The 144179-nt window shown below is 51.8% G+C and overlaps 2 protein-coding genes across 10 annotated transcripts in view; one reads left to right on the top strand and one right to left on the bottom strand.

The window, feature by feature from the left end:
- Window positions 1-4197, top strand: part of adcyap1r1a (adenylate cyclase activating polypeptide 1a (pituitary) receptor type I) — a 261127-nt gene extending 256930 nt beyond the window's left edge. For 8 of the 9 annotated variants that reach the window (XM_038798557.1, XM_038798552.1, XM_038798551.1 and 5 more), the window contains 3 exons: window positions 1456-1585; window positions 3545-3586; window positions 3740-4197. In XM_038798557.1, coding sequence (XP_038654485.1) covers window positions 1456-1585; window positions 3545-3586; window positions 3740-3928 — 361 coding nt within the window. In that variant the 3' untranslated portion in view covers window positions 3929-4197. Of the gene's footprint in view, window positions 1-1455; window positions 1586-3544; window positions 3587-3726 lie in introns of all 9 variants that reach the window. The other variant, XM_038798559.1, reaches the window with a different exon arrangement.
- A 39161-nt stretch (window positions 4198-43358) lies between these two features.
- Window positions 43359-133560, bottom strand: ghrhra (growth hormone releasing hormone receptor a). Its single transcript, XM_038796465.1, has 14 exons — window positions 133426-133560; window positions 132712-132798; window positions 84904-85024; window positions 74823-74930; window positions 72159-72262; window positions 69776-69873; window positions 69556-69688; window positions 66076-66229; window positions 63228-63288; window positions 61185-61254; window positions 58611-58702; window positions 54573-54702; window positions 51854-51895; window positions 43359-43529 (listed from the first exon to the last, which is right to left on the bottom strand). Exons 1-14 carry the CDS (start codon window positions 133558-133560, stop codon window positions 43359-43361), a joined length of 1506 nt encoding a protein of 501 aa, XP_038652393.1.
- Window positions 133561-144179: the final 10619 nt, after the last annotated feature.

Below are 144179 nucleotides of genomic sequence, written 5' to 3'. Positions count from 1 at the left end.
TCAATGGAGAAAGGTGCGAGGTGATTAGCAGGATGAGTCAGGAGATAAGATAGGTTAAATGGCTCCATGGCACGGTGGCACAGTGGTTAGCACTGCTGCCTCAGCACCAGGGTCCCGGGTTTGATCCCCGGCTTGGGTGATTGTGCAGCGTCTGCACGTTCTCTGTGTGGGTTTCCTCCGGGCGCTCCGGTTTCCTCCCACAGTCCAAAGATGTGCAGGTTAGGTAGATTGGCCGAGCTAAATTGCCCCTTAGTGACCAAAAAAGGTTAAGAGGGGTTCCGGGGTTCGGGTGGAGCTGTGGGCTTAAATAGGCTGCTGTTTCCCAGGGCCGGTGCAGACTCGATGGGCCAAATGGTCTCCTTCTGCTCTGTAAATTCCATGATTGTAAAGGGAGTGCAAGAGTAGAGAGGATAACTCCTTGAAGTGGCAGGACAGGTTAAAAATGTGGTTATTAAAGGTTGGGCTGTACAAATAAAGGAGAAAAGACCGGAAATTATGCTAATTCAATACCAAACGCAGGTACTGGACTGAATCTTGTTCCGGCGTTGCTGGGGATGGGAGGGTCTCACCTTCCGTCTGGAGAGCCAGCGAGAGGCCCACGCTGGCCAGGTTTAGGGAGGCCCGCGGACCAATCAATCACAGAATCAATGGGCCGAATGGTCTGTTTACCAGTCTTTGAATCTTTTACTAGTCTATAAAGCAATGATTTTACTTTCGAATAGTTACACCTCACTCATACCAGTAAAGTCCAATACGTTAGGAAGGCAAGTGTTATATTGGGCTTTGTTGGAAGTGCTTTGGGCGCATTGAGAATAAAGAAGGCTTGTTGCAATTGTACAGGTGAGACCACACCTAGTATACTGGGCATATTTTGGCCTCTATATTAGGGGGGGGGTGGTGAATCTTTGGAATTCCCTTACCCCTGCCTCCGGGGTCCCAGGGACCTGCCAATGCTCCATCACTGAATATATTGAAGATGGATAAATCTTTGGACAGGGAGGCGGCCCAGGGAAAACGGCGTTGAGGTCGCAAGTCAGCCGTGATCTGATTGAAAGGCGGGGTAGGCCCGAGAGGCTGAATGGCCAATTCCTGCTCCTCTTTATTAGGTTCTCAGCACAAACTTCTCCTATTTTGCACGTCTTGATTTACGAGAGTGCCCCTTTATCAAACATCAGTGCACCAATACTTCTCAAATGCAGCAACTTATTCCGAAAGTTGAAACACTTGTTAAGTGTGAGGTAGTCTACCTGCAGGCGACTGAAGAAAATAATTTTTTACAGCCTAGCCAGTTTATTTTTTTTGGGAGCTGGCAATGCGACAGGAATTGAATTATTAGTTTCTTCCGTGTTTTATATTGTCTGTGCTAAAGAAATAATCTTGAATTTGGTTCGTCCGTCGCGAACTCACCAATGTTAACGGTTGTTGTTTCTCTCACTCCTCAATCATTTCACACAGGAGACTGGCCCGGTCGACCCTCCTCCTGATTCCGCTGTTTGGGATCCACTACACAGTGTTTGCCTTTTACCCAGAGGATGTCAACACCAGGGAGCGGCTGGTGTTTGAGTTGGGACTAGGATCCTTCCAGGTAACTTGGTCAGAGCGCTGTAACATTGCTGAGCGTGCTGTGGAAGGGCACAGAAAGGTACCTCCTTCCGCAGTGGGTGACTCATAGTCCTTGCTCGCCCTGTTCCCAGGCAGAGCCGCTGCTGGGCAGTTACCAGGGGCAGCGGACGAAGCCAGGGCCTACCCCCGTCGTCAGTGAGCGGAAGCCAAAACACAGGCGAGAAACGGTTCCTCCTCCCGATTCATTATCCGCAGATCTTTGCCGGAGCTATCATTGTGTGTCGTGGGATCATACAAGGAGGTCATTCGGCCCATCGTGACCATACTACCTCTTCGGAAAAGGAGACTAGAGCAGAAGAGCACCATAAATAGGAGCAGGGAGTAGACCACTCAGCCCATCGAGCCTGCTCCACCATTCAGTACGATCATGGCCGATCTTGGTCTTCGGCTCCATTTTCCCGCCCGCTCCCACATCCCTTAATTCCCTGAGAGACCACAAAATCTGTCCAGTCCATGTGCAAAGATGGAGCATCTGGGATGGAGAATTCCAGAGATTTACAACCCTTTGTGAAGAAATTTGTAAATGATTGGCCCCCTTTTCTTGAAACTCTGCCCGTATTTTAGATTCCCCGGCCAGTGGAAATAATCTCTCAGTAGCCACCCTATTAAACCCCTTCAGAATTTTGTACGTTAACAAAGAGCCTTAGACCCACTCCCTGTTCTTTACCTAAACCCTGATTATTTTTATTCCTATTCAAGTATTGATCCAATTCCCTTCTGAAAGTGGTGATTGAATCCTCTGCCACCGCCCTTTCATTCCAGATCCCAACAACCCGCTCTACGCAAAAAAATTGAAACCGGGGCAGCACTGCAGCACAGTGGTTAGCACAGTTGCTTCACAGCTCCAGGGTCCCAGGTTCGATTCCCGGCTTGGGTCACTGTCTGTGTCGGAGTCTGCACGTTCTCCCCGTGTCTGCGTGGGCTTTTCCTCCGGGTGCTTTGGTTTCCTCCCACAGAACCCCTCCTGCCCGCCGCCTCCCCAGGCGCATCTCTCCGTGGAGGACTCGCACCTACGGCGCAGTGTTTTGGCGCTGCGGGACCTGAGGCCTTCCCCTTTGCCCTGCCCAGCCCAAGGGGCTGCTGCCTGATTTGCTCCACCACCTTTCTCGGGCCTCCGAGCCGGCGCACCGACATGCTGCTGCTTTCCGTGTTGGTGGTCAGCCTCCGAGGGGTGACATTCTCCCCCCCCCCCCCCCCCCGCCTCCTGCCCCCTTCATTTGCTGCTCCTCCTCGCCTCCAAGAGCAAGTCCACAAGTCCCGAAAGATGTGCTTGTAAGGTAATTTGGACATTCTGAATTATCCCTCTGAGAGGCGGGGGTAGAGGATCCCGCCGCTGGTGAACGGCGCGCCATCGAGAGACAGGCGGCTGGGGGAGGCGGGGGGGGGGGGGGAGCAGAGAATATCGAGCTGTGATGGGAGTGCGGCCCGCTCTTGCTGACCCTCCACACGTCGGCTGGCCATGCTTGTTAGAGTCGGAGTTTGGAGGGGGGAGGGGGGCAGTGGGGGTGAGGGCTGGAGCTGCTGCTCCCAAAGGGGCTGTTTAGCTCACAGGGCTAATCGCTGGCTTTGAAAGCAGACCAAGGCAGGCCAGCAGCACGTTTCGATTCCCGTACCAGCCTCCCCGAACAGGCGCCGGAATGTGGTGACTAGGGGCTTTTCACAGTAACTTCATTGAAGCCTACTCGTGACAATAAGCGATTTTCATTCATTTTCATTTCAAATAGAATCACATCCAAGGAAGAGACAGAAAGGGGAGGGAAACAAAAGAAATGGAGGGAAAAACAAAATGGCAGCCAAAGGCCAACACCCAGTCACTGAATGGAGCTTGATGCTCGACTTTAATCCCCACAAATCCCGGTTTAATTCAAATGCTTTCTTTCTAAGGCACTAATTGTGGATGTGATTTGTACATTCCTTGCAGGGGTTTGTTGTGGCGGTTCTGTATTGTTTCCTGAACGGAGAGGTAAGCTGATATTTTTTTCTCTTCTTGCTGAAACAGTAATGAAAATATTTCTGTTCTTTTTTTTAAAAAATTCTCTGTTTGTGTTGTTTGATTCCCTTCAGTTCTGATGCAGCTGAATACATTCAAATGACATTTTTAAGTTTCTTCCCAAAGGTACAGTCCGAGATCAAGCGGAAGTGGAGGAGCTGGAAGGTAAACCGGTACTTTGCTGTTGACTTCAAGCACCGCCACCCATCGCTGGCGAGCAGCGGGGCCAATGGCGGGACCCAGCTCTCCGTCCTGAGCAAGAGCAGCTCGCAAATCCGGATGTCCGGCGTCAACGTCGAGAACCTGGCCACGTGAACCGCTAGGGCCGCGCCACCTCCCCCCCCCCCTCACTCCGCCCTGAGACCCTCCCCCAACCCACCCTCCACCCTCGTCAACGCGAGCCAGAAGCTCTGACAGAATCACGTTCCCCCTGACGCAGCAGGTGCATCGCCAGGAGCCGCCATTTCCAGTCGCCATGTTCCTTTCGTTTCCCTTCAGGCGAAAGGAGGGGGGGGGGTCGCATTCGTGGCTGTTGCGGTGGTGTTTCGATGACCAGGATCCCGATATTGTTTCCCCCTCCCCTCACCCCCCCCCCACCTTCCCCCCCCCCCCTCCCCCCACACACCCCCCCCCCCCCCCCCCCCCCCCCCCCCCCATCAACAAAAATGATGGGACACCAGGGTCTTGGACTAAAACGCTGACTGTTTTTGCAGAACTTCGGTACTTGGTCTTGTCTGGGTGGCCATCCCAGACCTGATGGGCCCAATGGCCTCCTTCTGCACTGTAAATTCTATGACCTCAGCCAAACCCCTCCTGCCCGCCGCCTCCCCAGGCGCGTCTCTCCGTGGAGGACTCGCACCTACGGCGCAGTGTTTTGGAGCTGCCTGAGGCCCACCCCTTTGCTCTGCCCAGCCCAAGGGGCTGCTGCCTGATTTGCTCTGCCACCTTTCTCGGGCCCCAGAGCTGGCGGGCCGACATGCTGCTGCTTTCCGTGTTGGTGGTCAGCCTCCGATGGGGGTGACATTTCCCCGCCTCCCGCCTCCTTCATTTTGCTGCTCGGCCTCGCCTCCAACAGCAAAATGGTCAGCTTTTCCCGATGGCTGTCACCTCGCATCGTGATGGGTAACCTTTCATACGCGTAACCTCGTCTGGTAACACGCAGCCTGCCCTCAGAGACTGACACATCGCCTTACTGAGTGAGAGGCAAGCCTGCAGAGCGACCAGTTACCCTGTGCATTGAACATAGGGTGACACATTGCCCAATACAGTCTCTGGTCACACCGAGCCACAATGACATGTGGTGACACAGATCACTATAAGGTAACGTGTAGCAGTTTACAGAACACACGGCCCTAAACAATGACATTTACCCCTTTACAGTGAGCCAGAGCCTTATGGATGACCTAGAACTTCATGTTTGGAATACAGTTCCACATGGTGACATTTAACCCTGAACAGTGAATTATAGGGCTGGATTTTCGCTACCCAATCAGGAAATTGCTGCTTTGACTTGAAGGGCTCCATAATGTTTGCCTTGGGGGGGAGTTGGGGTGTGGGGGTCAACATTCAGATGCAGAACGGAGTTGAATCTTGAACCCCCGCCGGCCCAGGAAGCAGGTCCTACAAGGTCACAGCGAGTATAGAGCCAGGTTGGTCAGGAATCCCGCCTCCGGATCTATGGCACTTTGCCTTAGTTGCCATGGAAGCAGTTACACCCCCCAGCCCTCACCCCTCGCACCAGCTCGCTCTTCCTCATCGAACAGAGGAATGAATGGCCTACTCCTGCTCCGATGTCTTATGGTCCCCAACCACTCCCCATAGCCCTTCATGCCAGCCGTGTCAACTCATGCCCCTCAACCAGTCCCCATGGCTCCTCATACATTCCATGCCAACTCAACGCCAACTCATGCCACTTCCTGGTTTAGCACAGGGCTAAATAGCTGGCTTTTAAAGCAGGCCAAGGCAGGCCAGCAGCGCGGGTTCAATTCCCGTACCAGCCTCCCCGAACAGGCGCCACAAGGTGGCAACTAGGGGCTTTTCACAGTAACTTCATTTGAAGCCTACTTGTGACAATAAGCGATTTTCATTTCATTTCCCTACTTATTCACCCATTATGCATGATGTACTTCACAAGTGAGTCATATATTAACAATGGCAAGTGTGAAACTGTTGGAAAAAAGAGACACCCGTTCAGAAATCTTCCTTTGGGAAAATAAAATGTTGCTCCTACATTTCCCACCTGCCCTCGTCATTGGCTGAGAGCTTGGACCAATAAAAGCATTCGCTTATCAAGGAATCTGTTTTAGCGAGCAAAGTGAATTGTTGACTTTGTTTGAGTGATTATAATAGGTTATCCTTTCTGTGATCTGTTTTGTCAATGTCTCAGTATTTATTAGGACAGGAGGCGCAAAATGTTTAAAGCCTCTGTTATTGATAATTTAATGGCCTATGTGACTGGCATTTAAATATGATCACAGAAACAGCAGTTTTATTTTTGTTTTTTTTAATCTGAGCCGTTCCACGCTTGCCATTGTTATTATATGGCTTGTTGGTTACGTAGCTGGTGACGAGGCCTGGAAGGGCCATGGGTTTGCCTGGAGAGTATGAATGGGTCCGGGAATTCTGGAATAGGGCCCTGCCCACTCTTTTTTTAAATGTCTCAATCCTGATTCAGCGAAAATCTAGCCCTGGCTTCATAGGGTGACACAGAACTCCATTCAGTCGCAGACGAAAAGGGAAATACCGCCCAAGGCTTGTGTTTGGTGGTGTTTTTTTTTGTGAGCTTTGCTTCAGCCATGTGACCGCCTGCTTTGTAAAAACAAAATGGATGCATTTTACGTTGCGGCTGAGCACCCCGTGATTCGTCTGGACACCAGAGTCTGCCTTCATCTTCATTCAAGGCCGATAGTTTGGCTGATTTATATATCTGAAACTTCTCCGTCGCGGCCTACCGCAACTGGACGAAGAGGCACAACTTTCGGCCCTGAGGAAGCATCTCAGAGGAGAGTGAGAGTCAGACTTGTATTAATAAAAGAGGCCTTGCTCTCGAATGTCGATTAAGTGAAGCGGAGGTGCTGCTTTCTGCCTTCCTTTGTCGCTACGCCTTACAGAACTGAGCGTCAGCTTTACCGAGTGATTACAAACACATGACTGATGTGAGGAGGACTGCCAGCGAAGCAGCAGTGACTGAACAAAACCCGCTGCACCAATTGTAACCATCAGTGAGAAGCTGCACCCCAAAGGTGACCCGAAAGTGAAGAGTCACGGTTCCTGCCTCCAACGTTGTCTGAAGTAGTAGTGCCCAGGCCTTAAGTAGGCCTAAGGCTCCAAAAGCTTGGCAGAATCAAACCAGGAAGTAATTTGCTTTCCAGATTTTATTGGGGCAGATTTGGAGAAAAACCCTAAGATCTCCCTCCTTACATGTCCTCTATCTCAATGTGGTCAATTCCTGGGTGCGCACTGAAGATTGGGGCCTACCCTTTACCCACATCCGTAGAGGCCACATGGAGTGCTTGATTTCTTTTCTTAACTGGAAGGGTATTAGGACTCCATACTATGGGCCTGGATCTCTTGAGGAAAGTTATTCCATGAAAAACTGTAAAAAGAAAACGCAGGGAAAAGTTCCCTCCTTTATATAGTTGGCTGTTGTATTTGGGGCATGTTACTATGTGTGTGCTGTGAATGCAGCAACGTCGGAGCAATGTGAGCTATTGTGAAATGGAATTTGTTTTGGCTTGAAGCAATGTCGTCAATGTCTGTTGTTGCAAAAATACGTGACTACTTCTCAAAGACAATTCTGTGAGATTTGAACCTCTACAACATTGAACAACCCATTATTTCCTGTCACCAGAAGATAGAAGTGTTCTTTGGTAGGGACGGGATGATACTTTGTCATTGTGAATATGTTTTCAGGGGTCGGCAAGGATAATATTACAGAGTGAAACTGGGTCGCGTAGCTTTCTTTTTATTAACTCGCGGGACGTGCGAATCGCTGGCAAGCCCGACATTAATTACCCGCCTTGAATTGCCCTTGAGAGGGTGATGGTCGGCCGCCTCCTTCAGTAACACTGGCTCGCCAGACTACTTCAGGGGCAGTTGAGAGTCGCCCGCTTCATTGTGTCACATGTGGGCCAGACCAGGGAAAGGTGGCAGATTTCCTTCCCGAAAGGACATCAGTGCGCCAGATGGGTCGTTGGCGATAATCCAGCAGTGGGCACCGATATTGAGATTGGCTTTCTATTCCAGGGGTGGGAAATCTCCGTCCGGTCCCGGCAGCGGGATTGTCCAGTCCGGGGAAACCCCGGCCCAGATTTATTTAAGTTACAGAACTTGAATTCCTCCAGCCGCCATGGTAGGCTTTGAGCGTTGGAACTTTTCTGCCCCTACCGCTTTTCAGGCAGTGCAAGTGGAATTTACCGAGAGACGTGTGAGGTTAAGGTTTTTGGGCAAGTCAAACGGGGAACACACAATAAGTGGGAGAATACTGAGAGGTGTAGAGGAAGTGAGGGACCTCGGGGTGAGTGGCCACAGATCCCCGAAGATCACAGGACAGGTTGGTAGGGTGGTTAAAAAGGCAAGTGGAATCCTCTTGTTCATTAGCCGAGGCATAGAATAAGGGCGGAGAGACTCTGCTGGAACTAGCTGTACAAAACATTAATAATTAAAACAGAAAACACTGGAAAAACTCAGCAGGTCGGGAGCGAGAAACACGGGACGAGACCATCCGGCGGTTCACACTGGCGGGATCTCCTGGTCACGAGTTTCCCAGCGGCGTGAGGTGGATTCGCTGGGAAATCCCATTGACAGCGGCGGGACCTGATGTTCCCAACGACGGGTCACCTGCCGCTGCCGAGAATCACTTCACGGGGAGGCCGGGGAATCTTGCCCACAGTTGACCCTTCAAGTCCCTGTGGCTCTTCCTCCGAGCTACAGCTGCCATGGATTTGAACATTGAGGATTTGGGGCCTTCCGCTTTCTTTTCAGTGTGTAAAACTTTAGTTGGGCCACAACTGGGGTATATCGGTGGTTCAGCTTCGAGATGAATTAGCCCAGTAACGTAACCATTTCATGACTGAACCCTGAGGCAGCTCAACCCACCTGTGTGAAATTCCTGCTTCCAGAGAGTTTGCAATAAGTGGGTTAAAAACTCCCGTCCGAATGGAGCCTCGGGTTTGTTTACCGTTGTGTAAATGAGATGCGAGAGCACCAAAGCCAAGGGGAGCTGGTGGCAAAGTGGTATTATCCCTGGCTCAGTGATCTAGAGACCGAGGGTGGGCGGCAGGGTAGCACAGCGGTTAGCACTGTTGCTTCACAGCTCCAGGGACCCAGGTTCGATTCCCGGCTTGGGTCACTGTCTGTGCGGAGTCTGCACGTCCTCCCCGTGTCTGCGTGGGTTTCCTCCGGGTGCTCCGGTTTCCTCCCACAAGTCCCGAAAGACGTGCTGTTAGGTGAATTGGACATTCTGAATTCTCCCTCTGTGTACCCGGACAGGCGCCGGAATGTGGCGACTAGGGGATTTTCACAGTAACTTCATTGCAGTGTTAATGTAAGCCTACTTGTGACAATGAACATTAAAATTAATCCCCTGGGGACATGGGTTCAAATCCCATCATGCCAGCTGATAAAATTTGGATTTAATATTTAAAACAAATCTGGAATTAAAATTCCAACGACGCCCGTGCCAACAAACACGGAGCGAGGGAACGGAGAATTCAGTCCATCGTTCTAGAAGTTGACTGACTTTTAAAGAGTTGGCCACACTGGGGCAATGGAGTCGGCATTGCAATAATACCAATATGTTGACGTGTACACATTTACACACCGGGAGAAGGTGTTTACCTGTTGCCAGGCAACTGAGATGAGGAGGTTGAGGGAGGGGATTCCAGAGCTTAAAGCCCAGGCAGCTGAGGGCACGATCGCCGACGGCGGAGCGATGGGAATGGGGGATGTTCAGGAAATCGGAGGAACACAGAGACTCAGAGGGAAGTGGATCTGGAGGAAATTACAGACTCGGGGGAGGGGGGGGGGGGGGAGGGAGCGGGATGTGAGGCAATGGAAGGATTTGAAAAGAAGGTCATGGCCACACCCTGTGTTGAAGAGCCTGGAGCCAGTGTCGGTCAGCCAAGACATGGGGGAATGAAGGGGTTGTCCAGCCGAGTTATGGATGGACTCTTGGTTACAGAGGTTGAGGGAGCTGAGCAACAGAGGACCGTCTCTGTTATAAAACAGCCGATGTGAGCACGCTAGGCAATGTACATTCGCAAATTTACTTTTGGAGAAGCTGCTGGCTCTTTGCAATGGGTTAGGTGAGAAGCTGGCTGGGACAGCTGGATTTGCTGGGTTTTGCTTCGGCTGCTGTCATCTCATCATCACAAATATTCCAACCCAATGTCTGTCGGAACTCTGTCAGTGTGAACCGGAGGAGCTCCTGCAGGATCCCATAAAAGGTGATGTCCACAGGTCACTGAAAAGGGCTACACAGGTGGAGAAGGTAGTCAAGAAGACATACGGCATGCTTGCCTTCATTGGCCGGGGCATTGAGTATAAAAATTGGCAAGTCATGTTGCAGCTGTATAGAACCTTAGTTAGGCCGCACTTGGAGTATAGTGTTCAATTCTGGTCGCCACACTACCAGAAGGATGTGGAGGCTTTAGAGAGGGTGCAGAAGAGATTTACCAGGATGTTGCCTGGTATGGAGGGCATTAGCTATGAGGAGTGGTTGAATGAACTTGGTTTGTTCTCACTGGAACGAAGGAGGTTGAAGGGTGGCCTGATAGAGGTCAACAAAATTATGAGGGGCATAGACAGAGTGGATAGTCAGAGACTTTTTCCCAGGGCAGAGGGATCAATTACTAGGGGGCATAGGTTTAAAGTGTGAGGGGCAAGGTTTAGAGGAGATGTACGAGACAAGTTTTATACAGAGGGTAGTGGGTGCCTGGAATTCGCTGCCGGAGGAGATGGTGGAAGCAGGGACGATAGTGACAATTAAGGGGCATCTTGACAAATACATGACTAGGATGGGAATAGAGGGATACGGACCCCAGAAGTGTAGAAGATTTTAGTTTAGACAGGCAGCATGGTCGGCACAGGCTTGGAGGGCCGAAGGGCCTGTTCCTGTGCTGTACTTTTCTTTGTTCTTTGTCCAATTTCACCTGTTTTGGGTCGATGAATCCCCAACAGCACAGTGGGTGTACCTACACCTGGACTTGCAGAGGTTCAAGAAGGTGACTCAATACCACCTTCTCAAGGGCAGTTAGGGCCAATTAATGCCGACGTAGCCAATGACTTCCCGCATCCTGTGTAAGAGTGAAGAAAAGGGTGGCGCCTCTTTATTGAATGGAAGTGCTGAGCAAAGAAGGGATGGCTTGCATTCAGATAGCGCCTTTTGTTCAGAGTGTTCCAACATCTCTTGTAGCCAATTCAGTACTTTCCCGAGTGGAGTCACTGTTGTAATGTAATGAAATGAAATTGAAAATGAAAATTGCTTATCGTCACGAGTAGGCTTCAATGAAGTTACTGTGAAAAGCCCCTAGTCGCCACATTCCGGCGCCTGTTCGGGGAAGCTGGTACGGGAATTGAACCGTGCTGCTGGCCTGCCTTGGTCTGCTTTCAAAGCCAGCGATTTAGCCCAGTGTGCTAATCTAGCCCCTAGGAAACATAGCAGTCAATTTCAGCACAGCAAGCTCCCACAGACAGCAATGTGATAATTCGTCAGATAATCTGCTCGACTGATTTCGGTTGAGGGATGAATAACAACCTGGGCGCCAGGGGTAACTCCGCTCCTCTTCCTTAAAATGTTGCAATAGAACCTTTGATACCCGAATGACAGAACAGACAGTGCCTTGGTTTACCATCTGAAAACCCGCACTTCTGACAGTGCAGCACTCCATCTACTGCACTGGAGTCTCAACCGAGAGTATGCACATGAGGAGTTTAAGTCCCCCCCCCCCGCTCGCCCCCTCCCACCCCGCTCCCTCCTGGGCCGGACTGGGGGCCATTTTTGTCAAGTCAGCATCGGGGCTTGGGGAAGGTGGACGGGTAGCGGAGGGGGGGGGGGGAAGTTTGCAGGGTGGCCAGGCTCCTCCGCATGCATCGGGAAACCAAGCAGACTCATTGTGAGCCTAATACAGGCCAATTGAAGGAGGCTGAATGGTACCAGTCGGCCTCCATGTTCTCGGAAGCTGGCACCCAGGGGAGTCCAACATGATCAGGGCCTTTTCCTGAATCAAATGCCTTACTTGCCCTCTCCTGAAACCTGCCGCTGCTCCTCTCCAGCTGAATGGCCTCTCGATAGGCTCTCCAGCTTCAGGAGCCATCCCTCCATTCCCAATTGGCCAGCAAGCCTGTCGTCTGGGCATTCATTGGCAGCATCCCATCTCCCCCCCCCACCCCCAGGAATGACCTGACCTCAGCGGGCAGCATGGTAGCATAGTGGTTAGCGCAATTGCTTCACAGCACCAGGGTCCCAGGTTCAATTCCCGGCTTGGGTCACTGTCTGTGCGGAGTCTGCACATTCTCCCCGTGTGTGCGTGGGTTTCCTCCGGGTGCTCCGGTTTCCACCCACGGTCCAAAGATGTGCAGGTTAGGTGGATTGGCCATGATAAATTGCCCTTAGTGTCCAAAAAGGTTAACTGGGGGCTGCTGGGTTGCGGGGATAGTGTAGCTACGTGGGCTTGAGTGGGTTGCTCTTTGTAAAGGGCCAGTGCAGACTCGATGGGCCGAATGGCCTCCTTCTGCACTGTAAATTCTATGACATCACCAAATTCTAGGGCAGATTCAGGGTTCGTAAACAACCACAAACCATGCTTCCCATTCCCAAAGGATGGGTAATCCAGCTCCAAATCAACCCATAACCTTCTGAACCAGAGGCGAAGGAGCTCCCTCCGAAATGCTCGAATGGGCAGAAATAGACCTTCAGTGATCACCTCAGGAGAACTTAGAAAGGCTCGTGGCATGTAGCAACCCATGATAATTCAGTCACTCCAGAGTTAATGCAGTCAGCTTGAAGTGCAGTGGCTCACACAGCCCTTGGTTACATGTTGTGCTGTATAAACAGTGTTTCATTATGAATAATACTGTTTAGATAGAACTAAAAAGAAATTTCAATTTCTTAAACTCTCTTGGTAATGTTGCCAATGCACTGCAAATGGGATTTGAAACTTTAAAAACTGGTGATTAAGACAGAGCAAATCTGTTTCCTTTAAATGGTGATGGTTTTTTTTGACTGAGTGTGTGGTGAGCCATTCGTTCACTTCTCCAGATTTATCACACGACGGAAACTGAATTTTAGTCGACCACCCCCTTCTATTCATGAGCTGATGTAGGGCTGTTTAGCACAGGGCTAAATCGCTGGCGTTCAAAGCAGACCAAGCAGGCCAGCAGCACGGTTCAATTCCCGTACTGGCCTCCCCGAACAGGCGCCGGAATGTGGCGACTAAGGGCTTTTCGCAGTAACTTCATTTGAAGCCTACTCGTGACAATAAGCGATTTTCATTTCGTTTCATAATGACTGTTCACTCCAAAGCTACGGAGAGAACTTGTGAAAATGATGGGATGGTTCAGGGGCAGTTTTAATTTCGGCCAACCACCGGGAAGCTTCATTAGCTTAAATGCTCCGCCCCGGGTGAACCGGCTGGAGGTTTAAAGTCAGCGTTGCCCCTCCAATTTTAATTCTCAATTTTAATTAAGCACTAAAGCAGGCTTTCATCCGTTTCCATAGCTGGTAAATCCCGGGACAGGTCGCTAGTCTGTCACTGGGGTCTTAGAGCTTGAGGGGCGCCATTCCACACCAAGCGAGGCTGAGCAGGAGTCTCTCTCGCTCTTACCGCCAGCCATTAGCGTGTATGGAAGGAGTTACAGGTTGGCACACTCAAACCTGTTTGATTGCATTACCAACGCATCCTCCTCGGCTATCAAGTTATGGGGTGCGAATTGAACCCGGAACTGCTGGCTCAGATCTACCCTCTGCGCCAAATGACCTTCCCTCCCATGGCCCCCAATTTTTGTCAATTCGCCGCTGGGTGAATTTGACCCTTTAATGATCTTGTCCATGCCAATGGGGAGTGGGGGCTCCATTTTGTCACCCCACTGGGTAGCTGGTTAGTAGTTGCAGCAGTTTCGCACCCGACCCTTTGCTTGTTGAAAGTGGGAAGTCCTTTCGGAGCATGAGGGGTGACCTTTATGCAGTAAATAAGAGGGGCGAGGTCCCGGCTCTCGGGAAGGGTCACGGAGGGTTGCGGTCACCCAATGCTGGGCCTCCGTAACGAGCGCATCAGTGACTGGAGGTGACGTTCTCAATTAAGGTGGCAACTCTGTGAAAATGGTGGACAGCAAAGCTCATTCCGCAAATCTCGCAGCGGAATCTCATCGAGAGAATGGGAATGTTGTTGACGGGAACCATTGAATTCTGAATGCTCACCTCCTTGGTCCTTGTACTCTTCACTGATTCTGATCAGGCAGAAATTTTATACTGAATCCTCTCCAGACAGAAATCCTATTTTGGGGGGGGGTTTGGATAAGTGGAGGAGAATCGTGTTCATTGAGTTCCCTGTCGGGTGGCTCAATGGTCTATTGTCGTTAATCCTTTCTCTTGCCCAAAGGGCTGCTGTCTGAGTTGTAAAGCTATTTTTTTTATACCTGAAAGTTTGTTACACAGATAATTAAGTGATGCCGTGGTTACTCATAGTGGAATCCAATCTCTTCAAAGAATAAATTGAGCAGAAATGGTTAAGCAAATTGCTTTATGTACTGTGTGCGTAATGCGTGTTTCGAAGCCCTGATTATTCTAGATGTATTAGCCATGCTGATGATGTAAATGTGGTCCAAATTGCTATCAATCTGTGAAGCCAAATAATTATTCTCCCTGGGATTAATGACCAATAATTGAAGCGAGTTTCAAATTCGAGGTGAACTGTTCAATCGAACATGGGGTTAAAAAGAGCACCACGACCTTCCGACGACCTTCCATTGTGGGTAGACACTGAGAGGCAGTTTTCCATTGGTCGGCGCGACTACGAATCGGGAGCATGAGCTCAGTATAAGGGGTCGGCCATTTCAGACTGAGTTAAGGAGAAACTACTTCTTGTGTGTTGTGGATCTTTGGGATTCTCCATCCCAGAGAGCTACTGATGCTCAGCTGTCGCGTCTATCGAGGACAGAGATTGATAGATTTTTTGAAGAGACATGAGGACAGGGCAAGAAAGCGGAGGTGAGACAAGGGATCACACGTGGGGCTGGATTCCCCGGTCCCCCAGCCATGTGTTTCTCGGCAACGCGCCGTCCCCTGGCGGTGGGATTCTCCACTCCTGCCGCTTGACAATGGGATTTCCCATTGAGGCCACTCCACGTTGCCGGGAAACCAGTGGGTGCGGATGGGCTGCCGACAGGACCACAGAATCCAAACAGCCGGAGAATTCCGACCCTGATCTAATTAAATAGTGGAGCAAAGTCAAGGGGCCGAATGGCCTATTCCTTTTCCTGTTTTGTTATGATGAAAGATCATCTTAAGAGTCACTCGGTAGTATAGAACCTGTGTACTGCTGCAACAAAAGGGATGCTGTCAAAGATTTCGATCCTTAGCTTATCTGGACTGACACAAGAATACCAAATTTCAAAGGGAGCGACAATTTACACTGCCTGGGAAAAGGGCGCTAATTGGTTGGCAAGTATTTGATTGCTCATGGTGTTGCCACAGTTACCCACCCAAGTTTTTGTTTGAACTTAAAAAGGTTAAGTCGATTATGTTCAAGACGTTGCCATGGGGAATGCGCCAGGCAGTAATTGGCCCCCTGTGCTTTTTTTTCTAATTGAAAAAGGCACAATGTCAGGGCATACTCTCCATGGCAACACCTCAGCCAGAGTCCACTTGCCACCCAATCAGCCCTTTTCTCATGTGGCATAAATTGGTGTTCCCTTTGAAACTTTGCATTCTTGCACGTGTCCTGTAAATCGTCGACAGCTCAGGCATGCTTTCCCGGCCCCTGCCTGCCGCGGTGGGGCATTCCACTCGCGCCGAAGGTCCCGCGGCAGGGCCGTCAGATCTCCAGCGGCGGCTCCCACCGGGATGGGGCTGGAAAATCCGGCCCATGTCCTTTTTCTTTTCAGACAGATATTATTTTATTGCCCAGCGATCTGCTGAATAGGCAGCACAGCACACCAGCAGGATAAAGAGATGGCACCAACCAGGGAAATCGTGACTAGTTCGGAAACAAGAACATGGGACGAGGAGGGACCACAGCATGTTCCATAGTTTTGAGGTTCTGGGAAAGAAAGGGTTAAGAGTTCCTTAGTTTGAGCTTGCTGAGCTGTTTGCTTCTAAATGCTCGCTGGATATATTCAATTGCCACTGTGGAAGTTTACATTTTCAGCTTCCAAATGTAAACAGGCCCAGTCCCTCTGAGGGGGGAGGGGGGAGGGGGGGGGGGGGGGGTGACTGGTGGTGATTTAACCTGAGGGTCACCACACCTCAGACGAGAGGCAAAGGTTAAGAAGGCGGGGCCTTCAGGGATAACCTCTGCCGGAACAGGAATTGAACACGCCCGCCCCCGCTATCGGCAACACTCCACATCACGAATCAGCCAGCCAGCCGACTGAGCTAAACCAGCCCCCTTGCAGCCTTTAGTTTGTAAGTCTGGCATCTTAACTATTATCTTTCCAACAAAGGGGGGGGGGGGGGGGGGTGAAGAAAGGTCATGAACGGATTAGGATGTTTTTGCACCAACCAGATGTGCGCAAGAGTGAACGTGTGTTCCCACAGAGGACAACCGCGTAAACAATTGGCTAAAACCCACCTTCATAGAACTCAGACGTTCTACGTTCTATTCCTTTGAGGACAGATTATTGACAGCCCGTGGACTCAACAATTTGGCACAGTGCTACTTCCCTGGTGATTGTAATTTTCCTGAGTTGCTCCCTCCCTCCCATTCCCTGATTTACACCCATTCCTGGGATGTTACTCATTTCCGCCACAGTGAACCCCGAAGCAAAATACCTGTTCAATTCATCTGCCACGGGCCTACTTTCCATGAAGGGCCCCCGCCTTCTCGACCTTGCCCCTCGCCTGTCGTGTGGGTCAAATCACCCACCAGCTCTCCCTCAAATGGGGAGAGCAGCTTTAGCTCCTCGGGGACTGTGGCAGCTCTCAGTATCAATTTCAATTTACCGTTACCAATTCCCCAGACGCACTTTCTGGAGGACCAACAATCCTTTAGTTGACTCTTGTCTTATTTAATCACCAATAGGAACTCTTACTGAGTCTGTCTTAATAATGTCCTCATTGTCATATTCTTTAATTGGGCTGATGTGGAATCTCGTTATTGCCATGTGAACAAAGAACATTAGACTTTGTTTTGTAAACAAAGTTGTTTATTAGTAACGCGACACCAACCAACAACTAAAACGTCTGAGGATAATACAGTTGGAAATAAATGTCTGGCACTATTTTACGCTAAGATACTCCAGAGCTGCTCTAATACGCGACTGCTATCAACTCATCACAAACACTGCGTACTTGCCCCACCTCCTGGTCGGATGCTAGAACTACAACAGTAAAACATTTCATTTATAATACACGTGAAGATGATCATGATCTATTCACAATATATACAGATGATAGTCTTCCCATCATCACACTCATCGAGCCGCGTAAAACAATGAAACAGTTTGATAGGGTCCATATAGAGAAACTATTGCCCTCTGGTGGAGGAATCGGGAACAACAGGGCATAATCGGGGCTGGTTTAGCTCACTGGGCTAAATCGCTGGCTTTTAAAGCAGGCCAGCAGTATGGTTCGATTCCCGTACCAGCCTCCCTGGACAGGCGCCGGAATGTGGCAACTAGGGGCTTTTCACAGTAACTTCATTGAAGCCTACTCATGACAATAAGCCATTTTCATTTCATTTTTGCATAATCTGGAAATTAGGGCTGGGTTGGCCTGAGGCACAAAATCGTGTGAAAGTCGCTTCCCCCAAAACGTTATGACTGCTGCATAAGCTGAAGGTTTTAACACTGAGATGAATGGGGGTAAATCGAGCAAGGATGCAAAATTCATTTCATTTCATTTTCAGGACCGATAAATGGCCTTAAGACCCAGATCAATCACAATCTAATCACATGGCAGAACAGGTCCATGGGCCTGATTGAAACAATGAAACATGCTCTGTGGGCAGCATGGTAGCGCAGTGGTTAGCAACGCTGCTTCATGGCGCCAGGGACCCAGGTTCGATTCCCACCTCGGGTGACTGACTGTGTGGAGTCTGCACGCCCCCGCCCCACCCCCCCGGTGTCTGCGTGGGTTTCCTCCGGGTGCTCCGGTTTCCTGCCACAGTCCAAAGATGTGCAGGTTAGGTGCAATGACCGCGGTAAATTGCCCTTAGTGTCCAAACGGTCAGGTGGAGTTGCGGAGATGGGGTGGGGACGTGGGCCTAGGTAGGGTGCTCTTTTGAAGGGTTGGCGCAGACCTGATGGGCCAAATGGCCTGGTTATAGGATTCTATGATTCCTCAGGCTCTGCAACTCGATTAAAAACTCACTGAACTGAAAATGAACTCAACAAGGAAGTTCTCCTGTGCAAACCTGTGCCTCGAATACACTTAATGCGGGTTTCCCTTTGTCCTGAAGGACACAGATATCAGACAATTGGCCACAGAACTGGGAGCAGGGAGAGGGGACTATCTGTTCACAGCGGGTTGTTGTGATCCATAATGCATCATCTGAAAGGGGAAGCAGGTTCAACAGTAATAATAATAATCTTTATTATTGTCACAAGTAGGTTAATTTGTTACATTAACACTGCAATGAGGTTACTGTGAAAATCCCTTAGTCGCCACATTCCGGCGCCTGTTCGGATACACTGAGGGAGAATTCAGAATGTCCAATTCACCTAAGAAGCACGTCTTTTGAGGTAGCACCTTGGACGTCATGAAACGTCCCAAGATGCTCCATGGGAACATGGGTTTGACAGAACAGGAAGTGATAGGTCAGATGGCCAAAAGATGGGTGGAAGAGGTAAGTTTGAAGGCGTGTCTTTGAAAGAAGTAAGTTAGGGAGACGGTGAGGTTTAGGGTGGGAAGGGGCCGAGGGGAGTGAAGGCCCAGCTAATGATAGTAGAGCGATTAAAAGGGCGCAAAAGACAAGATTTAGAGGAGTGTAGGAATCTCAGTGGGGTGGGGGTGATGGTGGGGGAGGGGGCGGTGGGGCATGGAAGGATTTTTAAAACAGGGGTTAAAATGTTAAAATCAAGATGTTGCTTGAGTGGCGCCCAAAGTAGGCCAGCGAGCTTGGGAGGATCCTTGGAATCCCTATATTGCAGAAAGAGGCCATTCAGCCCTCTGAACGAGCACCCCACCCTGGCCCAGTTCCTGCTCCTTATCCCCATAACCAGTCCATCCCAGGATGCACTGGGGCAATTTAGCATGTCCGCCTAACCTGCACAGGCAACGAGCAAACTCCGCGCGGACAGTTGAACCCGGGTCCCTGGCGCTGTGAGGCAGCAGTGCTAACCACTGTGCCACCCTGCTGCCCAAACGGGGACTTCCAGCGGGTTAGTACATAGCAAGGCCGCAAGTTGATGGAGGTAGAATTTAGGAGACCGGCCAGGCTTAAGTCTCAATAGAGAATTGGACAGAATATATGGAAAGGAAAAAGTTGGAAGGCTGTGGGAAAAGTGGTGGGAAGGCACTTGGGAAGGGAGGGAGGGCTGTAAAGGGACCAATTGGATTGCATTTTCAAAGAGCTATCACGGGTGCAATGGCCTGAACTGCCCACCCCCTCTCTGCTGCACCATTCTACGACAGTGAGTCCTCGTGGGGAAACATTGACTCGATGATCGGCTGGTTTGCATTCTAAACAGCTTGTGGACAATTGCAGTAAAAGGCTGCACAGATTGATAGTATTAATGATGGTATTTTTATGTGATGTGGAAGCTGGTCCTTATTATTCCTCAGCAGTCCCAGGAATCTCCGGAGCAATGAAGGATCACGGTGTGTTTCTCAAGTCTGCTACTGTGTCGATATTAACAATGGGGAACTTCCCTGTGCAGTTATTTATTTGCTACTGAAAATGGGTTTGACATTATCGATGTGCATAGATGTATATATTAGAGAGTTTTTTGTAATGGTGATGAAACAATGTGCCGATTTCATTAAATGTTTCTCCGTCTTAACATTCTGGATGCCGCATGTGACTTTTTTTTGTCCGGGGACGAAATCCCATTCCTAATTGCCCTTGAACTGAGTGGATGCACCATTTCAGAGGGCACACGAATTGTGAACAGGGGTAGTCCCCTCGAACCATTGGTTGAGATCATGGCTGACCCATTGAAGGCCTCAAGCTCCACTTTCTCGTCCACCCCCTATAACCTTCCACTCCCATCTCGATCTAAAATCTAACTCAGCCTTAAAAGTATTCAGTCCAGTCAACCAAAGTCTGTTGTGGGTCGGGAGTTACCTGTGGGCCACAAGGACAGCAGATTTCCATTTCTAAAGGGGATTGGCGAAACAGATGGTGTCTATCAACAACCATCGCCATGGTCACCATCACGGAAACTTGCTTTCTGCTCCAAATTATCGTTTAATTAAACCTTAATTCCACCCCTCTGTCAGAGTGACAATTGAATCCATGTTCCCAGGGCATTAACTGGGACCTCTCAATAGCTCCTTGACATTACCAGTACTCCACTGTCTTGCCTCCTTGACACAGAACAGAGCTCAGCATTCCTCCTCAGGTAGTCAACGTTCTCACATTGGGGCCGTTGAGAATCATGGTTTGAATGACTGTCATCTGGATTTCCATGCATGCCTGAGGGTCTGAAACCTCCTCCCGACAATTCACTGATCTCCCACCTTTAGTGAGTTCAGCATCCAGTAACCTCAGAAGAATATGCCTCCCCTCATTCTTGGCCTCCAGGCTGTGGTTTGTTGCCAATTCTGCTGACACTGATCTTGTTCCTCTTTACGGTTTATTTCCAGAGCATTTCCCTGTTTTTTTTTTTTGCAACCCGCATCCTGGTGTTGAATCAGGTCCTAGTGTGACAGAAATATGGCTCCCCAAATGTCCTCTGGAGCTTTGGTCCTGTCATTTTATTTCAATCCGAAAGAAAATATGGAGAAGAATTGCAGTAAAAACATTCAAGCGCTTTTGCTTGCTGCACTTTTGACAGCTTAAGCCACATTTACCCATTTCTCAATGTCACCTCTAGTCTTCCGGAACAGAGAAAGTTCCATTGACGCGGACTCATCGACGTCCCCATCTTTCGGATCCCATGAGTACTCCCGACTACCAAACCCCGCCCATTGACAAGCCACACCCCGACAAAGGGCAACCCTACGAACAGCCCATTGGCTATCCACACAGCCCCGAGCTACCCCTACTCCCCCTTTCCCTCCAGCTTGCCAGAGGGGCTGGAACAAAGAAAGTTACTGGAACAAATCAGCTCCATAAAAAGGGGGTGTGGTTTAGTTTTCCCATCCATCCTACTCTACGAGGAAAGGCTTCAGAAGAAGATACTCTCCACATTTCCCAGGAGGCTTGGTTCCGAAGTCCGGAAACATGGAGCTCCAGCGTAGGAACAGGGTGGCAATGTGCCGATGATAACCACCCCATGCAGGTTTCAACCCCACCATCGAACCTTGGAACCTTATTAGAACCTCAGTTAGGCCACACTTGGAGTATCGTGTTCAATTCTGGTCGCCACACTACCAGAAGGATGTGGAGGCTTTAGAGAGGGTGTAGAAGAGATTTACCAGGATGTTGCCTGGTATGGAGGGCATTAGCTATGAGGAATAAACTTGGTTTGTTCTCACTGGAACGACGGAGGTTGAGGGGCGACCTGATAGAGGTCTACAAAATTATGAGGGGCATAGACAGAGAGGATCGTCAGAGGCTGTTCCCCAGGGTAGAGGGGTCAATTACTAGGGGACATAGGTTTAAGGTGCGAGGGGCAATGTTTAGAGGAGATGTACGAGGCAAGTTATTTACACAGAGGGTAGTGGCTGCCGGAGGAGGTGGTGGAAGCAGGGACGATAGTGACATTTAAGGGGCATCTTGACAAATACATGAATAGAATGGGAATAGAGGGATATGGACCCAGGAAGTGTAGAAGATTGTAGTTTAGTCAGGCAGCATGGTCGCCACGGGCTTGGAGGGCTGAAGGGCCTGTTCCTGTGCTGTACTTTTCTTTGTTCTTTGTTCCATCGGAAAGATCCCCACCAAGCCACGTCCCATCCTTAATTGGAAATATAACCGTCGTTCCTTCACTGTCGCTGGGTCAAAATCCTGGAACTCTCTCCCTAACAACTGGGTGTGCCTACGCCACATGGGGTCTGGTTTAGCTCAATGGGCTAGATGGCTGGTTTGTGATGCAGAGTGAGGCCAACAGCACGGGTTCAATTCCCGTACCGGCTGGGGGTTAGGGCCCTGCCTTCTCAACCTTACCCCTTGCTTGAGGTGCAGTGATCATCAGGTTAAATCACCACCAGTCAGACCTTCCCCTCAAAGGGGAAAGCAGCCGATGAGATTATGGTGGCTACTATCTGCGCCACATGGACTGCAGCAACTCAGGGCAACAACTCACCACCATCTTCTCAAGGGCAATTAGTGATGGGAATAAATGCTGACCCAGCCAGCGATGCCCACATCCTATAAAAGGATTGACTCAAAAGTCCTTTTTCTCAGTTAAACAAGTGTGGAGTCAAACCATTCATTGATTGGTCTTCTGAAATACTTTTCCTTCATCAGATGAGTTCAGGATGGGCCATTCCCCAAGCTGGATCGGGGAAAAGGATGGCAACCGGGATTGGCGTGGACCCACAGATGGTTCTGTTAATAATAATTACGTTGATGTGAGCGGTGGGTACCTTCCTGGTCATTCAGCAGGAGGGAGGGAGGCGGCAGCAGACTGCAATGGAGAAACATGAAGGAACAAGTCTTGCTAACACTTTGTCGCACCTCAGGAACAATTGCAAAGACCATCACGTACAATGTGGGGGCAGCTCTTTCCACTTCTGGTCTCCCCAATGTCTACGATATTTTGGGTGTCTCGTCCGTCCTGCCGGGGAAGCGGGGGTGGGGGAGGGGTCACCTCCGACAGGATTGGAGGATCCCATCCGATAAGTTACTCTGAGCCATCAACTCAAGTCATCCTCCAGATATGGGAGGATATTGATGCACTGGAGGAGGTACGAAAATGATTGCCAAGAAATATACCCAAAACTCAAAAGGTTCTCACCGTCAGAGAAGGTGGATCAGCCTGGGGCTGTTCAAAGAAAAGGCAAAGAAAATTAACTCAATTTAAAATTCCAAAGGGGTTTGATCACATAGATGGAGAGATGCAAATCCTTGTTGACTCCGCAAAACCAGGAATGTGAAACACCCACTAATGAATCCAATACAAAACTCAGGAGAAACTTTTCTACTCACTGAGTGGTGAGGTCATGGAATTTACTTCCATGTGGAATAATTGAGGCCCCTCTTAATTAATCCCCCCCACCCTTCCAGAAACTGGCACAAATTAGGCACAGCGGGCAGAACAGGGTGATTGCCACCCAAATGTAGACCCTGGCCCTCCAGGTCCCGGCCCTCCGCAGGCCACCCATCAAGGGCACCTCAGGCAATGGGGCGAGGAAGGCAGTAGGCCGCCTCCATCACTGATGAGCATCCTGGGAATATACCAAGATGCAATGGGCGGTTCACAGGTGTAAGGAATTGTAGGGGAACAACGTGGGCACGGGTGAAGTTGGGACCAGGTGGCTGGGGGTTATTATTATTTGTAACATTTACACCCGTCACTAAATTAAACATTATTGTTCTTCACCGCCTTAACACCTCACCTTCTTTCATGCATCTCCTAGTTGTTACATCACCCTGGGCAAGTTTGCGGTCAATTCCAGCCCTACGTGTCCCAGAGTTGCAACACAAGTGAATTAACCAATAATTTGAGACTTTGGCTCTTAGCTACCCAATCATTACAGTCACCAGGTTTGTAAGTGGTAACACAATTGCTGTTTATTTATTGACATGAATAATGATGAGATATTCAGTAAATGCAACTGCACAACACCAGGCTAATCTACTCCCCCCTTTAATTGTCCCACCTTCTACCCACACACACAAGACATACAAACACAGAGGGGAGGAGAGGGGTGAAAATCAGAAGTAAAAGGAAAAATAGCCTTTGTTTCAGATGCAGACATTTCTCCTCTTCAGACCTTGCTTTCCGTTCGAGTTTTTCACTGTATCGATTCATTCAGGTCTCTGTTGGTTCAGAAATACGTCAACTCACACCCTTTCTGGGAAGAGAGAAAGAGAGCAGGTCCTTTACGCTGTGTGTCCAGAAATCCTCAGACTTTGGAAATCATCCCACTCAGGATCCAATCGGCACCTGTTACCGGGAGGAATATGGCCTTTTGGCCAATTCATTCGTCACCAGCCAATTAATCGAACCAAAGGCCCACCCCATCTCTTGGGTGCTGAGAAGTCTGTGGCATGCTGCCCAAAGCTACAGCACCATATGCTATGTGCCAACTTCTGGAATTTCTCATTCTCTCTGCTGACTTAAAGACACATGTCCATTAAGCATCCATGGATCAATATGATAACAGGAAAAGTAAAGAAAGGGGAAATAAAGGAATCATCAGGAATGATCCTAACATTCTGCCCTCCCAAAAAGAAATGAACCATCAGGGCACTGATGTTTCATTATGAGGTATGCAAGACATAAATCAAAAACACATATCCATCCATCCCTATTATGCAAGTTCCCTTCCCAGCCCCTACATTGGTAGCTAGTCAGCTCTTAAATGTGCGATAGAGCATCCACAATCACATCCTTTGCAGGAATGTGTACAATTTTCACATATTGTAAAAATAAACTCCAACAGTGTCATCTTGAGTTCCAGGTTTTAAGCGTTTCTATAAACCCAAGCGGATAATGGTCCGTATAAACCATGCTTTGTTCATTGTCATGCCAGACAGATACTTCAAAATGCTGAAGGGCTAGTAGCAATGCTAAGGTTTGCTTTTCAATGGTGGGGCACTTTCTTTGGCATATTTTTGAAAAATATCCCACTGGCTTCTCTCTTCCTGCATCGTCGTCTTGTAGTAGCTCAGCCCCCGCCCCCAGGTCACCGGCATCTGTCACCAATTTAAATGCTCTGCAAAAGTCCGGGGTGGCCAACACCGGTTCGCGTATTAATGTGGCCGCCGACTTCGCAAACGCCTGTTGGCAGTCCGTGGACCACACCATTTTCCCTTGCTTCCCTAGCGCATTGATTGAAGTAAGAAATCTGCCAACACCGAGTGAAAGCCCAACAGGTTTATTTGGAATCACTAGCTTTCGGAGCGCAGCTCCTTCCATCAGGTGAACGAAGAGGTTCACGACGGCCCTCCCGATTTTTCCCGGGAGTGGAGAATTCCGGCCAATGTGTCCTACTCGATGGTTGAATATTCCTTTTGATAAATATTTAGTTTCGGAGAAAAATAACCAACATGCCTTTTGATTTTATCGTCACCTTCCTGGAACAGAACGAGCACCAACGCCCACGTCACTCGCATCGATAGTCACTTGAATTTATTTTTTAATCTTTCATGGGATGTGGGTGTCGCAGGCTGGGCCGGCCCATCCCTAATTGCCCTGGAGGGGGCAGTTAAGAGTCGACCACATTGCTGTGGGTCTGGAGTCACATGTAGGCCAGACTGGGTAAGGACGGGAGTTTTCTTTCCCTAAAGAACATTAGTGAATGAGATGGGTTTTACAACACTGGCTTCATGGTCATCTATAGAATTTTAATTCCAGAGTTTTATTGAATTCAAATTTCACCATCGGCAGTGGTGGGATTTGAACCTGCCTCCCCAGGGTATTACCTTGGGTTTCTGGATTACTAGTCCAGTGATAATATCACTATGGCACTGCCTTCCTTCAATTGCATGTCATAATTGGGGGGCATCAACACTGATGCGCCGGTTGACATCGTTTTCAGACTGTCGAATGCCTCCTGACATTCCGACATCCTTCGGGATTTCCTGTGCTTTTCCAGAAGCTCATTCAGTGGAGCAATCCGGTGGGAACCACTCCTGCCCAAAAATCTCCGATCTTCTCTCCTAGTTAATGGTATTGGAAACTCCCCCAAGGGCTTTCGTCTTCACATTCCGTGGGGCCACCTGACCAAGTCCAATGCTGTGGCCTCGCAATGTGCCTTCAGCTTTCGCAAATTCCGTTTGCACCAGATTTACCGCCAACCCAGCCTCCTGTCGTCGATGGAATAATTCCGTGAAATGTTCCAAATGCTCCTTCCATGTCTGACCGAACACCACCAAATCGTCAATGAAAATGAAAAAATGAAAATCGCTTATTGTCACGAGTAGGCTTCAATGAAGTTACTGTGAAAAGCCCCTAGTCGCCACATTCCGGCGCCTGTTCGGGGAAGCTGGTACGGGAATTGAACCGTGCTGCTGGCCTGCCTTGGTCTGCTTTCAAAGCCAGCGATTTAGCCCAGTGTGCTAAACTAGCCCCTTGTGCATACTGCACAATTGTTTCAACCCCAAAACACATTGCTGATTAATCTTTCTTCATTCCCGAATGTCATGACATCAAATTGATACAGAACATTTGGCGTCACAAAAGCCAACGCTTCCTTTGCTCTGTCCGATAAATGCGCTCACCAATACCCTTTAAGTAACTCATGTTTAAGAATAAAACTCTGTTGCCCGACCTTTCCAACACAGTCTTCCAAATGAGGAATAGGGTACAAATCCGACTTCATAACTGCGTTGACTTTTCTATAGTAAGAAGTCTTACAACACCAGGTTAAAGTCCAACAGGTTTGTTTCAAACACGAGCTTTCGGAGCGCAGCTCCTTCCTCAGGTGAATGAAGAGGTATGTTCCAGAAAGTTACATATAGACAAAGTCAAAAATGCAAGACAATGCTTTGAATGCGAGCATTTGTAGGTAATTACAGATCCAGAGATAGGGGTAACCCCAGGTTAAAGAGGTGTGAATTGTCTCAAGCCAGGACGGTAGGTAGGATTTTGCAAGTCCAGGCCAGATGGTGGAGGATGAATGTAATGCGACATGAATCCCAGGTCCCGGTTGAGGCCGTACTCATGTGTGCGGAATTTGGCTATAAGTTTCTGTTTGGCAATTCTGCGTTGAAGGCCGCCTTGGAGAATGCTTACCCGAAGATCAGAGGCTGAATGCCCTTGAGGGATACCTCATATGCTGCAGGAAAGGATGTCCCGAAGCGTGGTACATTGGCGAGACCATGAAGACGCTGCGACAACGGATGAATGGACATCGCGCGACAATCACCAGGCAGGAATGTTCCCTTCCACTCGGGGAACACTTCAGCAGTCAAGGGCATTCAAAGGGCGTAATCTCGGAGTAAGGGATGTCCCATTTCAGACAGAGATGAAGAGGAATTTCGTCTCTCAAAGGGGAGTGAATCTGTGGAATTCTTTACCGCAGAGAGCTGTAGAGGCCGGGTCGTCAAGTATGTTCAAGGCTGAGATAGACAGATTTTTAATCAGTAAGGAAATCGAGGGTTATGGGGAAAAGACAGCAATGTAGAGTTGAGGATTATCACATCAGACCAGTCTTTAGCTCTCAGAATAGCAGAGCAGACTTGATGGACCAAATGGCAAACTTCTGCTCCTATGTCTTCTGGTCAAGAATCTCGCCCTTAAGCCCCTTCCAGAGCTTTGGGATAAAATAATGTCGGTCTGAAACTCACTCAGACACAAGCCGTGGAGTCAGCGTGTTGGCAGCAGACAGACAGACACAAGCCGGGGAGACAGCTTGTTGGCAGCAGACAGACAGACAGACACAAGCCGGGGAGACAGCGTGTTGGCAGCAGACAGACAGACAGACAGACACAAGCCGGGGAGACAGCGTGTTGGCAGCAGACAGACAGACAGACAGACAGACACAAGCCGGGGAGACAGCGGGTTGGCAACAGACAGACGGGAGCAAGACACAAGCCGGGGAGACAGCGTGTTGGCAGCAGACAGACAGACAGACACAAGCCGGGGAGACAGCGTGTTGGCAGCAGACAGACAGACAGACACAAGCCGGGGAGACAGCGTGTCGGCAGCAGACAGACAGACAGACAGACACAAGCCGGGGAGACAGCGTGTTGGCAGCAGACAGACAGACAGACAGACACAAGCCGGGGAGACAGCGTGTTGGCAGCAGACAGACAGACAGACAGACACAAGCCGGGGAGACAGCGCGTTGGCAGCAGACAGACAGACAGACAGACACATGCCGGGGAGACAGCGTGTTGGCAGACAGACAGACAGACAGACAGACACAAGCCGGGAGACAGCGTGTTGGCAGCAGACAGACAGACAGACGACACAAGCCGGGGAGACAGCGTGTTGCAGCAGACAGACAGACAGACAGACACAAGCCGGGGTGAGCGTGTTGGCAGCAGACAGACAGACAGACAGACACAAGCCGGGGAGACAGCGTGTTGGCAGCAGACAGACAGACAGACAGACACAAGCCGGGGAGACAGCGTGTTGGCAGCAGACAGACAGACAGACACAAGCCGGGGAGACTGCGTGTTGGCAGCAGACAGACAGACAGACAGACACAAGCCGGGGAGACAGCGTGTTGGCAGCAGACAGACAGACAGACAGACAGACACAAGCCGGGGAGACAGCGTGTTGGCAGCAGACAGACAGACAGACACAAGCCGGGGAGACAGCGTGTTGGCAGCAGACAGACAGACAGACACAAGCCGGGGTGACAGCGTGTTGGCAGCAGACAGACAGACAGACACAAGCCGGGGAGACAGCGTGTGGCAGCAGACAGACAGACACAAGCCGGGGAGACAGCGTGTTGGCAGCAGACAGACAGACAGACACAAGCCGGGGAGACAGCGTGTTGGCAGCAGACAGAGACAGACACAAGCCGGGGAGACAGCGTGTTGGCAGCAGACAGACAGACACAAGCCGGGGAGACAGCGTGTTGGCAGCAGACAGACAGACAGACACAAGCCGGGGTCAGCGTGTTGGCAGCAGACAGACAGACAGACAGACACAGCCGGGGAGACAGCGTGTTGGCGCAGACAGACAGACAGACACAAGCCGGGGGACAGCGTGTTGGCGCAGACAGACAGACACAACCGGGGAGACAGCGTGTTGGCAGCAGACAGACAGACAGACAGACACAAGCCGGGGAGACAGCGTGTTGGCAGCAGACAGACAGACAGACAGACACAAGCCGGGGAGACAGCGTGTTGGCAGCAGACAGACAGACAGCAGACACAAGCCGGGGGACAGCGTGTTGGCAGCAGAACAGACAGACACAAGCCGGGGAGACAGCGTGTTGGCAGCAGACAGACAGACAGACAGACACAAGCCGGGGAGACAGCGTGTTGGCAGCAGACAGACAGACAGACACAAGCCGGGGAGACAGCGTGTTGGCAGCAGACAGACAGACACAAGCCGGGAGACAGCGTGTTGGCAGCAGACAGACAGACAGACACAAGCCGGGGAGACAGCGTGTTGGCGAGAGAGACAGCAGAGAAGCGAGACGGGAGAGCAGGGGGGAGCAGAGAGACAGACAGACCAAGCCGGGGAGACAGCGTGTTGGCAGCAGACAGACAGACAGACAGACACAAGCCGGGGAGACAGCGTGTTGGCAGCAGACAGACAGACAGACAGACACAAGCCGGGGAGACAGCGTGTTGGCAGCAGACAGACAGACAGACACAAGCCGGGGAGACAGCGTGTTGGCAGCAGACAGACAGACAGACAGACACAAGCCGGGGAGACGCGTGTTGGCAGCAGACAGACAGACAGACAGACACAAGCCGGGGAGCAGCGTGTTGGCAGCAGACAGACAGACAGACAGACACAAGCCGGGAGACAGCGTGTTGGCAGCAGACAGACAGACACAAGCCGGGAGTCAGCGTGTTGGCAGCAGACAGACAGACAGACACAAGCCGGGGAGACAGCGTGTTGGCAGCAGACAGACAGACAGACACAAGCCGGGGAGACAGCGTGTTGGCAGCAGACAGACAGACAGACAGACACAAGCCGGGGAGACAGCGTGTTGGCAGCAGACAGACAGACAGACAGACACAAGCCGGGAGACAGCGTGTTGGCAGCAGACAGACAGACAGACACAAGCCGGGAGACAGCGTGTTGGCAGCAGACAGACAGACAGACAGAACAAGCCGGGGAGACAGCGTGTTGGCAGCAGACAGACAGACAGACAAGCCGGGAGACAGCGTGTTGGCAGCAGACAGACAGACAGACACAAGCCGGGGAGACAGCGTGTTGGCAGCAGACAGACAGACAGACAGACACAAGCCGGGGAGACAGCGTGTTGGCAGCAGACAGGACAGACAGACACAAGCCGGGGAGACAGCGTGTTGGCAGCAGACAGACAGACAGACACAAGCCGGGGAGACAGCGTGTTGGCAGCAGACAGACAGACAGACAGACACAAGCCGGGGAGACAGCGTGTTGGCCGCAGACAGACAGACAGTCAGACACAAGCCGGGGAGACAGCGTGTTGGCAGCAGACAGACAGACACAAGCCGGGGAGACAGCGTGTTGGCAGCAGACAGACAGACAGACAGACACAAGCCGGGGAGACAGCGTGTTGGCAGCAGACAGACAGACAGACAGACAGACACAAGCCGGGGAGACAGCGTGTTGGCAGCAGACAGACAGACAGACACAAGCCGGGGAGGCAGCGTGTTGGCAGCAGACAGACAGACAGACACAAGCCGGGGAGGCAGCGTGTTGGCAGCAGACAGACAGACAGACACAAGCCGGGGAGACAGCGTGTTGGCAGCAGACAGACAGACAGACACAAGCCGGGGAGACAGCGTGTTGGCAGCAGACAGACAGACAGACAGACACAAGCCGGGGAGACAGCGTGTTGGCTGCAGACAGACAGACAGACACAAGCCGGGGAGACAGCGTGTTGGCAGCAGACAGACAGACAGACACAAGCCGGGGAGACAGCGTGTTGGCAGCAGACAGACAGACAGACACAAGCCGGGGAGACAGCGTGTTGGCCGCAGACAGACAGACAGACAGACACAAGCCGGGGAGACTGCGTGTTGGCAGCAGACAGACAGACAGACAGACACAAGCCGGGGAGACAGCGTGTTGGCAGCAGACAGACAGACAGACACAAGCCGGGGAGACAGCGTGTTGGCAGCAGACAGACAGACAGACACAAGCCGGGGAGACAGCGTGTTGGCAGCAGACAGACAGACAGACACAAGCCGGGGAGACAGCGTGTTGGCAGCAGACAGACAGACAGACACAAGCCGGGGAGACAGCGTGTTGGCAGCAGACAGACAGACAGACAGACACAAGCCGGGGAGACAGCGTGTTGGCAGCAGACAGACAGACAGACAGACACAAGCCGGGGAGACAGCGTGTTGGCAGCAGACAGACAGACAGACACAAGCCGGGGAGACAGCATGTTGGCAGCAGACAGACAGACAGACAGACACAAGCCGGGGAGACAGCGTGTTGGCAGCAGACAGACAGACAGACACAAGCCGGGGAGACAGCGTGTTGGCAGCAGACAGACAGACAGACACAAGCCGGGGAGACAGCGTGTTGGCAGCAGACAGACAGACACAAGCCGGGAGACAGCGTGTTGGCAGCAGACAGACAGACAGACAGACACAAGCCGGGGAGACAGCGTGTTGGCAGCAGACAGACAACAGACAGACACAAGCCGGGGAGACAGCGTGTTGGGCAGCAGACAGACAGACAGACACAAGCCGGGGAGGCAGCGTGTTGGCAGCAGACAGACAGACAGACACAAGCCGGGGAGGCAGCGTGTTGGCAGCAGACAGACAGACAGACACAAGGGGAGACAGCGTGTTGGCAGCAGACAGACAGACAGACACAAGCCGGGGAGACAGCGGTGGCAGCAGACAGACAGACAGACACAAGCCGGGGAGACAGCGTGTTGGCTGCAGACAGACAGACAGACACAAGCCGGGGAGACAGCGTGTTGGCAGCAGACAGACAGAATGACACAAGCCGGGGAGACAGCGTGTTGGCAGCAGACAGACAGACAGACACAAGCCGGGGAGACAGCGTGTTGGCCGCAGACAGACAGACAGACAGACACAAGCCGGGGAGACTGCGTGTTGGCAGCAGACAGACAGACAGACAGACACAAGGGGAGACAGCGTGTTGGCAGCAGACAGACAGACAGACACAAGCCGGGGAGACAGCGTGTTGGCAGCAGACAGACAGACAGACACAAGGGGGAGACAGCGTGTTGGCAGCAGACAGACAGACAGACACAAGCCGGGGAGACAGCGTGTTGGCAGCAGACAGACAGACAGACAGACACAAGCCGGGGAGACAGCGTGTTGGCAGCAGACAGACAGACAGACAGACACAAGCCGGGGAGACAGCGTGTTGGCAGCAGACAGACAGACAGACACAAGCCGGGGAGACAGCATGTTGGCAGCAGACAGACAAACAGACAGACACAAGCCGGGGAGACAGCGTGTTGGCAGCAGACAGACAGACACAAGCCGGGGAGACAGCGTGTTGGCAGCAGACAGACAGACAGACACAAGCCGGGGGTCAGCGTGTTGGCAGCAGACAGACAGACAGACAGACACAAGCCGGGGAGACAGCGTGTTGGCAGCAGACAGACAGACAGACAGACACAAGCCGGGGAGACAGCGTGTTGGCAGCAGACAGACAGACAGACACAAGCCGGGGGGACAGCGTGTTGGCAGCAGACAGACAGACAGACACAAGCCGGGGAGACAGCGTGTTGGCAGCAGACAGACAGACAGACACAAGCCGGGGAGACAGCGTGTTGGCAGCAGACAGACAGACAGACACAAGCCGGGGAGACGGCGTGTTGGCAGCAGACAGACAGACAGACACAAGCCGGGGAGACAGCGTGTTGGCAGCAGACAGACAGACAGACACAAGCCGGGGAGACAGCGTGTTGGCAGCAGACAGACAGACACAAGCCGGGGAGACAGCGTGTTGGCAGCAGACAGACAGACAGACAGACACAAGCCGGGGAGACAGTGTGTTGGCAGCAGACAGACAGACAGACACAAGCCGGGGAGACAGCGTGTTGGCAGCAGACAGACAGACAGACAGACACAAGCCGGGGAGACAGCGTGTTGGCAGCAGACAGACAGACAGACAGACACAAGCCGGGGAGACAGCGTGTTGGCAGCAGACAGACAGACAGACACAAGCCGGGGGGTCAGCGTGTTGGCAGCAGACAGACAGACAGACACAAGCCGGGGAGACAGCGTGTTGGCAGCAGACAGACAGACAGACACAAGCCGGGGAGACAGCGTGTTGGCAGCAGACAGACAGACAGACAGACACAAGCCGGGAGACAGCGTGTTGGCAGCAGACAGACAGACAGACAGACACAAGCCGGGGAGACAGCGTGTTGGCAGCAGACAGACAGACAGACAGACACAAGCCGGGGAGACAGCGTGTTGGCAGCAGACAGACAGACAGACAGACACAAGCCGGGGAGACAGCGTGTTGGCAGCAGACAGACAGACAGACAGACACAAGCCGGGTGACAGCGTGTTGGCAGCAGACAGACAGACAGACAGACACAAGCCGGGGAGACAGCGTGTTGGCAGCAGACAGACAGACAGACAGACACAAGCCGGGGAGACAGCGTGTTGGCAGCAGACAGACAGACAGACACAAGCCGGGGAGACTGCGTGTTGGCAGCAGACAGACAGACAGACAGACACAAGCCGGGGAGACAGCGTGTTGGCAGCAGAGACAGACAGACAGACAGACACAAGCCGGGGAGACAGCGTGTTGGCAGCAGACAGACAGACAGACACAAGCCGGGGAGACAACGTGTTGGCAGCAGACAGACAGACAGACACAAGCCGGGGTGACAGCGTGTTGGCAGCAGACAGACAGACAGACACAAGCCGGGGAGACAGCGTGTTGGCAGCAGACAGACAGACACAAGCCGGGGAGACAGCGTGTTGGCAGCAGACAGACAGACAGACACAAGCCGGGGAGACAGCGTGTTGGCAGCAGACAGACAGACAGACACAAGCCGGGGAGACAGCGTGTTGGCAGCAGACAGACAGACACAAGCCGGGGAGACAGCGTGTTGGCAGCAGACAGACAGACAGACACAAGCCGGGGGTCAGCGTGTTGGCAGCAGACAGACAGACAGACAGACACAAGCCGGGGAGACAGCGTGTTGGCCGCAGACAGACAGACAGACACAAGCCGGGGGGACAGCGTGTTGGCAGCAGACAGACAGACACAAACCGGGGAGACAGCGTGTTGGCAGCAGACAGACAGACAGACAGACACAAGCCGGGGAGACAGCGTGTTGGCAGCAGACAGACAGACAGACAGACACAAGCCGGGGAGACAGCGTGTTGGCAGCAGACAGACAGACAGACACAAGCCGGGGGACAGCGTGTTGGCAGCAGACAGACAGACACAAGCCGGGGAGACAGCGTGTTGGCAGCAGACAGACAGACAGACAGACAGACACAAGCCGGGGAGACAGCGTGTTGGCAGCAGACAGACAGACAGACACAAGCCGGGGGAGACAGCGTGTTGGCAGCAGACAGACAGACACAAGCCGGGAGACAGCGTGTTGGCAGCAGACAGACAGACAGACACAAGCCGGGGAGACAGCGTGTTGGCAGCAGACAGACAGACAGACACAGCCGGGGAGACAGCGTGTTGGCAGCAGACAGACAGACAGACACAAGGGGAGACAGCGTGTTGGCAGCAGACAGACAGACAGACACAAGCCGGGGAGACAGCGTGTTGGCAGCAGACAGACAGACAGACACAAGCCGGGGAGACAGCGTGTTGGCAGCAGACAGACAGACAGACAGACACAAGCCGGGGAGACAGCGTGTTGGCAGCAGACAGACAGACAGACAGACACAAGCCGGGGAGACAGCGTGTTGGCAGACAGACAGACAGACAGACACAAGCCGGGGAGACAGCGTGTTGGCAGCAGACAGACAGACACAAGCCGGGGAGTCAGCGTGTTGGCAGCAGACAGACAGACAGACACAAGCCGGGGAGACAGCGTGTTGGCAGCAGACAGACAGACAGACACAAGCCGGGGAGACAGCGTGTTGGCAGCAGACAGACACAGACAGACAGACACAAGCCGGGGAGACAGTGTTGGCAGCAGACAGACAGACAGACAGACACAAGCCGGGGAGACAGCGTGTTGGCAGCAGACAGACAGACAGACACAAGGGGAGACAGCGTGTTGGCAGCAGACAGACAGACAGACAGACACAAGCCGGGGTGACAGCGTGTTGGCAGCAGACAGACAGACAGACACAAGCCGGGGAGACAGCGTGTTGGCAGCAGACAGACAGACAGACACAAGCCGGGGAGACAGCGTGTTGGCAGCAGACAGACAGACAGACAGTCACAAGCCGGGGAGACAGCGTGTTGGCAGCAGACAGACAGACAGACAGACACAAGCCGGGGAGACAGCGTGTTGGCAGCAGACAGACAGACAGACACAAGCCGGGGAGACAGCGTGTTGGCAGCAGACAGACAGACAGACAGACACAAGCCGGGGAGAAGACGTGTTGGCCGCAGACAGACAGACAGTCAGACACAAGCCGGGGAGACAGCGTGTTGGCAGCAGACAGACAGACACAAGGGGGAGACAGCGTGTTGGCAGCAGACAGACAGACAGACAGACACAAGCCGGGGAGACAGCGTGTTGGCAGCAGACAGACGACAGACAGACAGACACAAGCCGGGGAGACAGCGTGTTGGCAGCAGACAGACAGACAGACACAAGCCGGGGAGCAGTGTTGGCAGCAGACAGACAGACAGACACAAGCCGGGGGGTCAGCGTGTTGGCAGCAGACAGACAGACAGACACAAGCCGGGGAGACAGCGTGTTGGCAGCAGACAGACAGACAGACACAAGCCGGGGAGACAGCGTGTTGGCAGCAGACAGACAGACAGACAGACACAAGCCGGGGAGACAGCGTGTTGGCAGCAGACAGACAGACAGACAGACACAAGCCGGGAGACAGCGTGTTGGCAGCAGACAGACAGACAGACAGACAAGCCGGGGAGACAGCGTGTTGGCAGCAGACAGACAGACAGACAGACACAAGCCGGGGAGACAGCGTGTTGGCAGCAGACAGACAGACAGACACAAGCCGGGGAGACAGCGTGTTGGCAGCAGACAGACAGACAGACACAAGCCGGGAGACAGCGTGTTGGCAGCAGACAGACAGACAGACAGACACAAGCCAGGGAGACAGCGTGTTGGCAGCAGACAGACAGACAGACACAAGCCGGGGAGACAGCGTGTTGGCAGCAGACAGACAGACAGACACAAGCCGGGGAGACAGCGTGTTGGCAGCAGACAGACAGACAGACACAAGCCGGGGAGACAGCGTGTTGGCAGCAGACAGACAGACAGACAGACACAAGCCGGGGGGACAGCGTGTTGGCAGCAGACAGACAGACACAAGCCGGGGAGACAGCGTGTTGGCAGCAGACAGACAGACAGACAGACAGACACAAGCCGGGGAGACAGCGTGTTGGCAGCAGACAGACAGACAGACAGACACAAGCCGGGGAGACAGCGTGTTGGCAGCAGACAGACAGACAGACACAAGCCGGGGAGACAGCGTGTTGGCAGCAGACAGACAGACACAAGCCGGGGAGACAGCGTGTTGGCAGCAGACAGACAGACACAAGCCGGGGGGTCAGCGTGTTGGCAGCAGACAGACAGACAGACAGACACAAGCCGGGGAGAGCGGTTGGCAGCAGACAGACAGACAGACACAAGCCGGGGAGACAGCGTGTTGGCAGCAGACAGACAGACAGACACAAGTCGGGAGACAGCGTGTTGGCAGCAGACAGACAGACAGACACAAGCCGGGGAGACAGCGTGTTGGCAGCAGACAGACAGACAGACAGACACAAGCCGGGGAGACAGCGTGTTGGCAGCAGACAGACAGACAGACACAAGCCGGGGAGACAGCGTGTTGGCAGCAGACAGACAGACAGACACAAGCCGGGGAGACAGCGTGTTGGCAGACAGACAGACAGACAGAAACAAGCCGGGGGTCAGCGTGTGGCAGCAGACAGACAGACAGACAGACACAAGCCGGGGAGACAGCGTGTTGGCAGCAGACAGACAGACAGACAGACACAAGCCGGGGAGACAGCGTGTTGGCAGCAGACAGACAGACAGACACAAGCCGGGGAGACAGCGTGTTGGCAGCAGACAGACAGACAGACACAAGCCGGGGAGACAGCGTGTTGGCAGCAGACAGACAGACAGACAGACACAAGCCGGGGAGACAGCGTGTTGGCAGCAGACAGACAGACAGACACAAGCCGGGGAGACAGCGTGTTGGCAGCAGACAGACAGACAGACAGACACAAGCCGGGGAGACAGCGTGTTGGCAGCAGACAGACAGACAGACACAAGCCGGGGAGACAGCGTGTTGGCAGCAGACAGACAGACAGACACAAGCCGGGGAGACAGCGTGTTGGCAGCAGACAGACAGACAGACAGACACAAGCCGGGGAGACAGCGTGTTGGCAGCAGACAGACAGACAGACACAAGCCGGGGGGTCAGCGTGTTGGCAGCAGACAGACAGACAGACAGACACAAGCCGGGGAGACAGAGTGTTGGCAGCAGACAGACAGACAGACACAAGCCGGGGAGACAGCGTGTTGGCAGCAGACAGGTGTCCGACATTATCAATATCAGAAGCCACACACAGCAGTCGTCGCTGCGAGTTGTGATCACCCTCCTGCATTGACTGGGCAGCACACACACCAGGACTGTCCAGTCCCACCACCCTGATAAGTAAGATGTCAGTAACCTTCATCCCCTGGCGCAGAAAATCCTGCGGGGGCGGTGTTGCGCTGTCGGAAAACGTACTGGTACTGCTCGATACAGCGAGGGGTGACGGGGACCTCCCTAACCCATGTGCACGTTGCCCCCGTCTGGTCTCCACACTCCAGATCCTCAGCAGCCTCTTCCTCAAGTCCCTCCCGAGCATCCTCCTTGTCCAACTAAATGTATCGCTCCTCCAGGTCCTGGTGGGCCCAAGGGTCTGTTTCTGTGCTGTGTGACTCTCCGAGCGAGTCATCTGATGAAATTCCTGGAGGAGCACATTTAATCGCAGTTGACAACCCTACCAAGGAATTGGTGGCGCAAAGTCAAAGGGAGTGGGGATGCGAGATGTAAAGCGATGAGGGACATGTCTAGAGGAGGTGCGAATGGCAGGATGGTGAACAGCTATCACCCGAGAGTGAAAAACAAGGGAAAAGCGAGAGTTAAACCAAAATGGGAAAGAAAACAAACTACCACCAGAGATTATGAAATGAAATGATCAAGCCCAGAAGCTTTAACACTAATCTAATCAAAGTCGCTGCCCCCTCGAGCTTGCATTGAAACACCTCAGGAGGCCGAGGAGCGGGAGGTGAGTGTGAAGAGCCAGGTGAAGAATTAAAATGCCAAGCATTTTTAAAATACATATAATGTTTATTCCTGCTCACTGAATAATCTTTAGAGCGATGTATGAACAAATATTTACGGCAATCGGGTCACGGGCTGCACATGGAGTACTGCACAGTGATTCAGTATTTGCTTCTATACAAATGACATTATTTACACCAGAGGAAGTGGGTTTAAAGTCAGAATTCCACGAGCTTCTCTCTGTTGGCCGCTTTTGTTACTGGCAGGCGCCAGAGCGCTAAACAACCGATCCATCGCTAGCGACATTCCACAATGCTGCAGCATGGGATGATGGGATATCGGACGACATCTGCAACGGGACATTCCAATGCTCTTCACAGCCCAAGGGATGCTATTGGAGAGCAGTCACTGTTGTAACGTGGGGAACTCTGGCAGACAATTTGCACACAACGAGCCCCCCCCCCCCCCCCCCCCAAAACAGCTGGAAGGTCATTTGTTAAAAATTCCTTCCATGGGAAACTCGCGTCGCAGCCTGGCCAGCAGGTTCTGTCCATGCCGCATTGCCATTTCGGAGGGCAGTTAAGAGTCACGTGGAGGCCAGACCGGGTCAGATTTCCTTCCCTGAAGGATATTCGTGAACCAGATGGGTTTTTACAACAATTGATGGGAACCAGGAGCAGGAGGAGGCAATTCAGCCCCTCGAGCCTGCTCCACCGTCCAATACGATCAGGGCTGATCTCTTCTCGGCCTCAATTCCATTTTCCTGCCCGCTCTCCATAAGCTTTCAGCCCATTACTAATTAAAAATCTGGCCATCTCACAGAATTCTTACAGTGCCGAAGGGGGCCATTCAGCCCATTGAGTCTGCACCAACCCTCTGAAAGAGCATCCCATCGATGCGCACTCTCCTGCCTTATCCCCGCAACGCCATAACCCCACCTAACCTGCGAATTAAGGGGCAATCCACCAAACCTACACATCTTTGGACAGTAAGAGGCAATTCAACCTGGCCAGTCCACATAACCTCCAGAACTTTGGACTGTGGGAGGAAACCGGGACGTCCGGAGGAAACCCACGCAGGACAGGGAGAATGTGCAAGCTCCACACAGACTGTGACCGGAATTTAACTCGGGGTCCCTGGCGCAGTGTAGCAGCAGCGCTAACCACTGTGCCACCCTTAAATCTACTCCTTAAATTTACTCAATGTCCCAGCATCCACTGCACCCTGGGGTAGCAAATGCCACAGATTCACCACCCTCCTCATCTCGGTTTTTATCATAGAATTTACAGTGCAGAAGGAGGCCATTCGGCCCATCGAGTCTGCACCGGCTCTTGGAAAGAGCACCCTACCCAAGCCCACACCTCCACCCCATCCCCATAACCCAGTAACCCCACCCAACACTAAGGGCAATTTTGGACACTAAGGGCAATTTATCATGGCCTATCCACCTAACCTGCACATCTTTGGACTGTGGGAGGAAACCGGAGCACCCGGAGGAAACCCACGCACACACGGGGAGGACGTGCAGACTCCCCACAGACAGTGACCCAGCCGGGAATCGAACCTGGGACCCTGGAGCTGTGAAGCCATTGTGCTATCCACAATGCTACCGTGCTGCCCAATCTCCTATCCCTTATCCCAGAACTATGACCTCTTGTTCTAGATTGACCCACAAGAGGAAGCATCCGCTCCAGGTCTACTTTGTAGATCTCCTTTCATTCTTCTACACTGAAGAGAGCATGGGCTCAAACTGCTCAATGTCTCTTCTTTGGACAAGCCCCCTCATCTCTGGAATCAATCTTGTGACACTCCTCTGAACGGCCTCCAATGTCACCACATCTCTCCTCAAATAAGGGGAGCAAAACTGTGCACCATACTCCGGGTGCGGTTTCACCAACGCCCTGTACAGTTGCAGCAACACTTCCCTACTTTTATATTCTGTTCCATTAGCTATAAAGACCAAAATTCCATTAGCCTTCCTTATTACCTGCTGTACCTGCATGCTCGTTTTCTGAGATTCATGCACGAGGACACCCAGATCCTTCCGCATCGGAGCACTCTTGAGTTTTCCCTCCATTTAGGTAATGAGTTGCCTTTCCATTTTTCCCATCAAAATGGATAACCTCACCCTTATCCACATCAAACTCCGTCTGCCAAATTTTGGCCCACTCCAAAGATGTGCAGGTTGGGTGGATTGGCCATGATAAATTGCCCTTAGTGTCCGAAATTCTATGATTAACCTAGGACAAAAGTTCGGCACAACATCGTGGGCCGAAGGGCCTGTTCTGTGCTGTATTTCTCGATCTCTATCTCATCGAACCTATCTACATCCATTTGTAAATTTCTTATTTCTTGCCAACTTACTGTCCCACGTATTTTAGTGTCATCTGCAAATTTGGCGGTAATACATTCCCGCATCCCGGTCATTAATGTATATTGTAAACAGTTGGGGCCTGAGGACCGAGCCCTGTGGCACCCCACTAGTTACATCTTGCTAACCAGGAAAAGGTCCATTTGTCCCGACTCTGCCTTCTGTCGGTTAGCCGGTCGTCCATCCAAGCTAATAGGTTAGCCCTAACCTATGTGATCTTGCCTTAGGTATGAACCTTTAGTGCGGCGTCTTATCAAATGATAGCTTCACAGTCAACATAACTTTTTTTTAAATTTAGATTACCCAATTATTTTTTCCAATTAAGGGGCAATTTAGCATGACCAATCCACCTACTCTGCACATTTTTGGGTTGTGGGGGTGAAACCCACGCAGACACGGGGAGAATGTGCAAACTCCACACGGACAGTGACCCAGAGCCGGGATCGAACCTGGGACCTCAGCGCCGTGAGGTGGTTGTGCTAACCGCTAGGCCACCGTGCTGCCCTCACAGTCACCATTACTGAGATTAGCTTTATCTCCCAGATGTAAGCTCCACCAGCTCCCGTGGTGTTCCCAGAACGTTAGCCTGGGTCCGTGGAATACGAATTACCACTCCCCCATTATTGCCCCCCCCCCCCCCCCCCATGACTACATTATCTGCTTTACCTCCTAACTAAAGCACAGTAGCATGGTGGTTTAGCATCAATGCTTCACAGCTCCAGGGTCCCAGGTTCGGTTCCCGGCTGGGTCACTGTCTGTGCGGAGTCTGCACGTCTTCCCCGTGTGTGCGTGGTTTCCTCCGGGTGCTTCCGGTTTTCCTCCCACAGTCCAAAGATTGTGCGGGTTAGGTGGATTGGTCATGCTAAATTGCCCGTAGTGTCCTAAAAAGTAAGGTTAAGGGGGAGTTGTTGGGTTACGGGTATAGGGTGGATACGTGAGTTTGAGTGGGGTGATCATTGCTCGGCACAACATCGAGGGCCGAGGGCCTGTGCTGTACTGTTCTATGTTCTAAAGGGTAAATATTGGCTGGGGCACCATGGGCGAGATTCTCCGTCCTGCCACATCCACTGTCTGGCGCCCCCCGCTGGCAATGGGATCTTCCATCCCGGCAGTCGGCCAATGGGGTTCCCCATTGTGGGCACCCCCGGGCAGTCGGGAACCCGCGGGCGTGAGTGCGCTGCCGGCAGAGCGGAAGATTCTGCCGACAGAGAACCCGCCCCATGAAAACCACTGCCTCTATTTCTAAATCCTGTCGCAGGATTTTCTTTAATATCCGCCCAATAGAGGCAGATGGTTTGAAATCTCAGTCGAAGGACAGTACCACATTCCCTCAGAACTGCACTGAGGAATCAGTCAATTTATGAGATGAGCTCCACCTAATTATTCCTCCTTCATTTAACTCGTCCTCTCTATGAAAAATGAAATGAAAATCACTTATTGTCACGAGTAGGCTTCAATTAGTTACTGTGAAAAGCCCTAGTCGCCACATTCCGGCGCCTGGTACGGGAATCGAACCGTGCTGCTGGCCTGCTTGGTCTGCTTTAAAAGCCAGCCATTTAGCCCAGCGAGCTAAACCAGCCCCTCTCTTCCCCTCTATTCAATTTTAATAAATTATATGCCTATAATGACCTTTAAGCTCTCGAATCCCTCCTTAAACTTCCCTGCCTCTTTACCTCACTTTTCTGCTTCAAGACACTACTTCAAACCTACCTCATTGACCAAATGTTTGATCACCTACCATAATATCTAGTGTGGCAGGAGATCAAATTTTGTTTGAAATGCTTCTGTGAAGAACCTTGTTTAAATGACTTTAAAAGCACTTTTACTGCTCACAACTCAAGGGCAAATTTTCTTTTACTTTGTTCAGGGGGTGTGGGCGTCGCTGGCTGGTCCAGCATTATTGCCCATTCCTGAGGGCATTTAAGAGTCAAACCACATTGCTGCGGGTCTGGGGTCACATGTAGGCCAGACGGGGTAGGTCAGCAGATTCCTTCCCTGAAGGACATTAGTGAACCAGATGGGTTTTTACCGTCAATCGAGTCATGTTCATCATTAAACGTTTAATTACAGAATTTCTGTTGAATTCAAATTTCACCATCTGCTGTGGTGGGATTTGAACCTGGGACCCCAGAGCATACCCCCGGGTCTCTGGATTACCAGCCGAGCGACAATACCACTGCGCCTCTGCCTCCCCATTAGGGGCGGGCAACAAATGCTGGCCGAGCCGGCGACGTTCACACCTTCGGCCATTTGGGAAGGGAGTGAGAAGCTTCAGGAATTTCCCACCCCAGGAGACTGTTAGTGCTCAGCTGTCGAATATATTCGCGGACGAGGTACGTGGACTCTGGTGGGAATCAAGGAATGTGGCGGGAAAGTACTGTTGAGGCAGAAGATCAGGCAGGATTGTGTTGAATGGCTGGAGTAGGCCTCAGGCTTCTGTTCCAATGTCTTATGTGAGCATGCCAGATAGTCAGCGCCTTGGACCAGCTCTTTGTGCCACTGGACCTTCTACATTCACCCAAGAGGGCAGACGTCTGTCCGATGTGGCCTCCAATAGATAGCACCACTGATAATGCAGCACTCCCTCAGTACTGCATTGGTGTATCAATGTAGATCTGTTGCTCTGGAGTTGGATGTGACATTCTTACTCAGGCGCATGGCTTCTACGCTTGACCAGTGAGACATCTGGAAGAGAAACTTCCTTTGATGTGACTCTCCTAAACCCTTGCAGTGGGAGTGGGGTGGCCTCGTCACGCGCAGGCATCCTGGACAACTTTGAAATCAGGAACATGGAGCAGAAACGGAAGCAACTTTCACGTGAAGGAATCGAACGCGTAGGGCTGACCAACTCATCCTCATTGTTTCACGGTAGCTCACGAAATGCAACACGACAGGCCCCTTTCCACACAAGTCCAAGGCTGCCTCACTGGTCCAAGGATTTCCGTTTCGGACTGAGCTTCTCGAACAAGGAGATTTGAGTGAAGTAGGCAGTGCCGCTGCTCTCTGTCGAACAGTTCCGCTTGCGTCTTCTACTCAACCGCAGATCCCTCTTCGAGCGCCACCATCTCAGATACCTCCCCAGCTCGGCAAGGACCTGAAGAGGCAAGAGGACAGGTTGTGTGTTTGTAGTTATAAGACACACACACACACTCACTCACACACACACACACACCACACAAAACACAGTCTTAAACACCAGACGGAGGCCATTCGGCCCTTTGTGCTGAGTCAAGTCTTTGATAGAGCTCTCCAATTACACCCACCCCACTACTCTTTCTGCACACTCCTCCAATTTCCTCCCCTTCAATTTCCAACACCAATATTTCAATAACCAGTTGCCTTTTAAAGATGCCATTGAAGTATGGTAGACACTTGGAGTATAGTGTTCAATTCTGGTCGCCACACTACCAGAAGGATGTGGAGGCTTTAGAGATGGTGCAGAAGAGATTTACCAGGATGTTGCCTGGTATGGAGGGCATTAGCTATGAAGAGCGGTTGAATAAACTCGGTTTGTTCTCACTGGAACGACGGAGGTTGAGGGGCGGCCTGATCGAGGTCTACAAGAGTATGAGGGGGATAGACAGAGTGGATAGTCAGAGGCTTTTCCCCAGGGTAGAGGGGTCAATTACTAGGGGGCATAGGTTAAGGTGCGAGGGGCAAGGTTTAGAGGAGATGTACGAGACCAAGTTTTTTTACACAGAGGGTAGTGGGTGCCTGGAACTCGCTGCCGGAGGAGGTGGTGGAAGCAGGGACGATAGTGACGTTTAAGGGGCATCTTGACAAATACATGAATAGGATGGGAATAGATCATAGATCATAGAATTTACAGTGCAGAAGGAGGCCATTCGGCCCATCGAGTCTGCACCAGCTCCTGGAAAGAGCACCCTACCCAAGGTTAACACCTCCACCCCATCCCCATAAACCCAGTAACCCCACCCAACACTAAGGGACACTAAGGGCAATTTATCATGGCCAATCCACCTAACCTGCACATCTTTGGACTGTGGGAGGAAAACCGAGGACCCGGAGGAAACCCACGCACACACGGGAGGATGTGCAGACTCAGCACAGACAGTGACCCAAGCCGGAATCGAACCTGGGACCCTGGAGCTGTGAAGTGATTGTGCTATCCAGCAATGCTACCGTAGAGGGATACGGACCCAGGAAGTGCAGAAGATTTAGTTTAGTCGGGCAGCATGGTCGGCACGGGCTTGAAGGGCTGAAGGGCCTGTTCCTGTGGTATATTTTCTTGTTCTTGTTTTTTGAACCTGTTTCATTCAGTGAATACGGGTTATAGCAAGCTCACTCTGCAAAAATACTTCCCCTCTGGTTCTGTCGCCCTCTGATCAGCCACTGGTAAGAGTTCCTTCTTCAATTACCCGACACATCATTTTGAACAAATCTCTTTCCAATTCACTTTCTACATTCTGTGGAAAATAGATCTCAGGATGGGACCTGAATGAGCCAAATCTTCCCCACTGCGACTGGTAACTCGGGCCGGGACATTTCCCGACTCTGCCGTACTTTGCTCGGTAAACATTCCCTGAACGTAGTTGCCAGTGGGAGTCAGGCCCACTGGTGGGTGGGGGGGTGGGTGGTGGGGTGGGTGGGGGGGTGGGGTGGTGGGGTGGTGGGTGTGGGGGGTGGGCGGGTGGGTGGATGGGGTGGGTGGGGGTGGTGGGGTGGGTGGGGTGGGTGGGTGGGGGGGGTGGGTGTTACGGGTGTAGGGTGGATACATGGGTTTGAGTAGGGTGATCATGGCTCGGCACAACATCGAGGGCCGAAGGGCCTGTTCTGTGCTGTACTGTTCTATGTTCTATGTTCTATGGTGTAAAGGTTGGGGTTCCATACACCCAGGCACCCAGGGAGCGACAAGATTGACCATAACTTTATTCTTCCTGCACCTTACAGCAGACAGGCAGAAAAATAGAAACACAAGACACAGAATAATGGATATCCCAGGAGTGAGTAACAGACTGGAATCTAATCGAGGGGTTCAGGGTGGGTTTATATATCGAAAACGGATACCTGGAGTGAGTTACAGACAGGAATCTAATCGAGGGGGGTATCAGGGGGATTTATATAATACATAATGGATACCCCGGGAGTGAGTTACAGACTGGAATCTAATCGAGGGGTTCAGGGTTGTTTATATATAGAATACGGATACCTGGAGTGAGTTACAGACTGGAATCTAATCGAGGGGTTCAGGGTTGTTTATTATAGAATAATGGATACCCCGGGATTGAGTTACAGACTGGAATCTAATCGAGATGTGCAGGGTGGTTTATATATAGAATAATGGATACCCGGAGTGAGTTACAGACTGGAATCTATCAAGGGGTTCAAGGGTGGTTTATATATAGAATAATGGATACCGGGGAGTGAGTTACAGACTGGAATCTAATCGGGGGGTTCAGGGTGGTTTATATATAGAATAATGGATACCCCGGGAGTGAGTTACAGACTGGAATCTAATCGAGGGTTCAGGATGGTTTATATATAGAATAATGGATACCCGGGAGTGAGTTACAGACTGGAATCTAATCGAGGGGTTCAGGGTGGTTTATATATAGAATAATGGATACCCGGGAGTGAGTTACAGACTGGAATCTAATCGAGGGGTTCAGGGTGGTTTATATATAGAATAATGGATACCAGGGAGTGAGTTACAGACTGGAATCTAATCGGGGGGTTCAGGTGGTTTATATATAGAATAATGGATACCCGGGAGTGAGTTACAGACTGGAATCTAATCGAGGGGTTCAGGGTGGTTTATATATAGAGCAATAGATACCTGGGCGTGAGTTACAGACTGGAATCTAATCGAGGGGTTCAGGGTGGTTTATATATAGAATAATGGATACCTGGGTGAGTTACAGACTGGAATCTAATCGAGGGGTTCAGGTGGTTTATATATAGAATAACAGATACCCAGGAATCTAATCGAGGGGTTTGGGTGGTTTATATATAGAGTAATGGATACCAGGGATTGAGTTACAGACTAGAATCTAATTGAGGGGTTCAGGGTGGTTTATATATAGAATAATGGATACCCGGGAGTGAGGTACAGTCTGGAATCTAATCGAGGGGTTCAGGGTGATTTATATATAGAATAGTGGATATACCGGGTGTGTGTTACAGGTTAGAATCTAATCGAGGGGTTCAGGGTGTTTATATATAGAATAGTGGATATACCGGGTGTGTGTTACAGGTTAGAATCTAATCGAGGGGTTCAGGGTGGTTTATATATAGAATAATGGATACCCCGGGAGTGAGTTACAGACTAGAATCTAATCGAGGGGTTCAGGGTGGTTTATATATAGAATAATGGATACCCCGGGAGTGAGTTACAGACTAGAATCTAATCGAGGGGTTCAGGGTGGTTTATATAGAATTATGGATACCCGGGAGTGAGTTACAGACTGGAATCTAATCGAGGTGTGCAGGATGATTTATATAGAATAATGGATACCCGGAAGTGAGTTACAGACTGGAATCTAATCGAGAGGTGCAGGGTGGTTTATATATAGAATTATGGATACCCGGGAGTGAGTTACAGACAGGAATCTAATCGAGGGGTTCAGGGTGATTTATATATAGAATAATGGATACCCGGGAGTGAGTTACAGACTGGAATCTAATCGAGGCGTGCAGGATGGTTTATATATAGAATAATGGATATCCGGGGAGTGAGTTATAGACAGGAATCTAATCGAGGGGTTCAGCGTGGTTTATTTTTGTGAGGGCCACGAAGAATCTAGCACGTGTTTGTAGAGTCGAACAGAAAGTAATTTTATTTGCAATATGTATACAGGGCCAGTAGTTCACTACTGGTTCCTCTCTCGGTCGATACCACCCTTACCAGCTCTATTTATACAGCTGTGCTGCTAATTGTGGTGATATACATCACTGTAAATACACAAGGGGTTAATGTAGAAACACTGAGACTGAGTAAACACTAGAGGGAGCACCAGAGACATATGACACACAGACATTCAACCAACAGGTCAGTAAGATAGGACACGACCAATGGGCAGTCAAAGCACCCAGAGTTGACACGACCACAAGGGGGCGACCCATATAAAAGGACAGGGCACACATGCTCTTTCTCTTTCCACAGGCGACACTCAGAGAGACAGGGGCAGATCAGAAGCATCACACCCACCGCATGACTTAGAGCAGACTGGTTAGTTAGATTGAGTTACTGTAGCAAGATTAGCAGGAGAGTCGAACTCAAGTAGGAGGATTGTTAACTGTTCAATAAATCTGTTAAACCTTTCTCCACGTCTGAACCTTCCTTTGTCAGAGTCTACATCAAGGAAGCAGCTTATGCTACATGAAGGAGCAGAACACAACATGGTTCCAGGAGTGACCTGTTGAATCTCTATAATTCAACTCAACAAATCCGTGACTACCAGCAACAGCACCCGGCAAGATGTTCGAGTTCCGCAGCAGCTCAGGTAACACGGCAATCTCAGTGCAAACTGGCGTGCATTCAGCCAGAGATTCGAGATCTACCTGGTAGCGTCCGACCTAGATGGCATGGCGGATGCAGAGAAAATAAAGAATCTGCACACCATTGCGGGTGCAAGAGCAGCAGAAATCTTCAAGACCTTCAAGTGCTCCAAAGGGCAAGACAAGAGAGACTTCCATCCAGTCTAGGCAAAGTTTCAAACACACTGCGAGGAAAACACAAGAGAGAACGGTAAAAGAGGTGCCAATACTCACTACAAGGCGAAGGTAGGCTTGCAAATGCAGAAAATGGCAGTTTTGATTGGCAGCCATCTTGAGAAAGAAGCCACACATGCGCAGTTCCCCAGAAGACGAGAACCGACTAAGCAGTGTTTTGCGCGTGCGCCAGAAGCCGCGTATGCGCGGTTGCGCAAAGAGCGCACAGAAAAGGAAGGTCCGTTTGTGCATGCGCAAGAGAAGCAGTTGCGAAAACGGCGCAAGATAAAGGAACAGCGATCTGCGCTGCGTAACCCATTCCTACATCGACATCACAAGCGTCCTGGAGTCAGAGGCCCCGGACCACGCCCACTTAAAGGGGAAATGCCCGAAAATAAGAAAAAGAAATGTAAAGCCGTGAAACACAATTCTTTCACCTGGAACGACAGCACAATGCCTGAACTTTGACCAGTAGCTGAAAGTAACCTCCGCAGAACCCTGCAACAAGCAGTTAGCACCGCCCAAAGAAATGATTTGGTCCTTGAAGACTCCGACTCAGACATTGATTTCTTCTTTGGACATCGCGAGCACAATGACAGCTCCGACACAAACAGTGATGATAGGGTCCTTGAAGACTACGACTCGGAAGATGATTTCATCATTGGACGTGGCGACCTCAGTACCAAATCCAAACTGCGACAGAGAGAGGTACAAACCCACAGAGAGGCCTGACGCTCAGAGACAGAGAGCGGTCCAAGCCCACAGAGAGGCCTGACACCAAGAGACAGAGAGAGGTACAAACCCAGAGAGAGGCCTGATGCCAAGAGACAGAGAGTGGTCCAAGCCCACAGAGAGGCCTGACACCAAGAGACAGAGAGAGGTACAGGCCCACAGAGAGCGGCCTGACGCCAAGAGACAGAGAGAGGTACAGGCCCACAGAGAGCGGCCTGGCGCCCAGAGACAGAGAGAGGTACAGGCCCACAGAGAGCGGCCTGACGCCCAGAGACAGAGAGAGGTACAACCCCACAGAGAGCGGCCTGACACCCAGAGACAGAGAGAGGTACAGGCCCACAGAGAGAGGCCTGACGCCCAGAGACAGAGAGAGGTACCAGCCCACAGAGAGCGGCCTGATGCCAAGAGACAGAGAGAGGTACAGGCCCACAGAGAGGCCTGACACCAAGAGACAGAGAGAGGTACAAACCCAGAGAGAGGCCTGACACCCAGAGACAGAGAGAGCGGGACAAGCCCACAGAGAGAGACCTGAGGCCAAGAGACAGAGAGAGGTACCAGCCCACAGAGAGGCCTGACACCAAGAGACAGAGAGAGGTACAGGCCCACAGAGAGAGGCCTGACACCAAGAGACAGAGAGAGAGGTACAGGCCCACAGAGAGAGGCCTGACACCCAAGAGACAGAGAGAGGTACAAGCCCACAGAGAGGCCTGACACCCAGAGACAGAGAGAGGTACAGGCCCACAGAGAGAGGCCTGACGCCAAGAGACAGAGAGAGGTACAGGCCCACAGAGAGAGGCCTGACACCAAGAGACAGAGAGAGGTACAAGCCCACAGAGAGCGGCCTGACACCCAGAGACAGAGAGAGCGGGACAAGCCCACAGAGAGCGGCCTGAGGCCAAGAGACAGAGAGAGGTACAGGCCCACAGAGAGAGGCCTGACGCCCAGAGACAGAGAGAGGTACAGGCCCACAGAGAGAGGCCTGACGCCCAGAGACAGAGAGAGGTACAGGCCCAGAGAGAGCGGCCTGACACCCAGAGACAGAGAGAGGTACAAGCCCAGAGAGAGGCCTGACACCCAGAGACAGAGAGAGGTACAAGCCCACAGAGAGGCCTGACACCCAGAGACAGAGAGAGAGGTACAAGCCCACAGAGAGTGGCCTGACGCCAAGAGACAGAGAGAGAGGTACAGGCCCAGAGAGAGGCCTGACGCCCAGAGACAGAGAGAGGTACCAGCCCAGAGAGAGGCCTGACGCCCAGAGACAGAGAGAGGTACCAGCCCAGAGAGAGGCCTGACGCCCAGAGACAGAGAGAGCGGGACAAGCCCACAGAGAGCGGTCCAAGCCCACAGAGAGCGGCCTGACGCCAAGAGCCAGAGAGCGGTCCAAGCCCACAGAGAGAGTCCTGACGCCAACCAGTGGTCCACGTACCACGAACAGTGCTCCACGCACCATGAAGAGTCCCCGACTCCACACAGAGGGTGGTCCATGCACCACGAAATGTCCCCGACTCCGCACAGAAAGCGATGACAGACTCCACAGCGAGACCACTGCACGTCTCCACACAGAGAACACAGATCGACTCCACTGTGAGACCACTGCACGTCTCCACACAGAGAACACAGATCGACTCCACTGTGAGACCACTGCACGTCTCCACACAGAGAACACAGATCGACTCCACTGTGAGACCACTGCACGTCTCCACACAGAGAACACAGATCGACTCCACAGCGAGACCACTGCACGTCTCCACACAGAGAACACAGATCGACTCCACAGTGAGACCACTGCACGACTCGACACAGGGAACGATGCCAGACTCCACAGAGAGAGCTGTCATCACTTATCCACCTATTTTGTTCTTTAACACTGTACAGAAAATATGTAACACGAGAAAAGAGGGGATGTGGTGATATGTATCACTGTAAATACACAAGGGGTTTATGTAAATACATGTAGACTAGCTAGTCACTAGAGGGAGCACCAGAGACATGACACCCAGACATTCAACCAATAGATCAGTAAGATAGGACACGACCAATGGGCAGTCAAGACACCCAGAGGTGACACTACTACAGGCGGCTACCCATATAAAAGGATAGGGCACACATGCTCTTTCTCTTTCCATGGGCGACACTCAGAGAGACAGGGGCAGATTAGGAAGCATCACACCCACTGCATGGATTAGAGCAGACTGGTTAGTTAGATTGAGTTACTATAGCAAGATCAGCAGGAGAGTCAAACTCAAGTAGGAGAATTGTTAACTGTTCAATAAATGTGTTAAACCTATCTCCAAGTCTGAACCTTCTTTTGTCAGAGTCTACATCAAGGAAGCAGCTTATGCTACATGAAGAAGCAGAACACAACACTAATGATTGCCCTATACTACCCTCATTGGGAGAGCTCATATTCCCCCAGGAACAAGGGGGTAATGCCTGCTCCTGGGCCTGGCGAAGCTTGCCATAAATAGGTCCTGGCAGAGGGGGGTCATCCGACCGGACTGTCTGCCCCTCTTCCACAGCTTTATTCATGGCCGGGTGTCCCTGGAGAGCGTGCATGCGGTGTGCACGGGCACACACAAGGCCTTCCGTGCTCGGTGGGCACCGCAGCGGTTGGACTGTTCCTTCGACCCCAGTTTTCACATTTTGATTTGATGTTTTTAAGTTTCCGTTCCTCTTTGTTTTTTGGTCTGTGCTCCGTGTGTCTTTTCGGAGCCGCTCCTTGTAGTTTATCCCTCAGTTAATTTCTGTTCTTCTATTTAGTTGATTGGGCCCTAAAGTACAACATGGGGGTAACCAATTGTCCCCAGCCAGTAGGATGCGGGCAGGTTATAACATTGAGATTAAGCACAGTCCTCTGTTCCAGTACTTTCTCCTGTCCCATATTCTTTCTGAGACAGCTAACGGCCATCGAATTGCCCAAAGCAATGTCCAAACAAGCCTACTCCTTGTGATTGGTTTCTGCTCTGCTCACGACAATGTCTCACTCAGCACCTCCAGCAGTGAATCATTCCTTACCTCTCCATTCAGGAAGCAATACAGTAAAGCCACGGCAAAGCCCTGTTTCGAAACAAAAGAGATAGAGAATCGGTTAGTTTCGTACAATGCAGTTATATTTAGCTCTTCAACAGCGTGCCTGTCCCAAGTGACACTTGGCTCGATTAGGAATTCGCTCAATATTGGGATGGTAATGGTAGGTTTGTTGTTGTGATGGGAGAAGGTTAGAAAGGCCCAGAGGTTTTCTCGACCTAGAGAGTGGTTTGAATCTGGAGCTCACTGCTCCGTGGAGTACTTGAGACCAAGAGCATAAATGATTTGCCCAAATGCTGTGGGGGTAGATTTTGTGGGGGGGGGGGGGGGGGGGGGGGGGGGGAACGACGACAGATTACCTGCCTCGCCACTCTCACCACCAAGCTCAAAGTCAGCTCACACCTCGCCAATGTGAAACCTCGCCCCCCCATGCCTCGAATTCACTGGGGGTGGGGCTGGGGGGGGGGGGGGGTGGGGTGCATACTTAACAAGGTGAGAGTGAGAGTTCTCTCCCACCATCGGGATAACCAGCTATTCTGATTGGCCAGCAGCTCTGTAGTCCCAGCAGTGCCAGAAGAGGGCAGTGGTCACTGCTGGAACTACAGGTGGCCTCCAAGAGGAGAAGAAGATGGATATCAGCCTTGGGCAAATCTGGGTGGACATGGCGAGGAGACTCCAGCGAGGGAGGGTGGGGGGGAAGTTTAGGGTTACAGAAGTTGGGGGTGGGGAGGGGGGGCTGGGGGGAAGAGGAGCTGTCAGGCTGGACTCCACGCTCCTACCTTTCCTTTCAGACCAGATAATTGAGGCGAAGGCAGAATGGGGCCCTTAACTGGCAGTTAATTGTCTACTTTGAGGGCCTCAATTGGCCTAAGGATCAACGTTCTGCCTCACACCCTACCCACCCTCCCATAACATAGGGCACAGGTCAGAGTGGGCTGGAAGGCATTGGGCTGACAAGCCATTTGATTTTACATGCCCCCCCCCCCCCCCCACCAACCTTCAAATACACCAGGATGGTGGGGGGTGGGCGGGGGGAGGTGGAGTTTTAACTTCCATGGTCAATATGTCCTTTTAGAACATGTTCCCCACCGAACCAACTTGATTGGCAAATTTGCTTCCCTGTCAGGTGGGGAACTCTGTCACCGAGGCGACAGCCCAAGAGTGCAGATGGAGGGACAGATCGCTGGGGTGAGGGAGGGTGGGTGCAATGTGGCTTTCGGAATGGTCGAGAAGAGATCGGAGGCCGAGTGAAACTCTTGGGGAAAGGGCTGAGAGTGGAGAAGGTGTCAGAGGTCACGGAGGTGGTTGGTGCTCACAGGAGTGTCGGGGGTTTCTTGCTGGGTAGCCCGTCGGGTCCTGGTGGACACACTCCTGCTCCTCCTGACCCACAAGCAGTGCTGTAAAGCCATTCACTTCATGGATCAGCTCTTCTCGCCTGCTTTTACCTGCTGGCTTTCCCAAGGCCAGATTAAAACCAGCGGTAAAATATAGGCCTGAAGCCCCTGATAAAGTTTTTAAACAGCCAATGCCCCTCGTTCTGCCCCCCTTAAAACTGGGAGTGGGCGAAATGGAGGAGGCCTGGCTCTTTTGTCGGAGCTTTGACATTTTAACCTTCCACCCCACCCAAACCCACCAATTTTGTCGATTTGAAATGACCCTCTAGAGTGTCTGCCGTCACACGCAGTCCACTACAGTCATTGCTAACAGGCAAATGTGATTTGTGAGCTGTACGTGTGAACGGGGACACCACCAACATCTTGTAAAAGAAATAAATCTCACTGAGCAACCACCTCTCCGAATTGTCAAACACAGAACACAGAACAGGCCCTTCAGCCCTCGATGTTGTGCCGAGCAATGACCACCCTACTCAAACCCATGTATCCACCCCATACCCGTAACCCAACAACCCTCCCCCCCCCCCCCAACCTTCCATTTTAGGACACTACGGGCAATTTAGCATGGCCAATCCACCTAACCCGCACATCTTTGGACTGTGGGAGGAAACCGGAGCACCCGGAGGAAACCCACGCACACAGGGGGAGAACGTGCAGACTCCGCACAGACAGTGACCCAGCCGGGAATCGAACCTGGGACCCTGGAGCTGTGAAGCATTTATGCTAACCACCATGCTACCCTGCTGCCCGTGCCTCAACCGAGGCACTCGGAACCTTGTCGCTACGGTAACCGTACTTTCATGAGGTACAAACAGAGGATTGGTGCTGCGTGAAGGCTCGGCCTTCCCAGATGTCCCACAGCCTTTCAAGGTGGCAAGAACAGGGTCCCAGGTTCGATTCCCGGCTTGGGTCACTGTCTGTGCGATGTCTGCACGTTCTCCCCGCTTCTGCGTGGGTTTCCTCCGGGTGCTCCGGTTTCCTCCCACAGTCCAAAGATGTGCAGGTTAGGTGGATTGGACGTGCTAAATTGCCCTTCGTGTCCAGAAAAGGTTGGGTGGGGTTACTGGGATGAGATGGGGTAGGGGTGTGGGCTTGGGTAGGGTGCTCTTTCCAAGGGCCGGTGCAGACTCGGTGGGCCGAATGGCCTCCATCTGCACTGTAAATTCTGCAAGTTCAACTGGGCAAGGATTTATTGAGCTGAACACTTCATTTAGCCATATCTTTGTAAATTGTACCCATGTTTAGTTAGCGGTTGCCCGAGAGAGGTGGCAGTCGGGGCTGAGCATCGAGGGTGTAAATGCTGGGGGCAGTACCTGAAACGATCCTATCCCGAGCTCGATGTGGAGTCTCAGGTCCTCCGCGATGTGGTCGGGTAAAAACACACACATGATATAGTGGACGCCAAAGAGCGGGATGAGGAGCAGGGTCGACTTCGTCAGTCTCCTAGAAAAGAAGTTCGGAGTTTTTAATAAAAGACCCTCCCACGCACGCGTCAAAAAATTAAAGCTGCAATCCCTGCCTTTCTCTCTGGGAAGTTCAAAGATTTGAACAGCGAACAAGGGGCCAGGAATAGGGGGGATCACTGGGAAACGTGTTTGTGAGAATCCCTCAACAAATTCGAGGTTTATTGAAATAAGCACAGAGTATAAAACTCAATGGGTAATAATGAACCTATTACAAAGCCAAATAGTATTGTGTACAGTATTGGGTAGTATAGGAAGGATATTGTGAATTGAAGCAGGGTAGAATGTGAACTTGCTTCCGCCTGGGGACATCAAGAGACATCAGATTGACATGACGGAACTCCTTAAAATTATTCAATGGTAAATCAGTGATGTTAGGATGTGGAATTCACTTCCAGGGTTGACTATGAAGATATCGGAGATTAAGCTGGTAGGGCTAAATGGTCTCTCCCATTTGGTAACATATGTGTCTATCATCAAGGAATCTTGTCCCCTTCCACATTTTTTCCTCAATCTTTTAAGTACTTTTAAAAAGAGTTTAGGGTCTCTGCCTCCACCACCAAATTGGGCAGCGAATTTCAGACACCCACTACCCTCTGTGTAAAAAGTTCTTCAGGGGTGACCTGATAGAGGTCTAGAAGATTATGAGGGGCATGGATAGAGTGGATGGGCAGGGACTCTTTCCCAGGGTGGAAGGGTCGGTCACCAGGGGCTTTGGTTTGAGGTTCATGGGGAAAAGGTTAGAGGAGATGCGCAGGGCAGATGTTTTTGCACAGAGGGTGGTGAGTGCCTGGAACGTGTTGTGGAAGCAGTTACATTAACGGTGTTCAAAAGGCATCTCGATAAACACATGGACAGAATGGGTATAGAGGGATACGGCACAAGGAAGTGCTGAGGGTTTTGGCCAAGGGTGGTATCATGACCGGTACAGGCTTGGAGGGCCGAATGGCCTGTTCCTGTGCTGTATTGTTCTCATGTCCCCTCTACACCTTCTGCCTATTATCTTGAATCAATGTCCCCTGGTTCTTGAATTCTCCACCAAGGGAAACAATTTTATACCGTCCACCTTATCTCTTCCCCTCATTTCTCTTTGCGGTAACCACAAATATAGAACACTTCACATACTCTCTCTTTGCCCATTTTATTTATCTTTTACTTCCCCTCTGAACTTTCTATATGTAGGTTAGTCCTATCTACTTGATATCTGTTAATTGCAATCTTTATCTGCTGTGCCACGGCGATATGGACTAATTGTGGTGGTCGTATGGCATAATGGCTTGACTTTGTGTGGATTGTGATGTCATCAGAAGATTACAGGCTCAAGTCCTGTGGAGCTGGCTCGAAGGGCTGAATGGCCTACTCCTGCACCTAGTTTCTATGCTTCATCTTATTCCCACCTTCAGCGGAGCTCTGGATTTGATTAACCTTCCCTACTTGTGGAAACGTACCTTGACCCTACGCAAATTGTCTTCTCGTTCAAGGCACAGTTTTGCCTGCCAACCTTTCATTCCAATATACCCAGTTCGTCCCTTTCTATAGCCAACCAAAACCGTCTGATACAATGACCACTGCCCCCCAAATGTTCCCCGACTGACACTTGATCCACATGACCCTCCTGCTTTCCAAGAATCAGGTCCAGCAGTGCCTCCTTCCTCAGTGGACTGGGAAATATATTGGGCTGGAAGATTCCCCGGAACGCACTTCAGGAAAGTTTCCTCCCTCTGCCGTTTACACATTCCTATCCCAGTACGCATTCAGATAATTAAAGTCTCCCACCTTAGCTACCCTAGAATTCTTGCAACTCTCTGGAGGCCCGGAATTCTCCCACTTCCCCCGCGGCTGGAATTTTCCGGTCTGACTGAAGTGAATGGAGTTCCGGCTGAGCGCCAAATTCTCCGATTCCACCGGCAGTGGTGGTGGGGAGAATGCGATCGGAGAATCCCGGCCTCTGTAATTCCCTTCTAAGTGTGTACCTCTACATCTTTCCCACTAGTTAGAGTAGACCCAGCAATGCAATGGTATCTTTACTCTTTCTTGACTCTAACCTTGATACTCTTAGATACTCTCTCTCTATCTTTCCCCAGCCCTGTAATGTTCTCCTTAATCAATATTGATCCCTGGGATATCAGTTCCAGATTATGAGAGGAAACATAGGAACAGGAGTCAGCCATTCAGCCCCTCGAGCCTGTTCTGCCATTCAATGGCTGATCTGTGGCCGAACACCATATACCTACCTTTGGCCCATATCCATCGATATTTTGTTCAACAAAAATTTATCTATCTCACATTTAAACTTAGCAACTTGTCATTTGAGAGTACCTTTAAGAAATGGTTGTTTATCAAATAGCTGTAGTGGATGTACCTTTGAGAAAAGGGTGTTTATCAAATGGCTGCAGTGATGTCAGAGTGTGGGAGGAGCTGGGCTGTCTGTCTGCTTGACTTTTGTTTTTGAGCTGGCAGCTCAAAACTGTTTAGTTTCGTTTTCAGAGTTGGAGCTGCATCCAGCCAAACAAGGTGTAATTTCGATCTCTCTCTAATTTAAAAGTGATAACTGCTCTCAGTACAGAATTTAAACCTGATGTCTTTGTTAAAGGGGGTATTTGTCTGATGTATGTTGCTGGGAAAGATTAAGGGTTACTTATAGAGTACTGTATTCTTTGGGGGAAGTATTTGAATTGATAGTTGCTGAGATGTTTACTGTGTGTTTATAAAATGTTAACTGGATTCATAGAATAATTATTTTGTTTTAAAAGTACTTTAGATCTCTGTTGCATCACACCTGTAGAGTGGGCCCGTGTGCTCCCTATAACCAAAATCTATTAAACGTTATGGGTCAGGTGAACTCCATGATACACTTTAGGGTTCTCTAAACCCTGGCCCATAATAAACTGTTCCAGCTTCAACTGCTGTTTATGGGAGCGAGTTCCAAACCTCTGAGTAAAGACGTTCTTCCTCGCATCTCTCCTGAACGGTCTGGCCCTAATTTTAGACTCTGCCCCTAGCTTTAGAATCTCCAACCAGTGGAAGTAGTTTTTCTTTAGCTGCCCTGTCTTTCCCTGCTAATATCTGACAGGGGAGAACCAGAAGGGTCTGAGTCAGAAGCAAGAGTCATACAAACTCAGCCAAGCAGGCACACGCTTCAATCTATCCTTTGCACCGCAATATTTTAATTGGCATTTTGTTCTAATGCAATTCACAGAAACATAGAAAATAGGAGCAGGAGGATGCCATTCAGCCCTTCGAGCCTGCTCAGCCATTCATTACGATCATGGTTTACCATCCAACTCAATAGCTTGATTCCACCTCCCCCCCCATATCCTTTGATTCCCTTCGCCCCAAATGCTACATCTAACTGCTTCTTGAAAACAGACAATGCTTTGGCCTCAATAGAATGCTGTATTTTACCAGAAGGAGCAATGGTTTTGCAACGATCTGATACATTTACGTAGGAAACTGTACAAACATTTTGGATGAATGGAAATCTACGTATGTCACATTCTCCACTTTGGTAGCCCAAATAAATAGCTCATAGCCAATGAATGAATGAATGAAAATCACTTATTGTCACGAGTAGGCTTCAATGAAGTTACTGTGAAAAGCCCCTAGTTGCCACATTCCGGCGCCTGTCCGGGGAGGCTGCTACGGGAATCGAACCGTGCTGCTGGCCTGCCTTGGTCTGCTTTAAAAGTCAGCGATTTATCCCAGTGAGCTAAACCAGCCCCTGTGAATCTACCGTCCTGTTGTAAATGGTAGAGAAACACGTGGAGAATGTGCAAACTCCTCACGGACAGTGATCCTGAGCCGGGATCGAACCTGGGACCTCGACGCCGTGAAGCAACCAGGGCTAACCCACTGTGCCACCCTGCTGCCCTTGTAAATGGTACTTACGAGAACTGATTGGATGGGTTTCCTCCAAAATCTGGGGATCTCAGCTTCTGCATCAGGATGCGGATTATGTTCAGGAATATCAGGAAGTTGACCTGTGCGGATGAATACAAAAATACTTTAAAGTATTAGAACAACCCGGTTATTCGCACCCGTCATCATCAAACATTTACAGATTTGTTAAATTTTACCTTTTTGTCCACAGTGGGAACATTTTACCATCAAAATTTGATTGTTGCCATGCGGGAGTACCTTTAAGAAATGGGTGTTTAAGAAATGTACCTTTAAGAAATTAGTTTTGATCAGTGATGTCAGAGAGTGGGTGGAGCTGGGCTGTCAGCTTTTTACTTTCGTTTTAGGCTGTTTTGCTGCAGGGTGTGTTTTAGTTTCATTTTCAGTGTTGGAGCTGAAGCCAGACAGAGCAGGTGCACTGCTGATCTCTCTGCCATCAAAAGACTATCTCTTGATCATTTGGTGAATTCAGAATTATAAATGTTCTCAGTAGTGAATGTAAACCTAATGTGCTTCTGTTAAAAGGTGTTTCTTTTGTCTTCTGGATGTTGTTTGGGAAGTTATTGAGGATTATTTAGTGTATTCTTTGGGGGTTGTATTTGAATTGATGGTTGCTAAGATGTTCACTGTATGTTTCAAAAAGGTTAACTTGAGTTCATAGAATAAACATTGTTTTGCTTTAAAAAGCACTTTTCCATTTCTGCTGTACCACACCTGTAGAGTGGGCCGTGTGCTCCCCATACCACAATCTATTAAAAGTTGTGGGTCAGGTGAACTCCATGATACACTTTGGGGTTCTCTAAACCCTGGCCCATAACAATTGAGAATCACAATCTTGCTCCAGGCAATTCCACCCTGAGGCCTCTGGAAAATCTCTTGATGCCGAAACCACTTTGTTACCCCAGTCTGCTCTCGGCTGTGCTTCTTCAAAGGATTCAGTCACGTTGGCTGAACTTGGCCACCTTTTCGAAATAAACACCGACCGCTCTTTATTACAACTCTGGGCGGGATTCTCCACTCCACCAGCCGTGTGTCTCTCCGCCGCTCTCCGGCGGCGGGATCCTATCCTCCCGTCGATTGTCAATGGGATTTTCCATTTAAACCACCCCACGCCGGCGGGAAAATTGAACCGCAATGACCGGAGATCCTCTGTGATGCAGACTGAGGAATGAGACGGATCTAACTGAAATGTCTAAAATTCTGACGGGGCTGGATGGGGCGGGGGGGGGGGGGGGGGGGGGCTGCTGCTGCCGGGAACAAAGTGTCACAGTCTCAGGATACGGGGTGGGTCATTCAGGATAGAGTTGAGGAGAAACCTTTTCATCCGGAGAGGGTGATGAACCACAGGAGGCAGTGGAGCCCAGATCACAAGAGTTTATTTGTGAAGGAAATAGATAGATTTCTCGACTCTGAAGGTGTTGAAGGATAATGGGGAAGAGCTTCGTGGAGGAAGTGAGGCGCAGGTGGGAGGAGGAGCTAGCGGGGGTTTTGGAGGCTGGGCTCTGGAGTGGGGCGTTGCGAAGGGTGAATACATCCTTGCCGTGGTCGTCTCCAATCGCCCCCGGCCCACAATCCTCTTGACGCGTCGCCAGTGCCTTGCCCCAGTTCTGAACCAAACCTTTTATAAAACTCTTGCCAGGAAGCCGTCTGGGGCCTTCCCCGATTGGATAGTCCCCACACACTCCATTGCCTCCCTCAGCCAAACGGCAGCCCAAACCCCTGCACCTTTCTCCTCCTCCACCATCAGCAATTGCAGCCCCTCCAATAACCGTCTCATACCCTCATCCCCCACTGGAGACCCTCATCCCCCACTGGAGACTGCAAACTGTCCAGCTTCTGATAAAAAGCTTCAAATACCCCATTCACCTCCCCCGACTCCGTAACCACCGCGCTCCCACTATCCCTCACGTGATGCGCTGGCATCCTGCTGGCTTTTTCCTCATACTGGTACATCAGCCCCTGGCCCTGCGCAATTGCCCCACCACCTTCCCTGTAGGCATAAGCCCAAATTCCATTTGGAGCCACCAGAATAGCCGAATACTCCGACCCAACCACCCCTGCTAACAACTCCTTGTCCATTACAGTCCAAAGATGTGCAGGTTAGGTGATTGGCCATGCTAAATTACCATTTGGTGTCCTAAAAGGTTAGGTGGGGTTACTGGGATAGGGTGGAGGTATGGGGTTGGGTAGGGTGCTCTTTCCAAGGACCGGTGCAGACTCGATGGGCCAAATGGCCTCCTTCTGCACTGTAAATACTATGATTACAAAAAAATCAGTCTGGGAATACACCCAGTGGACATACGAAAAGAACAAAATTCCTATGTCTGGGGTCTTTCAACACGCCATGGCTCTACCACCCCATCCATCCCCTCTATAAACCCCTGTAACCCCTTCACCGTCCCTGACACCTTCAATGACCTTGGACACGAATGGTCAAGTCTCGGATCCAATATTGTCTTAAAGTCCCCCCATAAAGTCCAGAACCATTGCCAAAACCCACTTATAAATATTCTAATTTGATTTGACTCCATTCATTAGATCAGAATATTAATCGTTTTTACTTACTAAGACTGTGAGCAGTATAGCACCTCTTATAATCCACCAGATGTATTCATTCTCATTAGCATCCCAACATCTAGAAACAAATCAAAGAAGTTAAAGTAATGGTGGGAAATATCAGGTTGTTTTTTTCAATTTCATTTACGGGATGTGGGCTTCGCTGGTTAGGCCAGCATTTATTGCCCATCCCTAGTTGCCCTTTCAGAAGATGGTGGTGAGCTGCCTTTTGAGCCGCTGCAGTCCCTGAGGTGTAGATACACCCACTGTGCTGTTAGGGATTAAGGAACGGAGATATATTTCCAAGTCAGGGTGGTGGGTGACTTGGAGGGGAACCTCCAGGTGGTGGGGTTCCCAGGTATCTGCTGCCCTTGTCCTTCTAGATGGTAGTGGTCGTGGGTTTGGAAGGTGCTGCCTAAGGAACCTTGGTGAGTTACTGCAGTTCATCTTGTAGATGGTACACACGGCTGCCACTGTTCCAAGTCTATCCCATTCAGCACGGGCAGCACGGTGGCATTGTGGATAGCACAAATGCTTCACAGCTCCAGGGTCCCAGGTTCGATTCCGGCTTGGGTCACTGTCTGTGCGGAGTCTGCACATCCTCCCCGTGTGTGCGTGGGTTTCTTCCGGGTGCTCCAGTTTCCTCCCACAGTCCAAAGATGTGCAGGTTAGGTGGATTGGCCATGATAAATTGCCCTTAGTGTCCAAATTGCCCTTAGTGTTGGGTGGGGTTACTGGGTTATGGGGATAGGGTGGAGGTGTTGACCTTGGGTAGGGTGCTCTTTCCAAGAGCCGGTGCAGACACGATGGGCTGAATGGCCTCCTTCTGCACTGTAAATTCTATGAAGCACGGTGGTAGTGCCACACAACACAATGGAGGGTGTCCACATGTGAAGACAGGAATTTGTCTCCACAAGGACTGTGCGGTGGTCACGCCTGCCGATCATGTCAAGGACAGATGCACCTGCGCAGGCAGGTAGGTGAGGATGAGGCCAAGTAAGTTTTACCCTCTTGTTGGTTCCCTCACCACCTGCCACACACCCAGTCTAGCAACAAGGGTTAGGATTAAGGCCTTTCGGACCCAGTCAGCTCGGTCTGGGATGGTACTAGTGAGCCACTCTTGGTGATGGATGCCCAGAGCATATTCTGTGCCCTTGCCACCCTCAGTGCTTCCTCCAAGTGGTGTTCAACATGGAGGAGCACTGATTCATCAGCTGATTGGGGGGAGGAGGGTGTTGGGAGGGGGGGGGGGGGGAATGATGTGGGGGTTGGGGGTGGAGGAACAGTACGTGGTAATCTAGAATTTACAGGGCAGAGGGAGGTCATTTGGCCCATCGAGTCTGCACTGGCCCTACCCAGGCCAACACTTCCACCCTATCCCCATAACCCAGTAACCCCACCCAACCGTTTTGGACACTTTGGGCAATTTAGCATGGCCAATCCACCTAACCTGCACATCTTTGGACTGTGGGAGGAAACCGGAGCACCCGGAGGAAACCCACGCAGACACAAGGAAAACATGCAGACTTCGCACAGACAGTGACCCAAGCCGGGAATCGAACCTGGGACCCTGGAGCTGTGAAGCAACTGTGCTAACCACTGTGCTACCTGAAATCCTAAAGGATGCACAAGCTATGGGGCCCAATTTTAACTGGGCCCAAAACCATTTCACTCAAACAGAGTTCAAATCAGGCTCTAGGAGCAGCACTGCTGCCTCACGGCGCCGAGGTCCCAGGTTCGATCCCGGCTCCGGGTCACTGTCCGTGTGGAGTTTGCACATTCTCCCCGTGTTTGCGTGGGTTTCGCCCCCACAACCCAAAGATATGTAGGGTAGGTAAATTGGCCACGCTAAATGAAAATGAACGAGTGAAAATCACTTATTGTCACAAGTAGGCTTCAAATGAAGTTACTGTGAAAAGCCCCTAGTCACCACATTCCGGCGCCTGTTCGGGGAGGCTGTTGCCCCTTAATTGGAAAAAATGAATTGGGGTCGAAATTTTTTTGAAATTAAAAAAACAGTCCCTAGATTTCAAAACTGTTATATTTTCTTACCCTTTATTATCAATGTACAGGTTTAAAATGATCCAAATTGCCAGTACAACGGACGGTGCTCCTAAGATAGATGGAAAGCAACATTGGTTGGAAAACCGTGACTTAAATACACCAAAGTATTAATTAACATATTGAAAATCTCGTGTATATATAAATGCCACCATGTGACCACTCTCCCGACATCAATATTTTACCACAATTTAGCACATGTTCTGCAAAAATAGAAAAGCAATCCGTCTTGGTGTGATAACTATTATTAGGCCGAGTCCGAATCGCATGCGCCCGCCCGCTCGCCACCTTCTCTGATCGCCTTATTCCTTTTTCCTTCAGCCACCTCTCCTTAAATGCTGACATGAAGGACCCTATTTTAATTCTCCACACCACCCTTTGTGAGCCTGAAGCAGCGGGCGACTGGCAGTTGAGGCGGGAGTGTTGTTGGAGCTGCTACTCATCCAGGCAAGTGGAGACGATTCCATCACACTCCTGACTTGTACCTTGTTGATGGTGGACAGGCTTTGGGGGGGGTCAGAGAGGGAGGGAAGGGAGGAAGCCTCCGTCAATTCGAGGAATTTCCCAGGGCTGTCAGATTCAATCTTCAGACCCTGGCTCGAACATCAGGTCCGCCTGATTCAGGTGTGCCTGACTGCTTACCTCCAGGGCTGTCCTCAGGGGCAAATGGAACTCTGTCAATAATTATTGGCTGCGGCTAGAAAATTCTATGCTCTCCTGTTCTGCTTCTGAAAAGTTGGGTTGTCAGCTCGGGCTCACATCATTTTTGATGACGGGTGAGCCTCATCAGGCCCTGTTTGTTTTTCATTCATTTATGGGATGTGGGCTTCACTGGCCGGGCCAGTGTTTATTGCCCAAGCCTAATTGCCCTTGCGAAGGTGGCGGTGAGCTGCCTTCTTGAACCGCTGCAGGTCCTGAGGTGTCAGGAAGGGCGTTCCAGGATTTTGACCCAGCGGCAGTGATGGAGCAGTGATATATTTCCAAGTCAGGATTGTGAGTTACTAGGGGATCTTCCAGCTGGTGGGGTTCCCAGGGATCTGCTGCTCTTGGCCTTCTAGATGGTAGCGGTCGTGGTTTTAGAGGGTCTTGCCTAAGGAGTCTTGGGGAGTTACTGCAATGCATCTTGTAGATGGTACACACGGCTGGTATTGTGCATCAGTGGTGGAGGGAGTGAAGGTTTGTGGAACAGGCACCAATCAAGCGGACTGCTCTGTCCTGGATGGTGTTGAGCTTCTTGAGTGTTGTTGGAGCTGCACTCATCCAGGCAAGTGGAGACGATGCCATCACACTCCTGACTTGTGCCTTGTTGATGGGGGACAGGATTTGGGGAGTCAGGAGGTGAGTTACTCGCCGTAGGATTCCTAGCCTTTGACCTGCTTTTGTAGCCACAGTATTAATGTGGCTAGTCCACTTCAGTTTCTGATCAATGGTAACTGCCAAGATGTTGGTAGTGCAGGATTCAATGATGGGAATGTCATTGAATGTCAAGAGACGATGATTAGATCCTCTCTTGTTGAAGATGGTCATTGCCTGGCACTTATGTGGCACAAATATAACTTGCCACTTGTCAGCCCAAACCTGGATATTGTCCAGGTCTTGCTGCATTTGGATATGGACTGCTTCAGTGTCTGAGGAGTTACGAATGGTGCTGAATATTGTGCAGTCATCCGCAAAGGAACCTGATGTAGCAATGACAGAGCCAGAAATGAAGTATCATATTGATCATGGATCCATAAAAATCATTAAAATGTACAGCAATTTGAGACCATTTGGCCCATCCTGTCAAGGTTGGCTGATCAGCTTAGGAGCCAACTTTCTCACTTCTGGCCCATAGCCTTTGAGATTACAGCACTTCAAGTGATTATCCAAGTGCAATAATTTATCCGTGTAAGAATCATCCTGAGGCAGCAACTTCCCACAACCCACAGGCTCTACCACCTAGATTCTAGAAGGACAAGGGCAGCAGATACCTGGGAACCCTACCACTTGGAAGTTCCCGTCCAAGTCACTCACCATCCTGACTTTGAAATATATCGGCCGCTCCTTCACTGTCGCTGGGTCAAAATCCTGGAACTCTCTCCCTAACAGCACAGTGGGTGTACCTACACCACGTGGATTGCTGCGGTTCAGGAAGGCAGCACCCCAGCACATTCCCGAGGGGCAATAAAGGATAGTTACCCAATGCAGGTCTAACCAGCTATGCTCACATCCCGTGAAAGAATTGAAAAAAAAAATGATTGTCCACGTACTCTTTAAATGTACATAGGTTTCTGCCTGAGTCCCCCGTTCAGGCGGTGAGCTCCTGATCTCCAGCACCCTCTGTGTAAAATACAATACCCCTCAACGATAAAATCATTTATCCACTGTGGTAGTATGACTAGGGGTATTACGGTACCTGGGAGTGTGAGCTGCTATTGGTGTAGAAGGCTCACTGCCCATTGGCCCAAGTGTTGGCTTCTCATTGGTCGAGAGGAAGGTAGCTCCGCCTATGAGGCGGAGTATAAGAACCCGTGTTTCCCAGCAGCCAGGTCATTTCTGTACTCCTGCTGCTGGGCACTCTTCTTGTAGATTAAAGCCTTCGATTCGGACTACTCCTTCATTTCTGTGTTCATTGATCGCGCATCATCCACCTCCCCCCCCCCCCCCCCCCCCCAACCCCCCCCCCAGAAAACTGTTTGCCAAAAATGACAAAACAGTACATGAGATACGCACAATCCCCCTCTACCCCACCCCCTCCCCATCAACACCCTCCCCTTCTCTCCTCACACCCCCCCCCCCACCTCCACCCCCGCCAGGCCCTCACCCAGCTCTTGACATGGGAAAGACAGGAAATACTAACCCCAGCCAATTAAACAGTACCACCAGAAGTACTTTTTGTTCGATACGAATGTTAGGCTGAGAAGTGTTTGGAGGTACAGCCCTTCCACCAGAAGCCATGAGAAATTGGCCAGAATGCAGTACTGAAAGAATGTGATAGCGGCTTTACAGGTCACCTGGGAAACAAAAAGAGAATTGCATTGAGCTAGCAACAGGCATCCATGCTTCCCATGAGCCTATGCTCACCAATGTTCTACTCCTTCCCCTTTCATGTATTCAGACCACTTCCCCTTAAATCATAGAATTTACGGTGCAGAAGGAGGCCATTCGGCCCAGCGAGTCTGCACCGGTCCTTGGAAAGAGCACCGTACCCAAGCCCACGCCTCCACCCAATCCCCATATCCCAGAAACCCCATCTAACCTTAATTTTTGAACGCTAAGGGCAATTTATAGAATAGATAGAACAGTACAGCACAGAACAGGCCCTTCGGCCCTCGATGTTGTGCCGAGCAATGATCACCCTACTTAAACCCACGTAACCCGTATACCCGTAACCCAACAATCCCCCCATTAACCTTACACTACGGGCAATTTAGCATGGCCAATCCACCTAACCCGCACATCTTTGGACTGTGGGGGGAAACCGGAGCACCCGGAGGAAACCCACGCACACACGGGGAGGACGTGCAGACTCCACACAGACAGTGACCCAGCCGGGAATCGAACCTGGGACCTGGGACTCTGGAGCTGTGAAGCATTGATGCTAACCACCATGCTACCGTGAGGCCCCAAATCATGGCCAATTCACCTAACCTGCACATTCTTGGACTATGGACTGAAACCGGAGCACCCGGGGGAAACCCACGCAGACACGGGGAGAATGTGCAGACTCCACACAGACAGTGACCCAAGCCGGGAACCGAACCTGGGACCCGGGAGCTGTGAAGCAACGGTGCTAACCGCTGTGCTACGTGCTGCCCCAAATGCACCTCAGCCACCTCTTGTGTTCCATATTCGATCTGTTCTCTCTGGGAAACTGCCTTCTCCTGAATTCCCCGTTGAAATTATTTGTGGAAGAATTCGGAGTAAGAAGACGCCTTCGAGCCAACTCTGCTATTCCACAGGATCATGGCTGATCTAATGTGGCATCAGCTTCACTTCCGTGCCAGCATTCCCTGTGCATACCCACTCCCCTCCCCCCCCCCCCCCCCCCCCCACGACTCCCCCCCAATCCCACACATAACCCTCGATTCCCTCGCGGATGAAGGGCGGAATTCTCCAGCCCCTCCTGCCAGCGGGATCTTGCAGTCTGGCTGAAGTTGACCCCCGCCCAGGGTTCTCCGATGACGGCACGGGCGGGAGCCGGAGGCCGATGTTGAGTCGTTTCCACCTGTGGGAAAACCCGCTGTGGGGTCGGCTGAAGACTTCCAGCCAATAAATATGCCTGACGCAGCCTCCAATGTGTTCAACGACCTGGCCTCTCTGTTGACGAGTAAGCATTAAAATGGCGCTCAGAGAACAAATTTCTCCTAATTTCTGTCTTAAATGTGAGCCCCCGAGTTCTAAACTTCCCCACATGGGGAAACATCCTCTCAGCATCCGCTCTGTCAAGTCCCCTCAGGATCTGATATGTCTCAATAAGATCACCTCTCATTCTTCTAAACTCCGCTCCTCGCCCCCTATTCTCCCACCCCCCAGGGGGCTAGGAGCGGCGGCGCGTCAATCTCGCGCGCCGGACCTTGACACTTGCGTCAAAGTGCCACCGCCTGAATGACGCGGCCGGCGGTGCCTAAATGACGTCACCCGCGCATGCGCAGGTTGGCCGGCGCCAACCCTCGCATGCGCGGTTGCCGTCTTCCCCTCTGCTGCCCCGCAAGACATGGAGGATTGATGGAGGGAAAAGAGTGCGTCGTTCAGAGACGCCGGCCCGATGATCGGTGGGCACCGATCGCGGGCCAAACCCTTCCTGAGCACCCCCCTGGTGCTCGATTCTCCCTCCGCCCCCCACAGGCCCCACACACTGCGGTCGCGCGCTGTTCACGCCGGCAGCGACCAGGTGTGGTTGGCGCCGGCGTGAACCGGTCGGATTCAGCAGGCCGCTCGAATCGCCGCTCGACCGGAGCAGCGATTCTCCGAGCGGCCTGTCGCAAAACGCAACACCCCGTTTTGGGGCTGGGTGGGAGAATTGCGTGTGGGTGCCAGGGCGGCGTGGCGTGATTCGCCCGGCACTCCCGCGATTCTCCCACCCGGTGTGGGGGTCGGAGAATCGCGCCCCTAATCTTCTTCTGAGAAATTGAGTTGAGCAGCGTAGGACCCGCACGTCCATTGGGCCTTTCCCCGACCTCAGGACGTCCAGGAGCATTAAATACCTTTTGAAGGGCAGACACTGTTGCAATGTAGGAAACACGGCAACCCAATGTTTGCACAGCAAGATCCCACAACCAATTGTGTGAGAGACCACATGTTTCTTTTGACGAGCGCAAAATCTTTCGACAACTTTTTAAAAATTTGTTCATGGGATGTGGGCATTGCCGGCTGGGCATAATAATCTTTATTGTCTTAAGAAGGCTTACATTAACACTCCAATGACATTACTGTGAAATTCCCCTAGTCGCCACAGTCCTCCAAGCGCCATTTTAATGTTTTCTCTTCCACAGAGAGGACAGGTCGTTGAACAAATTCAAGGCTGCGTCAGACAGATTTATGGGCTGGAATTCTTCAGCCACCCACACAGGGTTTTCCCACAGGTGGAAGTATTGGCCTCCGACGGGGCATCGGACTCCTGCCCAAGTCGATGCCGATTTATGTTCCCCACCCTAGACGCCTATTCGGGTACACGGAGGGAGAATTCAGAATGTCCAAATCACCCAACAGCACGTCATTCGGGACTTGTGGGAGGCAACCGGAGCACCCGGAGGAAACCCACTCAGACACGGGGAGAACGTGCAGACTCCGCACAGATGGTGACCCAAGCCGGGAATCGAACCGGGGTCCCTGGCGCTGTGAAGCAACAGTGCTAACCACTGTGCTACCGTGCCGCGCATTATTCATTACCCATCCCTGAGGGGATTTAAGAGTCAACCCCATTGCTGTGGATCTGCAGTCACATGTGGGCCAGACCATAGAATTTACAGTGCAGAAGGAGACCATTCGGCCCATCGAGTGTGCACTGGCCCTTGGAAAGAGCACCCGACCTCAGCCCACACCTCCACCTTATCCCCGTAACCCAGTAACCCCAGCTAATGACGACAGATTTCCTCCCCTAAAGTGCACGAGTGAACCAGATGGGTTTTTTTTTACGCCAATGCCTTTGAATTCCAGACTTTTAAAAGCAAATTGAATTCAGATTTCACCATCTTCCCTGGTGGCAGAACCAGGGACCCCCGTGCATCACCCTGGGTCTCAGTAACAGCACCACGACACTACCTCCCACCCCGAGATCATTGCCGACATGTAACTCAACTCCATCCCCCTCATTAAGCGCCACTCAGAGATTTCCTACCGTTGAGATGGAACAATGGTTTATTCCCCCGTTCGAGAACAAAATGGCGTCCTTGGTGAAGACGGCAGCCGCGCGGAGAACGAAGGACCCAAAGAGATTTAAGTGGATGTAATTGCGGGTGCAGTGGAATTTCCTGGGTGGGGAGGACAGATAATTAGTGAGGTGCACGAGATGTGCGTCAAACAACTGAGCACAACTAGGAACAAATGAAAGCTCATACCTGATGGCTGTAAGGATTATGATGGCGGTTACCAGGGCAACCACAGACGTCGCATATCCTGCAGTGTACACTTGCTTAAAGGTGAGATAGTAGGATTTCTAGTTTAATTAGAAAATACATAGTTTTAAAAATTGAACACATTAGCTGTACCAATTCAAAGTACAGCACGTTGTAGGAATGATGATCTTTAAACAGAAGCTCACCTATAACGTGAGCGTCATATAGATATTTTGATTCCTACGTGGAATGCGGCCGTCGCTGGTTAAGGTCAACCCCTAATTGCCCTTGAACTGAGTGGCTGGCTGGGCCATTTCAGGGCAGCAGTCAGGAGTCAAGTGCTGTGGGTCTGGAGTCACACGTAGGCCCGACGGAGGTAAGGACGGCAGATTTCCTTCCCGAAAGAGTGCGGGCGAACAAGCTGGGTTTTAGGGTCAACATTAGACTTTTAATTCCAGGTTTTTCATCTGCCGTGGTGGGATTTGAACCCAGGTCCCCAGAGCAGAAGCCTGGGTCGCTGGATTACTAGCCCAGCGACAATACCACAACCTCCCCTCGCTGTTTGGAAAATAGGGGCTGGAGAAGGCCATTCCTCAAGCCTGTTCCGCTATTCTGCTAGATCATCGCTGACATGCATCTCAACTCCATCCACCCGCCCGTGTAACTGATGAACTTGAAATCATGAAAGGCAGGGAAAGGATAACAAAGAACAAGGAACAAAGAAAAGTACAGCACAGGAACAGCCCTTCGGCCCTCCAAGCCTGCGCCGACCATGCTGCCCGTCTAAACTAAAATCTACACTTCCGGGGTCCGTATCCCTCTATTCCCATCCTATTCATGTATTTGTCAAGATGCCCCTTAAACGTCACTATTGTCCCTGCTTCCACCACCTCCTCCGGCAGCGAGTTCCAGGCACCCACTACCCTCTGTGTAAAAAACTTGCCTCGTACATCTCCTCTAAACCTTGCCCCTCGTACCTTAAACTTGTGCCCCCTAGTAATTGACCCCTCTACCTTGGGGAAAAGCCTCTGACTATCCACTCTGTCTATGACCCTCATAATTTTGTAGACCTCTATCAGGTCGCCCCTCAACCTCTGTCGTTCCAGTGAGAACAAACCGGGTTTATTCAACCTCTCCTCATAGCTAATGGGGCTGGTTCAGCACAGTGGGCTAAGGCAGCTGGCTTGTAATGCAGAACAAGACCAGCAGCGCGGGTTCCATTCCCGTACCAGCCTCCCCAAACAGGCGCCGGAATGTGGCGACTAGGGGCTTTTCACAGGAACTTCATTAAAGCCTACTTGTGACAATAAGTGATTATTATTAATGCCATCCACACCAGGCAACATCCTGGTAAATCTCTTCTGCACCCTCTCCAAAGCCTCCTTCTGGTAGTGTGGCGACCACTATACTCCAAGTGTGGCTTAACTAACAAACAAAGGATTATTTCCCCATGTTAGTAAATCAACAGAACGTTGGCACAAAGTGACCGCTCGCACTGGAAGGATAAAAGAGAGATGGAATAAATACGTTCTTGCAAGAGGATTGTTAAACTGTTATTAAACTTGTTACTACGAGTGACCATTGAAACCAGGCCAATTGTGTAATTAAAAAAGGATTTAAAGTAACATTTGAGTAAACTTGTTAAACTGCAAAGGGAGAGATTGGTATATAATAATCTTTATTGTCACGATGTGGAGATGCCGGCGTTGGGCTGGGGTGGGCACACTTAATCTTACAACACCAGGTTAAAGTCCAACAGGTTTATTTCAAACACGAGCTTTCGGAGCACTGCTCCTTCCTCAGGTGAGTGAAAACGTGGGTTATTGTCACAAGTAGGCTTACATTAACGCTGCAATGAAGTTCCTGTGAAAAGCCCCTAGTCGCCACATTCCGCGCCTGTTCGGGTACACAGAGGGAGAATTCAGAATGTCCAATTCACTTAATAGCACATCTTTCAGGACTTGTGGGAGGAAACCGGAGCACCCGGAGGAAACTCGCGCACACACGGGGAGAACGTGCAGACTCCGCACAGACGGTGACCCAAGCCGGGAGTCGAACCTGGGACTCTGGAGCTGTGAAGCAACAGTGCTACCCACTGTGCTACCTGGGATTCGAGAAGAAAGTCATGGAAGTGAGGCAGATAAATGGCAAGAAAGATTATAATGGAGCAGGGTTAAATTTACACTGGGAAATGAGTAAAAGTGGGTCATGGAATTAGCTCGGTCTCACATCCAGTAATTACCAATTCCAGGGAAGTAACCAACGTTTCTAGACTGATTCTAAACGCTGCTGATCCCCGTTATTGGGATGTTATTGTATGGCATTCACGAGCTGGAGCTATGCGATAAACGCTGTGGTTTCTCAAGAAACATGCACTAACACACACCATATCAGATTCATTTGAAGGCAGGGTCAGAAATTCACAAGCCACTTTGAAATCTGGCATCATTTTGCTCCAGCCTTGTTCTGTACAGTTTCGATATATAACCCCTGAGAAACAAAAAGGAACAACTGTGTCAAATATGCAGCAACATTGAGGTTGGATTTGCTTTCGAGGAGGGGTGGGTGGTGGAAGTGAGAACGTGCTCGGAACAAAAATGACTTGGAGGTAGCCAGCTGAACCAAAAGGTGCCATTGCCTCTTTGGGGAAAGAGAAGTGTGAGCAGGTCACGAGTAGAGGTCAAGGTCCCTGACCATCTGGAGCTCACACTCGTAGAATCATAGAATTCCTACAGTGCGGAAGGAGGCCATTCGGCTCATCGAACCTGCCCCAAACTCTCCGAAAGAGCACCCCGCCTCAGCCCAATCCCCACCCCACCACCGCAAACCCATAACCCCACCTACCTTTGGACACAAACGGGAATTTTATCACGGCCGATCCACCAAACCTGCACATCTTTGATCTGTGACCGGAGCACCCGGAGGAAACCCGCGCAAGCACGGGAAGAACGTACAAACTCCACACAGACGGTCACCTGAGGTCAGAATCGAACCCGGGTCCCTGGAGCTGTGAGGCAGCAGTGCTAACCATGGTCTCACCGTTTCCCCCTTATTTCGATTGACTCCAGTTTAGCTAGGGTTCCTTGATTCGCTACTTGATCAAATGCTGTCTTGATGTCAAGGACAGTCATTCTCACTCCACCTCTGACCTTCAGCTCTTTGGTCCCTGTTTGAACCGAAGCTGTAATGAGGTCAGGAGCTGAGTGACCCTGGCGGAACCCAAACCGAGCGTCCGTGAGCAGGTTATTGCTGAGTAAGTGCCGCTTGATAGCACTGTTGATGACACCTTACATCACTTTGCTGATGATGGAGAGTAGACTGACAGGGCGGTAATTGGCTGGGTTGGATTTGTCCTGTTTCTTGTGTACAGGACACACCTGGGCAATTTTCCACATTGCCGGGTAGATGACAGTATTGTAGCTGTACTGGGACAGCTTGGCTAGGGGTGTGGCAAGTTCTGGAGCACAAGTCTTCAGTACTATTGCTGGGATATTGTTAGGGTCCATAGCCATTGCAGAATCCAGTGCCTTCAGCCATTTCTTGATATCACGTTGAGTGAATCGTATTGGCTGAAGACAGACATCTGTGATGCTGGGGACCTCTGGAGGAGACCCAGATGGATCATCCACATCTGGCTGAATTTTGTTGCAAATTCCTCAGCCTTGTCTTTTTGCATAGATGTTCTGGGCTCCTCGATCATTGAGGATGGGGATATTTGTGGAGCCTCCTCCTCCAGTGAGTTATTTAATTGTCCACCACCATTCACGGATGGATGTGACAGGACTGCAGAGCTTAGAACTGATCCTTTAATTGTGGGATCACTTAGCTCTCTAACTTGCTGCTTATGCTGTTTGGCACACAAGTACTCCTGTGTTGTAGCTTCGCCGGGTTGACACCTCGCTATGCCTGATATTGCTCTCCTGCGCTCTTCATTGAACCAGGGTAGATTCCCTGGCTTGGTGCTAATGGTAGAGTGGGGGATATGCCGGGCCAGGAGGTTGCAGATTGTGGTTGAGTACAATTCTGCTGCTATTGATGGGCCACAGTCTGGGGTCGCTAAATCTGTTCAAAGTCTATCCCATTCAGCACAGTGGTAATGCCACACAACATGATGGAGGGTCTCCTCAATGTGAAGACAGGAATTTGTGTCCACAATGACTGTGCGGTGGCCACTTCTACCAATACGGTCATGGAGAGATGCCTCTGCAGCAGGCAGATTGGTGAGGATGCGGTCAAGTATGTTTTTTTTGTCTTGTTGGTTCCCTTTAGGACCCGGCCAGCTCAGTCTGTGGTGGTACTACCCAGCCACTATTGCTGATGGGCATTGAAGTTCTCATCCCCAATTGCCCTTGAACTGAGTGGCTTGCTCGGTCATTTCAGAGGGAGTTAAGACTCAACTACATTGCTGTGGGTCTGGATGTAGGCCAGATCAGGTAAGGTTGGCAGATTTCCTTCCCTCAAGGACGTTAATAAACCAGATGGGCAACAATCAATAATAGTTTCATTGTCACCATTACTGGGACAAATGTTTATTAATTAAATTAAAATTCCACCAGTTGCCATGGGGGGGATTTGAACATAGATTCCAGGAGCATCAGCCTGGGCCTCGATATTACTAATCCAGCGACATTAACATCAAAACCACAGAATCCCCACAGAGCAGAAGGAGGCCATTTGGCCCATCGAGTTTGCACCGAACCTCTGAAAGAGCACACCACCTCGGCCCAGTCCCCCGATTGATCCCTGTAACCCAGAAACCCCACCTAACCTGCACAGCTTTGGACACTTAAGGGGCAATTTAGCATGGCAAGTCCACCTAACCTGCACATCTTTGGACCGTGGGAGGAAACCCACGCAGACACGGGGAGAACGTGCAGACTCCGCACAAACAGATACCCAAGGTCGGAATTGAACCGGGGTCCCCGGTGCGGTGAGGCAGCAGTGCTAACCACTGTGCCACCATGCTGTCAAAGTTATGCAATGCTGGACAATTCTTCTCAAACTTAAGAGATTAAAGTTGGGAAATGTAACAATAGGAGAACATGTTTACCTTTCTTAGCTAACAGGGGATCCAGAAAACTTGGACAGGTCCTGTTGACTATTTCTCCCACGGTAACCGAAGGCCAGCAAATCAGGGTATTCCATTCCCAAAGGCAACCTGCAGAGGAGGGACAAGAGACAAACCAAACAATCAAGCTAGAGGGAGTTCTCCAACCTTGTGAGTGAGAATTTGCGTCACTTTGATAATTCTCAGCATATCATCAAGATGTATGGGACTTCTGATAAATGTTCTTCAACCTGAAACGCCCAGCCCCATTTTAATTTCCCCACAGAAATCACTTGAGCATTTCTGACGCTGGGGTCTTTGCATCTCAATCTCTCTCTCTCTCTTTTTCTCTTCCCAGCTGGGCTATCCCAGAAATTCAATCACTTTTCAAAGCCAACACACAAAGAGTTCACCGACCCCCTGCTCGAGAGAGACGCTTCCTGTACCTAGCCTATTGCAAAGCTATAAACCAAAACCATAAACTGCTTCAACATAGAACGCCAACGATCTACTCATCCTTTCAATTAACTTCTGGTTGATCTTTTGCTGTTCTACTGTTTTAACTCTTTGGCAACCTGGTCACATGATCATTCATTGGAAGATAATGAAAAAAATGAAAATGGCTTATTGTCACGAGTAGGCTTCAATGAAGTTACTGTGAAAAGCCCCTAGTCGCCACATTCCGGCGCCTGTTCGGGGAGGCTGGTACGGGAATTGAACCGTGCTGCTGGCCTCCCTTGATCTGCTTTAAAAGCCAGTGATTTAGCCCAGTGTGCTAAACCATCCCCTATAGGTGCTTTACTGAAAACTTCCTTTCAGTGAAAGTTCTTAAAAGATGCACACACCAAATGAAACCCTTGTTCAAGAAAGGATCAAGACAAAAGATGGAAAATTATAGGCCAATTAGCCTAACCTCGGTTGTTGGTAAAATTCTAGAATCGATCGTTAAGGATGAGATTTCTAATTTCTTGGAAGAGCAGGGTCGGATTAGAACAAGTCAACATGGATTTAGTAAGGGGAGGTCGTGCCTGACGAACCTGTTAGAATTCTTTGAGGAGGTGACAAGTAGGTTAGACCAGGGAAACCCAGTGGATGTGGTCTATCTGGATTTCCAAAAGGCCTTTGATAAGGTGCCACACAGGAGGCTGCTGAGTAAGGTGAGGGCCCATGGTGTTCGAGGTGAGCTACTGGCATGGGTTGAGGATTGGCTGTCTGACAGAAGGCAGAGAGTTGGGATAAAAGGTTCTTTTTCGGAATGGCAGCCGGTGACCAGCGGTGTCCCACAGGGTTCAGTGTTGGGGCCGCAGCTGTTCACCATATATATTAATGATCTGGATGAAGGGACTGGGGGCATTCTAGCGAAGTTTGCTGATGATACGAAGTTAGGTGGTCAGGCAGGTAGTGCTGAGGAAGTGGGGAGGCTGCAGAAGGATCTAGACAGTTTGGGAGAGTGGTGCAGGAAATGGCTGATGCATTTCAACGTGAGAAAATGTGAGGTCTTGCACTTTGGAAAAAAGAATCCAAGCATAGACTACTTTCTAAACGGTGAGAAAATTCATAATGCCAAAGTACAAAGGGATCTGGGAGTGCTAGTCGAGGATTCCCTAAAGGTAAACATGCAGGTTGAATCCGTGATTAAGAAAGCGAATGCTATGTTGTCATTTATCTCAAGAGGGTTGGAATATAAAAGCAGCGATGTGCTACTGAGCCTTTATAAGGCTCTGGTTAGGCGCCATTTGGAGTACTGTGTCCAGTTTTGGGCCCCACATCTCAGGAAGGACATACTGGCACTGGAGCGTGTCCAGCGGAGATTCACACGGATGATCCCTGGAATGGCGGGTCTAGCATATGAGGAACGGCTGGCGTTCCTGGGATTGTATTCATTGGAGTTCAGAAGGTTAAGGGGAGATCTAATAGAAACTTACAAGATAATACATGGCTTAGAAAGGATGGACGCAAAGAAACTGTTTCCGTTAGGCGAGGAGTCGAGGACCCGTGGGCACAGCCTTAGAATTAGAGGGGGTAAATTCAAAACAGAAATGCGGAGACATTTCTTCAGCCAGAGAGTGGTGGGCCTGTGGAATTCATTGCCGCAGAGTGCAGTGGAGGCCGGGACGCTAAATGGCTTCAAGGCAGAGATAGATAAATTCTTGATGTCGCGAGGAATTAAGGGCTATGGGGAGAATGCTGGGAGGTGGAGTTGAAATGCCCATCAGCCATGATTGAATGGCGGAGTGGACTCGATGGGCCGAATGGCCTTACTTCCACTCCTATGTCTTATGGTCTTATGGAAATATAGTGGTAAAAAGATAGCTTGCAGGTGCAGCATTTAATCAAGGAGGCTCATGGAATGTTTTCCTTTATTATGCGAGGAATTGAACATAAAAGTAAAGATGTTATACTTCCCTTATACAGCGTATTGCTAAGATCTAATCTCGAACACTTGTGTCCAGTTTTGGTCTCTTTACTTAGGGAAGGATATGTGTTGGAGGCGTTTCAGAGGAGGTTTACTAGATTGATACCAGGAATGAACAGGATGTCTTCGAAGGAAATTGCACAGACTGGGCTTGTTTACACTGGAGTTTAGAAGAGTGAGGGATGACTTGACGGAAATACAAAAGCAGGGGAGGTCATGGTGGAGCTATATATAGAACTTTTGGTGAGGCCACAGCTGGAATACTGGGTGCAATTCTGGTCGCTATATTATACGAAGAATGTGATTGCATAGGAGGGGGGTGCAGAGGCAATTCACCAGGATGTTGCCTGGGATGGAACATTTAAGTTATGACGAGTGGTTGGAAAGGCTTGGGTTGAAGCAGAGGCAACTGAGGGGTGACCTGTTCGAGGTATACAAGATTATATGAGAGGCATGGACAGGCTGGATAGGGAGCTACTGTTTCCCCTTAGTTGAAGGGTCTGTCACGAGGGGACTCAAGGTGAAGGGCGGGGTTTTTAGAGGGGATTTGAGGAAAAACCTTTCTACCCAGAGAGTGGTGACGGTCTGGAATACACTGCCTTAGGAGGGTGGTAGAAGCTGGTTCACGTCCTTGAAAAAGTACCTGGATGAGCACTTGACATGTCATAACATTCAGGTTTGTGGGCCAAGTGCTGGTAAATGGGATGACGTAGACAGGTCAGGTGTCTTTCATGTGTCGGTGCAGACTCGATGGGCCGAAGGGCGTCTTGTGCACGGTGTATGTTCTGTGATTCTGTGAATAGTGGAGCAGGCTCAAGGGGACTAATGGCCTACTCTCGCTCTTACTACTTATGTTCCTCGATTGACCTGTTTCTTTGTAATTCATATTGCCAGCATTCCTTTTTTATCCATGATGTCTCATCCGACCCTGCACTCTTTCTTTGCCTCCTCCATTCTCTGCCGATCTCTGCTTCAGGCACACAATCTCCTCCTTCTAAATTAAAAACCATCAGGGGCATTCATAACTGGCTAACTGTGAAGGGCGAAGGACAGTTAATTTCCTTTCCCATGTTCTTCGCTGGCAGTGAAACGCAACGGACCTCCTCGGAGACTGTGAAAGGCGATCGATATATAATATATATATGGTGCGCTGTAACAGTAATTAGTTAATGAAGAAGATAATATTTAATTTCAAGGCTTAAGGAACGATATCTATGTTCAGACAAATCAAAGTCTACAAGGCAAAATTCTCACTCATTTCTCTTGGTGACAGCAAATGTGGTTAATTTAATTAATGCAATGAAGTGATTTGGAATGAATTACGGTCATCATTGGTCCTGGAGCTGCTCATTACCAATTAGAAACAAATGTTGAGGAGAATCAGGGAGTTACTGATGGCCATTATGTACAAAGCTTCATACTATCTGGAACAGTATAATTCCCACATTGAGACGCACACCATTCACCACCTCCACCTAACCTGCACATCTTTAGACTGTGGGAGGAAACCCACGCAGACACGGGGAGAAAAGTGCAAACTCCTCACAGACAGTCACCCAAGGCTGGAATTGAACCCGGGTCCCTGGAGCTGTGAGGCAACAGTAATAACCACTTGACCACTGTGTCCCTGCAGACCTCTATTTCTCACAATCTGGGACTCTCTCCTTCTGTGATTAATACTGTGGCTACCAGGGTAGGTCAAGGCTAGGAATCCTACAGTGAGTAACACACCTCCTGACCCCCCTTCAAAGCCTGTCCACCATCTACAAGGCACAAGTCAGGAGTGTGATGGAATACTCTCCACTTGCCTGGATGAGTGCAGCTCCAACAATACTCAAAAAGCTCGACACCATCCGGGACAAAGCAGCCCGCTTGATTGCTCCCCTTCCCCAAACATTCAAACCCTCCACCACCGACGAACAATGGCAACCTTGTGCACCATCTACAAGATGCACTGCAGTAACTCACCAAGGTTCCTTAGGGAACACCTTCCAAACCCACAACCACCACCATCTAGAAGGGCAAGAGCAGCAGATACCTGGGAACGCCACCAGCTGGAGGTTCCTCTCCAAGTCACTCACCACCCTGACTTGGAAATATATCGCCGTTCCTTCACTGTCGCTGGGGCAAAATCCTGGAACTCCCTCCCTGACAGTACAATGGGTGTACCTGCAGCTCAAGTACTGCAGCAGTTCAAGAAGGCAGCTCAGCACCATCTTCTGAAGGGCAACAACGGAAGGTCAATAAATGCTGGTCGAATTAGCGATGACCACACCCCGTAAATGAATTTTTAAAATATTTTCAAAATCACTCTCTCCCTATACTCTTTCCCTCTTGGATCACATTTCACCACCCAAATCAAACAAGTGTAGACCAAGGGCTTGAGCTTCCCAAGCCATGGGAGGCCATTCAGCCCCTCTAGCTTTCTCCCCATTCAATTTGATCAAGGCAGGCTTGCCCCTTAACTCCATTTACCTGCCTTTTGTTTCCATTTCGCATGATAAGGAATCAAAATCTATCAATCACAATCTCATTCAATCGCCCCTCCTGCTGTACAACATAGGGTTAATAATAATATTTATTATTGTCACAAGTAGCCTTACATTAACACTGCAATGAAGTTACTGTGAAAAGCCCCCAGTTGCCACACTCCTCTGGCGCCCATTCGGGTACACGGAGGGAGAATTCAGAATGTCCAATTCACCTAACAGCCCGTCTTTCCAGGCCTTGTGGGAGGAAACCGGAGCACCCGGAGGAAACCCACGCAGAAAACGTGCAGACTCCGCACAGACAGTGACCCAAGCCAGGAATTGAACCCGGGTCCCTGGCGCTGTGAAGCAACAGTGATGACCACTGTGCTACTGTGTCTTGTGAATCTATGGAATTCCTTGCCCAGTGAAGCAGTTGAGGCTCCTTCATTAAATGTTTTTAAGATAAAGATAGATAGTTTTTTGAAGAATAAAGGGATTAAGGGTTGTGGTGTTCGGGCTGGAAAGTGGAGCTGAGTCCACAAAAGGTCAGCCATGATCTAATTGAATGGCGGAGCAGGCTCGAGGGGCCAGATGGCCTACTCCTGCTCCTAGTTCTTATGTTCTTATGTCTTTGTAAATAGCCAGCCCGAAAATAAACGGTTTTGAACAAAAGGCCAGCAACAGAATAAGATGTCAATAAATCCTGAGGTAACCCCACAATAACAGACCTGATGCCAGAGCGTTTTGGTGAAAAATATGCAAATTCCCATGAGCCTCTGTGTGAAAAAGTGTTTACTTTTTATTCCCTCAAACCAATTTATTATTTTAAACACCTTAACTAGCTCACCACTTAACCTTCTGAATCCAACGTACTTTGTGCCACATTTGCATAATTTAACCATTTAAGCCCTGGTAATATTCTGGTGAATCAGGACTGTACCCCTTTCGTATACCGATAGATCAACACTGAGGTTTGGTGTCCATGTGTGAGGTAGTGTTCCTGTAAGGGATTCACAATTATCTTAACTAAGCTTTCAGTCACCTGGCCTAACATCGCCTTCTGTTTCTCGATGGTAGTTGTTGGCGATCCCTGCCATTTCTCTGAGGTTGCGACCCATGCTTCCTGTCCGAGGTATGATCAGGCAAACCCATGTGCTGACTGTCGGCACGTGCCTGGAGTTAGCTGGGACAGCTAGCTGCCCAGTGTCCAGCTCGGCCTATCATAACCTGGTGCACGCTAATTCTTTCTCCATCAGCTTCTGAGGTGTAACGGAAACTGAAATAAACCAGAATGGTTTAGTAAACTACTGTGAGGACTATCGATGAGGGCAATGGCCAACATTGTGCCGTGAGGCATGATGGTAAAAGAGGCCAACAGACTCGTGTGTGTGAAAACTACAGAATGAGTTTTGTGGGAACAGACAGACCGGCAACTTTCAACTGGACCTTTAACGGATAACATTGTTTTGAAACAGTGAATGCAAGTCTCTCTCAAGGACAACTGATGCCAATGTGCAACGGGATTGTTTAACTTAAACCTTACAAAACGCAGGACATTTTGTGATTTCAGCAGCAAAAACCTGGGACTAACATTCGCAAGTCATGCCCCAAAAACTCAGAGCAGCACTCACCCCTCCAGACCAGGCCTGGCCAAGTTCTCTCTATCAGGTAGTATTTGGAGTTCAAGTTGAGAGTCAAGAAACTTATGCAACTGTTTAAATAAGCACACAACTTGAAGTCTAAGTTATTGTGTTCCGTGATCTTGTCTTTCAATGATTCTACAGAACTGCGGGTGACTTTGCCAGAACTGGGATTTATTAATGTACACGTGGTAAGGCAATAATCAGATACAGACCAAGTTATCATAGAGTTACATTGGACTCTCTTGGAACTGCCCTTATGTGTGACTGTCCTCATGCACGCCTTACAACCTTCTGCTGAGAGTCCAATGTCACATGACCGATGTCTCAAGACCACAAGGTAGATCGGAACCGCCACCTGCTGGTTGGAGGTCGCACCATCAACTATATACAATATTGTCTACAGGCATATCACCACATTAGTGAGTTCAATAAAGCTTGCTGTGTGGGCTGATTTGTCTGTTTTATCCATTGACGCCTGCAGAGGGCGGCGACACTATTAATCGCTGACAAATTGTGGCATCGGAGGTGCAGTGGGTAACGTTCCTGCCTCTGAGCCAGAAATTCTGGGTTCGAGTCCCACCCCAGGACTTGATGGCCAAGGAAAGCGTGACCATAATTGCAGTCGAACAGATTGAGTGCGTCAACCTGAGAAGGATGAGGGGCGACTTGATAGAGGTTTATAAGATGATCAGGGGAATAGATAGAGTAGACAGTCAGAGACTTTTTCCCTGGGTGGAACAAACCATTACAAGAGGACATAAGTTTAAGATAAATGGTGGACGATATAGAGGGGAAGTCAGAGGTAGGTTCTTTACCCAGAGAGTAGTGGGGGCATGGAATGCACTGCCTGTGGAAGTAGTTGAGTCGGAAACGTTAGGGACCTTCAAGCGGCTATTGGATAGGTACATGGATTAGGGTAGAATAATGGAGTGTAGGTTAACTTCTTAAGGGCAGCACGGTAGCATTGTGGATAGCACAATTGCTTCACAGCTCCAGGGTCCCAAGTTCGATTTTGACTTGGGTCACTGTCTGTGCGGAGTCTGCACATCCTCCCCGTGTGTGCGTGGGTTTCCTCCGGGTACTCCGGTTTTCTCCCACAGTCCAAAGATGTGCAGGTTGGGTGGATTGGCCATGCAAAATTGTCCAAAATTCTTTGATTAACCTAGGACAAAAGTTCGGCGCAACATCGTGGGCCGAAGGGCCTGTTCTGTGCTGTATTTCTCTATCTATCTATCTATCTATCTAACCTGCAAAATCCTGCCAAACATGGTAGTGGCTGGCGGTATGAGCGGGAGAGACTCCTGTTCAGCTGCGCTTGATGTAGACGACGCCCCTCAATTTACAAGCCCCTGGTGACAGACTTGCGACTAGGAATAACTGGGCTGGATTCTCCGAATTTGAGGCTATGTCCGGAGGAAGTGTCTAGTTCTACGATGAAAAACTCGGTGAAGGGCTAGCAGAAGCGCCACGTAAAGCGCGCGGCCTTCACAAAATAAGCGGCCGGAGAATTGCCGGGTCCGTGGCCGGGCATACGCACGGCGACGACCTGCAGCGGTCGCCGGCCACGTGCGGACCCGATTGCCAAATAGTGCCCCCCTGGACAGCCCTCGCCAGCCCTGGACCACCCCCCACCAGTCCCCCCAGCCCTTGCCAAAGCCCTCCTGGCCAGCGGCACGCCCCCCCCCCCCCCCCCCACCCCGACATGCCAGGTGTATGAAGACGGAGAGCACAAGTGAACCGCACCTTCGTGAATTCAGCCCATCGGGGGAGGGCCTTCAGGTAACGTCCCAACGGCATGTGGCGTACACCTCGTGACTCCGTTTTTGAGGGAGTGGAGCATCCGAAAACAGGTGCCGCCCTCGATCTGGTCGTATAAAGCGATTCTCCTCCCGATCGCCGATTACGGAATCGGCCACCGGAGAATCCTGCTCACTAGCTATGGAAACAGTCTGCCTTTGTACACCAGTAGGTACGGGAAGAGAATTGGAATATGCTGACATAGAATCTTAGAATTTACAGTGCAGAAGGAGGCCATTCGGCCTATCGAGTCTGCATCGGCCCTTGGAAAGAGCACCCTACTCAAGCCCACGCCTCCATCCTATCCCCGTAAACCAATTAACCTTTTTGGACGCAGGGCAATTTATCATGGCCAATCCACCTAACCTGCACATCTTTGGCCTGTGGGAGGAAACCGGAGCACCCGGAGGAAACACACGCAGACACGGGGAGAACGTGCAGACTCCACACAGACAGTGACCCAAGCCGGGAATCGAACCCGAGACCCTGGAGCTGTGAAGCAACTGTGCTAACCACTGTGCTACCGTGGGCTGGGATTCTCCGTTACGAGTCCGCTTCACTACTGCTCGGGAGGACGTAGAATTCCGCGAGCGTGAACAGACGGAGAATCCCACCCATGATATCTCAACAAGTTTTGCTTCTGACACCAGATCCTGCTTAAAATGGGAGCAGAAATCATTCCATTGAGATTAATCAGTCTAATTTCCCAGAGATGGGTCCATGGAGGGAGAAGCTGGTTTAGGGCCCTGGTGCACATCCTCCAGAACTCTCACACCTGATTCACCCCTGGCTGCAGCCGGCGGGAACTCTGCGCACAGGGGTCGGGGGGGGCGGCCTGTGGTTAGGGTGGGGCGGGGCGAGGGGGGCTCAGACCCTGGGGGGGCCTCCGATGGGGCCTGGCCCGCGATCGGGGCGCACCGATCGGCGGGCCGGCCTCTCGCTCCCCGGGCCTATTTTCTTCCGCGCCGGCCCCTGAACTCCTGCGCATGTTGCGTCGGGGCCGGCACGTTAAGGTAGGCCGCCGCGCATGCGTGGGTTGGCGCTGACGCCACTGCGCATGCGCAGATCCCGCAGCGCACAGTTCGTGCCGGGATGGGAGGCTGGAGCGCCGTGAACCGCTCCAGCGCCGTGCTGGCCCCCTGTAGGGGCCAGAACGGTATTCCCAGCGACCCGTCCACGCCATCGTGAAACGCGACGACGTGGACACTCTGCAGCCGAATGGGAGAATCCCGCCTGGGGTTCTCAGTTGGCGGGATCCTCTCCTTCGGCGGCGACGCACCCACGCACTCGGGGTTCCCAACGGCATGGGGGTGGCAACAGTGGAAAACCCTATTGGCCGGCTGCGGGAACGAAGACCTCCACGGGGATCTTTTACACCCACATCAGAAACCAGTTGGAGGCCTCAGTTCAACATCCCATCGAAAAGATGGCAACCCCCCCCCCCCCCCCCCCCCCCCCCGACAGTGCCGCACTCCCTCTGTACGGCGCAAGGGGAGTCAGTCTGGATTGTCCATTCAAACCTTTGGGGGGTGAGAATTCACAACTGGCAAATCTGGCAGCGAGGGTGCGATGGGCTGAACTCACGGATCCAAAGCTGCCTTTTAATTTAAACGACATGGGTGGTTCAAGGCAACGCAGGTAACTGGTTTGATGTCTTTAGATCAGCATTTTGAACCTCACCATGTTTTCCCTGACGGGGGGGTGTGGGGAGGAGGAATACGAGCGGCTCACAATGGAATAGAAGCAAAGTCACGTACCGGGTGATCCTGCCATAATGCCATTGAGTTCGGCGGACTGATTAGCGTTCGTCCTCGCACAGCTGGTTTCACCTTCGTGAATAAGTTCCCAAATGATACATTCTGGATGTATGGAATTCATCTGAAATAAATAATAGAAACATGCACATTATTGTTGACATATATTTCGGAGGAGGTGACAGCATCGGGGTCACTGAATTGGTAACGCAGAGGCCACACACCCCCAGCCGCCCCCCCCACCCCCCCCCCCCCCCCCCACCCCAGGCTAATACCCTGGTGAGACACAGGTTCGAATCCCACCCAAGGCAGCTGGTGGAATTTAAATACAATGGATAAAATCTAGAAGCCGGTCTCAGTGATGTTGACCACAAAGCTGTCCATCCATCGCTGTAACATCCCATCTGGTTCACTGATGTCCTTCAGGGAAGGAGATCTGCCGTCCTTACCCTGGACTGGCCGATACGTGACTCCAGACCCACAGCAATGGGGCAGCACGGTAGCACAAGTGGCTACCGTGTCTTCACGGTGCCAGGGTCCCAGGTTCGATTCCCGGCTGGGTCACTGTCTGTTCGGAGTCTGCACGTTCTCCCCTGTGTCTGTGTGGGTTTCCTCCGGGTGCTCCGGTTTCCTCCCACAGTCCAAAGACGTGCAGGTTAGGTGGTTTGGCCGTGATAAATTGCCCTTAGTGACCAAAAAAGGTTAGGAGGGGTTATTGGGTTACAGGGGTAGGGTGGAAGTGAGACTTACGTGGGTCGGTGCAGACTCGATGGGCTGAATGGCCTCCTTCTGCACTGTATGTTCTATGTTCTATGTGGTTGATGCTTAACTGTCCCCCTCTGAGATGGCCGAGCAAACCACTCAGTTTTAGGGCAATTAGGGAAGGGCAACAAATGCTGGTCCAGCCGGCGATGCCCACATCCCGGGAAAGAATAAAGAGAAAAAGAAAACTTTTTCTCTCTTGGTGCCATCCGACAATTCACGTGGGATTCAAGTGTTTTATCTTGCCGCAGTGGGATTCGAACTCCAGAATGAGATTGTCTGCCCAGCTGTGAAACGGTCAGCTTCAGAAAACCCGGAGCTTAGCCATATTCTGCCGCCCAATTACTGACACCCAAGTCCTGCTCACTGCTCCATCTGACCTGTACCAGCCCTCAGTCTGACAACATTCAAATGCTCACCTTTGTATTCCAACGCCTCCCACTACCCTACACTCCCCATTCACCCCACCCCAATCTCTGCAATCTCCTCCAGCCCTCCCCCACAATCTCATCACTCCCCCAATTCTGCTGCCCATGTTTTAATCATTTCACCTTTGTGAGGCGGATGGGGGAGTGGGCCTAGGTTAGTGTGCACTTTCATAGGGTTGGGGGCAGGCTCGATGGGCCAAGTGGCCTCCTTCTGCACTGTCAGGATTCCATGGTTCTATACGTGGCCGGCAGAAATTGAGCGCAAAGCGCACGTGTGTCAGCCCCGGACCTCCGGAAGCCGTTGTGAGAGTACTTGGCCGCCAGGGTGGTGAAAGACGCCATCGGCGATGAGCGGGTCCTTGCGTCGCCGAGGCCCATAGCTCGGGAGTGGGCAAGAGAGGTCGGGCATGGTGAGAGGGCCACAGTGTATCCATTGGATCACGCAGGGGATTCACCTAGAATGGATCCCGGGATGGACTGGGGGGGGGATAACAGGCTAGAGGATCAGGTTGAAGAAGCTGGGGATGGTTCTCCTTGGATAAGGCGGTTGAGGGGGAGGTTTGATGGAGGGATGGGATGAACGGTGAGGCGGGTTCGATGGGCTGAATGGCCCACACCTGTTCCTATTTCCCATGATCTTCTGAAGATATGGGGCTGGCTTCTCGATTGCGAGTCGCCCCACTATCGCCGCTGGCGAGGACGGACCCTTTGGCTACGCGTTCGCTGGCGGCGGTAACCTCCACTCCCGCCGCTTGTCAATGTGATTTCCCAAACGGCCGGGAAATCTGCAGGCGGGGCCAGAGAGTCCCACAAATGTCCAGAGAAACCGCCCGTTGTGGAATTTTAATAGTTGCTTCAAACAATTTAGCATTTCAGCCATCATAGATTACAATCCAGAGCACGGCATAGGCGGCACCGTAGCACAGTGGTTAGCACTGTTGCTTCACTGCTCCAGTGTCCCAGGTTCGATTCCCGGCTTGGGTCACTGTCTGTGCGGAGTCTGCACGTTCTCCCCATGTCTGCGTGGGTTTCTTCCGGGTGCTCCGGTTTCCTCCCACAAGTCCCAAATGACGTGTTGTTGGGTAATTTGGACATTCTGAATTCTCCCTCGGTGTACCCAAACATGAGCCAAAATGTGGCGACTAGGGGTTTTTCACAATAACTTCATTGCAGTGTTAATGTAAGCCTACTTGTGACAATAATAAAGCATAAAAACAACCTAATTTTCTCAGTACCAAAGTCATACTCCTGCACATACTCAGATAGGTTAGCCTCCATTTCCAGTTGTGTGCTGCGATACCAGCATTAATAGTCAGCGTCAATTTCTCACCCCAGAAATGTATGTGTTACTGACGCTGTAAAGTCAGCACATGGGATCAAGCAGTCGATATGGAGTGGGTTGCGATGATGCGCGGGAGTTGACGAGGCTCCACCGCACAGCAGGCGGGAGGCGACGTGCTGAGGGTCAACAGACATGAACTCGCGCCAGCAAAAAGAATTTGGTACGAAGCTGCTTTCAAACTAAACGCCACAACATGTGCTACCTTGTCAATGACTCGGCTGCAGCGAGAGAGTTCGGTGTTTGTGTAAAACCGCTGCGCGAGAGGAAGAACATAAGAACATAAGAACTAGGAGCAGGAGAAGGCCATCTGGCCCCTCGAGCCTGCTCCGCCATTCAATGAGATCATGGCTGATCTTTTGTGGACTCAGCTCCACTTTCCGGCCCGAACACCATAACCCTTAATCCCTTTATTCTTCAAAAAACTATCTATCTTTACCTTAAAAACATTTAATGAAGGAGCCTCAACTGCTTCACTGGGCAAGGAATTCCATAGATTCACAACCCTTTGGGTGAAGAAGTTCCTCCTAAACTCAGTCCTAAATCTACTTCCCCTTATTTTGAGGCTATGCCCCCTAGTTCTGCTGTCACCCGCCAGTGGAAACAACCTGTCCGCATCTATCCTATCTATTCCCTTCATAATTTTAAATGTTTCTATAAGATCCCCCCTCATCCTTCTAAATTCCAACGAGTACAGTCCCAGTCTACTCAACCTCTCCTCGTAATCCAACCCCTTCAGCTCTGGGATTAACCTAGTGAATCTCCTCTGCACACCCTCCAGCGCCAGTACGTCCTTTCTCAAGTAAGGAGACCAAAACTGAACACAATACTCCAGGTGTGGCCGCACTAACACCTTATACAATTGCAGCATAACCTCCCTAGTCTTAAACTCCATCCCTCTAGCAATGAAGGACAAAATTCCATTTGCCTTCTTAATCACCTGTTGCACTTGTAAACCAACCTTCTGTGACTCATGCACTAGCACACCCAAGTGTGCACACCCAAGGGGGAGCAATCCACCCCAAAGAAGATACTCGAGACCAAATGTGGCACCAGAACAGGGACCAGCCCCTGGCCTGACCTGGAGAGGCATGGAATGGAACGTGCCCTCAAAGAAATCATCAGATGGTCACATTGTCACCAGAAATGCAATGTATATCAATCAAACCCAGAGCCCAGCAAAGATTTCAGCGCAACAACTGGCTGGTGTAGCCATTATATGGAACAGAACATTCCAGTGTTACGGAGAAGACCATGATCAATCCAAGACTACCAAAAGACTTCTATGTCAAAAGTAGCAGTTTCCAGCTATTCATTAGATCATAAGAGACAGGAGCATAAATAGGCAATGCGGCTCATCAAGTTTGCTCCCCCATTCAATGAGATAAGACCATAACATTTATTCAAAAGCAAAAAAGCAACTTCCTCACTCCCTGCTGGTTCCAACCTGGTCAGCTCTATTTATGCAGGAAGTCTGCTGATGATTACTCCGCCCCCCCCCCCCCCCCCCTCAATGGGGAAGCTCATACTCCCACGGGATTGTGGGATTGTCATTAGTCCCCAGCCAATGGGAAGCAGGCAGGTTATAACAGTTTCTCATCCCCATTCTCCTGCCCTCTCCCCGTAACCCCTGATCCCCTTATTGATCAAGAACCTATCTATCTCGGTCTTAAAGACACTCAGTGATTTGGCCTCCTCAGCCTTCTGCGGCAAAGAGTTCTGGAATGCCTCCAATGCCAGGTATCTGTCCTGAATATCTAGGTGGCCAGCAGACAAAGTGTGGAGTGGAAATGCTTGAAAAGGGTTTCGGTGAAAAACGACAGCACAGGGCAAGACAAGACTCAGGGTGGGACAAACCCGCATGACCGGCGGGAGACAGTCAAATCCTACGGCCATTTCCAGGCGTAAAGACCACGATCGGGGTTTCTGTGCAGGCCGGTAATGATGGTGGGATGGAATGAAGTTATTGATCTAGAATGTGTGCAAAAGGCCCCTGCTGGCCGACATATAGAATGCAGTTTATTCGTGTGGAACATGGCCAGGTCCCAGATAACCAATAAGATCGCGAGGTACCTGCAAAGTAATAACACCCACATTGCAGATGGTCCAGGAAGGGAGGAGGGGGGGTGTTGTGGGGGGGAGGGGGGTGTTGGGGGAGTGGGGGGGTGTTGGGGGAGGGGGGGGGTGGTGTTTGGGGGGGGGGGGATGGGGGTGTTGTTCAGCCGCAACATGACGTTCAAAGATCATATTGGTGCTGAGTGGAATAGGTTGACATAAAATAAAAACCTTCGCACATGTGGAAAGATGAGTGTGGCCCCGCAGGAGTAGTGCGGCGGGGCCTACATCTTTCCTGCTAATTTGTACGCGGTTCCGTGTGGTTCCATCGCGGGATTCCGCTTGTTCAAAAGACGCAGAACATCCAGTTGCGGTGGGGGGGGAGAGGGGAGGGAATCTGTTGTGGCGAGATGGGCCTGAAAGAGAAATCACCGCGTCTTATCCGGATTGGGATCCTTCCAGCGATGCCGTAGCCAAAGCCACCCGGAATGAACTGGACAAACACTCTGCGGCGGATGCCGAAGACAAAGGGCAGGATTTTCCGCCTCCTCCCATCCCCGTCATCGGCCCGGCGGCAGGATCGCCTGAACCCTGCCGATGTCCACGCCCGTCCCGTCAGCCGGCCCGCCATTGGCTGGCGATGGGATCATCCACGGCGGGGGTGCACCATCGGCAGGACTGGGCGATCCCGTCGGTGGGAACAGGTGGAAAATTCCGGCTCCTGTTTGTGCTTTCAAGTAACCTCGTGGCATCAATTCACTCAATAAAGTGTGTCACGTTGATTTAATTTGAATTACCGTGGGTGTTTCCCTTTAACATTTCAAAATGGTGATCACCCACGGCAACACCAGAGTGTTCGATGCGGTGAACTCCCGACCCCCATTTCTGGAAAACATTTTCGCGGCTTCTAAAGTCATCCTCTGCATAATTACTTGGTAAAAGGTGCTAGCTATAAATGGAAATAGTTCTTGGCCAGGATCTCTAACTATTGATTCTACTTAGTTTGTGTTTGTGCCCAAGCAGAGATTGGGTTTGGCATTTAGTGCTTTGTGCTATTGGTTGGGATGCAGTTTCCTGATTTAATCCGACGCCAGGAGAGTGAGAACTCCCAGATGCTCGTCTTCTGACACTTTCATCAGTTATCAACAATTATCAAGCAGCAAGTCAATGATTTGCTTGGAGACCTTGATCTGCGAAAAGTCCCATTTCTATTGCAAGGCCGATCATCAGAGTTTTATTGGGACAATTAGTGTGTGTCAGGCCCAGGCCCAAGCCCAAGCCCATGCCCAGGCCCAAGCCCAGGCCCAAGCCCAGGCCCAGGCCCAAGCCCAAGCCCAGGCCCAAGCCCAGGCCCAAGCCTCCAGAAGTAGAAGGCACTGTGGCAGCACCTGTTAGCCGGAATGGAAGGAGACGCGGTGTGGTGAACCACTGGCTGCACTTGTATTAGGGGATGTAAGGTAGGACCTGCACTACAGGTTCGCCGGTAGCCCCTGCCGGCTGGCTCCGCCCACAAGGAGCCATTATAAATATGCGTGACCTCCTCCTGATCAGCCATTTCGCCAGCTGCAGCAGGAGGCCACGCATCTGACTGTAATAAAGCCACAGTTGTACCAATCTGAGTCTTTTGTGCAATTGATCGTGCATCAATTTATTACAGTCAGATTTTCTAAGAAATGGATATCAGAATCAAACCAGATCGCCCGCAGCTGGATCCGCACTCGCCCGACGCCAGAAAGGACTTTAATCACTGGCTAGCTTGCTTTGAGGCCTACATCAACGCTGCGGACCCCACGCCGACGGAAGCTCAGAAGATACAAGTCTTATACTCCAGGTTGAGCTCTAACGTGTTCCCGTTGATCCAGGACGCCCCGGATTACACGGAAGCGATGGAACTCCTAAAAGAGAACTACGCACAGAAAGCAAACACGCTCTTCGCCAGGCACGTACTCGCCACTCGCGCTCAACTCCCTGGTGAGTCTATCGAAGACTTCCTGCGGGCTCTAATCCCACCCGTACGGGACTGTGACTGTCAGGCCGTTACGGCCACTGAACATTCCAATCTCCTCATGCGCGACGCATTCGTAACGGTGATTGCGTCGGACCCCAATCTGACAACAGCTGCTGGAAGGGGCCACGCTCGACCTAACGGAGATGAAAGCTTTAGCGCTCTCCATGACGGTCGCATCTCGTATTGTCCATGCCTACCCCGCTCGCCGCGCAGCCCACCCATCCTACCCCCCCTGGACCCCGCAAACGACGTCCCCGGCTGGGGCCCTGCCTCGTCAATACGCCTGCACCGCCCACCAATCCGCGCACCCCGGGGGTCCCCGCTGCTACTTCTGTGGTCAGCAGAAGCACCCCCGCCAACGCTGTCCGGCCCACGCCGCCACTTGCATGTCCTGCGGTAAAAAGGGCCACTTTGCAGCTGTGTGCCAGGCCCGTGCAGTCACCGCTATCGCACCCGCAATCGCCCCCTTCCTCCGGCCGAACACACAATGGGCTCCGCCACCCTCCCCTCCCGGGGCCACGTGCAGCCAGTGAGCTCCGCCATCTTCTCCTCTCAGGTCCACGTGTGGCCAGTGGGCGCCACCATATTCTGCTCCCAGGGAGATGTGCGGCCAGTGGGCGCCACCATATTCCCCCCATAGTCCACGTGCGGCCCATGGGCGCCGCCATCTTGCCCCGCCCCGCAACATGCGCTCCATGAGCGCCGCCATTTTGTTCCCAACAGGACCCCCGGGCGCCGCCATCTTGTCTCCCCCACAGGGCTGGAACGCCAGATCTGAGTGGCCGAAGCTCTCCATCTGAAACCTCGGACAACCACCCACAGCTCGCCTCGATGACACTGGACCAGTCTCGTCCTCACAACCTGGCCACCGCTTCGGCAACGGTGAAAATCAACGGCCACGTGACCTCTTGCCTGCTGGACTCCGGGAGCACTGAAAGCTTCATACACCCAGATACGGTAAGGCGCTGCTCCCTTGCGGTCCACTCCGCCAATCAACGGATCTCCCTAGCCTCCGGATCCCACTCTGTCCCGATCCGAAGGTTCTGCGTCGTCACTCTCACTGTCCAGGGCGTAGAATTCAGCGATTTCCATCTCTATGTCCTCCCTAACCTCTGCCCTGCACTATTGCTGGGCCTGGATCTCCAGTGCAATCTCCAGAGCCTCACCCTCAAATCCGGCAGGCCCCTACCTCCACTCACCGTTTGCGGCCTCGCGACCCTCAAAGTTGACCCTCCCTCCCTCTTTGCCAATCTGACTGCAGATTGCAAGCCCGTCGCCACCAGGAGCAGACGGTACAGCACCCAGGACAAGACCTTCATCAGGTCCGAAGTCCAGCGGCTGCTTCGGGAGGGTATCATTGAGGCCAGCAGAGGCCCCTGCACAGCTCAAGTGGTAGTAGTAAAAACAGGGGAGAATACAGAATGGTCGATGACTACAGCCAAACCATCAACCGGTACACGCAGCTCGACGCGTACCCCCTCCCACAAATATCTGAGATGGTCAATCAGATTGCGCAGTGCCGGGTCTTCTCAACGATTGACCTGAAATCCGCCTACCACCAGCTCCCCATCCGTAAATCGGACCGTCCCTACACTGCCTTCGAGGCGGACGGTCGCCTCTATCAATTCCCAGAGTTTTCACCCGGGAGACAGAGGGTGTTCACCGGAGACAGAGAGTGTTCACCGGGGACAGAGAGTGTTCACCGGGGAGAGAGAGAGAATTCACCGGGGAGACAGAGAGTGTTCACCGGGGAGACAGAGAGTGTTCACCGGAGACAGAGAGTGATCACCAAGGACAGAGAGTGTTCACCGGGGAGAGAGAGAGTGTTCACCGGAGAGACAGAGAGTGTTCACCGGAGAGACAGAGAGTGTTCACCGAGGAGAGAGAGAGTGTTCACCGGGGAGACAGAGAGTGTTCACCGGAGAGACAGAGAGTGTTCACCGGGGAGAGAGAGAGTGTTCACCGGGGAGACAGAGAGTGTTCACCGGAAACAGAGAGTGTTCACCGGGGACAGAGTGTTCACCGGGGAGAGAGAGAGGGTTCACAGGGGAGACAGAGAGTGTTCACCGGAGACAGAGAGTGTTCACCGGGGACAGAGTGTTCACCGGGGAGAGAGGGAGTGTTCACCGGGGGACAGAGAGTGTTCACCGGGGAGAGAGGGAGTGTTCACCGGGGGACAGAGAGTGTTCACCGGGGAGAGAGAGAGTGTTCACCGGGGAGACAGAGAGTGTTCACCGGGGGACAGAGCGGTGTTAACCGAGACAGAGAGTGTTCACCGGGGAGACAGAGAGTGTTCACTGGGGGACAGAGAGTGTTCACCGGAACGAGTGATCACTGGGGACAGAGAGGTTCACCAGAGACAGAGAGTGTTCCCCAGGGAGCCAGAGAGTGTCACTGGGAGACAGAGAGAGTTCACGGGAGATAGAGAGTGTTCACCGGGGAGACAGAGAGAGTTCACCGGGGAGACAGAGTGTGTTCACCGGGGACAGAGTGTTCACTGGGGAGACAGAGCGTGTTCACCGGGGATAGAGAGTGTTCACCGGGGACAGAGAGTGTTCACCGGGGAGACAGAGAGTTTTCACCGGGGAGAGAGAGAGTGTTCACCGGGGAGACAGAGAGTTTTCCGGGGAGAGAGAGAGTGTTCACCGGGGAGACAGAGAGTGTTCACCGGGGAGACAGAGAGTGTTCACCGGGGAGACAGAGAGTGTTCACCGGAGACAGAGAGTGTTCACCGGGGAGACAGAGAGAGTTCACCGGGGAGACAGAGAGTGTTCACCGGGGAGACAGAGTGTGTTCACCGGGGACAGAGAGTGTTCACCGGGGAGAGAGAGAGTGTTCACCGGAGACAGAGAGTGTTCACCGGGGAGACAGAGTGTGTTCACCGGGGACAGAGAGTGTTCACCGGGGACAGAGAGTGTTCACCGGGGAGACAGAGTGTTTTCACCGGGGAGACAGAGAATGTTCACCGGGGACAGTGAGTGTTCACCGGGGAGACAGAGTGTGTTCACCGGGGAGACTGAGAGTGTTCACCGGAGACAGAGAGTGTTCACCGTGGACAGAGAGTGTTCACCACGGACAGAGAGTGTTCACCGGGGGGACAGAGAGTGTTCACCGGGGAGAGAGTGTGTTCACCGGAGACAGAGAGTGTTCACCGGAGACAGAGAGTGCTCTCCGGGAAGACAGAGATCGTTCACCGGAGACAGAGTGTTCACCGGGGAGACAGAGAGTGTTCACCGGAGGCAGAGAGTGTTCACTGGGGAGACAGAGAGTGTTTACCGGAGACAGAGAGTGTTCACCGGAGACAGAGAGTGTTCCCCGGGGAGACAGAGAGTGTTCACCGGAGGCAGAGAGTGTTCACTGGGGAGACAGAGAGTGTTTACCGGAGACAGAGAGTGTTCACCGGAGACAGAGAGTGTTCCCCGGGGAGACAGAGAGTGTTCACCGGAGAGAGAGAGTGTTCACCGGAGAGACAGAGAGTAAACACCGGAGAGACAGAGAGTGTTCACCGGGGAGGCAGAGAGTGTTCACCGGGGAGACAGAGAGAGTTCACCGGGGAGATAGAGAGTGTTCACCGGGGAGACAGAGAGAGTTCACCGGGGAGACAGAGTGTGTTCACCGGGGACAGAGTGTGTTGACTGGGGAGACAGAGAGTGTTTACCGGAGACAAAGAGTGTTCACCGGAGACAGAGAGTGTTCCCCGGGGAGACAGAGAGTGTTCACCGGAGACAGAGAGTGTTCACCGGGGAGACAGAGAGAGTTCACCGGGGAGATAGAGAGTGTTCACCGGAGACAGAGAGTGTTTACCGGGGAGAGAGAGCGTGTTCACCGGAGACAGAGAGTGTTCACCGGGAGACAGAGAGTGTTCACCGGGGACAGAGAGTGTTCACCGGGGAGATAGAGTGTTCACCGGAGACAGAGAGTGTTCACCGGGGACAGAGAGTGTTCACCGGGGAGACAGAGAGTGTTCACCGGGGAGACAGAGAGTGTTCACCGGGGAGACAGAGAGTGTTCACCGGAGACAGAGAGTGTTCACCGCGGACAGAGAGTGTTCACCGCGGACAGAGAGTGTTCACCGCAGACAGAGAGTGTTCATCGCGGACAGAGAGTGTTCACCAGGGAGAGAGTGTGTTCACCGGAGACAGAGAGTATTCACCGGAGACAGAGAGTGTTCACCGGGGAGACAGAGAGTGTTCACCGCGGACAGAGAGTGTTCACCGGTGAGAGAGAGAGTGTTCACCGGAGACAGAGAGTGTTTACCGGGGAGAGAGAGCGTGTTCACCGGAGACAGAGAGTGTTCACCGGGAGACAGAGAGTGTTCACCGGAGACAGAGAGTGTTCACCGGGGAGACAGAGAGTGTTCACCGGAGACAGAGAGTGTTCACCGGAGACAGAGAGTGTTCACCGGCGAGACAGAGAGAGTTCACCGGGGAGACAGAGAGTTTTCACCGGGAAGACAGAGAGAGTTCACCGGGGAGACAGAGAGCGTTCACCGGAGACAGAGAGTGTTCACCGGGGAGACAGTGAGAGTTCACCGGGGAGACAGAGAGTGTTCACCGGGGAGACAGAGAGAGTTCACCTGGGAGACAGAGAGTATTCACCGGAGACAGAGAGTGTTCACCGGGGAGACAGAGAGTGTTCACCGGGGAGAGAGAGCGTGTTCACCGGAGACAGAGAGTGTTCACCGGGAGACAGAGAGTGTTCTCCGGGGACAGAGAGTGTTCACCGGGGAGAGAGAGTGTTCACCGGAGACAGAGAGTGTTCACCGGGGACAGAGAGTGTTCACCGGGGAGACAGAGAGTGTTCACCGGGGAGACAGAGAGTGTTCACAGGGGAGACAGAGAGTGTTCACCGGGGAGACAGAGAGTGTTCACCGGGGAGACAGAGAGTGTTCACCGGAGACAGAGAGTGTTCACCGCGGACAGAGAGTGTTCACCGCAGACAAAGAGTGTTCACCGCGGACAGAGAGTGTTCACCGGGGGGACAGAGAGTGTTCACCGGGGAGAGAGAGTGTGTTCACCGGAGACAGAGAGTGATCACCGGAGACAGAGAGTGTTCACCGGAGACAGAGAGTGTTCACCGGGGAGACAGAGAGTGTTTACCAGGGAGAGAGAGTGTGTTCACCGGAGACAGAGAGTGTTCACCGGGAGACAGAGAGTGTTCACCGGGGACAGAGAGTGTTCACCGGGGAGAGAGAGTGTTCACTGGAGACAGAGAGTGTTTACCGGGGAGAGAGAGTGTTCACCGGGGACAGAGAGTGTTCACCGGTGAGAGAGAGAGTGTTCACCGGAGACAGAGAGTGTTTACCGGGGAGAGAGAGCGTGTTCACCGGAGACAGAGAGTGTTCACCGGGGGACAGAGAGTGTTCACCGGGGACAGAGAATGTTCACCGGGGAGAGAGAGTGTTCACCGGAGACAGAGAGTGTTCACCGGGGAGACAGAGAGTGTTCACCGGAGACAGAGAGTGTTCACCTGGGATACAGAGAGAGTTCACCGGGGAGACAGAGAGTGTTCACCGGGGAGACAGAGAGTGTTCACCGGGGAGACAGAGAGAGTTCCCCGGGGAGACAGAGAGTGTTCACCCGGAGACAGAGAATGTTCACCGGGGAGACAGAGAGTGTTCACCGGAGACAGAGAGTGTTCACCGGAGACAGAGAGTGTTCACAGGGGAGACAGAGAGAGTTCACCGGGGAGACAGAGAGTTTTCACCGGGAAGAAAGAGAGAGTTCACCGGGGAGACAGAGAGCGTTCACCGGAGACAGAGAGTGTTCACCGGGGAGACAGAGAGAGTTCACCGGGGAGACAAAGAGAGTTCACCTGGGAGACAGAGAGTATTCACCGGAGACAGAGAGTGTTCACCGGGGAGACAGAGAGTGTTCACCGGAGACAGAGAGTGTTCACCGGGGACAGAGAGTGTTCACCGGGGAGACAGAGAGTGTTCACCGGGGAGACAGAGAGTGTTCACCGGGGAGACAGAGAGTGTTCACCGGAGACAGAGAGTGTTCACCGCGGACAGAGAGTGTTCACCGCAGACAGAGAGTGTTCACCGCGGACAGAGAGTGTTCACCGGGGGGACAGAGAGTGTTCACCGGGGAGAGAGTGTGTTCACCGGAGACAGAGAGTGTTCACCGGAGACAGAGAGTGTTCACCGGAGACAGAGAGTGTTCACCGGGGAGACAGAGAGTGTTTACCGGGGAGAGAGAGTGTGTTCACCGGAGACAGAGAGTGTTCACCGGGAGACAGAGAGTGTTCACCGGGGACAGAGAGTGTTCACCGGGGAGAGAGAGTGTTCACTGGAGACAGAGAGTGTTTACCGGGGAGAGAGAGTGTTCACCGGGGACAGAGAGTGTTCACCGGTGAGAGAGAGAGTGTTCACCGGAGACAGAGAGTGTTTACCGGGGAGAGAGAGCGTGTTCACCGGAGACAGAGAGTGTTCACCGGGAGACAGAGAGTGTTCACCGGGGACAGAGAGTGTTCACCGGGGAGAGAGAGAGTGTTCACCGGAGACAGAGAGTGTTCACCGGGGACAGAGAGTGTTCACCGGGGAGACAGAGAGAGTTCACCGGGGAGACAGAGAGAGTTCACCGGGGAGACAGAGAGTGTTCACCGGGGAGACAGAGAGAGTTCACCGGGGAGACAGAGAGTGTTCACCGGAGACAGAGAGTGTTCACCGGGGAGACAGAGAGAGTTCACCGGGGAGACAGAGAGTGTTCACCGGAGACAGAGAGTGTTCACCGGGGAGTCAGAGAGTGTGCACCGCGGACAGAGAGTGTTCACCGCGGACAGAGAGTGTTCACCGGGGGGACAGAGAGTGTTCACCGGGGAGAGAGTGTGTTCACCAGGGACAGAGGGTGTTCACCGGAGACAGAGAGTGTTCACTGGAGAGACAGAGAGTGTTCACCGGGGATACAGAGTGTGTTCACCGGGGAGACAGAGAGTCTTCACCGGGGACAGAGATTGTTCACCGGGGAGACAGAGGGTGTTCACCGGGGAGACAGAGAGTGTTCACCGGGGAGACAGGGAGTGTTCACCGGGGAGACAGAGAGTGTTCACCGTAGACAGAGAGTGTTCACCGGGGAGACAGAGAGTGTTCATCGGGAACAGAGTGTTCACCGGGGAGAGAGAGAGGTTTCACAGGGGAGACAGAGAGTGTTCACCGGAGACAGAGAGTGTTCACCGGGGACAGAGTGTTCACCGGGGAGAGAGAGAGGGTTCAAAGGGGAGACAGAGAGTGTTCACCGGAGACAGAGAGTGTTCACCGGGGAGAGAGAGAGTGTTCCCCGGGGAGACAGAGAGTGTTCACCGGAAACAGAGAGTGTTCACCGGGGACAGAGTGTTCACCGGGGAGAGAGAGAGGGTTCACAGGGGAGACAGAGAGTGTTCACCGGAGACAGAGAGTGTTCACCGGGGACAGAGTGTTTACCGGGGAGAGAGGGAGTGTTCACCGGGAGACAGAGAGTGTTCACCGGGGAGAGAGGGAGTGTTCACCGGGGGACAGAGAGTGTTCACCGGGGAGAGAGAGAGTGTTCACCGGGGAGACAGAGAGTGTTCACCGGGGAGACAGAGAGTGTTAACCGAGACAGAGAGTGTTCACCGGGGAGACAGAGAGTGTTCACTGGGGAGACAGAGAGTGTTCACCGGGAACAGAGTGATCACTGGGGACAGAGAGTGTTCACCAGAGACAGAGAGTGTTCCCCAGGGAGACAGAGAGTGTTCACTGGGGAGACAGAGAGAGTTCACCGAGGAGACAGAGAGTGTTCACCGGAGACAGAGAGTGTTCACCGGGAGACAGAGAGAGTTCCCCGGGGAGACAGAGAGTGTTCACCGGAGACAGAGAGTGTTCACCGGGGAGACAGAGAGTGTTCACCGGAGACAGAGAGTGTTCACCGGAGACAGAGAGTGTTCACCGGGGAGACAGAGAGAGTTCACCGGGGAGACAGAGAGTGTTCACCGGGGAGACAGAGAGTGTTCACCGGAGACAGAGAGTGTTCACCGGGGAGACAGAGAGAGTTCACCGGGGAGACAGAGAGTGTTCACCGGGGAGACAGAGAGAGTTCACCGGGGAGACAGAGAGTGTTCACCGGAGACAGAGAGTGTTCACCGGCGAGACAGAGATAGTTCACCGGGGAGACAGAGAGTGTTCACCGAGGAGACAGAGAGAGTTCACCGGGGAGACAGTGAGTGTTCACCGGAGACAGAGAGTGTTCACCAGGGAGACAGAGAGTGTTCACCGGAGACAGAGAGTGTTTACCGGGGAGAGAGAGCGTGTTCACCGGAGACAGAGAGTGTTCACCGGGGACAGAGAGTGTTCGCCGGAGACAGAGTGTTCACCGGGAGACAGAGAGTGTTCACCGGGGACAGAGAGTGTTCACCGGGGAGACAGAGAGAGTTCACCGGGGAGACAGAGAGTGTTCACCGGAGACAGAGAGTGTTCACCGGGGAGACAGAGAGAGTTCACCGGGGAGACAGAGAGTGTTCACCGGAGACAGAGAGTGTTCACCGGGGAGTCAGAGAGTGTGCACCGCGGACAGAGAGTGTTCACCGCGGACAGAGAGTGTTCACCGGAGACAGAGAGTGTCCACCGGGGAGACAGAGAGAGTTCACCGGGGAGACAGAGAGTGTTCACCGGGGAGACAGAGAGAGTTCACCGGGGAGACAGAGAGTGTTCACCGGAGACAGAGAGTGTTCACCGGCGAGACAGAGATAGTTCACCGGGGAGACAGAGAGTGTTCACCGAGGAGACAGAGAGAGTTCACCGGGGAGACAGTGAGTGTTCACCGGAGACAGAGAGTGTTCACCAGGGAGACAGAGAGTGTTCACCGGAGACAGAGAGTGTTCACCGGGGACAGAGAGTGTTCACCGGGGACAGAGAGTGTTCGCCGGAGACAGAGTGTTCACCGGGAGACAGAGAGTGTTCACTGGGGACAGAGAGTGTTCACCGGGGAGACAGAGAGAGTTCACCGGGGAGACAGAGAGTGTTCACCGGAGACAGAGAGTGTTCACCGGGGAGACAGAGAGAGTTCACCGGGGAGACAGAGAGTGTTCACCGGAGACAGAGAGTGTTCACCGGGGAGTCAGAGAGTGTGCACCGCGGACAGAGAGTGTTCACCGCGGACAGAGAGTGTTCACCGGGGGGACAGAGAGTGTTCACCGGGGAGAGAATGTGTTCACCAGGGACAGAGGGTGTTCACCGGAGACAGAGAGTGTTCACCGGAGAGACAGAGAGTGTTCACCGGGGATACAGAGTGTGTTCACCGGGGAGACAGAGAGTCTTCACCGGGGACAGAGATTGTTCACCGGGGAGACAGAGGGTGTTCACCGGGGAGACAGAGAGTGTTCACCGGGGAGACAGGGAGTGTTCACCGGGGAGACAGAGAGTGTTCACCGTAGACAGAGAGTGTTCACCGGGGAGACAGAGAGTGTTCATCGGAACAGAGTGTTCACCGGGGAGAGAGAGAGGTTTCACAGGGGAGACAGAGAGTGTTCACCGGGGACAGAGTGTTCACCGGGGAGAGAGAGAGGGTTCAAAGGGGAGACAGAGAGTGTTCACCGGAGACAGAGAGCGTTCACCGGAGACAGAGAGTGTTCACCGGGGAGACAGAGAGAGTTCACCGGGGAGACAAAGAGAGTTCACCTGGGAGACAGAGAGTATTCACCGGAGACAGAGAGTGTTCACCGGGGAGACAGAGAGTGTTCACCGGAGACAGAGAGTGTTCACCGGGGACAGAGAGTGTTCACCGGGGAGACAGAGAGTGTTCACCGGGGAGACAGAGAGTGTTCACCGGGGAGACAGAGAGTGTTCACCGGAGACAGAGAGTGTTCACCGCGGACAGAGAGTGTTCACCGCAGACAGAGAGTGTTCACCGCGGACAGAGAGTGTTCACCGGGGGGACAGAGAGTGTTCACCGGGGAGAGAGTGTGTTCACCGGAGACAGAGAGTGTTCACCGGAGACAGAGAGTGTTCACCGGAGACAGAGAGTGTTCACCGGGGAGACAGAGAGTGTTTACCGGGGAGAGAGAGTGTGTTCACCGGAGACAGAGAGTGTTCACCGGGAGACAGAGAGTGTTCACCGGGGACAGAGAGTGTTCACCGGGGAGAGAGAGTGTTCACTGGAGACAGAGAGTGTTTACCGGGGAGAGAGAGTGTTCACCGGGGACAGAGAGTGTTCACCGGGGAGAGAGAGAGTGTTCACCGGAGACAGAGAGTGTTTACCGGGGAGAGAGAGCGTGTTCACCGGAGACAGAGAGTGTTCACCGGGAGACAGAGAGTGTTCACCGGGGACAGAGAGTGTTCACCGGGGAGAGAGAGAGTGTTCACCGGAGACAGAGAGTGTTCACCGGAGACAGAGAGTGTTCACCGGGGACAGAGAGTGTTCACCGGGGAGACAGAGAGAGTTCACCGGGGAGACAGAGAGAGTTCACCGGGGAGACAGAGAGTGTTCACCGGGGAGACAGAGAGAGTTCACCGGGGAGACAGAGAGTGTTCACCGGAGACAGAGAGTGTTCACCGGGGAGACAGAGAGAGTTCACCGGGGAGACAGAGAGTGTTCACCGGAGACAGAGAGTGTTCACCGGGGAGTCAGAGAGTGTGCACCGCGGACAGAGAGTGTTCACCGCGGACAGAGAGTGTTCACCGGGGGGACAGAGAGTGTTCACCGGGGAGAGAGTGTTTTCACCAGGGACAGAGGGTGTTCACCGGAGACAGAGAGTGTTCACTGGAGAGACAGAGAGTGTTCACCGGGGATACAGAGTGTGTTCACCGGGGAGACAGAGAGTCTTCACCGGGGACAGAGATTGTTCACCGGGGAGACAGAGGGTGTTCACCGGGGAGACAGAGAGTGTTCACCGGGGAGACAGGGAGTGTTCACCGGGGAGACAGAGAGTGTTCACCGTAGACAGAGAGTGTTCACCGGGGAGACAGAGAGTGTTCATCGGGAACAGAGTGTTCACCGGGGAGAGAGAGAGGTTTCACAGGGGAGACAGAGAGTGTTCACCGGAGACAGAGAGTGTTCACCGGGGACAGAGTGTTCACCGGGGAAAGAGAGAGGGTTCAAAGGGGAGACAGAGAGTGTTCACCGGAGACAGAGAGTGTTCACCGGGGAGAGAGAGAGTGTTCCCCGGGGAGACAGAGAGTGTTCACCGGAAACAGAGAGTGTTCACCGGGGACAGAGTGTTCACCGGGGAGAGAGAGAGGGTTCACAGGGGAGACAGAGAGTGTTCACCGGAGACAGAGAGTGTTCACCGGGGACAGAGTGTTTACCGGGGAGAGAGGGAGTGTTCACCGGGAGACAGAGAGTGTTCACCGGGGAGAGAGGGAGTGTTCACCGGGGGACAGAGAGTGTTCACCGGGGAGAGAGAGAGTGTTCACCGGGGAGACAGAGAGTGTTCACCGGGGAGACAGAGAGTGTTAACCGAGACAGAGAGTGTTCACCGGGGAGACAGAGAGTGTTCACTGGGGAGACAGAGAGTGTTCACCGGGAACAGAGTGATCACTGGGGACAGAGAGTGTTCACCAGAGACAGAGAGTGTTCCCCAGGGAGACAGAGAGTGTTCACTGGGGAGACAGAGAGAGTTCACCGAGGAGACAGAGAGTGTTCACCGGAGACAGAGAGTGTTCACCGGGAGACAGAGAGAGTTCCCCGGGGAGACAGAGAGTGTTCACCGGAGACAGAGAGTGTTCACCGGGGAGACAGAGCGTGTTCACCGGAGACAGAGAGTGTTCACCGGAGACAGAGAGTGTTCACCGGGGAGACAGAGAGAGTTCACCGGGGAGACAGAGAGTGTTCACCGGGGAGACAGAGAGTGTTCACCGGAGACAGAGAGTGTCCACCGGGGAGACAGAGAGAGTTCACCGGGGAGACAGAGAGTGTTCACCGGGGAGACAGAGAGAGTTCACCGGGGAGACAGAGAGTGTTCACCGGAGACAGAGAGTGTTCACCGGCGAGACAGAGATAGTTCACCGGGGAGACAGAGAGTGTTCACCGAGGAGACAGAGAGAGTTCACCGGGGAGACAGTGAGTGTTCACCGGAGACAGAGAGTGTTCACCAGGGAGACAGAGAGTGTTCACCGGAGACAGAGAGTGTTTACCGGGGAGAGAGAGCGTGTTCACCGGAGACAGAGAGTGTTCACCGGGGACAGAGAGTGTTCGCCGGAGACAGAGTGTTCACCGGGAGACAGAGAGTGTTCACCGGGGACAGAGAGTGTTCACCGGGGAGACAGAGAGAGTTCACCGGGGAGACAGAGAGTGTTCACCGGAGACAGAGAGTGTTCACCGGGGAGACAGAGAGAGTTCACCGGGGAGACAGAGAGTGTTCACCGGAGACAGAGAGTGTTCACCGGGGAGTCAGAGAGTGTGCACCGCGGACAGAGAGTGTTCACCGCGGACAGAGAGTGTTCACCGGGGGGACAGAGAGTGTTCACCGGGGAGAGAATGTGTTCACCAGGGACAGAGGGTGTTCACCGGAGACAGAGAGTGTTCACCGGAGAGACAGAGAGTGTTCACCGGGGATACAGAGTGTGTTCACCGGGGAGACAGAGAGTCTTCACCGGGGACAGAGATTGTTCACCGGGGAGACAGAGGGTGTTCACCGGGGAGACAGAGAGTGTTCACCGGGGAGACAGGGAGTGTTCACCGGGGAGACAGAGAGTGTTCACCGTAGACAGAGAGTGTTCACCGGGGAGACAGAGAGTGTTCATCGGGAACAGAGTGTTCACCGGGGAGAGAGAGAGGTTTCACAGGGGAGACAGAGAGTGTTCACCGGAGACAGAGAGTGTTCACCGGGGACAGAGTGTTCACCGGGGAAAGAGAGAGGGTTCAAAGGGGAGACAGAGAGTGTTCACCGGAGACAGAGAGTGTTCACCGGGGAGAGAGAGAGTGTTCCCCGGGGAGAGAGAGAGTGTTCACCGGAAACAGAGAGTGTTCACCGGGGACAGAGTGTTCACCGGGGAGAGAGAGAGGGTTCACAGGGGAGACAGAGAGTGTTCACCGGAGACAGAGAGTGTTCACCGGGGACAGAGTGTTTACCGGGAGAGAGGGAGTGTTCACCGGGAGACAGAGAGTGTTCACCGGGGAGAGAGGGAGTGTTCACCGGGGGACAGAGAGTGTTCACCGGGGAGAGAGAGAGTGTTCACCGGGAGACAGAGAGTGTTCACCGGGGAGACAGAGAGTGTTAACCGAGACAGAGAGTGTTCACCGGGGAGACAGAGAGTGTTCACTGGGGAGACAGAGAGTGTTCACCGGGAACAGAGTGATCACTGGGGACAGAGAGTGTTCACCAGAGACAGAGAGTGTTCCCCAGGGAGACAGAGAGTGTTCACTGGGGAGACAGAGAGAGTTCACCGAGGAGACAGAGAGTGTTCACCGGAGACAGAGAGTGTTCACCGGGAGACAGAGAGAGTTCCCCGGGGAGACAGAGAGTGTTCACCGGAGACAGAGAGTGTTCACCGGGGAGACAGAGCGTGTTCACCGGAGACAGAGAGTGTTCACCGGAGACAGAGAGTGTTCACCGGGGAGACAGAGAGTGTTCACCGGGGAGACAGAGAGTGTTCACCGGAGACAGAGAGTGTCCACCGGGGAGACAGAGAGAGTTCACCGGGGAGACAGAGAGTGTTCACCGGGGAGACAGAGAGAGTTCACCGGGGAGACAGAGAGTGTTCACCGGAGACAGAGAGTGTTCACCGGCGAGACAGAGATAGTTCACCGGGGAGACAGAGAGTGTTCACCGAGGAGACAGAGATAGTTCACCGGGGAGACAGTGAGTGTTCACCGGAGACAGAGAGTGTTCACCAGGGAGACAGAGAGTGTTCACCGGAGACAGAGAGTGTTTACCGGGGAGAGAGAGCGTGTTCACCGGAGGCAGAGAGTGTTCACCGGGGACAGAGAGTGTTCGCCGGAGACAGAGTGTTCACCGGGAGACAGAGAGTGTTCACCGGGGAGACAGAGAGAGTTCACCGGGGAGACAGAGAGTGTTCACCGGAGACAGAGAGTGTTCACCGGGGAGTCAGAGAGTGTGCACCGCGGACAGAGAGTGTCCACCGGGGAGACAGAGAGAGTTCACCGGGGAGACAGAGAGTGTTCACCGGGGAGACAGAGAGAGTTCACCGGGGAGACAGAGAGTGTTCACCGGAGACAGAGAGTGTTCACCGGCGAGACAGAGATAGTTCACCGGGGAGACAGAGAGTGTTCACCGAGGAGACAGAGAGAGTTCACCGGGGAGACAGTGAGTGTTCACCGGAGACAGAGAGTGTTCACCAGGGAGACAGAGAGTGTTCACCGGAGACAGAGAGTGTTTACCGGGGAGAGAGAGCGTGTTCACCGGAGACAGAGAGTGTTCACCGGGGACAGAGAGTGTTCGCCGGAGACAGAGTGTTCACCGGGAGACAGAGAGTGTTCACCGGGGACAGAGAGTGTTCACCGGGGAGACAGAGAGAGTTCACCGGGGAGACAGAGAGTGTTCACCGGAGACAGAGAGTGTTCACCGGGGAGACAGAGAGAGTTCACCGGGGAGACAGAGAGTGTTCACCGGAGACAGAGAGTGTTCACCGGGGAGTCAGAGAGTGTGCACCGCGGACAGAGAGTGTTCACCGCGGACAGAGAGTGTTCACCGGGGGGACAGAGAGTGTTCACCGGGGAGAGAGTGTGTTCACCAGGGACAGAGGGTGTTCACCGGAGACAGAGAGTGTTCACCGGAGAGACAGAGAGTGTTCACCGGGGATACAGAGTGTGTTCACCGGGGAGACAGAGAGTCTTCACCGGGGACAGAGATTGTTCACCGGGGAGACAGAGGGTGTTCACCGGGGAGACAGAGAGTGTTCACCGGGGAGACAGGGAGTGTTCACCGGGGAGACAGAGAGTGTTCACCGTAGACAGAGAGTGTTCACCGGGGAGACAGAGAGTGTTCATCGGGAACAGAGTGTTCACCGGGGAGAGAGAGGGTTCACAGGGGAGACAGAGAGTGTTCACCGGAGACAGAGAGTGTTCACCGGGGACAGAGTGTTCACCGGGGAGAGAGAGAGGGTTCAAAGGGGAGACAGAGAGTGTTCACCGGAGACAGAGAGTGTTCACCGGGGAGAGAGAGAGTGTTCCCCGGGGAGACAGAGAGTGTTCACCGGAGACAGAGAGTGTTCACCAGGGACAGAGTGTTCACCGGGGAGAGAGAGAGGGTTCACAGGGGAGACAGAGAGTGTTCACCGGAGACAGAGAGTGTTCACCGGGGACAGAGTGTTCACCGGGGAGAGAGGGAGTGTTCACCGGGGGACAGAGAGTGTTCACCGGGGAGAGAGGGAGTGTTCACCGGGGGACAGAGAGTGTTCACCGGAGACAGAGAGTGTTCACCGGAGACAGAGAGTGTTCACCGGGGAGACAGAGAGTGTTCACTGGGGAGACAGAGAGTGTTCACCGGGGAGACAGAGAGTGTTCACCGGAGACAGAGAGTATCCACCGGGGAGACAGAGATAGTTCACCGGGGAGACAGAGAGTGTTCACCGGGGAGACAGAGAGTGTTAACCGAGACAGAGAGTGTTCACCGGGGAGACAGAGAGTGTTCACTGGGGAGACAGAGAGTGTTCACCGGGAACAGAGTGATCACTGGGGACAGAGAGTGTTCACCGGAGACAGAGAGTGTTCCCCAGGGAGACAGAGAGTGTTCACTGGGGAGACAGAGAGAGTTCACCGAGGAGAAGGGGCAGCAGGGTAGCATGGTGGTTAGCATAAATGCTTCACAGCTCCAGGGTCCCAGGTTCGATTCCCGGCTGGGTCACTGTCTGTGTGGAGTCTGCACGTCCTCCCCCTGTGTGCGTGGGTTTCCTCCGGGTGCTCCGGTTTCCTCCCACAGTCCAAAGATGTGCAGGTTAGGTGGATTGGGCATGATAAATTGCCCGTAGTGTCCTAATAAAAAAAAGTAAGGTTAAGGGGGGGTTGTTGGGTTACGGGTATAGGGTGCGTTTGAGTAGGGTGATCATGGCTCGGCACAACATTGAGGGCCGAAGGGCCTGTTCTGTGCTGTACTGTTCTATGTTCTATGAGACAGAGAGTGTTCACCGGAGACAGAGAGTGTTCACCGGGAGACAGAGAGAGTTCCCCGGGGAGACAGAGAGTGTTCACCGGAGACAGAGAGTGTTCACCGGGGAGACAGAGCGTGTTCACCGGAGACAGAGAGTGTTCACCGGAGACAGAGAGTGTTCACCGGGGAGACAGAGAGAGTTCACCGGGGAGACAGAGAGTGTTCACCGGGGAGACAGAGAGTGTTCACCGGAGACAGAGAGTGTCCACCGGGGAGACAGAGAGAGTTCACCGGGGAGACAGAGAGTGTTCACCGGGGAGACAGAGAGAGTTCACCGGGGAGACAGAGAGTGTTCACCGAGGAGACAGAGAGAGTTCACCGGGGAGACAGTGAGTGTTCACCGGAGACAGAGAGTGTTCACCAGGGAGACAGAGAGTGTTCACCGGAGACAGAGAGTGTTTACCGGGGAGAGAGAGCGTGTTCACCGGAGACAGAGAGTGTTCACCGGGGACAGAGAGTGTTCGCCGGAGACAGAGTGTTCACCGGGAGACAGAGAGTGTTCACCGGGGACAGAGAGTGTTCACCGGGGCGACAGACAGTGTTCACCGGGGAGACAGAGAGTGTTCAGCGGGGACAGAGAGTGTTCACCGGGGAGACAGAGAGTGTTCAGCGGGGACAGAGCGTGTTCACCGGGGAGAGAGAGTGTTCACCGGAGACAGAGAGTGTTCACCAGGGAGACAGAGAGTGTTCACCGGAGACAGAGAGTGTTCACCGGAGACAGAGAGTGTTCACCGGAGACAGAGTCTCATCCAGCAGAGGGCAGCAGAGCAGAGCTTCTGATTGGCTGTTCCGGGGAGATTTGCATACGTGCAGTGCGGTCAGCGTAAGTTGAAGGTGCACCTGCATCAGTGACCCGAGGAGTTCGACGGAAGGTGAGCATCCAGCAGAGGGCAGCAGAGCAGAGCTTCTGATTGGCTGTTCCGGGGAGATTTGCATACATGCAGTGCGGTCAGCGTAAGTTGAAGGTGGTTTGTGAAGGGGCTGTTCTCGAGTGACAGCTTTACCCGAAACACTACTTACGTAGTGTCTCCCACCCATCCTCCTCCTCTAACCAAAAAAAAAGCTCTGTCCGTTGGATTGCTAAACTAACAAGCTTTTTATTTTTTTATTTTTCAGTTGTTGGGAAGTTAATCCAGTGGGAATGGAGGCTAGGGCAGTTGAATGTTCCTCCTGCAGAATGTGGGAGGAAAGGGTCACCTCTAGTATCCCTTCTGACTACATCTGCGGGAAGTGCACCCAACTCCAGCTCCTCGAGAGCCGCATTAGGGACCTGGAGCTGGAGCTGGATGAACTTCTGATCATTCGGGAGGCGGAGGAGGTTATTGAGAGGAGTTATAGGGAGGTAGTCACACCTCAGGTAAAAGAAGAAAGTAGATGGGTTACCGTCAGGGGAGGGAGAGGGAACCGGCAGGCAGTGCAGGGATCCCCTGTGGTCGTTCCCCTCTATAACAAGTATACCGTTTTGGATACTGTTGCGGGGGACGACTTACCAGGGGTAAGCAATAGGGCGCAGGTCTCTGGCACAGAGTCTGTCCCTGTTGCTCAGACGGGAAGGGAGAAGAGGAACAGAGCACTTGTCATTGGGGACTCCATAGTTAGAGGAACAGACAGGAGGTTCTGTGGGAACGAAAGAGACTCACGGTTGGTATGTTGCCTCCCAGGTGCCAGGGTTCGTGATGTCTCTGATCGTGTTTTTGGGATCCTTAAGGGGGAGGGGGAGCAGCCCCAAGTCGTGGTCCACATAGGTACCAACGACATAGGTAGGAAGAGAGATGGGGATTTGAGACAGAAATTCAGGGAGCTAGGGTGGAAGCTGAGAGCTAGAACAAACAGAGTTGTTATCTCTGGGTTGTTACCCGTGCCACGTGCTAGCGAAGTGAGAAATAAGGAGAGAGAGGAGTTGAACACGTGGCTACAGGGATGGTGCAGGAGGGAGGGATTTGGTTTCCTGGATAATTGGGGCTCATTCTGGGGTAGGTGGGACCTCTACAAACAGGATGGTCTTCACCTGAACCAGAGGGGTACCAATATCCTGGGGGGGAGATTTGCTAGTGCTCTTCGGGGGGGTTTAAACTAATTCAGCAGGGGGATGGGAACCTAAATTGTAGTCCCAGTGTACAGGATGTTGAGAGTAGTGAGGTCAGGGATAGGGTTAAAAGTTCGAAAGAGGGCACCGGCAAGCAGGACGCTGGTTTGAAGTGTGTCTACTTCAACGCCAGGAGCATCCGGAATAAGGTGGGTGAGCTTGCAGCATGGGTTGGTACCTGGGATCTCGATGTTGTGGCGATTTCGGAGACATGGGTAGAGCAGGGACAGGAATGGTTGTTGCAGGTTCCAGGATTTAGATGTTTCTGTAAGAACAGAGAAGATGGTAAAAGAGGGGGGGGTGTGGCATTGTTAATCAAGGAAAGTATTACGGCGGTAGAAAGGACGCTTGAGGACTCGTCTACTGAGGCAGTATGGGCCGAGGTTAGGAACAGTAGTGGAGAGGTCACCCTGTTGGGAGTTGTCTATAGACCTCCGAATAGTCCCAGAGATGTCGAGGAAAGGATTGCAAAGATGATTCTTGACAGGAGCGAGAGTAACAGGGTAGTTGTTATGGGGGACTTTAACTTTCCAAATATTGACTGGAAATACTATAGTTCGAGTACTATAGATGGGTCAGTTTTTGTGCAGTGTGTGCAGGAGGGTTTTCTGACACAGTATGTAGACAGACCAACAAGGGGCGAGGCCACATTGGATTTGGTACTGGGTAATGAACCCGGCCAGGTGTTAGATTTAGATGTAGGTGAGCACTTTGGTGATAGTGATCACAACTCGGTTATGTTTACTTTAGCAATGGGCAGGGATAGGTATATACCGCAAGGCAAGAATTATAGCTGGGGGAAAGGCAATTATGATGCTATTCGGCAAGATTTAGGAGGTATAGGATGGGGAAGGAAACTGCAGGGGATGGGTACAATCGAAATGTGGAGCTTTTTCAAGAAACAGCTACTGCGTGTCCTTGATAAGTATGTACCTGTCAGGCAGGGAGGAAGTTGTCGAGCAAGGGAGCCGTGGTTTACTAAGGAAGTTGAAGCACTTGTCAAGAGGAAGAAGAAGGCTTATGTTAGGATGAGACATGAAGGCTCAGTTAGGGCACTTGAGAGTTACAAGTTAGCCAGGAAGGACCTAAAGGGAGAGTTAAGAAGAGCGAGGAGAGGACACAAAAAGTCGTTGGCGGATAGGATCAAGGAAAACCCTAAGGCTTTCTATAGGTATATCAGGAACAAAAGAATGACTCGAGTAAGATTAGGGCCAATCAAGGATAGTAGTGGAAAGTTGTGTGTGGAATCAGAGGAGATAGGGGAAGCATTAAATGGATATTTTTCGTCAGTGTTTACACTGGAGAAAGACAATGTTGTCGAGGAGAACACTCAGGTTCAGTCGACCAGGCTAGATGGAATTGAGGTTCAAAAGGAGGAGGTGTTAGCAATTTTAGAAAATGTCAAAATAGATAAGTCCCCTGGGCCAGATGGGATTTATCCTAGGATTCTCTGGGAAGCCAGGGAGGAGATTGCAGAGCCTTTGTCCTTGATATTTATGTCGTCTTTGTCGACAGGAATAGTGCCGGAAGACTGGAGGATAGCAAATGTTGTCCCCTTGTTCAAGAAGGGGAGTAGAGACAACCCTGGTAATTATAGACCTGTGAGCCTTACTTCGGTTGTGGGTAAAATGTTGGAAAAGGTTATAAGAGATAGGGTTTATAATCATTTTGAAAAGAACAAGTTGATTAGCGATACTCAACACGGTTTTGTGAAGGATAGGTCATGTCTCACAAACCTTATTGAGTTTTTTGAGAAGGTGACCAAACAGGTGGATCAGGGTAAAGCTGTTGATGTGGTGTATATGGATTTCAGTAAGGCGTTTGATAAGGTTCCCCACGGTAGGCTATTGCAGAAAATAAGGAAGTATGGAATTGAAGGTGATTTAGCGGTTTGGATCAGTAATTGGCTAGCTGAAAGAAGACAGAGGGTGGTGGTTGATGGCAAATGTTCATCCTGGAGTTCAGTTACTAGTGGTGTACCGCAAGGATCTGTTTTGGGGCCACTGCTGTTTGTCATTTTTATAAATGACCTGGAAGAGGGTGTAGAAGGATGGGTTAGTAAATTTGCAGATGACACGAAGGTCGGTGGAGTTGTGGATAGTGCTGAAGGATGTTATAGGATACAGAGGGACATAGATAAGCTGCAGAGCTGGGCTGAGAGGTGGCAGATGGAGTTTAATGCGGAAAAGTGTGAGGTGGTTCACTTTGGAAGGAGTAACAGGAATGCAGAGTACTGGGCTAATGGCAAGATTCTTGGTAGTGTAGATGAACAGAGAGATCTCGGCATCCAGGTACATAAATCCTTGAAAGTTGCCACCCAGATTAATAGGGCTGTTAAGAAGGCATATGGTGTGCTAGCCTTTATAAGCAGGGGGATTGAGTTTCGGAACCACAGGGTCATGCTGCAGCTGTACATAACTCTGGTGCGGCCACACCTGGAGTACGGCGTGCAGTTCTGGTCACCACATTATAGGAAGGATGTGGAAGCTTTGGAAAGGGTTCAGAGGAGATTTACTAGGATGTTGCCTGGTATGGAGGGAAGGTCTTACGAGGAAAGGCTCAGGGAATTGAGGTTGTTTTCGTTAGAGAGGAGAAGGCTGAGAGGTGACTTAATAGAGACATATAAGATAGTCAGAGGGTTAGATAGGGTGGACAGTGAGAGTCTTTTTCCTCGGATGGTGATGACCAACACGAGGGGACATAGCTTTAAATTGAGGGGTGAGAGATATAGGACAGATGTCAGAGGCAGTTTCTTTACTCAGAGAGTAGTAGGGGTGTGGAACGCCCTGCCTGCAACAGTAGTAGACTCGCCAACTTTAAGGGCATTTAAGTGGTCACTGGATAGACATATGGATGAAAATGGAATAGTGTAGGTCAGATAGGCTTCAGATGGTTTCACAGGTCGGCGCAACATCGAGGGCCGAAGGGCCCGTACTGCGCTGTAGTGTTCTATGTTCTAGAGTGTTCACCGCAGACAGAGAGTGTTCACCGGAGACAGAGACTGTTTACCGGAGGTAGAGATCGTTCACCGGAGACAGAGAGTGTTCACCGGGGAGAGAGAGAGTGTTCGCCGGGGACAGAGAGTGTTCACCGGAGACAGAGAGTGTTCACCGGGGAGACAGAGAGAGTTCACCGGGGAGACAGAGAGTGGTCACCGGGGAGACAGAGAGAGTTCACCGGGGAGAGCGAGAGTGTTCACCGGGGAGAGAGAGAGTGTTCACCGGGGACAGAGAGTGTTCACCGGAGACAGAGAGTGTTCACCGGGGAGACAGAGAGAGTTCACCGGGGAGACAGAGTGTGTTCACCGCGGACAGAGAGTGTTCACCGCGGACAGAGAGTGTTCACCGCGGACAGAGAGTGTTCACCGGGGGGACAGAGAGTGTTCACCGGGGAGAGAGTGTGTTCACCGGAGACAGAGAGTGTTCACCGGAGGCAGAGAGTGTTCACCGGAGACAGAGAGTGTTCACCGGGGAGACAGAGAGTGTTCACCGGCGACAGAGAGTGTTCACCAGGGAGACAGAGAGTGTTCACCGGGGACAGAGAGTGTTCACCGGGGAGAGAGAGAGTGTTCACCGGAGACAGAGAGTGTTCACCGGGGAGACAGAGAGTGTTCACCGGCGACAGAGAGTGTTCACCAGGGAGACAGAGAGTGTTCACCGGGGACAGAGAGTGTTCACCGGGGAGAGAGAGAGTGTTCACCGGAGACAGAGAGTGTTCACCGGGGAGAGAGGGAGTGTTCACCGGAGACAGAGAGTGTTTACCGGGGAGAGAGAGCGTGTTCACCGGAGACAGAGCGTGTTCACCGGGGAGAGAGAGAGTGTTCGCCGGGGACAGAGAGTGTTCACCAGAGACAGAGAGTGTTCACCGGAGACAGAGAGTGTTCACCGGGGAGACAGAGAGTGTTCACCGGAGACAGAGAGTGTTCACCAGGGAGACAGAGAGTGTTCACCGGAGACAGAGTGTTCACCGGGGACAGAGAGTGTTCACCGGGGAGAGAGAGAGTGTTCACCGGAGACAGAGAGTGTTCACCGGGGAGACAGAGAGAGTTAACCGGGGAGACAGATTGTGTTCACCGGGGACAGAGAGTGATCACCAGGGAGACAGAGTGTGTTCACCGGGGAGAGAGTGTGTTCACCGGAGACAGAGAGTGTTCACCAGAGACAGAGAGTGTTCACCGGAGACAGAGAGTGTTCACCGGGGAGACAGAGAGTGTTCACCGGAGACAGAGAGTGTTCACCAGGGAGACAGAGAGTGTTCACCGGAGACAGAGTGTTCACCGCGGACAGAGAGTGTTCACCGGGGAGAGAGAGAGTGTTCACCGGCGATAGAGAGTGTTTACCGTGGAGAGAGAGCGTGTTCACCGGAGACAGAGCGTGTTCACCGGGGACAGAGAGTGTTCACCGGGGACAGAGAGCGTTCACGGGGCGACAGACAGTGTTCACCGGGGAGACAGAGAGTGTTCACCGGGGAGAGAGAGTGTTCACCGCGGACAGAGAGTGTTCACCGGAGACAGAGACTTTTCACCGGAGGCAGAGATCGTTCACCGGAGACAGAGAGTGTTCACCGGGGAGAGAGAGAGTGTTCGCCGGGTACAGAGAGTGTTCACCGGAGACAGAGAGTGTTCGCCGGGTACAGAGAGTGTTCACCGGAGACAGAGAGTGTTCACAGGGGAGAGAGTGTTCACCGGGGACAGAGAGTGTTCACCGGAGACAGAGAGTGTTCACCGGAGACAGAGAGTGTTTACCGGAGACAGAGATCGTTCACCGGAGACAGAGAGTGTTCACCGGGGAGAGAGAGAGTGTTCGCCGGGGGCAGAGAGTGTTCACCGGAGATAGAGAATGTTCACCGGGGAGAGAGAGAGTGGTCACCGGGGACAGAGAGTGTTCACCGGAGACAGAGAGTGTTCGCCGGGGAGACAGAGAGTGTTCACCGGGGAGAGAGAGAGTGTTCGCCGGGGAGAGAGAGAGTGTTCACCGGGGTCAGAGAGTGTTCACCGGAGACAGAGAGTGTTCACCGGAGACAGTGAGTGTTCACCGGAGACAGAGAGTGTTCACCGGGGAGAGAGAGAGTGTTCACCGGGGAGACAGAGAGTGTTCAGCGGAGACAGAGAGTGTTCGCCGGGGAGACAGAGAGTGTTCAGCGGAGACAGTGAGTGTTCACCGGAGACAGAGAGTGTTCGCCAGGGAGAGAGAGTGTTCACCGTGGACAGTGCTGTCGGGAAAGGCGTGGTGCAGTGGCTTCCCAAGTCCACGCTCCCTTTGATGTGGCACCTGCTGCCAATGGGCGGGTAGGTTTAATTGTCCGCCCACTTTGAGAAGTCAGGGTGAGGTTCAGGGCAGGAATGGGCAGTGTTGCTGGGGCATGAGTGTCAGGGGAGAGTGTCAGAGACGGGATGTCGGGAGGTGTATTCGGTACGTCAGATTGGAGGAGTTGGGTGTCCAGTGATGGTGGGGCTTAATGTGGTCAGCGGGGGTGTGGGGTAATTAGGGAGGATGGGTCATGTGGCCAATGGGGGTTGGTAGATTTTTGGAAGGGGATGAGGGTCTCAAAGGCCGGGAAGGCAAGGCTGAGCTGGGAAGTGGAACTGAGTTACATTTTGCAGTTCAACTTTCTGCACAGCCTTCTCCCCTCCAGAAGGTATAGTATTACACAGCGATGCCGAGACAATGCAATTTCTAATTGCACGGTCCCCTTAATAGTTGTTCCTTGGTGAGTACATAAGAACACAGGACCCAGGAACAGGATGAGGCCATTCCGCCCTTCGAGTGTGCTCCACCATTCAATAAGATCATGCCTGATTCGGTTCTCTCAACTCCACTTTACTGCCCCCCACCCCACACCCCGCCCATCCCATTACTCCATCTATCAAAAATCTGTCTAACGCTGCCTTGAATGGATTCAGCGACCCTCCACTGTTTTCTGTGGAGAGGATTTCCACACACCAATAAACCTTTGAGTGAAAACGTTTCTCCCCATCTGCATCATAAATGGTAAACATCTTGGGCGCGATTCTCCCAGACAGGGAGAAATCGTAAGGCTGGCGTCAAATCCGGGCGGGTTTGATGCCAGCCTCCCCCTCCCCGACCGGGAACCGATTCTGGTCCCCGGTCGGGGCTAGCATGCCGCCGCCGTGAACTCCGGCATCGCGGGCTTAACGAATTTTGTTAAGCCCGCTTGCCAGAGTTTGCGCCGGCTGACGCGTCACATGACGTCAGCCGCGCATGCGCTGATTGGAAGACTCCAACCCGCGCATGCGCGGATGACGTCATCGCGCATTTGCGGGAAACCCGCGCATGCGCAGGCCGGGATGCCCCTCAGCCGCCCCGCGAAGTGATACAGCGGGGCGGCGGAAGGACAAAGAGTGCGCGGGAATCGGACCCGCTGCACCGATCGCGGGCCCATGGCACCCTTGGCACGGCCGTGGTACTGCCGTGCCAATCGGTGCCATGGTTGGCAAGATCGGGACTTTACGGCCGTTTTTACGAACGGCCAGACCAGGTGTGTTTGCCGTTCGTAAAAATGGCCATAAAGGGCTTGGAACTCGGCCCATCGGCCAGCTGAGAATCGCTGCTCGCCATAAAAAAACGTGGGGGGGGGGGGGGAGAATAGTGGGAGGGCGTCAGACTAGCGTGGCCGTAAAAATTTACGAACCCCGCTATTCTCCGCACCATCGTGAGTGCGGAGAATTGCGCCCCTTATTTTTAAACAGTGTCTGCCTGGTTCTAGTCTCCCCCCTCCCCCCCACCCCCGCACGGGGAAAGCATTCGTCCAGCATCCACCCTGTCAAGTCCCCTCAGGATCTCAAATGTCTCAATAAGATCACCTCTCATTCTTCGAAGCCCCAATGGATACAGGCACAGTCTGTCCACCTTTTGCTCACACCTTTACTCTCTACTCCCGTCTCGTCGTATTTGATAGTGCATCAGAGACAACACCAAGGACCCTTATCCCAGGAATGAGTCGAGCGAGTCTCCTCTGAATGGCTTAGATAGAGAAATACAGCACAGAACAGGCCCTTCGGCCCACGATGTTGCGCCGAACTTTTGTCCTAGGTTAATCATAGAATTTTGGACAATTTGTCATGGCCAATCCACCCAACCTGCACATCTTTGGACTGTGGGAGGAAACCGGAGTACCCGGAGGAAACCCACGCAGTCACGGGGAGGATGTGCAGACTCCACACAGACAGTGACCCAAGTCGAAATCGAACTTGGGACCCTGGAGCTGTGAAGCAATTGTGCTATCCACGATGCTACCGTGCTGCCCTTAAGAAGTTAACCTACACTCCCTTATTCTACCCTAATCCAAGTACCTATCCAATAGCCGTTTGAAGGTCCATAAATTTTCCGACTCAACTACTACCACAGGCAGTGCATTCCATGCCCCCACTACTCTCTGGGTAAAGAACCTACCTCTGACATTCCCTCTATATCTTCCACCATTTATCTTAAATTTATGTCCCCTTGTAATGGTGTGTTCCACCCGGGGAAAAAGTCTCTGACTATCTACTCTATCTATTCCCCTGATCATCTTATAAACCTCTATCAAGTCGCCCCTCATCCTTCTCCGTTCCAATGAGAAAAGGCCCAGCACCCTCAATCTTTCCTCGTATGACCTACTCTCCATTCCAGGCAACATCCTGGTAAATCTCCTCTGCACCTTTTCCAAAGCTTCCACATCCTTCCTAAAATGAGGTGACCAGAACTGCACACAGTACTCCAAATGTGGCCTGACCAAGGTTTTGTACAGCTGCATCATCACCTCACGGCTCTTAAATTCAATCCCTCTGCTAATGAACGCTAGCACACCATAGGCCTTCTTCACAGCTCTATCCACTTGAGTGGCAACTTTCAAAGAACAATGAACATAGACCCCAAGATCTCTCTGCTCCTCCACATTGCCAAGAACCCTACCATTAACCCTGTATTCCGCATTCAGATTTGTCCTTCCAAAATGGACAACCTCACACTTGTCAGGGTTAAACTCCATCTGCCACTTCTCAGCCCAGCTCTGCATTCTATCTATGTCTCTTTGAAGCCGACAACAGCCCTCCTCACTATCCACAACTCCACCAATCTTCGTATCATCTGCAAATTTACTGACCCACCCTTCAACTCCCTCATCCAAGTCGTTAATGAAAATCACAAACAGCAGAGGACCCAGAACTGATCCCTGCGGTACGCCACTGATAACTGGGCTCCAGGCTGAATATTTGCCATCCACCACAACTCTCTGTCTTCTATCGGTTAGCCAGTTTGTTATCCAACTGGCCAAATTTCCCACTATCCCATGCCTCCTTACTTTCTGCATAAGCCTACCATGGGGAACCTTATCAAATGCCTTACTAAAATCCATGTACACTACATCCACTGCTTTACCTTCATCCACATGCTTGGTCACCTCCTCAAAGAATTCAATAAGACTTGTAAGGCAAGACCTACCCCTCACAAATCCGTGCTGACTATCCCTAATCAAGCAATGCCTTTCCAGATGCTCAGAAATCCTATCCCTCAGTACCCTTTCCATTACTTTGCCTACCACCGAAGTAAGACTAACTGGCCTGTAATTCCCAGGGTTATCCCTATTCCCTTTTTTGAACAGGGGCACGACATTCGCCACTCTCCAATCCTCTGGTACCACCCCTGTTGACAGCGAGGACGAAAAGATCATTGCCAACGGCTCTGCAATTTCATTTCTTGCTTCCCATAGAATCCTTGGATATATCCCGTCAGGCCCGGGGGACTTGTCTATCCTCAAGTTTTTCAAAACGCGCAACACATCTTCCTTCCTGACAAGTATCTCCTCAAGCTTATCAGTCTGCTTCACGCTGTCCTCTCCAACAATATGGCCCCTCTCATTTGTAAATACTGAAGAAAAATACTTGTTCAAGACCTCTCCTATCTCTTCAGACTCAATACACAATCTCCCGCTACTGTCCTTAATCGGACCTACTCTCACTCTAGTCATTCTCATATTTCTCACGTATGTGTAAAAGGCCTTGGGGTTTTCCTTGATCCTACCCGCCAAAGATTTTTCATGCCCTCTCTTAGCTCTCCTAATCCCTTTCTTCAGTTCCCTCCTGGCTATCTTGTATCCCTCCAGCGCCCTGTCTGAACCTTGTTTCTTCAGCCTTACATAAGTCTCCTTCTTCCTCTTAACAAGACATTCAACCTCTCTTGCCAACCATGGTTCCCTCACTCGACCATCTCTTCCCTGCCTGACAGGGACATACATATCAAAGACACGCAGTACCTGATCCTTGAACAAGTTCCACATTTCACTTGTGTCCTTCCCTGACAGCCTATGTTCCCAACTTCTGCACTTCAATTCTTGTCTGACAGCATTGTATTTACCCTTCCCCCAATTATAAACCTTGCCCTGTTGCTCGCACCTATCCCTCTCCATTACTAAAGTGAAAGTCACAGAATTGTGGTCACTACCTCCAAAATGCTCCCCCACTAACAAATCTATCACCTGCCCTGGTTCATTACCAAGTACTAAATCCAATATGGCCTCCCCTCTGGTCGGACAATCTACATACTGTGTTAGAAAAGCTTCCTGGACACACTGCACAAACACTACCCCATCCAAACTATTTGATCTAAAGAGTTTCCACTCAATGTTTGGGAAGTTGAAGTCGCCCATGACTACTACCCTGTGACTTCTGCACCTTTCCAGAATCTGTTTCCCAATCTGTTCCTCCACATCTCTGCTGCTATTGGGGGGCCTATAGAACACTCCCAACAAGGTGACTGCTCCTTTCCTATTTCTAACTTCAACCCATATTACCTCAGTAGGCAGATCCCCCTCGAACTGCCTTTCTGCAGCTGTTATACTATCTCTAATTAACAATGCCACCCCCCCACCTCTTTACCATCCTCCCTAATCTTGTTGAAACATCTATAACCAGGGACCTCCAACAACCATTTCTGCCCCTCTTCTATCCAAGTTTCCGTGATGGCCACCACATCGTAGTCCCAAGTACCGATCCATGCATTAAGTTCACCCACCTTATTCCTGATGCTTCTTGCATTAAAGTATACACACTTCAACCCATCTCCTTGCCTGCAAGTACTCTCCTTTGTCATTGTTACCTTCCCCACTGCATCACTACGTGCTTTGGCGTCCTGACTATCGTCTACCTTAGTTGCTGGACTACAGATCCGGTTCCCATTCCCCTGCCAAATTAGTTTAAACCCTCCCGAAGAGTACTAGAAAACCTCCCCCCCAGGATATTGGTGCCCCTCTGGTTCAGATGCAACCCGTCCGGCTTGTACAGGTCCCACCTTCCCCAGAATGCGCTCCAATTATCCAAATACCTGAAGCCCTCCCTCCTACACCATTCCTGCAGCCACGTGTTCAACTGCACTCTCTCCCTATTCCTAGCCTCGCTATCACGTGGCACCGGCAACAAACCAGAGATGACAACTCTGTCTGTCCTGGCCCTTAACTTCCAGCCTAACTCCCTAAACTTGTTTATTACCTCCACACCCTTTTTCCTACCTACATCGTTGGTACCAATGTGCACCACGACTTCTGGCTGCTCACCCTCCCCCTTCAGGATCCTGAAGACACGATCCGAGACATCCCTGGCCCTGGCACCCGGGAGGCAACATACCTTTCGGGAGTCTCGCTCGCGACCACAGAATCTCCTATCTATTCCCCTAACCATTGAATCTCCTATTACTATTGCTTTTCTATGCTCCCCCCTTCCCTTCTGAGCCCCAGAGCCAGACTCAGTGCCAGAGACCTGGCCGCTGGGGCCTTCCCCCGGTAGGTCATCCCCCCCAACAGCATCCAAAACGGTATACTTGTTTTGAAGGGGAATGGCCACGAGGGATCCCTGCACTGTCTGCCTGTTAGTTTTCTTTCCCCTGACTGTAACCCAGCTACTCTTGTCCAGTACCTTTGGTGTGGCTACCTCCCTGTAACTCTTCTCTATGACCCCCTCTGCCTCCCGGATGATCCGAAGTTCGTCCAGCTCCAGCTCCAGTACCTTAACACGGTCTCTGAGGAGCTGGAGTTGGGTGCACTTCCCGCAGGTATAGTCAGCGGGGACACCAGTGGTATCCCTCACCACCACATCCTACAGGAGGAGCATGCAACTGCCCTAGCCTCCATCCCCTCTTACTTTACAGAATTAGCTGCCCTGTGGACCAACTGGACCTCCGCCCTCCGACTCTGCTCCCAGTCAGCTGTACTCTAAACTCCTGGTTCCCTTCACGCTCTTTGATAAATATAGGAAATGAAATGTAAGGAGCACCTTACTCCCTCCTCACCTAACTCCCTCAGTCACCAAACTCTCACTGTAGCACTCAAATGCCACAAGCTCATATATATACATATATATACATATATTTTTCAAATAAGCAGACAAAACTGTACACAAAATTCTAGATGTGGTCTCACCGATGCCCTCTACATCTGTAGCAAAACCACCCCTTGCAACAAGTGGTTACATTGCATTTGCCTTCCTCATCACTTGCTGTATCTCTGCAGTAACTGTTTCTGATCCATATACCAGGCCACCCAGATCTCTCTGCATCCAGAGTTCAGCCAATTTACAGTGCAGAAGGAGGCCATTCAGCCCACAGACTGCACCAGCCTTTGGAAAGAACACCCGACTTCAGCCCACACCTCCACCCTATCCCCGTAACCCAGTAACCCCACCTAACCTTTTTTTTTGGACTCTAAGGGGCAATCCAGCTAACCTGCACATCTTTGGACTGTGGGAGGAAACCGGAGCACCCGGAGGAAACCCACGCAGACACAGGGGAGAACGTGCAGACTCCCGCACACACAGTGACCCAGCGGGGAATCGAACCTGGGACCCTGGAGCTGAGAAGCAACAGTGATAACCATTGAGCTACCGTGCCGACCTTGCCGAATACGAGCAGCCCCCATATCGGGACGGGGGACCCTTAACATAGAGTTAAGGGACCCTTAACATAGTGTAAATAGAGTCGGCCCGTCAGGCACCAACACAGTGGTGAAGGGCTGGAGGCGTACACAATAGTTAGTGTGAGATAAAGTAAGTTCTCTTTCTCGACCAACTCCGTGTGGACTCTCTGTTGCCTCTTACAAAACTATTCTCCCCGCCAAAGTGACGAAATTCACCTTTCCCCACATCACACTCCATCTGCTCATGTTTATCCCACTCACTTAACCTTGTCTTGATCCCTTTGCAGAGTATAGCTCCTCCTGACCACTTGCTTTCCCAGCTGTCTTGGTGTCATGGACAAATATAGGGGCTGGTTTAGCTCACTGAGCTAAATCGCTGGCTTTTAAAGCAGACCAAGCAGGCCAGCAGCACGGTTCGATTCCCGTACCAGCCTCCCCGGACAGGCGCCGGAATGTGGCGACTAGGGGCTTTTCACAGTAACTTCATTGAAGCCTACTCGTGACAATAAGTGATTTTCATTTCATTTCATATAGCTGCACGTTCAGTTCCTTCACCTAAATCATAGTTTTCAAAGAATTTACAGTGCAGAAGGAGGCCATTCGGCCCATCGAGTCTGCACCGACTCTTGGAAAGAGCACCCGACCCAAGGTCAACACCTCCACCCTAACCCCATAACCCACTAACCCCACCCAACACTAAGGGCAATTTATCATGACCAATCCACCTAACCTGCACATCTTTGGACTGTGGGAGGAAACCGGAGCACCCGGAGGAAGCCCACGCACACACGGGGAGAACGTGCAGACTCCGCACAGACAGTGACCCAAGCCGAAATCGAACTTGGGACCCTGGAGCTGTGAAGCAATTGTGCTAACCACTATGCTACCGTGCTGCCCGATCATTCCCCAAATCATTGATGTCTTGATTCCTTGTTTTAAAAATACTGTAAATATTATGGGGGGTGGGAGGAGGAAGATAAATAACACTTAATAAAAATCCAACTCCACTGAACCTGACAATGGAAAGAAGGATTTGGGAGTTGTCACATTTAGTTCCACAAGCGATGAGACAAGACAAAATGAAAAGCAAACTTACCAGCGGGCAGCAGGTCAGTAAGAGTACCAGGTGCCCAGTTAAGGGATACATTGCGCCCCGGATTGTGGCAAATCCACTAACTCCTCTCCCAGAGGAATTTCGGTCGCTGCGCTGCACTTTTTTTTGCTTCAAAACTCTCTCTGTCAGGAGGGACGAAACTGTCACAGGCTCGTTCCCTCCCTCCCTCCGGTGGAAGTTATTGCTCCGGCCCCGCGGGTCAGTGCCTGTATCAGACAATCCCACCACTGGTGAAATGGACAGGGCTGTTCATGAAACTGACAAGAAACTGCCTGGGAGAGGTACAGCATTGGGAGGAATGTGAGGCAGCACAGGACTCACTCACTCACTCACTCCCACTCTGCTCCCAGTCAGTCTTGTGGATATATACTGATGCAGTTTCCCCCCTCCCTCCTCCCCCTCTTCTCCCTCCCTCCTCCCCACTTCCCTCCTCCCCCTCTTCTCCCGCCCTCCTCCTCCTCTTCTCCCGCCCTCCTCCTCCTCCCTCCCTCCCTCCTCCTCCTACTCCCTCCTCCTCCCTCCCTCCTCCTCCTCCCTGCCTCCTCCTCCTCCCTGTCTCCTCCCTCCTCCTCCCTGCTCCTCCCCTCCCACCCCTCCTCCTCCCCTCCCTCCCTCCCTCTCCCTCCCTCCTCCTCCCTCCCTCCTTCTCCCCTCCCTCCCTCCCTCCTCCCTCCCTCCTTCTCCCCTCCCTCCCTCCCTCCTCCTCCCCCCACCCCTCCTCCCCTCCCTCCTTCTCCCCTCCCTCCCTCCTTCTCCCCTCCCTCCCTCCCTCCTTCCTCCCTCCTCCCTCCCTCCCTCCTTCTCCCCTCCCTCCTTCTCTCCTCCCTCCCTCCCTCCTTCTCCCCTCCCTCCCTCCATCCTTCTCCCCTCCCTCCCTCCCTCCCTCCCTCCTTCTCCCCTCCCTCCTTCCTTCTACCCTCCCTCTCTCCCTCCTTCTCCCCTCCCTCCTTCTCCCCTCCCTCCCTCCCTCCCTCCTTCTCCCCTCCCTCCCTCCCTCCTTCTCCCCTCCCTCCCTCCTTCTCCCCTCCCTCCCTCCTTCTCCCCTCCCTACTTCTCCCCTCCCTCCTTCTCTCCTTCTCCCCTCCCTCCCTCCCTCCTTCTCCCCTCCCTCCCTCCTTCTCCCATCCCTCCCTCCTTCTCCCCTCCCTCCTTCTCCCCTCCCTCCCTCCCTCCCTCCTTCTCCCCTCCCTCCTTCCCTCCTTCTCCCCTCCCTCCCTCCCTCCTTCTCCCCTCCCTCCCTACTTCTCCCCTCCCTCCCTCCCTCCTTCTCCCCTCCCTCCCTACCTCCTTCTCCCATCCCTCCCTCCTTCTCCCCTCCCTCCCTCCTTCTCCCCTCCCTCCCTCCTTCTCCCCTCCCTCCCTCATCCTCCCCTCCCTCCCTCCTCCTCCCCTCCCACCCTCCTCCTCCCCTCCCTCCCTCCTCCTCTCCCTCCCTCCTCCTCCTCCACCCCTCCCTCCTCCTCCTCCACCCCTCCCTCCTCCTCCTCCACCCCTCCCTCCTCCCCTCCCTCCTTCTCCTCTCCCTTCCCTCCTCCTCCTCTCCCTCCTCCTCCTCCACCTCCCTCCTCCAACTCACTCCCTCCCTCCTCCTCATCCCCCCTCCCTCCTCCTCATCCCCTCCCTCCTCCTCATCCCCTCCGTCCTCCTCATCCCTCCCTCCCTCCTCCCCTCCCTCGGATGGCCTTCCCATCCAGTGGCCAACTGAGGGCGACTTACGGGTTTCTTCCCTCGACCGTTGGCATTTTTTTCAACCTCCTCCCTCCCCCTCCCTCCTCCTCCTCCCTCCTCCTCCCTCCCCCTCCCTCCTTCTCCCTCCCCCTCCCTCCTCGTCCCTCCCCCTACCCCTCCCTTCCCCTCCCTCCTCCTCCCTCCCCCTACCCCTGCCTCCTCCTCCCTCCTCCTCCCTCCCTCCCTCCCCCTCCTTCTCCCTCCTGCTCCCTCCCCCTCCTTCCCTCCCCCTCCTTCCCTCCCCTCCCCCTCCTTCCCTCCCCTTCCCTTCCTTCCCTCCCCTTCCCTTCCCCCTCTCCCCTCCCCTCTCCCCCTCCCCTCTCCCCCTCCCCTCTCCCTCCCCTCCCTCCCTGCTCCTCCTCCTCACCCCTACCGCCCCCTCCCTCCCCCTCCTTCACCCCTCCCACCCCCTCCCTCCCACTCACCCCCCTCACCCCCTCCCTCCTCCTCACCCCCTCCCTCCTCCCTCCCTCCATCCCTCCTCCATCCATCCCTCCCTCTGCCTCCTTCCCTCCCCCCTACCTCCCTCCTTCCTTCCTGCCTCCCTCCCTCCTCACTCCCTCCCTCCCTCCTCACTCCCTCCCTCCTCCTTCGCAGTCCCTCCTCCTCCTTCCTCCCTCCTCCTCCTCCTCCCTCCACTACTCCCTCTCTCCTCCTCCTTCCCTCCTCCTCCCTCCCTCCTCCTCCTCCCTCCCTCCCTCCTCCCCTTCTCCTCCCTCCCTCGTGCTCCTCCCTCCCTCCCTCCTTCCCTCCCCCTCCTTCCCTCCCCACTTCCCTCCCCCCTCCCTCCGCCTTCCCCCCCTCCCCCTCTGTGGTATTCACCACTGTTGTATTAGTATGGGTATTACGGTAAGGCTCCTGTACTACAGGTACGGGGGTAGATCCCTGCCTGCCGGCTCTCTGTACAGCAGCCATTTTGTCAGCTGCTGCGGGAAGCTACACATCTCTGTGTAATTGTGGTGAATGTGTAACCACTATAAATTCACACTGTACATTACTGTGTCCCTGTGGGCTCCATCTGTGAGCCGTTGCGCGGCTCTGCCCACAGGGGGAGATGAGGAGCATGTACAGGGCTCCGCCCTTGGCTCCGCCCCCAGCAGGAAGTATAAGTGCTGCGGTCCTGCGAGCCCGCCCTCAAGTTTCGTATAGTCACAGGCAGGCTCAGTCGTAAGCCGATTAAAGCCACAGTTTACTTCAACTCGTGTCTCAGAGTGAATTGATGGTCGCATCAATTTAATCGGCTTAAAGAACTACTATGGAATCAGCCCTCAAACCTGACCGACTGGAACTCGACCCACAGGCCGCAGAGGCAAAGGAAATATTTTTGCATTGGCTTCGGTGCTTCAAGGCCGCACTGGCTGCATCGACTACCTCCTCTGTTACAGAAGAACAGAAACTCAGTCTTCTCCACGCACGGGTGAGCCATCGTATTTCTACTCAACTTGATGTAACTGACTCTTATACTGAGGCCCTCGCGATACTCGACCGCCTGTACGTGCGGCCCATGAATGAAGTCTACGCGCGGCACATCTTTACACCTCGCCGCCAGCGCCCTGGGGAGTCGCTAGAAGACTACCTGCGCAACCTTAAAGCTCTAGCACGAGAATGTAACTTCCAGGCTGTGACAGCCTCCCAGCACATGGGACTCGCCGTCTAAGACGTGTACGTTGCAGGGGTCCGATTCAATTATGTGCGGCAGCGTCTTCTCGAGAAAGGGGCCCAGGACCTGGAGGACGCGGTAAAACTAACAACCTCGTTAGAGGTCGCTTTCCAAAGTTTAAATGCATTCCCGGCCGATCATGCGACCCCATCGTGGACCCCCGACCAGAGACTGCCCCAGGCCTGCGCCGTGCGGCCACCCGCCCACCACGGAGGGCTATCGTGCCTATTTTGCGGCCAGCCCCAACGCTCCCGGCAGCACTGCCCGGCCCGCAACGTGACCTGCAGCAGCTGCGGGCGGAAAGGGCACTTTGCTAAGGTCTGCCTGGCCAAAGCTAAAAACTCTAACTCGAACCCTCACCCAAACACTCGCTCCTCCAACTCACAGGCCCGCAGACCCCGCAATGTGGCAGCGTGTCTGCCGACTCCACCTCCGCACAACATGTGTGATTCATGGGGGCCGCCATCTTGGGCGCCATCTTCCTCGCCGCCCGCCACGTGCGATCAACGGGGGCCGATATCTTGGCCATCACCCCATGTGCCACTCGATGACTATGATCTCCGCGGACAGTCATCACGGGGCCGCTCCAGCACCGCCGACCATGCCACCGACTACCCGCAGCTCAGTGCACCTCAAAGCACCTCAAAAGCTCCATGATCTCCGTCCAAATCAACGGATACGAGACACCGTGCCTGTTCGACTCCGGGAGCACTGAGAGCTTCGTTCACTCAGATCCGGTAAGGCGCTGCTCGCTCCCGATATTCCCGACACAGCAAACTATCTCCCTCGCCTTGGGATCGCACTCCATTCAGATACAAAGGCGCACTACTGCGACGTTAACAATACAGGGCACCAACTACACCAACTTCCAGCTGTATGTACTCCCAGACCTCTGCGCCCCCCCCTCCTCCTAGGACTGGATTTCCAGTGCAACCTCAGGAGCCTAACACTCAGCTTCGGCGGACCCCTTCCCCCACTCACTATATGCAGCCTCGCAACTCTGAAAATCGACCCCCCTCCACTCTTCGCTAATCTCACCGCTAACTGCAAACCCATGGCCACTCGCAGCAGGAGATATAGCCTGCAGGACAGGGTGTTTATTAGAGCCTAAGTCCAGCGGTTCCTACGTGAGGGAGTCATAGAGGCCAGTAACAGCCCCTGGAGAGCTCAGGTAGTCGTCAAAACCGGGGAAAGGTTTTGGATGGTGGTTGATTACAGCCAAACCATTAACCGGTTCACACACCTTGATGCGTACTCCCTCCCCGAGATTGCGGACATAGTAAATCAGATCACCCAGTACCGCATATTCTCCACAGTGGATCTGAAGTCTGCATACCACCAGTTCCCAATCTGCCCGGAGGACCGCCACTACACGGTGTTCGAGGCAGACAGCCACCTCTTCAATTTCCTCAGGGTTCCCTTTGGCGTTACGAACGGGGTTTTGGTGTTCCAATGAGCAATGGGACTGAATGGTGGACCAGTACGGGCTGCTAGCCATGTTTCCATACTTGGACAATGTCACCATCTGCGGCCATGATCAGCAGGACCACAACGCCAACCTCCACCAATTTCTCCAAACCGCCCAAAAACTCAACCTCACCTATAATAAGGAGAAATGCTATTCCCGCACAACCAGACTAGCCATCCTCGGCTACGTCGTGGAAAACGGGGTCCTAGGACCCGACCCTGACCGTATGCGCCCCCTCTTACAACTACCTCTCCCTCACTGTCCCAAGGCCCTCAAGAGGTGCCTCGGATTTTTCTCATACTACGACCAGTGGGTCCCCCAGTATGCGGACAAAGCCCGCCCACTATTTAAGGCTACACTCTTCCCACTGAGAGCCGAGGCTTGCCACGCCTTCAAGGAGGACATTGCCAAAGCCGCCATGTGGGCGGTGGATGAATCCGTCCCCTTTCAGGTGGAGAGCGACGCCTCAGAGGTCGCTCTCGCTGCCACTCTGAACCAGGCAGGTTGGCCAGTAGCTTTCTTTTCCCAAACCCTCTCCGCTTTGGAACTTCGACACTCCTCAGTCGAAAAGGAAGCTCAAGCCATTGTGGAAGCCGTACGGCACTGGAGGCACTACCTCGCTGGTAGGAGGTTTACCCTCATCACCAACCAGAGATCGGTTGCCTTCATGTTCGACAACTCGCAAAGGGGCAGAATCAAGAATGACAAAACCTTGCGGTGGAGGATCGAACTCTCCACCTATAATGATGATATTGTATATCGTCCTGGGAAGCTCAATGAGCCCCCAGATGCCCTGTCACGCAGCACATGTGCCAGCGCGCAAGACGACCGACTACAGGCTATCCACAATGACCTCTGCCATCTGGGGGTCACCCGGCTCGCCCACTACATCAAAGCCCGCAATCTGCCTTTCTCCACCGAGGAGGTGAAAGCCATCACCAGGGATTGCCCGATCTGCGCGGAGTGTAAACCGCACTTCTATAGACCAGACAAAGCCCACCTGGTAAAGGCATCCCGGCCCTTTGAACGCCTGAGTATTGATTTCAAAGGGCCCCTCCCGTCGACCAACCGTAACATCTACTTTCTCAATATTATAGATGAATTCTCCCGTTTCCCATTTGCTATCCCGTGCCCCGATATGACCTCCCATACAGTCATCAGAGCCCTGCACAGTGTCTTCACCCTGTTTGGTTTCCCCAGCTACGTCCACAGTGACAGTGGTTCATCCTTCATGAGCGACGAGCTGCGTCAGTACCTGCTCAGTAAGGGCATCGCCTCGAGCAAGACTACCAGCTACAACCCCAGGGGGAACGGGCAGGTGGAAAGGGAGAACGCGACGGTCTGGAAGACCGTCCTACTGACCCTCCGGTCCAGGAATCTCCCGACCTCCCACAGGCAGGAGGTCATCCCCGAAGCGCTCCATGCTATTACGTCCCTCCTTTGTACGGCCACAAATCAGACTCCTCACGATCGATTCTTTGCCTTCCCTAGGGGCACGACCACGGGGGTCTCGCTTCCGCCCTGGTTGAGGACACTGAGCCATGACCTCCTTCGAAAGCACGTCCGGACACGTTAAAAAGACCCCCTGGTAGAGAGGGTCCTGCACTCAACCCCCCCACTACACGTTTGTCGAACACCCCGATGGCCGACAGGACACCGTTTCCCTCCGGGACCTGGCACCCGCAGGATCTACTACCACTACCGCCGAGGTACCCCCCCACACTACACCCCACCCGACCTCCCACGCCCTGCGCCCCTGCACCTATTTGCTTCCCGCGCCCCCTTCCACACGCCACACCGGTCCGCAGGAACGAAGCTCTGGAAGAACCACCCCTGGAGTCCAGCCCCGGACCCGCACCGAACATCCTTCCACAGCCATCCGAAACGGCTGCAACACCAGTGCTCCGTCGGTCCCAACGCATGATTCGAGCGCCGGACCGACTGAACTTATAGACCCGTCTCCCCCGCCGGACTTGATTTTTTAACAGGGGGTGAATGTGATGAATGTGTAACCACTATAAATTCACACTGTACATTACTGTGTCCCTGTGGGCTCCATCTGTGAGCCGTTGGGCGGCTCTGCCCACAAGGGGAGATGAGCATGTACAGGGCTCCGCCCTTGGTTCCGTCCCCAGCAGGAAGTATAAGTGCTGCGGTCCTACGAGTCCGCCCTCAGTTCAATATCGTCGCAGGCAGGCTCAGTTGTAAGCTGATTAAAGCCACAGTTTACTTCAACTCGTGTCTCTGAATGAATTGATGGTTGCATCAGTAATAAAGCCTCGATTACTCTCAACTCTCATCTCGTCGTAATTGATAGTGCATCAATTTATTACACAGAGATGTGTGGCCTCCTACACCCTCCCCCATTCTGAAGTTTTCGGCTTGTGTTAAATGAATTAATTATTATCCATGGGATAATGGCTCGTGAACAAGCCTGGGTTCCATCTTCAGGCCCACCAAGAGGAAGGAGGACCGCTCCTGCGGCCCACTCACTAGCCGAGGTTGCTCGTCACTGCTCCAGCTGAACGCGTGGGGTTGAGACCGAGGCTCAGTTGGTAACATATGCTGAAATGTGCCTCCATGCATGATAACATAAGGTGCTCAGAAGAATGGGATTGGAGAGTGGAACCGTCCACAGTCCAATGTAGGTCCTCGATCCACGGGGTGAGTTGCAATGGAAGGCAGGGTTGTTCGCAGCTGTCTATTCATAAGCAAGTGTGATGATAGCCCATTGACAAGAGGCGCCGAACGATAGCTTTGAAGTGCCAGATAGATGTCTTCCTGGCTGTCAATGGCCTTTTTAGCAGCTGTTTTACAATGTGCACACCCTTTCCCCCTTTCCCATTTGACTGGGGATATAGAGGACTCGAAGGGATGGGCCTAAAATCAGAGTGACGGGCAAATTCAGTCCACTCATAATTTTTGAAACAGGGACAGTTGTCAGACATAACAATGCTTGGTATGCCAGGCCGGGCAAAAATCTCTTTGGCATGTGGTGTGACGCACCGAGCAGTCGAGTTCACCAACTGTGCTACCCTCTGGATCATTTGAGGAGTAATTAATAATTAAAAGTTAGTCTTTCCCATTGAAGTTGTTATGGGAGAGGTGTTTTCAGAACCCCAAAATGTATCATGGAGTTCAACCAACCTCCCCCTTTAATGTATTGTTGCTTTTGAAGCACATGGCTTGCTGGTGTGGCTGGTTTAGCTCACTCGGCTAAATCGCTGGCTTTTAAAGCAGACCAAGCAAGCCAGCAGCACGGTTCGATTCCCGTACCAGCCTCCCCGGACAGGCACCGGAATGTGGCGACTAGGGGTTTTGCACAGTAACTTCATTGAAGCCTATTCATGACAATAAGCAATTTTCATTTCATTTTTTTATTTTTGGTCTCCTGGTGTGGTATGACAATTATGGACACTTGGGTTTTTAAACACAAAACAATGTTTATTCCATGAATTCAACTTAACCTTTTAACACCCCCTTACTTCAAAGATAACCCTGAAAATAATACAACACTAAATAATCCCTCAAAATGTTCCTTCAAACCTCCAAAAGACTTAACACCTTTAAACAGAAACACATCAGGTTAAAGACATTACTATTATGAGTTTAAATCACCCAAATGATTCAGAGATAGTCTTTCCTGGCAGAGATCACAGCAGACCCAGCTCCCTGCAAAACACAGACACACCCAAGCTCTTTTCCTCAAAACTGAAAATAAAACTCCCAAAAAGCAGAAGTGAGCTCAACTCGGCTCCCCCCCACCCTCTGAAATCACTTCAGAAATATGAGCTGCTCCATTTCTTAAAGGTACATCACTTAAACATCCATTTCATAAAGGTACTCTCACATGACAAAGTGGAGAAGGTCCATGCCCGCCTTCTGCCATGGACTTGTGATGATTTCACCCACGTGCATCAACTCTTTGCCTCACCTGCAGTGGAACTTCTGACATGTGTCACAGTGGTCGGCCATGCCTGCAATGTCTTGGGTGATGCCTGGCCAATTGATTGTATCCCTGGCCCTGGGCTTGCACTTCTTAATGCCCAGGTGCCTTTCATGGGGCTTCTTGAGTTGAGCGGCCTCAGGAAATGCTGTCGCAGTAGAAGGCCATTCGCCTCACTCAATTCTGACCCCACATTGTAATAACCCAAGCAGGAACACTGAGACCATCCCTCTCAGAGACATTTGATTACCTTTTGTAGGACTGCGTCCTTTGCTGTTTCTGCCCGTATTAGGCACGACTTCTCATCGGAGACTGGAAGCGATGCAGTGACGAGATTAACATGGACTTGTACATCCTCATTAACCAGGTGTACCTCTTTGATGGCCGTGGCTCGGGAAAGTGCGTCAGCGGCAGTAAGGTGTACAGGTGACGTCACAATCGTAGCGTTGGAGCTTCATCATCATGCGCTGGATTCTCGGGGAGGACAGTTCAGCTGTCGTCAGCGAGATACACAATGCTAGCCACTCCTGCTCATGTTTGGGAGACCTTTCGAACACTACGTCCTTATTTATCGAGTCTCGTAGTTGGGACATTTTGGAGGCCAGGTTGGGAATAAACTTACCAACAAAGTTGATCATCCCTCTTATGCGTAAAATGTTTTTTTTTGTCTGTGCCACGTGGCATCGCCTGAATGCCCTTTTATCTCTTCGTTATCCGGCTTCACACCTGGTGCCAAGAGCCTGCCCCCTAAAAATGTGATGGTACCCACTCCGAATTAACATTTTGTTTTGTTGAGTTTGGGGCCAATTTTTGTGACCCGTTGTGGGACACTGAGAATCCTTCTGTCATGCTCCTCGCATGTGGACCCCCAGATTATGATGTCATCGACATAAACACGGACACCTGTTAACCCTTCAGCTGGGTGCTCTGTGGCACAATGGAAGATTTCAAACACCAAAATTAGGCCAAACGGTATTCTCAGGAAGCAATAACACCCCAAGGATGTGTTAAATGTGCACAGCCTAGCGCTCGCTTTGTCCATCTTCAGCTGCCAGAAGCCTTGCGACGTATCCAACTTGCTGAAACACGTCGCTCCAGCCATCTCGCACACTATTTTCTCCCTCATAGGAATTGGGGAAGTGCTTCCTTTTGATGCTGAGGTTCAGGTCTTTGGGGTCCGTGCAGACCCTCAGGTCACCGTTCCTCTTTGTAACACACACCATGGAGTTAACTCAGTTGGTAGGTGCCGCTACGCACCTGATGTAACGCCGCCTTCAGTTTCTCCTTTAGCGAGGCAGGCACACGTCTCGGCGTGTGCACAGCTGGCTTCGCATTCTCCTTCAACTGGATGCGGTACGTAAAAAGGCAGAGTGCCAAAGGTTTGAGATACCTCCGGAAAGGCCTTTAGGATGGATCGTAGGGTGCCATGCTTTCTGCAGTGTTCACGGGCCCAAACTCTCCACTCTTATTTTTTTATTTTATTTAGAGTACCCAATTCATTTTTTTCCAATTAAAGGGCAATTTAGCGTTAGCGAAACCCACGTAGACACGGGGAGAATTTGCAAACTCCACACGGACAGTGACCCAGAGCCGGGATCGAACCTGGGACCTCGGCGCCGTGAGACTGCAGTGCTACCACTGCGCCACCATGCTGCCCTGTTGCGTGTCTGAGCTATATAAGATATTAGACCAGTCTTAACTAGAATGATGGCTCGATTCCATTTTTCACGCAAGGTATAATTTCTAGCTAAAGCACGCTCCACACAGACAGTGACCCAGAGTCGGGATCAAACCTGGGATCTCGGCGCCGTGAGGCAGCAGGGCTAACCCACTGCGCCACTGTGCTGCCCTTGCTTTCCACTCTTACGAGTGATTCGCGCTCTGTGTCCACCACAGAAAATGTGATCATGCACATTCTGTCCTTGACAGTTACTGCGAGCTCACATACTCCGAATGTTGTGGTTTGCTGACCTTATAGTCCTTCAGCCACATTGTTCTTCGGATCATTTTCGGTTTGATTTTGACTTGTTTCAACACTGACAAAGTGATCAGATTGGCCCTCGCTCCCGTGTTGAGATGGTACCTGATTAGCGTGCCATTAGCCATCAACGGAATCGTCCATCTGTCCTCTATGGTCTTCGCATCCGCATCACTATGGCTGCAAATGATGAGGAGAGATTTGCCGTGTTGGCAGGTCGGACTATTCGTGTCCTCCCGTCGAAATTATGTTCACAGCAGCCAGGTCGTCAATGCATATCTCATTATCTACACTAATTGGTCAACTGTTGGACGTGAGAAACATCGCCTGGCAAAGGGACCCATTCTGCCACACTGTAACAGATCTTTCCAAGTGTGGGACATCAGCATGGCAAATGGGAATCGAACCGTGCTGCTGGCCTGCTTGGTCTGCTTTAAAAGCCAGCGATTTAGCTCAGTGAGCTAAACCAGCCCCTTATTGTCGGGGCTGCTCCGCGTTGTGAGTCCGCCACAAGCGTGGACTCGCGACACGAAATGCAGGGCCCCGTATCGGCAGGCAGAGAACAAATTATTTTGCGGGAATTTTCCACCAGCGGGATTTTCCACTCCTGCCGATGTCGATGGAATTCCCGTAGCAGCCTCCCCGAACAGGTGCCGGAATGTGGCGACTAGGGGCTTTTCACAGCAACTTCATTTGAAGCCTACTCGTGACAATAAGCGGTTTTCATTTTCAATAGTTTGCCACATTTTCCAAGCGCAGCCCCCCTCTGTGACGGAACCATACAATTCAGGCTTATGATTAGTTTGGGTGTCAGAAATATTTGGCAAAGTCATTTTGCTAATCACAAGTGATTGAGCGCTGCGGTTTGATAGCGATGTCAGTTCATCGCTTCTTGTGATGTCAAATGGTTGATAAATCATAGAATCATATAATTTACAGTGCAGAAGGAGGCCATTCGGCCCATCGAGTCTGCACCGGCTCTTGGGAAAGAGCACCCTACCCAAGCCCACACCTCCACCCCATCCCCATAACCCAGTGACCCTACCCAATTTAGCATGGCCAATCCACCTAACCTGCACATCTTTGGACTGTGGGAGGAAACCGGAGCGCCCGGAGGAAACCCACGCACACACGGGGAGAACACGTAAACTCCGCACAGGCAGTGACCCAAGCCGGGAATCGAACCTGGGACCCTGGAGCTGTGAAGCAATTGTGCTAACCACTATGCTCCCTTGCTGCCCAAGCAAATCAATTTTGAGCACGTTTGACGTCAAATGAGCACAGATGTTGCTGTTGAAGGCAAACAATGTCAACATTTTCCACAAGCCATTCGGTTCAAGGACAAGTAGGGATGGGTAATAAATGCTGGCTTTTCCGGCGATGACTGCATTCTATGAAAGGATAAATAAAGGCTGAGCATTTTCCAGAGAAATAAAGGCTGATAGGGACCTTTAAATGTCTGAAATGGTTTAATAGATGGTGTAGAGAAGGTGCTCCCACTGAAAGACCCGAACTAGTAGTCACAAATATAAGGTCGTCACTAATGAACGCATCAGAGAATTCAGGATAAACTCCTTTACGCAGGGTATTGGTGAGAATATGGAATGTGTTACCACAAGGAGTAGCTGAGATGAACAGGAAAGATGGGGAGGGGGTGGCGTAGTGGTGTTGTCACTGGACTAGTAATCCAGAGAGCAGCGACAATGTTCTGCGGACCTGAATCCCACCACGCCAAATGGTGAAGATTGAATCGAATAACATCTGGAATTAAAAATGATGACGGTGAAACCCCTGTTGATTGTTGGAAAGAAAACCATCTGGTTCACTAATGCTCTTTCGAGAAGGAAATCTGCCTTCCTTTCCTGGCCTGGCGTGCACGGCACAGTGGCTAGCACTGCTGCCTCACAGCGCCAGGGGGCCCGGGTTCAATCCCGGCCTTGGGCCGCTGTCTGTGCGGCGTTTGCACGTTCTCCCTGTATCTGCGTGGGTTTCCTCCGGTTTCTTCCCACAGTCCAAAGACGTGCAGGTCAGGTGGATTGGCCGTGCTCAATTGCCCTTCGTGTCCAAAGATGTACAGATTGCGAAGAGTTATGGGGTTATGGGAGTGGGGCTAGGTAGGGTACTCTTTCAGAACGTCAGTGCAGATTCGATGGGCCGAATGGCTTCCTTCTGCGCTGCAGGAATTCTACATGACTCCAGGACCACAGCAATGTGGTTGCTCTCTGAAATGGCCCAGCAAGCCACTCAGCTCATGGGTAATGAGTGATGGTCAACGAATGGTGGCCCAATGACGCCAACAGGCCACAAATTCATTTTTTGAAAATGTGAGAAGAAGATATAAGAACATGAGGGAGAAAGAATAGACGGATTTGCCGGAGAGTTTGATGAAGAGGTAGATGAAGAGGTGTATGAAGAGGCTCAGGTGGAGCATTAACGCTGGCATTGATCTAATGGTCTCCAATGGTCATGTTCTGAGCTACAAGCTATATTTATCAGTGCAATGCAGCAGAGAGATGATGGTGCTAGTTAATGCTTTTTCAATAAAACTGGGAACAAATCCCATCGTGGTCAGAAACTGGGATTGCCTTCGTTGGCATTGTGGGAACCTTTTAAGCTAGATTCACAGCGACTGTGTTGGAAGTGGATTCCATCTGCGATTTGTGGTGTGCGACTGAAGTGACTGACTTTATTCTTTGCAAAGCTCTCAATTGGAGTCAGGGAGGGACGGGGGTGGGGAGGATGGGGTGGTTGCATTGTTGGTTGTCTCAGTTGGCCCGTGGGTGGATCAGATTGGCACGGACAGCACTGGGCTCGATCCTTGTTGCGCCTGATTTACGGTCAGGACCTCCTTCCACCCCCTCCAGCCGCTTTACAAGGAAATCACAGCACTTTGCTGTGTTTCAGTGGATGTTCGAGGAGACCTGCCTTCGGGCAGGGGGCTGAAGCAGAAGTAGGAGTCCGCATTACTCACAGTTTTACGATGAAATATCCTGGGTTAGTGTTTATTCAGCTGGCGCATCAAAGATCCTTGAAGAGCGTCAACATCTGAGCAGTTGAAAGGCATTTCTAATGGTTCAGTGTGGCTGCATGGATGCAGCTTAAAAACATCGACTCTAGTTTCAGTTGTGAACTGTTAAACTGAACATGATTCTACAATGTGACCGGGATCATTTCTCCCCCTTCTTTTGTACGATGCCTGACTGTGCTGCTGTTTTTCCTTATCTTAAACAGCAATTCAACAACTAACACAGCGGCCCTACAGTGCTCTGTGAAAAAGTTCTGACACTTCATGGGAGCGCTCGATTATATCACCCCTCCATCTTCTAAACTCAAGGGAATAAAAGTTTCCTTTATGGATTGGATTTTGTTTCTTGTCACATGTACCGAGGTACAGTGGAAAGTATTTTTCTGCGAGCACCTCAAACAGATCATTTAGTACATGAAAAAGAGAATACATAATAAGGCAACACAAGGTACACAATGTAAATACATAGCACTGGGTGGAGCATAAGCTGCTTCCTTGATGTGCACTCTGACAAAGGAAGGTTCAAACTTGGAGATAGCTTTAACACATTTATTAAACTGCTAACAATTCTCCTACTTGGATTTGACTCTCATGTTAATGAAAAAAAATGAAATGAAAATCGCTTACTGTCACGAGTAGGCTTCAAATGAAGTTACTGTGAAAAGCCCCTAGTCGCCACATTCCGGCACCTGTTCGGGGAGGCTGGTACGGGAATTGAACCGTGCTGCTGGCCTGCCTTGGTCTGCTTTCAAAGCCAGTGATTTAGCCCTGTGCTAAACCAGCCCCATAATCCTGCTATAGCTACTCAGACTGACGAACCAGTCTGCTACAATCCACGTGGTGGGTGTGATGCTGAATCAACCCTGTGTCTGTACTCACTGAGTGTCTCCACTGGAAAAAGGAAGATCATGTGTGCTGTGTCCTTATATATGGGTTGGTGTAATGCCCTCCTGTGGTAGTATCACCTCTGTGTATATCATGAATGCCCATTGGTTGTGTCCTATCTTACTGACCTATTGGTTGAATGTCTGTGTGTTATGTCTCTAGTACTCCCTCTAGTGTCTAGCTAGTCTACGTGTATTTACATTAGCCCCTTGTGTATTTACAGTGATGCATATCACCACAGTGTTCTTTGTTATTCTGTTATCAGGATGAACAAAGACCACAGCAGCTAAGTTCATTAACAAAGCTTACTTATTAAAGGTCAATCACTTACTCCCATAGTAAACAATACTGTAGTAATCTACACTCTACTAACACTAGTCTTTACACTTTATCCAAAACTGTACTCTACACTCTCTCCAGCCCTCTGCCAGAAGCCTGCGAGTCAGTGTTTTATATAGTTCGGCATCTAGCTCCATCTAGTGGTTAATTATGATATGACATTGTATCATGAAATGAAAATGAAATTCACTCATTGTCACAAGTAGGCTTCAAATGAAGTTACTGTGAAAAGCCCCTAGTGGCCACATTCCGGCGCCTGTTCGGGGAGGCTGGTACGGGAATTGAACCGTGCTGCTGGCCTGCCTTGGTCTGCTTTCAAAGCCAACGATTTAGCCCACTGTGCTAAACCAGCCCGTGCACGTGCGAACTCCACCCAGACAGTCACCCGAGGCCGGTATTGAACCCGGGTCCCTGGCACTGCGAGGCAGCAGTGCTAACCACTGTGCCACCATGCCGCCCACTGACATTCAGTTGGATCTGATCTGAGTTTCTCCCCAAGGCCACTATATTTTGCTCTCGTTTCATCCCCAGAACGAAACAGGACTCATTTGTCCAGAAGAGATCTAACCTCCATGGCATAACTTCCAGTGCTTTACTTGACTCCCTGATCTGTGTTATAACCGTCTGATGTTGGCATCGTATATTGAAATGCATTCCACATCTCAGTATTAATATCTTTTTAATTTAATGAGCGCATGGTTCGCCGGAGGATGAAGAGGAAATTACATTAGTGTTCAGAAAAAAAACCTACCTCAGATTAATCAGTGGAAGCTGTTTAGAATTAAACAGGGAGATCCTTAACAAAAGATACAGCAGCAAAATAGGTGTCACATTAAATTTTCACATACAGCAAGAGAATGCCTTGTAAACATTTCAAACTATTTTTGGTGATTAAGTGTGAACAGGAGAAAGATTAAAATCTCGACACATTTTATAAAACCGTCATGTAAACGTTTGGCTTAACCTTGATCTCAAATCGAATCTACGGAGCACTTAAACATCATTTGCAGGATAGGTTTATTTATACAAGGAAGATAAATGGGTTGCAGAGCTCAGTCAGAGTGGAACAGACTTCAGTCCAATGAAGGGATACGTCATCCTGCTGGTGAAACTGAATGGTTGCTAACTGCCAGGTTTTAAGGCTGCTTTCGACAATGTTGACGCCTCTTTTCGAATCCCTCTGCCGCACCCGTTCAACCACGTTAACATCCGACCCAGATTGGAGTCACAGAATCGCACAGCGCAGAACAGGCCCTTCGGCCCATCTGCACCGACACGGAAGGAACACCTGACCTGCCGACCGAATCCCATTTACCAGCACTTGGCCTTAGAACATAGAACATAGAACATTACAGCGCAGTACAGGCCCTTCGGCCCTCGATGTCGCACCAACCTGTGAAACCATCTGAAGCCTATCTGTCCTACACTATTGCATTTTCATCCATATGTCTATCCAGTGACCACTTCAATGCCCTTAAAGTTGGCGAGTCTACTACTGTTGCAGGCAGGGCGTTCCACACCCCTACTACTCTCTGAGTAAAGAAACTGCCTCTGACATCTGTCCTATATCTACTACCCCTCAATTTAAAGCTATGTCCCCTCGTGTTGGTCATCACCATCCGAGGACAAAGACTCTCACTGTCCACCCTATCTAACCCTCTGACTATCTTATATGTCTCTATTAAGTCACCTCTCAGCCTTCTCCTCTCTAACGAAAACAACCTCAAGTCCCTGAGCCTTTCCTCGTAAGACCTTCCCTCCATACCAGGCAACATCCTAGTAAATATCCTCTGAACCCTTTCCAAAGCTTCCACATCCTTCCTATAATGTGGTGACCAGAACTGCACGCAGTACTCCAGGAGCGGCCGCACCAGAGTTATGTACAGCTGCAGCATGACCTCGTGGCTCCGAAACTCAATCCCCCTACTGATAAAGGCTAGCACACCATATGCCTTCTTAACAGCCCTATTAACCTGTGTGGCAACTTTCAGGGATTTATGTACCTGGATGCCGAGATCTCTCTGTTCATCTACACTACCAAGAATCTTGCCATTAGCCCAGTACTCTGCATTCCTGTTACTCCTTCCAAAGTGAACCACCTCACACTTTTCCGCATTAAACTCCATCTGCCACCTCTCAGCCCAGCTCTGCAGCTCATCTATGTCCCTCTGTATCCTATAACATCCTTCAGCACTATCCACAACTCCACCGACCTTCGTGTCATCTGCAAATTTACTAACCCATCCTTCTACACCCTCTTCCAGGTCATTTATAAAAATGACAAACAGCAGTGGCCCCAAAACAGATGCTTGCGGTACACCACTAGTAACTGAACTCCAGGATGAACATTTGCCATCAACCACCACCCTCTGTCTTCTTTCAGCTAGCCAATTACTGATCCAAACCGCTAAATCACCTTCAATCCCATACTTCCTTATTTTCTGCAATAGCCTGCTGTGTGGAACCTTATCAAATGCCTTACTGAAATCCATATACACCACATCAACCGCTTTACCCTCACCTACCTGTTTGGTCACTTTCTGAAAAAACTCAATAAGGTTTGTGAGGCATGACCTACCCTTCACAAAACAGTGTTGACTTTCGCTAATCAACTTGTTCTTTTCAAGATGATAACAAACCCTATCTCTTATAACCTTTTCCAACATTTTACCCACAACCAAAGTAAGGCTCACAGGTCTATAATTACCAGGGTTGTCTCTACTCCCCTTCTTGAACAAGGGGACAACATTTGCTATCCTCCAGTCTTCCGGCACTATTCCTGTCGACAAAGACGACATAAAGATCAAGGACAAAGGCTCTGCAATCTCCTCCCTGGCTTCCCAGAGAATCCTAGGATAAATCCCATCTGGCCCAGGGGACTTATCTATTTTTACACTTTCCAAAATTGCTAACACCTCCTCCTTATGAACCTCAATTCCATCTAGCCTGGTCGACTGAACCTGAGTATTCTCCTCGACAACATTGTCTTTCTCCAGCATAAACACTGACGAAAAATATCCATTTAACGCTTCCCCTATCTCCTCTGATTCCACACACAACTTTCCACTACTATCCTTGATTGGCCCTAATATTATTCTAGTCATTCTTTTGTTCCTGATATACCTATAGAAAGCCTTAGGGTTTTCCTTGATCCTATCCGCCAATGACTTTTCGTGTCCTCTACTCGCTCTTCTTAACTCTCCCTTTAGGTCCTTCCTGGCTAACTTGTAACTCTCAAGTGCCCTAACTGAAACTTCACGTCTCATCCTAACATAAGACTTCTTCTTCCTCTTGACAAGTGCTTCAACTTCCTTAGTAAACCATGGTTCCCTTGCTCGACAACTCCCTCCCTGCCTGACAGGCACATACTTATCAAGGACACGCAGTAGCTGTTCCTTGAAAAAGCTCCACATTTCGAGTGTACCCATCCCCTGCAGTTTCTTTCCCCATCCTATACATCCTAAATCTTGCCGAATAGCATCATAATTGCCTTTCCCCAGCTATAATTCTTGCCTTGCGGTATATGCCTATCCCTGCCCATTGCTAAAGTAAACTAAAGAGCGACTTTCACTTATATAGCGCCTTTGATGACCACTATATCTCCCAAAGCGTTTTACAGCCAATAAAGCACTTTTGGAAGTGCAGTTACAGTTGTAATTTGGCAGCTAGTTTGTGCACAGAAAGCTCCCATGAACTGCAAAGTGGTCATGACCATAAAATCTGTTTTATGATGATTGGGAATGGACATTGGTCAGGAGAGGACAAGCTCCCTGCTGTTAGAGCTCAGAGGGAGTTTATTGTGATGCCTGCATGCTATTGTCATGTAAAAGTGCTCAGCAGGGCAAGGGTTAATGTGGGACTTGAGAACAGCAACGCCCATAGTATGATGTTTAGAGTCACATGGTAGTAGCTTCAGAGAGAGCACTCTGTGAGCAACTGACTTTCAAAGAAGCCCCACAATGCATACTAGTAACCTGGGAGCTATAAATAGTTAAAAACTAACGACAAACAAGTTTAAATATAATTTAAATTTATAATTTTCACCCCGGAATTTCACCCGGCGCTGCTGCTAGCCCCTCACCGGTCCCAGAATCGGCGCCGATTTTGGCATCGTAAAAGCCCGTGAATTCTCTGTTCAAGCCGGCACTTAGAACATAGAAGATAGAACAGTACTGCACAGCATAGGCCTTTCGGCCCACAATGTTGTGCCAACCATTTACCCTAATCTAAGATCAACCTAACAAACACCCCTTCAATTTACTGCTGTCCATGTGCCTGTCCAAGAGTCGCTTAAATGTCCCTAATGACTCTGACTCCACTACCTCGGCTGGCAGTGCATTCCACACACCCACCACTCTCTGTGTAAAGAACCGACAAAGAACAAAGAAAAGTACAGCACAGGAACAGGCCCTTTGGCCCTCCAAGCCTGTGCCGACCATGCTGCCCATCTAAACTAAAATCTTCTACACTTCCGGGGTCCGTATCCCTCTATTCCCTCTATTCCCATCCTATTCATGTATTTGTCAAGATGCCCCTTAAATGGCACTATCGTCCCTGCTTCCACCACCTCCTCCGGCAGCGAGTTCCAGGCACCCACTACCCTCGGTGTAATAAACCTGCCTCGTACATCTCCTCTAAACCTTGCCCCTCGCACCTTAAACCTATACCCCCTAGTAATTGGCCCCTCTATCCTGGGAAAAAGCCTCTGACTATCCCCTCTGCCTATGCCCCTCATAAAACCTGTACTCCGGTTGCATTCCACAAGTCCCGAAAGGCGTGCCGTCAGGTAATTTGGACATTCTGAATTCTCCCTCTGTGTACCTGAACAGGCGGCGGAATGTGGAGACTAGGGGCTTTTCACTTCATTGCAGTGTTAATGTAAGCCTATGTACGACAATAAAGATTAAAATTAGGGTGATCTTCTGGTTTCCAAGGGCTGGAAAGGGCACACAAGGCATTGGGAGGGGGGGGAGGGGGGGGGGGGGGGGGGGGGGGGGGGGGGTGGCTGGGTGGGCGGATGTCCCAGGGTCAGCCACTCCCCCGGGCCCGAGCCCCCCTAACCCCCAGGAACCTTGGGGAACTTCCTCTACAGCCTGGCAGCAGCAGCGGGGCACATTATCAGTTCCCTGACCCCCCCCCCCCCCTTTGACATTGTTCCATCGCCAACCTGGCACCAAAGCCCACCCAATGGATTTCCTGCTGTGGATGTCGGAGCATCACGGGAGTGGGAGTGGGGGGGGGGGGATCAGTCTTTCAGCCTGCTAATTACATGCTTATGCATGGCAGGGGGCAGGTCGCGTTCTATGGCCAGCGACGCGACAGTTGGGCATTGCAATTGATTTGGTGCCCGGCGCCAATCCCATTTTCTGGGTGACCCACCCGATCGGGAATCCAGATACTGGCGCGGGCAATGGAGCATCCCCCCGTTGTAGAAACCCATCTGGAAAATAATTTGCCGTTCTTTCCTGGTGTGGACTATGTGTGATTCCAGACTCTGAAATGGCCTTGTAAGTCACATATTCCTAGGGGCAAGTCGGGGTCGGCAACAAATGCTGGCTTTACTATAAGCTCCCGCGCCAACAACGGCCAGAGAATGGCCGGATCCCTGGCTGTGCATGCGCACGGCAACGACCTGCAGCAGTTGCGCCGTACAACATGGTGCCAGCCGTTCACGGACCCGACCCGCCATCCGCAATCCCACAGGCCACCCATTGGCCACCCCCCCCCCCCCCCACCCACCGGTCCCGCCATCCCTTGTGGAAGCCCCCTGGCCTGCGGCACGGATCCCGGCTGAGTGTGGCCATGCCGAGTTCTCGAACGCTGAGCGCGGCACGTATCCCGCGCGGTCGGGAACTCGGCCCATCGAGGGCAGAGCATCGCAGGAGAGCCTTCTCATGATGCGCCAATGGCACTGCAATGGTGTCCAGCACGCGATGCGATGACACCATTTCAGAGAGGACGGAGCATGGCTGACTCGCATCAAAATGGCTCCGGCCCCGATTTTGGCTTCGGAACCCATTCTCTGCCCGATCGACGATTACAATATTGGCATTGGACAACGGAGACTCCCGCCCTCTTGGGATGATTGACAGCTCCCACCACATCAAAAGCAGCTAAGTGATTTCTGCTGTGTGAAAAGAGGAAGTGAAATGACATAGCACGGGCTCTGTTGTATTCTGAGTTCTTTAGATGTTGTAATGAATAGATCTTGAGACTTGTATATTTAAACTTGTTTGTCGTTTAACGATTTATAGCTCCCAGGTTACTAGTATGCATTGTGGGGCTTTTTTGAAAGTCAGTTGCTCACAGGGTAATCTCTCTGAAGCTATTACCATGTGACTCTAAACATCATACTATGGGCGTTGCTATTCTCAAGTTCCACATTAACCCTTGCTCTGCCGAGCACTTTTACATGACAATAGCATGCAGGCACCACAATAAACTCCCTCTGTGCCGAAGTAGCTCTAACAGCAGGGAGATTGTCCTCTCCTGACCAAT

This window comes from Scyliorhinus canicula, chromosome 5 (genome assembly GCF_902713615.1).
Source record: "Scyliorhinus canicula chromosome 5, sScyCan1.1, whole genome shotgun sequence".
Lineage (NCBI taxonomy): Eukaryota > Metazoa > Chordata > Chondrichthyes > Carcharhiniformes > Scyliorhinidae > Scyliorhinus > Scyliorhinus canicula.
The sequence above is the reverse complement of the archived record's forward strand: the minus strand, read 5'-3'. Positions and strand labels throughout refer to the sequence as shown.

Bases quoted from the DNA above. Each gene is read 5' to 3' on its own strand.
- ghrhra (XM_038796465.1), bottom strand. From the start codon at position 133,560: ATGGCTAATGGCACGCTAATCAGGTACCATCTCAACACGGGAGCGAGG. The intron at 85,025-132,711 runs GTGCGTAGCGGC...TATTTATTTCAG, and splicing joins TGAAGGCGGCGTTACATCAG to ATGAATTCCATACATCCAGA. The intron at 58,703-61,184 runs GTAAGTAAAAAC...TCATCCGCACAG, and splicing joins CTATACTGCTCACAGTCTTA to GTCAACTTCCTGATATTCCT.